The 144,179-nt window shown below is 38.9% G+C and overlaps 1 protein-coding gene and 1 long non-coding RNA gene across 4 annotated transcripts; both read right to left on the bottom strand.

Moving 5' to 3' along the window:
* Positions 1 to 1,597: 1,597 nt before the first annotated feature.
* Positions 1,598 to 46,977, bottom strand: LOC123837220 (phosphatase and actin regulator 1-like). Its single transcript, XM_045866113.1, has 3 exons — positions 46,825 to 46,977; positions 3,639 to 3,853; positions 1,598 to 1,708 (listed from the first exon to the last, which is right to left on the bottom strand). Exons 1-3 carry the CDS (start codon positions 46,925 to 46,927, stop codon positions 1,598 to 1,600), a joined length of 429 nt encoding a protein of 142 aa, XP_045722069.1. The 5' UTR covers positions 46,928 to 46,977.
* A 51,699-nt stretch (positions 46,978 to 98,676) lies between these two features.
* On the bottom strand, positions 98,677 to 137,588 carry LOC135365533 (uncharacterized). 3 transcript variants are annotated; one of them, XR_010413493.1, is made up of 5 exons: positions 137,140 to 137,588; positions 135,531 to 135,603; positions 133,852 to 133,978; positions 108,175 to 108,318; positions 98,677 to 99,025 (listed from the first exon to the last, which is right to left on the bottom strand). It is a non-coding gene; the product is annotated as an uncharacterized LOC135365533 (long non-coding RNA). The 3 variants fall into 3 exon arrangements; XR_010413491.1 differs by lacking the exons at positions 98,677 to 99,025; positions 108,175 to 108,318 and adding exons at positions 130,490 to 133,150; positions 133,296 to 133,411; XR_010413492.1 differs by lacking the exon at positions 108,175 to 108,318.
* Between the last annotated feature and the right edge of the window lie 6,591 nt (positions 137,589 to 144,179).

Genomic DNA, 144,179 nt, shown 5'->3' on the forward strand with positions numbered 1-144,179 from the left:
CTATTTACCATAATACCTCCATTCACCTCAGTGTGTAATTGCAGAGAACTTTTCAGTTTCAGCAACTTCTATGTATCAAATACTCTTCTATGTGCTCTCAGTATAAAGATAAATAAAACACACTAGCTTATAGGAAAACATCCACCAGATGAGCAGCAACTCTTCATTGCATTTACTTCAATGCAGTGAATGAATGACCTCATAAGGCAGGGTAAGTTCTCACAAGCTAAATGTCAGTGATGTTCATTAGTAAGTGAGAACACAATTAGAAACACTTGCTACTAATAGTGTGAACATATTCTTCTGTTACACGATGTCCTTATAACACATTTTAATTTCTCAGGAAAAAAAAACCTCTTCCAATGTTTTAAATGAGGTCTGATGTGTCTGGGTAAGTTTCAGCAAATACCTTGGCTTAATTTTCTCTAACATTTATACTATCTTCAGTAAACAATCATTATCAATATTAGCATAATATACTAAGTGCTGAAGAGAAGTTAAAAACCTACAAAAGGGGCTCTTTTAGAAAAAATGGAAGTCATGGTTCAGAAAATTTCTGTTCTATACTCAGTTTAGGCTGAAACTTGAAATTTGCATCTTCATAAAGTGATTTAAGACCCACATTTTGGTGCTATTCTTTGACTGACTTGGGACTGTAGGTGAAGGAGGATATCCTTCACTCAAGCTGTGGAGTTATTTCTGAAATGGTATTAAGTGCCCTCAGGGACAAGATGTAGTTGAAAGGATGCTTAAGTATTTAATTAGTATTCAAAATGCCCAGTTCACTTTATTTGGCAACTATATAGATTAGTTTAAGGGAGTTGGTACCCAAAATGATTTTGTGATTTCCAAATAAAATGAATATATATATATATTTATTCCATGAAGCATTACTAAACCTCTAAAATATTAAACATGGACTTATATATAATGAGTGGGTGTGAGAAAGCAAATATTAAACATAAATAGTTTAAACCAATAAAGAATTTCTCTGGAAAGAATAAACAGTAAGTGACTATTTGAGGGTAGAAGAGGAGTGGGAATAAAGGGCAGATTAAAGCTTCCTTGCTTAATTGTTTATAAATTATTGTTAAGAGACAAACAAAATTCTCTCTATGCCCAAATTATGTAATTTATCCGAAGTGTGCAGGCTCCTCTGTTCAGTAATGCTGATAACGACACTAATAGCTTAATTACAACTTGCTGCTCAAGGAGATAAACAAGGCTGTTTGCTTTTTAAACCAGGGGTTACAATTACTTTTAAACGCGGGGGAAAGGCACATCTGCGAGTAGATCTTACTATGTCAGGAAAGCAACCAGAAACCAGCTGGAAAATAAACAAAGCGCCAAGAGTGAGCAGCCTGCACAAAATTAGAGCAGAACTGCCTGATGTGAGCAGTGGAGTAGTAGGCGTGAGGCGTAGTAAACAGGCGGTAAATGTAGGTGGGCAGGGATAGAAAAGTTTTCGGTGGCTAGATCTTCTGTGTTTTCCCTGGGATTCCATCATTTGGAGGGACTGGGCACCCCTCCCCCACTTACAGTCATGTCTCTGTCACACAGTCCTTCGCTTCAGCACCACAGAGAGAGGACAGCTCCCCTAACCGCAGAACACAGCCCACTGCAGTCGCCCTCCCTTCTTTCCAACATCCTCTGGATGGTATTTCTCTTTCTTGCTGGTGTCTTTCTTGATTTTGCTTTTAGGGGGATTCTAAGGGACATATAGAAGGGACTGGAAGCTTGTTGGGCTTGTTTATTTCCAGATTAAAGGCAGACAAGTCTTGTCTGAAAAGTCCAATCTTTTAATTGGCCTCCAGAGTAATCCAACCAGAATAAAAGATTGCAAGTCACTGGATTTAATCTGGTGGCAAAATGGCTCAACCCAACTCAGGAGTGGCTGAAACTTGGAGCTCCCTTTTAGTGTTTTATGTTATTGTTTTGCTGTAAAAGTAAAACAAGGTAAACAACCTTTATTAACCCACTCTAGCCCTTTTTCTCCTGTGCTAAGCCAAAGACATTAAGGAATATACCAGAGTGTGGTAGCAAAGGGGTCAGTGGTACAATTTCTAATATCACTTAGTGAGAAAACAATCTCAGTCATAAAAGAAACTCTTCTCAGTCCTTTTGAAGACTCCTCACAACCACACCCTGAATCTGGAACATACAAGTGAAGGATTAAGAGTTCCATAATGAGACCATAGGCTACTACAGCATGCCACAAAAAAGGCCAAAGCTTCCCCCGATAAAGACCTCATTTCCCTAGCCCTAAATCCAGAGGAAAACATTTTAGGAGTGACAAGGAACATATGATCAAAACCCCAAATCACCAAGACAGGAAAATAGCACTCCAAGGACCTTGGCCACTTTGGTACTTTCCATTGCCATTCTTCCAGTTGTGAAGATATGGGTACGTGGCCACCACATCTTGTTTCTCTACTCAAAGTTTTTTCTTTTGTCCAAACTTCTCAATAGTGTATGCAATACTTATCATTTGAAGGTCCTCTTTGCTCCAACACATGCACACGCATACTTTGATTCTTTTCCATTTCCAGGGATTTAGTTTTCTAAAGAAAAAGGTATTAACTCGTTTCAAACCTATTTTGAGGGAGGGTCTTCAGAAAAATGCCCTCACTCTTTTTGCACTGGAATTGCTAGAATACTAAGGGACTCTGGAAAGGAAGAAACACAAGCTGGGGAGCTTAGGAGGCATTCAGAAAAGGCAGCACTATGAAGTTAGTGGCGAACAACTTCCTCCCAGTGATAGTGACCATCTACTAGTAACAGAGGGTGAGCTCGGCCTGTGAATCTGGAGCAGCTGCAGCAGAGGGGACAGCAGACATTGGGTGCCTCTTATCAGGTACCCTGAGAGGTCTCAACTGAAGCAGTTTGATTTTCTGAATCCCTCAGTCCTTTCTATTGCCCCTTCTTCTTCCTTCCCTCCATCCCTTCTTCCCTCCCTCTCTATCCTCCTCCCTCCCACCTCCCTCCTTCCTTTACCTCAGTTGTCCTTTTCACTTAATTCCATCTGGGCCAATTTGGGCACCAGTACCAGTGACAGAATCAAATCACCTAACATGTATCCTATGGACCGTGTTATTATTATCATCTTCCCTAGGGTTGCTCTCCAACTGCTTGGTGAAAGCATAAGGTCCTGTTCCTAGCTGTCATCCCCCCACTCTCTCCCCAGCCCACACCCGCAGCAGTGGTATCAACCCAGCAAAATCACCAGTCTGAATGTCACCAACAAGTTCCACCCTGTAGTAGCCCTGCCAGCAAACCTCACCAGCAGAGCCTTGCCAGACCCTCCGCCCACAGCCAGTGCACTCGCATCCCGATCCAGCTCTTGGTGATTCCTAAGATCATTGTTACCACTGACAACACTTTCTTCTCCTCATGGAAGGGGAAAGCCCGCGTGTGACTCCTGGGCGGATGTAGGGCTCCACGCACTACCCTCCCCCACCTCCGCAACACACACACACACACACACACACACACACACACACACACACACACCCCTCCGAATACCGGCGACACAAAGAGCGAGAGAGCGAGCCCGGCGCCCGGCTGGGTAGAAAGAGGGGCGGAAGGGAGGGCACTGCCGGGAGGGGGACACCCAAGGAGGGGCAGGGGGCTGAGCCAGCCGGCGAGGAGGGAAGGGAGACGAGGAAGCGGGGTGGAGGAGAGAGCAAGGCGAGAGGGTCGTCCTTACCTGCCCCTAGGTTGAAGGAGATCCTGGCTTCGGCGAGGTACGGCGTGTCGCTCTTGGAGCGGACTCTTCTGATGGGCCGCCGGTCTATATCATCCTCCGAAGATGCCGCCATTAATGTGGGAGGCAGGAGCAGGGTCGCCCGGCGAGCTGAGAGGGAAAAGGAGATGGAGAGAGAGAGGGAGGCGGAAAAGGGGAGGAGGGGAAAGGAAGAGGCTCACACACGGGGAGGGGGAGGGGAAAGGGGGATGGGAGAGGAAGGGAAGGGGACGGGGAGGGAGGGGGAAAAGAGGGGAAAAAGGAAAAAAAAGAGGGAGAGAGAAAGAAAGAGAGCAAAGGAGAGAAAAGGGTGAAGGGAGAGAAAGAAAATCCGTTAAGGATTTGTGGACTGGAGCAGAGATCAGGCTATCCCAGGCTTGCGCCCAGGGCTCCCCTAACTGCTCGTGCAGCCACAGGGCCAATGGGTCAGTGTTCCCGATTGACACCCCGCCTCCTGCCCGCAGCCCCAGTTTTCAGCTGTTGGCACAGATAGGCTGATGCGAAAGGGAAGACTCCAAAGCAAAGATGCCCAGTCAGCACTGTGCCCTCTCCCGCCAAACGCACTTACTCTGCTCTTCAAGTGCACACTAGGGTCTCCTTAGCCCACAGGATTCTCTAGACTGAGGATGCCTGGCCAGATATAAAAACTTCAGCTTTTCTTGCGTGGAATTATTATTGCTGGAGTGCAAGCCCCCGGTGGTCACTGAGGAGGGCTCTGCACACAGGGTATCCCTTCGCTCCCTCTTTCCCAACCCGGCGCTCAAATAAAGATGCAACCAGATCTGCAATCCTCAGAAGCCGTCTTACCTGCCCCCTTGAACCCTGGAGGTGGAGGGTAGAAGAAAAGTATATACAAGTTTGGGAGGAGTTCGGCAATAAAGTTTTCAGAGTTGATGCTTTGAATGTAGACTAGACATATTCACACAGAATTGAGTGACCCTCTTCTACAATCACTAACTTCTAGGATGTGTTTATGTCTACATAAATATCCATTCATTTTAACCTTTAACTTTCTCTTTATTTGGTGACTTTGGGGACAAATAATGGTCTTTGCATTGGACCTGTAGTCTCTATAACCCTGTGCCATTGAGGTGAAGATCAAGGGCGCTTTACATTTCTTTGAATGTTTGCACTGCAACCTTCCCACATTACACAGCACAGAAGGAAGTAGAAAGGTTTCTGGAGTGTGAATCAGAATGGTTTGATGCTCCTACTGAATCTATTGATGGGCTAAACTCTTTGATGTTTGTCTTTCTACAGCCTCAGTCACTTGGTCTTTTTGTAGCCTGATGTTGCCAATAAGAGCTCACCTGGAGTACACAGATAAACGTTGCCTTGATTCCCTCCCTGCTACAAAAAAGATCTCAGTGTCAAGTCATACCCTTCAATCTCAGAGGAAGAAGTGCTGCCCCAGCTCTGCAAGACTTCCCTCTGCACTTCAGCTGTCAGTTCAAACTCTTGCACCCTAGAATCTTCAGGCTCTCCACACGGGTCTTTTTACTTCACACATAGCTAGTAACTCTTCATCTTAGGAAAAATATAGCTGCCCTTGGCCTCACTGCTTTCTCAATCTCTACCAGACTATTTCCTTCCCATTCTGCTAAAGCTTCCCGTGGAACTCTTGCCCCACAGGCTCCATGTCTTCACCCTCAGTCCCCTCTTTCATCCCCACCACTGGTTTCTATCCCCAGCACCCAAAGTTATTTTAATGGTCATCATATCCTTTTAACAGTTAAATCCATTTCTTTTTTGTCTGCTCTGAAGTACATAGTAAACTATTCTTGAAATAGTCTCCTCCTTTGGCTTTCTGTACTAGACTTCCTTCCAAATCGTTCAGTTTCTAATTGTTTGCCAATTATCTGCATAGTTAATTTGAAATTGCTTATCCTGGCATGCAGAGCCTTTCACAACCTGACTTTAACGTGTTTTTCCAAACGCACCCCCCATTATTTGTTTCCAGTCTGCTCAGATTTGTCCCAGCCTGGCTTACTTCTGCATCTACACTTTTGCTTGTGTCACACACCACAAATTTCTTCCCTATAAACTTTCCATGTCCTCCCTCAGCAATGTCAGATAACTGTCCCACTAGTCTATGGCATGAACCCAGTACATAGTAAATGCTCAATAGATATATTTTAACAGAAGAAGGGAGGAGAAGAGAGGGAGGGGGGAAGGAGAGAAGCGAAAGAAGGAGTTGTTACATAAGTAATGAATAGTAAGGAGTGAACTGGGGACCAAACCTATATCTGCTTGATTTTAAATCCTGTGTCCTTAACCGGTATATTAGTTTGCTAAGTATATGTATTTGGTTGACTAGCCACACTTAAAATTCACTTTTCTATGACTTTTGTCTTATGATTATGTCCCATTTATCTCTGTTAAACATTGATTAAAAATGGATGCCTCCTCTCCCAGGAGGTAAAACAGAAGTCTTTGGCTCATCAAATGAACCATGAAGGTTAATGCTTTTACATGGCTAGTCAGGTTGCAAACAAATATTATGATTGTAACATTTAGGTTCAGGCTCTTAAGGAAGTGCAAAAGTAAGGAAATTGAGTCCAACAATTCTGAATACTGTAAAAACTCTACCTCTCTTTGAATTAAGGCAGTACCACTTGATTGTTCAAAATATTTGGGATTCTCCACCCTGTTGTATTTTCATTCTTCAACCATGTCTTAAAAACAAAACCCAGTAGAGTCCTTTGAAGAAACACCTAGCCCTAGCTTTCCCTGTGTTTCTTTGATTTTACATTTAATGGTTCTTGATATAGAGAAGTACATCTTTGGATTTCTAGATCTTCTTCCTTCAGCATTTTAGAAGATTAAGAACTTAACTTTGCCATTACTTTAGGTGTAATTTTCTTTAAAGGCGTCTAAATGTACTTTCATACAATTTCATTATGGACATTTTATTATTGAAACAATTCTAGATAGATACATTTTTGACAAAAATGACAGAAAAATACTACATCTGTCTACATGTTCTTGAATTAATTTATTGTGTTGTTATTTATATTATCTTCCATTTTTTGACTTCCCTAATTTACTGTTTTCTTTGTCTCACTAGTTTTTCCCATTTCCTTTTCACTTTGCCTCCTTTCTCACATCTTACAATTTGTTCACAAAATTGATCCCGTTTCATGTAGCTCCCTCTAATCCTGCATGAAGGACTCACTTCTGTGGGTTTGTTCTGATGTATCCACATTCTTTATTCTCTGGGATTCTGTTCATATATGTGATCTCTTATCATAAACCATCTGAGTGACATCAGGCAAGAAGCTCTGGGGTAGAATCTGGGATGCTGGGTGCTGCGCCCAGTACTACCACTACTACTTCACCAAGTAACACTGGGCAAGTCACTCACTCTACCAGGTTGGATCTCTGTCATGTCAGCTATAAAAATGGCAGGGTCAGCTAACATGATCTGAAAGGCCCCGCCCAACTCTAATACTCTATGATATTTGCAGCTATTTTCTATCTCTTCTTCCTTCCATGAATATCCATGGCATATTTTGTCTCTTAATCTAAGAAAATATATTGTTCCTTTGATTTGGAACTAACCATATTTAGGAAACCACATGGTATCCATATTTCTCTCAAGTGATTTCATATTATTCAAGTTTTATTTTATACAACTGTGTATCCTTTAGAATCTGTTTTTTTCCCCTCATACTGTTTCCATCATGTGGCAACACCCCTATGATTGTTTGTATGTGTGCATGTGTGGGTGTGGGTGTGTATATAGAAAGAACTGAATTCAACTGTGATCTCAACAACTTTTGAATATACTTTTTAAAAAAGATTTCTTCTTTTTGAGTAGGACTGCTGACTCAGGATGAGGATTTTTTTCTTTTCTAAAGCCAGTCAACATTTTAACACTGAAGACCCATACATGCATGTTATATCCAGACCTAGAGACAGAGAAAGAGAAGCAGCAAAATAGAGTGCTCAAAAAAGTAATATTTTATACTTCTATCACTAGCATGGAAGAAGATGAAGGTGGGAACAGAAGGAAGAAAGAAAAGAGCAATAATCCATCCTAATCAAGAAAACTCTTCAGGTGAGTGAGGCTTTAAAAATATTACTCAAAGTGTGTTTCTAGGACACCCTTACATTGATATCACTTAGAATACTTGTTAAAATGTAGATTTTCAAGGCCCCCAACCTGGACCTGCTGAATTTTGAGGGGATGAGAACTGGGTACCTAGGTTTTCAAAAGGCTCCTAACTTTGTCCATTCTCACCACCTGTAGTCAACATTATACTGGAAGTCTTGGTCAATGTAGTGATTTAAGTAAAAGAAAAGGAATTAGAAAGATACAATGATTGGAAAACAAGAATAAAATTGTGATTAGTCATATATGTCATGATAGTGTACATATAGAATCTATAAGAATCCAGACTATTAGAAATAATAAGTGAATTTGACAACATCACTGATACAATAGCAGCATAAAACATCAATTTTGTTTCAACATACTGACAAAATTAGAAAATATAATTTTAAAAGAACCATTTACAATAGTATCATAACCATCAAATACTTATGAATAAATCTCACAAAAGATGAGCAGGACCTCTACATGAAAAACTACAAAACATTCCTGAAAGAAATTAAGAAGACCTAAATAAATGAGGAGGGATGACTAAACCATTCTCATGCTCGTGGATTAAAAGACACACTATGGAAAGGCATCAGTCTCTTCAAATTGGTTTATAGATTCAATGAAATTCCAGTTAAAATTCAAGCTTTTTTTTTTTAATTGACAAGCTGATTCTAAAATTCGTATGAAAATGCAAAGGGATAAGACTAACCTTATCATGACAAATAAGAAAATAGCTGAAGGATTTACAGTAGAAGATACCAAGAATTACTATAAAGGTATAGAATTCAAAAACAAAGTAAGATAATTAGACAAATGGAAGAGAACAGAGAATTTAAAAATAGACCCATATATAAACAGTCACCTGATTATGACAAGAGTCCCACTGTAGTACTGTGAGGGAAAGATGGACTTTGCAATAAATGGTGCTTGATCACTTAGATATTCATATGGTGGAAAACAAATCTTGATCCCTATCTCACACCATACACAAATTCAATTCCAAATGGATTATGGACCTAAGTGTGAAAGGTAAACAATAAAGTTTCTAGAAGAAAATTTTTTCATAGAAGTATATTTCATGACCTAAGCAAAGATTTTACACAGGACATGAAAAGCACTAACAATAAAAGAATAAACAGACATGTTGATGCTACTAACATTAAGAACTTTTGTTCATCACAAGACAAAACTAAAAATGTAACATACCAAAATACGTGGGATGCATCTGAAACAGTGCTGATAGGGGAAATTATAGCACTAAATGTCCTGTGAGAGAAGAGGATATTCTCAAATCAATAATCCTACCTCAAGAACTTAGAAAAAGAAGAGGAAAATAAATCTAAAGTAAGTAGAAGGAAGAAACTAATAAAGATAAGATCAGAAGTCAGTGCAATTAAAATCATGGAAACAATAAAAAAGTAAATGAAACAAAAAGCTCGTTCTTCAAAAAAAATGATAAAATTGGTTAACTTTTAGCAAGCATAACAAAGATAAAAATAGAGAGCATACAAATTACCAATATCAGAAATCAAACAGGGGTAATCACTATAGATCCTCTATCTATTAAAAAGATATTATGAGAATACTACAAACATCTTTATGTTCATATATTCAACAACTTAGTAAAAATAAACTACATGCAGTGTTCTTAAATAAAGAAAAGACAGGGGTGCCTGGCTGGCTCAGTCAGTGGAGCATGCTACTCTTGATCTTGAGATCTCAGGATTATAAGTTCGAGCCCCACATTGAGTGTGGAGATTACTTTAAAAATAAATCTTAGGGGTACCTGGGTGGCTCAGTCAGTTAAGCATCTGCCTTTGGCTTGGGTCATGATCCCAGGGTCCTGGGATGGAGCCCCACCCCATCGGGCTCCCTGTTCTGTGCTCCTCCCCCCACTCGTGCTCTCTCTTTCTCTCTCAAATAAATAAATAAATAAATAAATAAAATCCTTAAAAAATAAAGAAAAGACATCATTAGGGGAGTGGAAAGGCAAGCCACAGAGTGCGAGAAGATACTTTCAGATTTGTATATGACAAAGGACTTGTAATCAGAATATATAAAGATTCTCTAAAACAATAATGAAAAGACAGACAACACAACTTAATATTTTCTTAAAAAATGGGCGAAAGACTTGAATAGGCACTTCACACACAAGAAAATCCAAATGTTCAATAAGCGTAAGAAAAGATGCTTAGAATCATTACTTAAAGGTAAATTCAAATAAAAACCTCAGTGACATATCATTACACATCTGCCAATCTGGCTAAAACTTTAAAGTCATTCAATGCCAAGTTTTGGTAAGGATGTTGAAGAATTGGAGCTCTTCTGAAAGCTGGTGGAAATGTAAGCTTGTAAAACCACTCTGGAAAACCATTTACAAAGAAAGTATACATAAATATAGGTAAAAACACAAATACCCTATGACATGGACATGCATGTCCATAGCAGGTGTTTCCATAATGGCCCCAAACTGGAAACAACCCAAATGGCCATCAAAAGCAAAATATACAAAAATGATTGTAATATCTTCATTGCAGTGTTATACTTCATGAAAATGAAAAAGAACAAACTATCACTATAAGCAACAAGATAGATGAATCTCTTAGGCATAATGTTGAACAAAAGAAGCCAGATCCATACATTATATGAATATTTGTATATTCCATTTATGTGAAGTGCAAGAAAAATAAATAAAGCTAATATACAGTGATAGGTGGTTAATTAGAAAGATAATGTCTTAGAGGGGTCACAAAGGAACCTTTCTCTATCTTGACTTGAGTGGTGATTATACATTTTAGAAAAAGTAATTACTTTTGTAAAAAGTTCATTAAGTTATACATTTTATATTTGTGTATATCACTATATATTATATACCACTAAAAAATAAATTTTAGAAAGCTTTCAGTTCACAGAATTGTGCTTACTTTAATAAAAATTTGCTAGCTGCCATTTAGAAATAAAACATTTATATTATTATATAAACAAATATATCCTGGAGAATATTATGGTATGTGGAGTATTATAGTTATTTGATACCAACTATTATTATCAATTTAAAAATAAATGTACAAGCTCTTTTTTAAGTTAAAAGAATCTTCCAGGTTATTAATATGCACAAATAAATATGATAACCATTGCATTTAAGTACCAAATATTTACAAAACCACACTATTAAGAACAATTTAATTTGATCTGATTAAATAGTTTCCTAATGACTTGGGCCATTTTTGTGATTATCAACATTCCACTGCCCCAAAATTCTGTAGGTTTTTTTTTTTTTTTCTGTCTCAGCCTTAGTTTTAGGCTATCATCATATCTGTCTTTTATAACCATGATCTTTTAAGTATTCTATTCCCAGCATTCTGTGCTGCATTAAAAACAACAACAAATAACTAGATTGGAAATGCATATAAGGAATAACGAAAGAATGATGAGAGTAGGCTTCTTGTTATGCCAGAAACAAGGCAGCATTCTTCCAAATTAAACAACTTGAAGGGGGTTGCATTGTCCCCCTTGCAGGAGCCAGCTTGAAGGGGGTTGCATTGGCCAAATCTGGAACAATGTGAGAATAAAAAATAATTAAGTCCACTAATAAATGAAAATTATTAATAATGGGTATTCATGAGTCCTAATAATAAATAGATAAGTGGATAAAACTGGTAATAATTGGATAAGTAACTAGATAAGTAAATGCAGGAAAGGGGGGGACTCTTGCTTCCAGTAGAATGCAGAGAGCTGACATATCCGTTCAGAAGGAGTGCAGAAGTTACAAAATCATCATTTTGCAGTCTTTGTAACAAAGATCAAGCAAAAAAAAAATCAAGATCAAGTAAGGATTCATAATAGATGCTAAGTCTAGGGGGAAGTTTTGATGATGATATTTTCATGATCTTAAAGTTTCTTCCCACAGATTTATTAGTTTCAAGGAAGGAAATGGAAAACACCTTGACTGGGCAATCAAAATTACCATCACCAAGGAGGGACAAATGGACATGGAGTGCCTCCAGATATGACACCTGATGAACACAACATTACTCTTGGAGTGGTCCAGCCTAGAATGCATAACCTGAGTAGAATGATGAGGAAATATCAGACAACCTCAAAAGTAGGAAGTGTTTATTAAAAAAGGGGAAGGGGCACTGTATTTCTAAAAAAAAATGCCAATGTTCTAAAAGACAAATTAAGGCTTTGAAAGTTTCCAGATAAAAGGAGGTAAAAGATATCTGACTCTAGACTGGACTCTGTACTGGAGTCAGATCTTAGACTGAACTGATTCTAGATCCTGTCTTGAAGGGAAAAAGTGCTATAAAGGACATTCCAGGATCAGCTGAGAAAATTTAAATTCAAAGAGCAGATTAAAGTATAAGTGTTAAAGAGGCAAAAGACCTGTGCTCTGAAAACTATAAAACACTGCTGAAAAAGATTGAAGATGACACAAAGAAATGGAGAAACATTCCATGCTCATAGATTGGAAGAAAAAATATTGAGTTATAATGTCTATATGACCCAAAGCAATCTACACATTCAATGAAATCCCTATCAAAATACCAATAGCATTTTTCACAGAGCCAGAAGAAACAATCCTACAATTTGATTGGAAAAACAAAAGATCCCAAATAGCCAAAGCAGTTCTGAAAAAGAAAAGCAAAGCTGGAGGCAACACAGTTCCAGACTTCAAGTTATATTACAAAGCTGTAATGATGAAAACAGTATGGTGCTGGCAAAAAAACAGACACATAGATCAACAGAACAGAATAGGAAACCCAGAAAAGAGCCCACAACTATATGGTCAACTAATCTTCGCAAGAGCAGGAAAGACTATCCAATGGGAAAGACAGTCTCTTCAACAAATGGTGTTGGGAAAAATGGACAGCCACATGCAGAAGAATGAACCCGGACCACTTCCTTACACCATACACAAAAATAAATTCAAAATGGATTAAAGACCTAAATGTGAGCCATGAAACCATAAAAATTCTAGAGGAGGACACAGGCAGTAACCTCTTTGACATTGGCGATAGCAACTTCTTTCTAGATATGTCTCCTGAGGCAAGGAAACAAAACAAAAATAAATGATTGGGACTACATCAAAATAAAAAACATCTGCACAGTGAAGGAAACAACAAAACTAAAAGGAAACCCATGGGATGGGAGAAGCTATTTGCAAATGACATATCTGATAAAGGATTGGTATCCAAAAACATATAAAGAACTTACAAAACTCAACACCCAAAAAATGAATAGTCCCATTAAAAAGGGGCAGAAAGACCACAGGATCATGACCTGAGCCGAAGGCAGATGCCTAACGACTGAGCCAAGGAGCCTGCTTCTCCCTCTCCCTCTGCTGCTCCCCCTGCTTGGGTTCTCTCTCTTGCTGTCAAATAAATAAATATAATCTTTAAAAAATAATAAAATAAAATAAAAAGTCTACTATTAAAAAAAGGGGGGGCAGAAGACATGAAGAGATATTTTTCTAAAGAAGACATACACATGACCAACAGGCACATGAAAAGATGCTCAATATCACTGATCATCAGGGAAATACAAATCAAAACTATGATGAGATATCACCCCACACCTGTCAGAATGGCTAAAACCAACACAAGAAACAACTGGTGTTGGCAAGGATACAAAGAAAGGAGAACACTCTTGCACTGTTGGTGGAATGCAAACTGGGGCAGCCACTCTGGAGAACAGTATGGAGGTTCCTCAAAAAGTTAAAAATAGAACTACCCTACCATCTAGCAATTGCACTTCTAGGTATTTACCCAAAGAATATAAAAATACAGATTCAAAGGGATACATACACCCTGATGTTTATAGCAGCATTATCTGCAGTAGCCAAATTATGAAAATAGCCCAAGTATCCATTGACTGATGAATGGATAAAGAAGATGTGTATATTTATACAAGGGAATATTATCCAACCATAAAAAGAATGAAATCTTGCCATTTGCAATGATGTGGATGGAACTAGAGGGTATTATGCTAAGCGAAATAAATTAGTCAGAGAAAGACAAATACCATATGATCTCACTCATATGTGGAATTTAAGAAACAAAAAATGAACAAAGGGGAAAAAAAGAGAGGCAAACCAAGAAACAGATTCTTAACCCTAGAGAACAAATTGATGGTTACTAGAAGGGAGGGGGGGGGGGAGATGGGTGAAGTAGGTGATGGGGATTGAGTGCACTTTTTGTGATGAGTACTGGTGTTGTATAGTGTTCAATCACTATATTGTACACCTGAGACTAATATTACACTGTATGTTAACTAACTAGATTTGGATAAAAACTTTAAAAATATATAAAGTATCAATGTTAAATGTACTGCAGTTGACAGCTGTGCTCTGGTTATGAAAGAGGCTATCCTATTCCTATTCTTAGGAAATACACAGTAAAGTATTAGGGATAAAGGGCCATGATGGCTTAGGAAAAAATATGTATGTACATATATACACACACAAAATCAAACAGACACACAACTTCATGTATATATTCTTTTTCCCTCCCTCTTCTGCGCCCTCCCTCTCTCAATATAAATATACACTTTTACATTCCTCTTTGGATAGAACAATCGATCAACTGGTAGATAGATAGAGGCAAGAGAGCAAATGATAAGCAAATGGGGTTAAATATGATCAATGGGTGAATCTGAGTAAAGGTAAATAATATGCTTTGTACTATTTTGTTTTTGCAACTTTTTTGTAAGTTTTTTCTAATAAAAGTTAGAAGTTACTAGTAAAAACGTGTTTCTTTCTATTTAGGAGAGTTTCCAAGGACTAGAGATGATGTGCCATCCTTGCTTTCAATCTTTCTAAAAAATTATCATTGTCAGTTATTCACATAGGCTCTGGATAAATACAGTATTGATCTTTAAGGGTAACCTGTCCTGCAATTATGCTAAAGGTCTTTGGATTTTTGTTTAAAAATTTAAAAATTAATTGATTGATAGAGGACTCAAGCAGATTAAGAACCTGCGCTGTATAGATGAAGTATATATGTCAGTATTTTGCATATTTAACCTGAGTAAAAACTACAAGAACCTTCTCACCTCACAGTTAAAATGAGTATGATGCCAGGGCACCTGGATGGCTCAATCGGCTAAGCGTCCAACTCTTGATTTCAGCTCAGGTCATGATCTCAGGGTTGTGAGATTAAGCCCCTCTCGGCTCCACGCTGGGCATGGAGCCTACTTAAGATTCTCTCTCTCTCTCCCCCTCTGCCTCTCCCCCTGACCCCCTCTCCCCTCTCCCTCTCTAAAAATAAATAAATAAATAAGTAAATAAATAAAATGAGTATGATGTCACTAACTGCAGTGATGTTATTCAAAATCATTCATGTAGAAAATACAAAATGAGGGGCGCCTGGGTGGCTCAGTTGGTTAAGCAACTGCCTTCGGCTCAGGTCATGATCCTGGAGTCCCAGGATCGAGTCCCGCATCGGGCTCCCTGCTCAGCGAGGAGCCTGCTTCTCCCTCTGACCCTCCCCCCTCTCATGTACTCTCTCTCATTCTTGCTCTCTCAAATAAATAAATAAATCTTTAAAAAAAAAAAAGAAAATACAAAATGTAAATGATAAGGATCAGTGTTATTAACTGCAATATCAACCCTAAAACTTTGCATTAGTAACATACATTTTAAATAGGTTTAACAAAAACATCTCCAAAAGACTTTTGGGCTTTTTATTATAACTAAATTTAGTAAGTAACTGCTGAGATATTTGTTCTTTTCTATAAATATGCATACTTTGCTAGAAAACCCAGAATCTGTGGAATTGTTATTGGTACATCTTGGCTCTCTCTGCCTAAACTTACCATTAAATGAGCTATCCACTCCACAAAGTTCTGGTATGAATCCTCTTTTCTTTCTGGCTAATTTTGTGGGGCCCACGAAGGAGAGGGGGTGGCTGCCTTGCTTTTATAATTGCTGCCTAGAATTCCAGCTCCACAGTGTTTACTGGCCCTAATTCAGATCTTTCACACTGCACAACTTTGGAGGTACACCATTTTCATCTTAGTCTATGTGAATAGAACTATGGAATTTTGAAGTCCATAGCAGTCTCCAAAGGTGGTGGCTTCCCAAAGAGATGGTTCCGTGCCTGGCATCCAGGCCAGCCCTGTTTCCAATAATAGTAAGGGTCTAACATTGGCTTTGTTCTAACTCTTCTTTTAAAGCTTTAATATCTAGCTTTCCTTGAATTAATACCTGGATAAAGATGGATGCAAGACAACTTAATAGCTACCTTAACATTGACATAGTGGCTTCTTCTCCAGAGGGACTACATTTTGTTTTTTGTAAAATTTACCTAATTTTAAAATCACTTGAGGCTTTGAGATATATTAACAACATCTGCCATGTTTTTTTACTTCTTTTGAAAATTTTCTGCTCCTGTAAAAATGTGTGTGTGTTGTTATAGCCAGCCTCCAAATGGCCCCCAACGATCCCCAACTCCTGGTATTCATACCCTTGTGTAGTCCCCTCCCATATCAAGGTTGGTCTCTGTGACCACTAGAATATGCTAGAAGTGACGGTGTATCATTTCCAAAGCCAGGTCATAAGATACATGTGACTCTACCCTGCTTTATCTTTGGGTCTCTTGCTTGAAAGAAGCCAGCTGGAATGTCATGGGGGAACCCGCGCAAGAAGCCTAGGGAGGGGCACATTGGCAAGCACTGAGACTCCTGAGAGAGCCATGTTGGAATCCCTAGTCAAGTCTTTGGATGACTGCAGCCTTTTTCTCAGGGGGCAGTTCTTTTGTTTTGTTTTAAATTTTAGGTAGTTAACATACAGAGCAATATTGGTTTCTGGAGTAGAATTCAGTGATTCATCACTTACATACAACACCCAGAGCTCATCATAACAAGTGCCCTCCTTAATCCCCATCCCCCATCTAGTCCATCCCCCACCCATCTCCCTCCAACAACTCAGTTTGTTCTCTATCATTAAGAGTCTCTTATGGTTTGTTTCCCTCTCTCCTTTTCTTCATTTCCCCCTTCCCATGTGTTCCTGTTTTCTTTTTTAAATTCCACATATGAGTGAAATCATATGGTATTTGTCTTTCTCTGACTGACTTATTTTACTTAGCATAATACACTCTAGCTCCATCCATGTCATTGCAAATGGCAGGATTTCATTCTTTTTTGATGGCTGAGTAATATCCCACAGTTGTGTGTGTGTGTGTGTGTGTGTGTGTGTGTGTGACGTCTTCTTTTTCCATTCATCAGTTGATGGACATTTGGGCTCTCTCCATAGTTTGGCTATTATTGATAATGCTGCTATAAACATTGGGGTGCCTGTATCCCTTTGATTCTGTATTTTTATACCCTTTGGGTAAATACCTAGTAGAGCAATTGCTGGATCATAGGGTAGTTCTATTTTTAACATTTTGAGGAACCTCCATACTGTTCTCCACAGTGGCTGCACTAGTTTGCATTCCCACCAACAATGCAAGAGGTTTCCCCTTTCTCTGCATCCTTGCCAACACCTGTTGTTTCCTGTGTTGTTAATTTTAGCCATTCTAACAGGTGTGAGGTGGTATTTCATAGTAGTTTTGATTTGTATTTCCCTGATGATCAGTGACGCTGAGCATCTTTTCGTGTGTCTGTTAGCCATCTGGATGCCTTTTTTTGAAAAGTGTCTATTCATATCTTCCATCCATTTCTTAACTGGGTTATTTGTTTTTTGGGTGTTGAGTTTGGTAAGTTCTTTGTAGATTTTGGATACTAACCCTTTAGCAGATATGTCATTTGCAAATATCTTCTCCCATTCTGTAGGCTGCCTTTTAGTGTTGTTGGTTGTTTCCTTTGCTGTGCAGAAGTTTTTTATCTTGATGAAGTCCCAATAGTTCATTTTTGCTTTTGTTTCCCTTGCCTGTGGTGACATGTCTAGAAGGTGCTACAGCCGAGGTCAAAGAGGTTTCTGCCTGTGGTCTCCTCTACGATTTTGATGGTTTCCTGTCTCACATTAAGATCTTTCATCTATTTTGAATTTTTTTTGTGTGTATGGTGTAAGAAAGTGGTCCAGCTTCATTCTTCTGCATGTTGCTGTCCAGTTTCCCCAACACCATTTGTTGAAGAGATTGTCTTTTTACCATTGGATATTCTTTCCTGCTTTGTCAAAGATTAGTTGTATAGTTGTGGGTCCATTTCTGGGTTCTCTATTCTGTTCCATTGATCTATGTGTCTGTTTTTGTGCTAGTACCATACTGTCTTGATGATTACAGCTTTGTAATAGAGCTTGAAATCCAGAATCATGATGCCTCCAGCTTTGTTTTTCTTTTTCAGAATTGCTTTGGCTATTTGGGGTCTTTGTGGTTCTGTACAAATTTTAGGATTGTTTGTTCTGGTTCTGTGAAAAATGCTGGTGGTATTTTGATGGGGATTGCATTAAATGTGTAGATTGCTTTGGGTCATACAGACATTTTAACAATGTTCTTCCAATCAACAAGCATGGAATACTTTTCCATTTCTTTGAGTCCTCTTCAATTTCTTTCATAAGTGTTCTATAATTTCAGAGTATAGATCTTTTGCTTCTTTAGTTAGATTTATCCCTAGGTATCTTGGTTTTGGTGCAGTTGCAAATGGGATCGATTCCTTGATTTCTTTTTCTGCTACTTTGCTATTGGTGTATAGAAATGCAACAGATTAACATAAGAATAAAAAAAAAAGAAATGCAACAGATTTCTGCACATTGATTTTATATCCTGAGACTTTGCTGAATTTATGTCTGAGTTCTAGCAATTTTTTGGTTGAGTCTTTCGGGTTTTCTACATAGAGCATCATGTCATCTGTCAAGGTGTAAGTTTGACTTCTTCCTTGCCAATTTGGATGCCTTCTATTTCTTTTTGTTTGATTGTTGAGGCTAAGATTTCCAGTACTATGTTAAATAGTAATGGTGAGAATGGACATCCTTGTTTTGTTCCTGACTATAGGGGAAAGGCTCTCAGTTTCCCCATTGAGGGTGATATTAGCTGTGGGTCTTTTGTATATGGCTTTTATGATGTTGTGGTATGTTCCATCTATCCCTACTTTATTGAGGGTTTTTATCAGTTATGCATAATGTATTTTGTCAAATTTTTTCTTCATTTTTCGCAGGATCATACAGATTTTTTTTGTCTTTTATTTTTTTATTTTTATCTATTGTTTTTATTAACATATAATGTATTATTTGTTTCAGGGGTACAGATCTGTGATTCATCAGTCTTACCCAATTCACAGCACTCACCATAGTACTTACCCTCCCCAATGTCCATCACCCAGCCACCCCATCCCTCCCACCCCCCTCCACTCCAGCAACCCTCAATTTGTTTCCCAAGATTAAGAGTCTCTTATGGTTTGTCTGCCTCTCTAGTTTCATCTTGTTTCATTTTTCCCTCCCTTCCCCTATGATCCTCTGTCTTGTTTCTCAAATTCCTCACATCAGTGAGATCATATGATACTTGTCTTTCTCTGATTGACTTATTTTGTTTAGCATAAGACCCTATAGTTCCATCCACATCACTGCAAATGGTAAGATTTCATTTTTTGATGGTTGCATAATATTCCATTGTATAATATATACCACAGCTTCTTTATCGATTCATCTGTCGATAGACATCTGGGCTCTTTCCATAGTTTGGCTCTTGTGGACATTGCTGCTATAAGCATTGGGGTGCACATGCCCCTTCAGATCACTACATTTGTATCTTTGGGGTAAATACCCAGTAGTGCAATTGCTGGGTTATAGGGTAGCTCGGTTTTTACCTTTTTGAGGAACCTCCATACTATATTCCAGAGTGGCTATACCAGCTTGCATTCCCCCCAACAGTGTAGGAGGGTTCCCCTTTCTCTGCATCCTGGCCAACATCTGTCATTTCCTGACTTGTTAATTTTAGCCATTCTGACTGATATAAGGTGGTATCTCATTGAGGTTTTGGTTTGTATTTCCCTGATGCCAAGTGATGTTGAGCACTTTTTCATGTGTCTGTTGGCCATTTGGATGTCTTCTTTGCAGAAATGTCTGTTCATGTTTTCTGCCCATTTCTTGATTGGATTATTTGTTCTTTGGGTGTTGAGTTTGGTAAGTTCTTTATAGATTTTGGATACTAGCCCTTTATCTGATAAGGATCATACAGTTCTTATCCTTTCTTTCTTTTTTTTTTTTAATATGGTGTATCACGTTGATTGATTTGCAAATATTAAACCACCCCTGCAGCCCAGGAATAAAACCCACTGATCATGGTGAATAATTCTTTTAAGGTACTGTTGAGTTCACTTTGCTAGTATTTTGTTGAGACTTTTTGCATCCACATTCATTGGGATATTGGCCTGTAATTCTCCTTTTTAGTGGGGTTTTGTCTAGTTTTGGAGTCAAGGTAATGCTGACTTTGTAGGTTTGGAAGTTTTCCTTCCATTTCTATTTTTTGAAACAGTTTGAGAAGAATAGGTATTAACTCTTTTAAATGTTATGATAGAATTCCTTTGGGAAGCCATCCAGCCCAGGACTTTTGTTTGTTGGGAGATTTTTGATAATTGATTCAATGACTTTGCTGGTTATGGGTCTGCTCAAATTTCCTATTTCTTCCTGTTTCAGTTTTGGTAGTTTGTAAGTTTCTAAGAATTTGTCCATTTCTTCCAGGTTGCCCAGTTTGTTGGCATATAATTTTTAATTTTCTTATAATAGTCCGTATTTCTGTGGTGCTGTGATCTCTCCTCTATCATTTGTGATTTTATCTCTTTGGGTCCTTTCTCTTTTCTTTTTGATAAGTCCGGGTAGGGGTTTATCGATTTTATTAATTCTTTTGAAGAACCAGCTCTTAGTTTCATTAATCTGTTCCACTGTTTTTGTTGTTGTTGTTGTTTGTTTGTTTCTATATCATTTATTTCTGCTCTAATCTTTATTATTTCCTGTCTTCTGCTGGCTTTAGGCTTTATTTGCTCCCTTTCTAACTCGTTTAGGTGTAAGTTACGTTGTGTATTTGAGACTTTTCTTCCTTCTTGAGGTAGGCCTGTACTGAAATATAGTTCCCTCTTAGGACTGCTTTTGCTGCATCCCAAGTGTTTTGGGCTGTTGTGCTTTCATTTTCATTTGCTTCCATGTATTTTTAAATTCTTCTTTAATTTCCGGTTTGATCCATTCATTCTTTAGTAGGATGTTCTTTAACCTCCATGTATTTGAGGTCTTTCCAAATTTTTTCTTATGGCTGACTTCAAATTTCATAGCAATGTGGTCTGAAAATATGCATGGTATGATCTTGATCTTTTTTGTACTTGTTGAGACCTGATCTGTGACCCAGTATGTGATCTAATCTGGAGAATGTTCCATGTGCACTCGAGAAGAACATGTATTCTGCTGCTTTAGGATGAAATGTTCTGAATTTGTCTGTGAAGTCCATTTGGCCCAGTGTGTCTTTCAAAGCCATTGCTTCCTTGTTGATTTTCTGCTTAGCTGATCTGTCCATTGCTGTAAGTGGGGTGTTAAAATCCCCTACTAGTATTGTATTATCATCAATGAGTTTCTTTATATTTGTTATTAATTGATTTATATATTTGGGTGCTCCCAAGTTGGGGGCATAAATATTTGCAATTGTTAGATCTTCTGATGGATAGACACCTTAATTATGATATAATGCCCTTCTTCATTTCTTGTTACAGTCTTGTTTTAAAATCTAGTTTTTCTGATATAAGTATGGCTACTCCAGTTTTCTTTTGATGTCGATTGGCATGAGAGATGACTCTCCATCCCCTCACTTTCAATCTGCAAATGTCTTTAGGTCTCAAATCAGTCTCTTGTAGGCAGCATATAGATGGGTCTTGTTTTTTAATCCATTCTGATACCCTATGTCTTTGATTGGCACATTTAGTCCATTTACATTCAGAGTGATTATTGAGAGGTATGAATTTAGTGCCATTATGTTATTGGTAGCATTGGTGTTTCTGGTGATGTTATTTGGTCCTTTCTAGTCTTTGTTGTTTTCGGTCTTTTTTTCTCCACTCTAAGAGTCCCCCTTAAAATTTCTTGCAGGGCTGATTTAGTAGTCATGAACTCCTTTAGTTTTTGTTTGTCTGGAAAACTCTTTAGCCCTCCTTCTATTCTGAATGATAGCCTCAGTGGATGAAGAATTCTTGGCTGCATATTTTTCCCATTCAGCATGCTGAATATTTCCTTCCACTCCTTTCTGGCCTGCCAAGTCTCTGTGGACAGATTCCCTGTGAACCTGATCTGTCTTCCCTTATAAGTTAAGGACCTTTTTTCCCTTGCTGCTTTCAGGATTCTTTCCTTGTCTGTGTCTTTTGTGAATTTGACTATGATATGCCTTGACAATGGCTGTTTTTTGCTGAATATAATGGGAGTTCTCTGTGCTTCTTGGATTTTGATGTCTATGTGCTACCCCAGATTAGGGAAGTTTTCAGCTATAATTTGTTCGAGTAAACCTTCTGCCCCTTTATCTCTCTCTTCATCTTCTGGGACTCCTATGATACAAATGTTATTACGTGTTACTAAGTTACTGAATTCTTTAAGTCTACCTTTGTGGTCCATTACCTTTCTTTCCCTCATCTTTTCAGCTTCATTATTTTCCATAATTTTATCTTCTATATCACTGATTTGTTCTTCTGCTTGGTCCATCCTGTTTCTATGGCCTCTATTTGTGTTTGCATCTCAGTTACAGCATTTTTAATTTCATCCCGACTAGATTTTCGTTCTTTTATCTCTGTAGTAAGGGATTTTCTAGTGTCTTCTATGCTTTTTTCAAGCCCAGCTAGTATCCTTATAATTGTTTTAAATTCTAGTTCAGACATCTTACTTAAGTCTGTATTGATTAAATCCCTGGCTATGAGTTCTACCTCGTGTTCTTTCTTTTGGGGTAAATTCCTGCATCTCATCATTTTGTCCAGAAAAGAAAAGAAGAGAAAAAAGAACAACAAAAACAACAACCCCCCCAAGCCCCCAAAAAACAAACAAACAAAAACAAAGCAAAAAACAGGGAAAAAAAAAACCCCTCAGAAAACAAGAAAACCAAAAACACAAAACAAGAAAACCAAAAAAACCCCACTAGATCCTGGGTGTGTTTTGGTCTGCTTGTTAAAAGAATCTAGATCCCAAAATAAAAAAATAAAATCAAATGAAAGTGGACAAAAAAGTTTTAAAAAGATATATGAAAAGTATATATATATATAAATTGAAAAAATTGACAATTAGACATTTTAAAAGGCATTGGAAAATATAAGAAAACAAATGAAAAAATAATAATAATAAAAGAAATAAAGAATAAAAGCACAAAGGATGCTCAAACCTATTTCCCTTACAGCTGAAGCTTTGCAACCCTCTATAAACAGTAAAGTTGGCGCTAATGAGTTGTTTGTGCTGGGTCTTCTGGGGGAGGGGCCTGCTGCCCTGATTCTCAGGTGGACTTGCCCCCGTGGAAGTGCGCCTTCAGGGCGCAGGGAGGCCGGGCTTGCTGTAAGCAGCGCTGGCCTGCACTAGGTGGCGCTGTTTTGCTCCCTGGAGGCTTTCAGCACTGATGGGCGGGAAGAATATGATGGCGCCCTGCTCTCCAGTCCCCTACTCTTCAGTGAGCCCTCCCTGAAAAGCAATCAACCTCCCTATTTGTTTCTCCAGTTTCCATCTGAACCCGCATTCACCCTGCCCGCGTCTGAGCCTTTTTATCTCAGGTGCAAAAACTCCAAATTTCAGGGATGCCCACAGCCTCTGGGGGAGGTCCCGCCGTGCCTGCCCGCTGACCCGGGAAAGCCGTCCCATGACAGCGGGTCGCAGTTTACAGCAGCACGCCGGCACCGAGACCCGGCTCTCCACCGGCTTCCCAGCTCCTGCGCCTGGGAACAGCGCAGCATCTTGGCGCCACCCGTTCTTCCTGCCACCCCGGCGATCCTCAGACCACCCCGTCACTCCTGGGGTTCCGCGCCTCTTCGCGGCCTGAGCACCTTTAATCCCCACGCGTCCTCCACGGTAGTTCAGACTTGGCGCTCAGCGGCTTCTCACCCTTGGCGCCGTAGCCTCCGAAGCAGGCTGCCTCCCTGCGGCCGCTTCCGCAGCTCTGTCTCCCCCCCAGTGAACTAACGCACCTCCTACCCTCCAAAAGGTGGTCGCTTTTTTTGCTTGCACACGGGCAGTTTTTGCTCTCTCAGGCCTCTGACTGACTTCTTGGGTGTTCAGAGTCCTTTGATAACTCTCCAGTTGTGTTCTGTCAAGGGAGGAGACTCCTCAGGGTCCTCCTGCTCCTCCACCATCTTAACTCCTCCTCCATCCAGGTGACTGCAGCCTTTGGCTACTGACCAACATCCCTCCCCACCACCGCCTCAGATCCTGAGCCAGAACTTCTTTCTGAGCTAAGATGCTCTTGAATTCCTGACCTAGAGACACTGTGAGATGATAAGCATTAGTTCTTCTTTTTTTTTTTTTTTTTTTTAAATTTTTTTAAGATTTTTTTTTTTTTTTTTTTTTTTTATTTGAGAGAGAATGAGAGAGAGCACATGAGAGGGGGGAGGGTCAGAGGGAGAAGCAGACTCCCTGCCGAGCAGGGAGCCCGATGCGGGACTCGATCCCGGGACTCCAGGATCATGACCTGAGCTGAAGGCAGTCGCTTAACCAACTGAGCCACCCAGGCGCCCAAGCATTAGTTCTTCTAAGCCCCATTAAGGTTTGGGGTAATTTGATATACAGCACTGAGTAATACAATACGCAGGGCTTCTCAATAGACTTAGAACATCGATTATGCCCACTCAGATGCCATCTATGTCTATCAGAAAACCCAAATCTCAACCACTTTGATGGATCAGGGAGCAGATTTTAGGACACGAGACCAAACACAAATTAAGAAAACATCATCAAATGACAGTACAAATCTTTCCACTGGAAAATCTTTTTCTTCTCCTCCCCAGCTTTGCCTGTCTAAACTCTGCCCATCCTCTATAGCTGGAAAGTTTCGATTCCCACCCCCAGTCCAGCGCCACTGTGAGAATGTAGTATCTTCCTCTTTCTTGATCTCTGTCCACGTTTGATACCTTGTAGTTTTCACTTTGTATGAATATATAAACACAATGATGTGGATATTATTTTCCTTTCAGACAATGTGAAATAAAGGTTAGCAGCACGGGCTTTGCGGTTAGCTTTCCTGACTTTGTGCTAAAGTTCTTAAAAGCTGTAGACTCTTAACTATAGGGAACAAACTAAGGGTTGCTGGAGGGAAGGTGGGTGGGGGGATGGGGTAACTGGGTGATGGGCATTAAGAAGGGCAATTGAAGTAATGAGCACTGGGTGTTGTATGCAATTGATGAATCACTGAATTCTACCCCTGAAACTAATAATACACTATATGTTAATTGAATTTAAATAAAAAAAATTTGAAAAATAAAATAAAAGTTGTACGATTTCATGCAAATCACTTACCCTATACAATGGGCCTTACATATACATATGGCTTAGGGTTGCTATGAGGATTCAAGCATGCAATGCATATAGTCTTTGGCAAAGAAAATTCCCAATAAACATTTACTATTTTAAAACTATTATTACCGGACAGTTCCAAGTAAGCCTGTCACTGTGCAATTAAACTTTGGCATAATTCCCAAGCTTAATGCTTATTAGATCTTGGAAAAAAGTGAGCTCTCCAAGCTTCAGTTTCTTTATATGTAAACTAGAGATAAAATAAACTCTCACTGGGCCTTGGGAGGATAAAACATTATGTAATAAATGTAAAACACCTAACATGCAGCCTGACAAATGGTAGGCGGGCAACAAATGTTCATTGCTTCCTTTCCTCTCAACTTCTTAAAGTAGATACTGTGCGGAGCGGATGGGGGCTGGGTGCTAAATCATGCTAGATGCAGAAAAGGAAAATGTGTTTCAGGCTTTGTATGTTGAACTGAGTTGGGCATAAACCAAAATAGCTTTCTATTACTTAAATGTTGAACATTCCTGGTTCAGATATACAAGTCACTTTTCCAATCTTGTTTAATAGCACACGTGATACTAAGCCTTCTTTATTTTAATTTTGTATTTTCTACATGGTTGATTTTCAATAGAGTTGCTATAATTAATGACATAATTCGAAATCTAAAGGTTCTAATATTTCTAATTCGTGTTCAATATATAAAAGGGTGATGTATACTGGGCTCCATCTTTGTGTGGCAAACTGCGGGGCTTGGTCACCTGCAAAGTGATCTTAGAGGCAAATACCATGGGCTTTAATCCCATTTGAGCTCCATGTACAACAACAAGATGTAGAGACAAGAGTGTTGGTCTAGATAGTAGAGGACTAGGTTCTAGTTTCTGCTCTCATACTATCTAGATGTCTGATTTCGATGTCACCTCTTTCCAGAAAGGCAGGATGTTGGAGGGGAAAGCAGAGTCAGAAAGACTCATCTTGGAATCATGGTTCTACCTCTTTATAGTTGTGTGATCCTGATGAGTTTCAATTTCCTATAGAAAAGAAACTCTCACAGGCCTCGGGAGGATAAAACATTATATAATAAATGTAAAACAGCTAACACACAGCCTAACAAATGGTAGGTGGGCAACAGTGTTGCAACAATGTGATTTTGAATGAAATAAACACGCCTAGCTTCTGGTATCTATCAGGTATTTTTTTTTTAAAGATTTTATTTATTTATTTGAGAGAGAGAGAATGAGAGAGAGCACATGAGAGGGGGGAGGGTCAGAGGGAGAAGCAGACTCCCTGCCGAGCAGGGAGCCCATGCGGGACTCGATTCCGGGACTCCAGGATCATGACCTGAGCCGAAGGCAGTCGCTTAACCAACTGAGCCACCCAGGCGCCCCTCTATCAGGTATTTATTGAACACATTTTGCTTTGCTTTTCTTCCCTGAGCTTCAGTTTTATCACCTGTAAAATGAGCCCAGTTGAATTAAGTCCCTTCTAGTTCTAATCTTCTATTATTCTATGTGTTATACTGTAAAATGGAATATTAGATCTGGGCACTTGCTCGTGGTATGTAATTAAGTGCTACATCTGGCTGTAATAAAAACAAAAACATATTGTGGTGGTGAAAGGTGAAAAACACAAAAATTCCTAAATGTATATGTCGAAGAAGAAGGCCTGCCCAATATAGATTCAGTAGATATTTTATTTGCATTCTGTTGTGTCTACAGATGGCCTGATGACAGTGATCAGATCACAGGGTATTAGTCAGAGACTCTGTCTAGTAAATAATGGCAGAACAGAGCCAGGAACATCAACCCAGCTGGAAAAGTCACCCTTCCTGCAAAAACAAAGCATGGTTGACCTCTGTCTCTTAGCACAAACTGTGTCTGATTGTTTCCTACATTTGTTAGAACCAACCACACCAAGATATGAAGAATTTACTTATGTTTTAAATTCAGACAGAGGAAATTAAAGGTAATAAAGCTGAGGAGCTTGATTAAGGTTAAAAGAAAATGTATGTGTGTATGTGTGTGCTCATGTGTATAAAAAAGAAGGTAAGAATATTCACAGGTTGAAAAGAGTACTTATTTTTAGATGATGCAGAGAGTTTGGGTGTGTTTTGTTGTTTGTCTATATTTTCCAAAATTTCTATAATTATTTTGTGTTATGTTGGTAGTGAGAGGGAGAAATATATTTTGAGAATAAAAAGTTCCCATGAGGGTTTAGGATAATTCAACCTAAAGGACTGAGATGATTCACCATACCATAGTGATAGTATTTCAAATAAATAAAGGTGAAAATCACTTGAAAAAGTTGAATCTAAGAGTATAATTACATAAAATGCCTTCATTGCCACATTTGTGTCTTATGCTGAGATTCTACCTTTGAATATGTGGAAATACACGAATCATGTATGATCGCACATATTTCTTAGTATTGCCATGGTCGCCAATATAACATAGGACCATAGGAAAAATCAAAAGATTCAAGATCATAATTCTGGCTCCATTCTTAACAGCTGTATGGGCTTGGGAAGTTACTTTATTATTGGAAACTTAGATTATTTCATCTGTAAAATGAGAATAATAAACAAGTACTTCTAGAAACTTCCTTTTCTGGGCCTAAATGAGAAAATAAATACTAAGCCCCTGACATATGAAATGTGAGTCGTCTTCCCCTTCTCATTTCCTTTTGCAGTTTCTGAGTGCATGCCCAGATTATGGAGTTAGCGTAGGCCAGGGGGATAATGTCAGAATCAGTCTTGGCAGATAATGTTTGGAGTGTGGTCTTGCTTTTCAGAGACAAGAACTGAATTGGGCTAAATCAACTCGTTTTTTCTCTGCCTGTCACCGATCAAATAGTAGGTAATTCAGTCACCAAATAGTACGTAATTAACTAAATGTAACAAAAGATCTTACTGTGTAGATTCAAAAGAAAAGTAAGGTCTATTTTTAACCAGCTGTAGCTGAATCTCTTTTTCCCCTTCTTCTGCAACATTCTGTTAGAGTCTACAGTTCTGTAAAGAGATTGAACTGCATTGAGATTGTTTAAAAGGAAAAAACAACTTGTTTTCTTTAGATGATCTTGTGTTAACTCAAAATTTGCTTCTTATGAAAACACAAGCCAGAATTTGAAAGAATAATTGGTAACTTCAAACATTTGGTTTATGTAAATATTTCAAATGGCCTATTAATTTTAAGTACTAGTGCTAGAGAGAAAATATTGTACTTAGAGTGAAAACTTTTAATTTACAAAATAAATGTTCCCTTTATACCGTCTCCCAGTCCTCCCAAGAAAATACGAAAGGAAAATTAAAGGCCCAGTGGAACCACATAGTTAAGATTTTTTTTTTTTTTTAATTTATATATTTGAGACAGAGAGAATGAGATACAGAGAGCATGAGAGGGAGGAGGGTCAGAGGGAGAAGCAGACTCCCCGCCGAGCGGGTAGCCCGATGCGGGACTCGATCCCGGGACTCCAGGATCATGACCTGAGCTGAAGGCAGTCGCTCAACCAACTGAGCCACCCAGGCGCCCCGGAACCACATATTTAGAGACAGATGTAAAACAGTTAGTGACATTATGTTAGGAATTACACAGGCATATAGAATATTTTGGATGGTTTTCTAAGATCTCTCTATCAAGTCTTATACCTATAGAATTTATTCCCTCCTGGTAATCTATGCGTGGCTATTCTACAGGTTTTCCAAATTCAGTATATTCTAAATTGAATTCATCTTTTTCACCCCTCCATCTTGATTTTCTTCCTATATCTTTCTCAGTGAACAGCTTCATCATCTACCCAATGGGTCCACATAAAACATCTGGGGATCATTGGAAGTACCCCTCTCTGACTTTCTGTCTGCTCACCTTACCACCACAAAATCTGGAAAGAACTTTCTTATTATTCCAAGATCCCTCTCCCTTGCTGGATCAGCTCTGTCAGTTCCCTTTTCACACAGTCTTTATTTCTTGTTGGGATCACTGCAGGTGCTTCTCTTTCTGTGCTTCTAATCTTTCTCCCTCCAATCTGTCCTCCATGTCTGAGGTCTTGATACAAACAGATTTCACATCAGCTCTCCTCTGTGTTAGATTCCTCAGTGCGTTCCATATCAGGTTTGGAATTCCTTCATTAAGCATACTTAAGTATGCTTCATGCCTCGGCTACTGCCTGCTCTTCTAATCTCTTCTTTTGCCATTCCCCGTATTTCCAATATACCTTTCATTCTGTAACATGTTCCCCTAACATATCCTACTCCTAATGTGTCCATGCCTTATCACAAGCCATTTTGCACTGCCCTGAATGTTTTTTTTTCTCCTACTTAAATCTAAGTCAAAAGCTGATTAACCACCATCTCATCTTGGACGCTAAGCTCTCTCCCCAACACACGCTTGTGCACTAACATATCTCTGTTTGATGTGGGGACCCTCCTCTGTGCTTACAAAACCCACACTGTATATTTTCTCCCAGCATTTGCCTTTTGGGCTTGAAATCATTTATTTATTTATCTGTCCCTATATTAGGTGATTAACTCCTTGAGGCCAAGGGATTTGTCTATTTTGAGTTTGAATTGCCAGCACATGGTTAGTGGTCAACATATAATGAATTTAAATGAATATAACCTTGGATTTTTATTCCATTTAATTCATTTACCTCTCTTGGGTCTATCTTCCTCATCTATAAAAGTAAAGAATTAGGGGCACCTGGATGGCTCAGTCAGTTAAGCGTCTGCCTTCGGCTCAAGTCAAGATCTCCCGGGCCTGGGATGGAGTCTTGCATGGGGCTCCCTGCTCAGCAGGAAGTCTGCTTCTCCCTCTCCCTCTGCCCTTCCCCCCACCCCCGCTTATGCTCTCTCTCTCTCAAATAAATAAATAAATAAAATCTTAATGAAAGAACTTTAAAAGTAAAGCACTAGACTAGTCAGTGAGTCTCAAATTCTAGACTTCATGCTATTTACATCAAAGCATCTGCAAAAAGAAGACAAAACAACCTCATAAAAATAGAGAAAAACCCAGATTGCCACACCCAACTCCCTAAAATTCTGATTAGTGTATCTGAGCCAAGGCTGTAAAATGTATGTTTCTGATATCTAACAAGATTTGGGATGAACTGGCCTAGAAATTGTCCCAGCTTTAGAAATCCTTCCAATGCTCTCTGTTTCCTACAGGTTCCAAATTTCTTAATCTCGTATGCAAGGTCCCTTTCCTTGAACTCTGCTTTTTTCTCCAATCTCAGATGTCACCTTCACCTTCTTGTACTTTTTTGATCCAGCCATTATTGAATTGTTTCTGGAAAGACCTATACATACTAGCTTTTCCTGTAGGGAATACCCTACTATTGTGCTAATTCTAGGATGGAACTCAGGCATCAAGTCTTAATTCTCTGAATTCTTTTCTTTTACCTTTCAGATCCTGTGTTTGCTTCTATTAGAGTACTTTGTAGTATATTATGTATATTGTCTCTGAGCTTCTTGAAGACACAGAACAGTTACTCCATGAATGTTCTTTCCTTCCCTTATTGTGGCAATTTAGCATTCCTTAAATATTTATTGAGAATCTACTATTTAAATTGAGAATCTACTAATCTACAAGCTATTACTTTGTGTCATTTTATCCTTGTAACAATAATATTGCAGGTATTGTTATAATTTTGCAAATGGGGAAACAAAGGCTCATAGAGATTCAGCCATTTGTATAGCTGATCACATGGCTGTTTAATGGCAGGGTCAGAATTGGCTTCCGCGTCTCTGGTGTCACTTTCTTCACATTACCATGTTTTGTTTCAAAACAAAACAAAATAAAAGGAGGAAGACAATTATGATTTAAAGCGGATTTTCCCAAATCGATCTTCTCATTCCTCGGTAAATGCTGACTTATGTCAATCACCTCCAGGAAGCCACAGGCTGATAAACTAGAGTTTGCTGTAAATTCAGAGGAAGTCAGTACAGTGGAGCTAATGTTTTGAGAGAGTTTGCAGGACGAAAATTTCCAGCTGTCCAACCATAAAGAAAATCCTTTGGGGATTTTTAGCAACTCGATTTTTAAAAAATCAAAATTTTTTGCTTTTTCTTGTTCTTGTGTTTTCAGACTGTCTCACATTTTCAAAGGGCTTAGAAATCTGAATTAGGAATAAATGGTGGCAGAGAAGACCAGACATGGGGCAGGGCGGGAGATCTCTCCTGGGGAACGGAGGCCCTGCTATTTTCCACAGAGGCTTGACCAAACTAAAGCCTAATTAACACAGGAGCTAAAACTTACTAAGTGCATATTAGGTACTTGACATTTTGCTTAGTGTTTTATGTTTAATTGTTCAGTGTTTCCAAACGTTAGTCACTCCTACATCTCTTTTATGGATTTTGCTCCATCAAAGTGTCATCAGTTATTTATTTCAGGTTTTTCCTTAATTGGACTTCAGTTAGCCTACTTTTCCTCTTGGTCTAAGCAATAGTCCCTAAGTGTGAAGTCTAATTATATAGCTTTATATTTTCATTAAATTTCTTTAACTTACATTAAAAAATGATGAAAGCAAATACATTATTATTATAAACAAGTTCATAAGTATTATCTGCAAATCATCTATTGGACCATAGTTTGTGAAATGCATTTTGTTTCACTTAATCCTCAAATTAACTCTTTGGGTTAAGAACTCTTACTCTCATTTGCATTCAAAGGGGAAAAGCCAGGCAAAGAGAGATTAAATAACTTGCCTCATGTCACAAGCTATGACGTGGAAATCATAGTGTGAAATCAGATCTGTTACCCTGAACCCCAAGCCCTAAAGCATGATATTCTTCAGCCAGTCTTGGAAAAGGCTTCATTCATAACCCCAGTTTTGTGTACGCCACAATGTAACTTTGTAAAAATTTGAATGGGCATGAGAGTGACCAAAAGTCAGTATAAAAAAATAAAACACAGTTGATCCTTGAACAGCACAGGTCCACTTATACATGACTTTTTCGAATAACTAAAGTACCATAAATATATTTTCTCTTCCTTATGACTTTCTTAATAACATTTTCTTTTCTCTAGCCTACTTTATTATAAGAATACAGTTATTATATTTATATATAATTACATATATTATATATAAGATATAAAAACATGAATAAAATTTTTATATATAATTATATATATTGAAGAATACAGTTTATTATATAAATTATATACATGTATTATATACTATGTGTTACAACTGTTTATGTTATCAGTAAGAGTTCTGGTCAACATAGGCTATTAGTAGTTTTGTTTTGGGGGAGTCAAGGTTATATGCAGATTTTCAGCTGTGCACAGGATTCACACCTGTAACCCCTGCTTCATTCAAGGGTCAACTGTATTTCACTTAACCCCTTTATTTAGAAGGTTGTTTTCTCTACTTGGCCTTATTCCTACTCATCTTTCAAACTAATATGCATGCACCTAAAATATGCTTTCATAGCTCTGTATTTCTGTGTAGCACCTAGGTCATATTTTATTTTTTATTTTTATTTTTTTAAGTAGGCTCCATGCTGGGGCCAATGCGGGGCTCGAACTGAGGACCCTGAGATCAAGACCTGAGCTGAGATCAAGAGTTGGACGTTTAATGAACTGAGCCACCCAGGCAGCGTGGTCATATTTTATTTTTAAAAACTAAAGTGTTCTGTCGAATATTCCCCCCTTTTGAGTGACAAATGCAAGGAAAGCATACACAGTTTAAGTTGGCACTGTGCTTTTATGGTAATCCTTAATGCACATTAACTGGTACCAGGGTTTCATTTTAAGGTAGCCTGGAATGGGTCTTGCATCTTTTCTCCACAGGAGGAAAATAAAAACACAAACCCTTTGTCACAAAACGGCAGTAATATGCACCAAGATTACAAATGTATCAACATAATACCATGGAATATGACATTTTGGAATAAAATGTTTTGAGGCAAAATTATAGTCCGATTATATTAAATATTCATATGATCCCCATGAGTTCCACACATTGTTCTGGAAAACAGCTTGTGGAAAATAGGAGTCTAGGAATTCATCATTTTTTTTTCATCTTCCTACCTTAAATTGCAGTAGTGGTAACAGAGGTGTGAAACTCAGAAGAAGAGCCTGAGAATATATAGGGGCTAAGAGCAGTTAATGACACAAGGAGGCTTTTCAACAACTGAAACATTTAATGACCAGTTTGAAAAGTACATTTAACTTGGCCTTAGGTTAAGCAGGCAGGAGAGGAATGTGGCATCCAACATTGTTGCCTTTCTGGGCTTTTTCTAGAGTTCAAAGGTAATTAAACAATAGAACTGTCCAACACTCAAAAAAGGAATAGAGCTGAAACTTTTCAATTCTCTTTATTACATAATAGCAGAGTGCTCAGGACTCCATGGGAACGCGTATATTGTAAACTGAATTAAGTATTGGTAATACGCTGGCCCATCTGTGATGAATACTTCAAAGTAGCCATTTCTCAATTTCCTTTTTTGGGATTGACCATTGTTTTGTTGTTGTTGTTGTTGTTGTTGTTTGTTTTTATCATCTATAATGTCTCCACAATACTAAGCCACATGCCCTCCAGTGTATTTTCATGGAATTAGATGTTTTCAAATTTTGGTAAGCCAAAAATTATCAGGAGCTTGATTAAAAAATGAGTATTTTTGACTCCCCCACACCAGGACTTTTGATGTAATAGGTCTGGGGAAGGCCTTTTAAACAATGGCTTCAGTGATGCTATTGGAAACGGGTCCAGACCCCAGTTGGAGACCTGCTTTAGGGGCCTGAATAAGTCTGGTCAGTTCCCTCTATGTTTTCTTGCTTTATAATATCCTGCTCCTCATCCTAACCCCATTTAAATCCTATCAGCCTTCAAGTCTCAGCTCAAACCATGCTTCTGAAATAGCCTTGATCTGACTACTCCCATCAGAGATGCTCTCTCTGAGCTTCTGTGGCAGATACAGATGTCTCTGAACTTGGACTCAGCCGCCTGCCAGCAGGAGCTTACTGAGTCTGCATTCCCAAGAATGTACTTCCTAGGGGCGCCTGGGTGGCTCAGCTGGTTAAGCGACTGCCTTCGGCTCAGGTCGTGATCCTGGAGTGCCGGGATCGAGTCCCGCATCGGGCTCCCTGCTCAGCGAGGAGTCTGCTTCTCCCTCTGACCCTCCTCCCTCTCATGCTCTCTGTCTCTCATTCTCTCTCTCTCGCAAATAAATAAATAAATAAAATCTTAAAAAAAAAAATAGCAAGCAACAGGGCGCCTGGGTGGCTCAGTTGGTTAAGCGACTGCCTTCGGCTCAAGTCATGATCCTGGAGTCCGGGGATCGAGTCCCGCATCGGGCTCCCTGCTCGGCAGCGAGTCTGCTTCTCCCTCTCCCACTCCCCATTTGTGTTCCCTCTCTCGCTGTGTCTTTCTCTGTCAAATAAATAAATAAAATCTTTAAAAAAAAAAAAAAAGAATGTACTTCCTAATCTATGGATCAGCATTGTAGTGTATGAATATTTTATATATGCTATAAAATATACACAAAAGAGAGTTAACAGATGAATTAAAGAAGAAAAATAAGAAGTAATTTTTTTTTAAAGATTTATGTATTTGAGAGAGCGAGAATGAGAGAGAGCACATGAGAGGGGGGAGGGTCAGAGGGAGAAGCAGGCTCCTTGCTGAGCAGGGAGCCCGATGCGGGACTCGATCCGGGGACTCCAGGATCATGACCTGAGCCGAAGGCAGTCGCCCAACCGACTGAGCCACCCAGGCGCCCTTTTTTCTTTTTTTCTTTTCTTTTTTTTTTTTAAGAAGTAATTTTTTGTTTATTTGATTAAAAGTTTGGATTAGCATATATTTGGGATGTATTACGATGCACGCTAAACTTTTCAATGAAACAGAATAACTGCATGCGCTTCAACATTTAAAAACATCTTGACTGATCACTTTAGAATATTGTGCTTCAGAGGGTTAGTTGTAAGTTCAGTTTATTTCAACACTGATTTTAATCGCTGTTATAGGTGAAAACCTAGGAAACTTTATAGGTTTAAGAGGAAGGATATCATTGAAGGTACTTGCTAAATTACAGTGTCAATTCTGCAATCCCATCCACCAATTTTCATAACGGATTTTGTTGCAATCCAGTAAAACTTATCTTTCCTGATACTAATAAATTCTCACGAGCTACACTGCATTTTTAAAAAATGGATTTTTAAATAGGTAATTATTCATAAGGTAGTGAAAAAATAAAAAGTCTCCCTCCCAACTGTGTTTCTAGTCACTGGTTCAACTCCCACAGGAGCAACAAATTCTATTCTTGTATGAGCATATAAAGCATACATATATTATTTTTTGACCCAGTTTACACTCACTACCATAGAGAATGAGGAGGGGCATGGTTTTCCTATACTATATCCCCTCCACATTCCTCAGCCTTATTTTATCAGAATTCCAATAGTACCCACTTGATATTATAACTATGCAAATTTGGTTCCCGGGCCACAGAGTCCTCAAAATTACTCCTACTTTCTTATACAACTTTTTTCTTTAAGTCACTAACTGCTAAGGGATGCATTTAATTTTGTGTTGGCCTCAGTATTTAGCAAAAATCTCCTCTTAGGTGTTGGGCTTGCCCTTTGGGAGGCTGCCTAGCTGACTGCCTCCTTCAGGATCACTTTTTTTGGCAACTCTGAAATTGTACTAGATCAAGGATAATAGTTCTATTCTCAGATAAACATTATACCTACTCAGATTAACACTCTTCAGTATGAACAAGGCAAGTATATTTGTTATGGTAATGCTAATTTATCAGATAAACCTTACATTTCAGTACCTTAACACAGTAAAATGTATTTTTTTGTTCACACTGGAGTCTGAGTTACTGGTCTTGAGACCCCCTTCCTGTCTGAAGTGAAACTGTGATTAGCACTTTTCCTCTGTGCTCTACTATCCCCTAGGGCCTTGTGTCATCTGCATCTAGCCAGCAAAAGGCAAAAAAGGAGCATGGAGACCAAACCATAAGAGACTCTTAACTCTAGAAAACAAACTGAGGGTTGCTGGAGGGGAGGTGGGTGGGGGATGGGGTAAATGGGTGATGGGCATTAAGGAGGGCACTCAATGTAATGAGCACTGGGTGTTATATGTAACTGATGAATCACTGAATTCTACCCTTGAAACCAATAATACAGTATATGTTAACTAAATTGAATTTAAATTAAAAAATAAAACAAAATTTTAAAAAGTAAAAAAAAAAAAAGGGCATGGAGACCCACTTCTAAAATACCTTGTCTTGGAAGTGACATACTAATTCTGTTGTCATTCCATTGGCAAGAACTGATTATAGGTGCTACCAAAGGTATAAGGGAGTCTAGGAAGTATAATTCCTGGCTGGGTAGCAATTTCTCAAAAGAACTCTAGAGTATGAAAAGGGGGCACACAATTTAATGGACATATAATTATCTACTGCAAATAATTCAGACATATTGTTAATATCTGAATATTCAATTTTAAAGAAAGGTAAATATTTGGGAATAAATCAAAGTGAAAAATCTCACTTAAAATGTAAGCTCCACACAGGCAGGTTTTTGTCTGTTCTGTTGACTGCTAAAGTCATTTGTGGATAGTACTTGGCACTCTATAGATGCTCCATAAATATTTGTCAAATGGCTGACTGAATCAATATGCTTTGTGTGTTAAAATTCCATTAATCAGCCAAAATATTAATGTATAACAAAAGTAAAGTGCTGCAAATAAATTGATTGTGAACACAATTTTATGTACAGAAATAGACATTGAGAACTTTCTGGTAGTTGAATAATAGGGAAATTGATGGATAGTAGGAATATTAGAGTAGATAATACCTAGAATACCTTAAATGTACAAAAACATTTTGAATAACAGCACATGGCAGAGTAATAAATTCAATTATTGCTAGTTCCAGTAGTTACAGAATTGGTATGCCAACATTCATAATTGTAAAAAAAGAACTGTATTCGATTTTTGGTTATTTTATGTAATTTAAATAATCAGTTTTCAAGAAAAAGTCCAGTTTGGGAATTCTTCAATCTTTTTTTTTTTTTAGATTTTATTTATTTGACAGAGGGAGACACAGCAAGAGAAGGAACACAAGCAGGGGGACTGGGAGAGGGAGAAGCAGGCTTCCCGCGGAGCAGGGAGCCCGATGCGGGGCTTGATCCCAGGACCCTGAGATCATGACCTCAGCCGAAGGCAGACGCTTAACGACTGAGCCACCCAGGTGCCCCAAATTCTTCAATCTTTTGAAAGTAACTTAAAAAATGGAACGTCAACTTTCCTAACTCAAATTTCATGTAAAGGACAAACTTCAAGGATATATAAACCACATCCAAGATAAGTCACTTTTGATCTGGCTAACATAAAGACTATAAAGAATATGGGGAAAAGGAGAAAGCACTAGAGAAAAGAGAGATAAGTAAAATATTCTATTCTCAATGATCACATTTCAGAATGTCCGTTGCAATAATACCTGAATAAAGACAATCCCTCCTCTATCCCTTATCATATGGAAAATTCATATAAGATGGATCACAGGCTTAAATGTGAAAGCTAAAACTATAGGGCTCTAAAAACAACAACAACACAGAAAGATATCTTCATAACATTCAGGATGGCAAAGATTTGTTAAAGGATTAACCATAATAGAAAAAAAAATAAACTGGATTTTGTCAAAATTAAAAACTTCTGCTTATTAAAATATACCACTAAGAAAGTAAAAAAGCAAGGCATAGACTGGCAGAAGATATTCATAATACACATGCACAGTTGACCCTTGAACGTGAGTTTGAACTGCATTGGTCCACTCATCGGTGGATTTTTTTGGATAAAAACAGTACAGTACTCTATTAATATATTTTGTCTTCCTTATGATTGTTTTAATAATATTTTCTTTTCTTCTTTGTTGTAAGAATACAATATATAATACATATAACACACAAAATATGTGTTAATTGATGGTTTATCAATGGTAAGTCTTCCAGTCGATGGTAGGCTATTAGCAGTTAAGTTTTGGGGGAGTCAAAAGTTATAGACTAATGTATGGGGATTAACATAAGAATAATAAAAAAAAAGTTATGGACTGATTTTTGGCTGCATGGGGAGTAGGTGCCCCAACCCCTGTATTGTTCAAGGGTCAATGGTATTTGTGTAGGGTTGGTTTTTCCTTCCCAGACAAGGGTCTGGAAATTACATGTGTCCTACTTGGTTATGACATACCCATGAGGACACAGATGGATGTGGCTAATTAGCTGTGTTGGTCTGGTTGGACAAATACTTTATATTACCCTTGTTTTGCTTTTATAACTGAAAAAAGATACATAGATCTCCAACATAATCTCTCTGTTCAGTCCTAACATTTCAGAAGTACTGTTTAACGCCAATATTCATTCTGTGGTTTTGCATGGCATATGGGTCTAATCGTTTACTGAAATACTCTTTAAAATATTAAAAATGGTATTAGCCATGAACTGATTTTAATGTGCTAGGCTCCCCATGCTTGCCTCTGCCAGCTCAATCCCAGAGGGTGGTGCTGAAAGTTTTAAGGAAAACAGATTTGTTTGGGAAAATGAGAATTCTTTTCCAAGCACCTGTGATTTGTTTATGCTAATTGGGTCATGACTGATGCTGGCTGTGTGTGAGCTGAATCTATAATCCACTCTCTCATATGCCTTATGTGAAAGTAGGAGTTATTAATTGATTGCAGTTATCTCATTGTATTTTCATATCATTTTTTTCCCTTTCTGTTTCCCATCCTCTTGTCTTTTCTCTCTCTTCCTCTTGTCCTCTTATCCTACTTTACTTATGAGCCCTGAATCACAATACATGGCAAAGCAGATGCTTGCTGGGAGCAAAGGCACAGAGAGCTTTGGAAGACTAAGTGCAGGTAAATTGTTGGCACCAAGGATGCTACTTTGTGTACCGAGAATTGCCCTGTTCCAATGTGCACTCTAGAAATGGAAGGTTAAATTTTATGGTTATCTACTTATGGATGAAATTGGCAGGCTGGCTATCTCCACAATATTTTTTCTCTTAATCTGCCTTCACCCTCTCCTTCACACAGAATGTTCCTTGTATTAAACACAGGTTTGGAGAGCCTGCGTGTGAGCAATTAGAGGTCTAAAATGGAGTGTGTGGGAGGTTAGGAGGGAAGGCTTGGTAGTTAGCTTGTCATCCATGAGTGAAGCACAGCATGCTGCTTCCTGGGTAGAATTTTAGAGGAAAAAAAAAAAAAAAACAAGACGAAAAGCAAGTATTTGTTGAGGGTGAGGACTTGAGTGCAATGAAAGTAAGGCTAGAAACTATATGTGAAAAGTGGATTTTAAGCACTTATCAGAGACAAGGGTCTGGAAATTACATGTGTCCTACTTGGTTATGACATACCCATGAGGACACAGATGGATGTGGCTGATTAGCTGTGTTGGTCCTAGCAGGACTCTGAGGGGCAAATAGGAAGACATCAGACTGGTGAATGGAAATGGTTATAATCCAGTTGGCAGTCATGCCTCACATGGGGATCAGGTTGCTTTGCAATCACTGTTTCTACCTCGGTCTTTATGGAGCAAATTTGACCTATAGGTCCCATTAGAAGCCACATCTAAAACTATGACATGAAGGTCTCAGGGGACAGATTGGAAGAAGGAAGATAACATGGCATCTGCTCAGCAAGACTCTAGAAACACCATGGTCAGGCTTCCAGTGAGTGGTCCTCAAAGTAGGTGTCTCCAGCATGGGGTTTAGGTGGGTATCTACAGCCACCTTCCATTGAGTCTGGTCAGAAGCAGGAGTGTGAATGGAAGCTGGTTTGAGGGTTAGTCAACCACAGAATGTAAGCACTGGATTAGGCAGTAAGGATCTAAAGAAGGAAGGGGAAAGGTATCTCAACTGACATATAGCTCAGAGCTAGCTTCCTAAACATGTTCAGAACAGCTTTTGAACTAATGTCAATTAAGTTCAGCAGAGTAAGTGTTGACTGGTCATCTATTCTATAAATCTACTTTTAGGCAGAATAAAAACTCAATCATCACAGACTCATATATTAAAGAGCTCTCCTGAGTACAGTACTATTCAGGGGCCCTGTGGATCTATTTAAAAGGTTAATGCTCCTTAATAGTATACAAAATCTCTCCCACTGTATTCTCTTTTTGCTTTTGATTTTTTAACTTCTTCTGTTTTATGGGAGATTAGCAAAGTTGATAGTGTTCTCCATTTCCTGTACCTGTATGTATCTGAAAATTGTTTTTACCTGTCCCTCCCTTTGGCCTTCAGCAGCCTCTTATTTTCAACTAAAGATTTGAATTCTTTAAAGGTCCTAGAAGGTTCTTTTTTCCACATCTTCAGTTGTCAAAAGTTCTTTCCTGGAATCCTGAGTGTCTCTTTGTAATGGAGATTTAAGCATTTTCATTCCTTGAGTTCAGTAGAGACATTTACTACATCTTAATTCTCCTACTCTATACCAAGGATGATACTAGGCCCCCAGAAAATGCTATTTAGGGAGATCACCACTCTCTAGATAGGTAACAGACATCTAAGTAATAATAAAAGCATCAATGATTAATCAATAATAATAAATAATGTACTGAACACTTTATAAGCACACCCCCATTAATTCTCAAAAATCTCTATGAATTTGAAGCTAGGGTTATGTCCATTTTGATGGGGACCCAGGCTTAGAGACGTGAAGCCACTCATGTGAACTCATGCAGCTAGTAAGTGTTGAAAGTTGAATAATATGATATGACAAAGGCTATAATGTAGGCATGAACAGAACGCTCTGGAAGAAAGGCCTGGAAAAGTCAGGCAAGGCTTCACAGAGGAGGTGACATTGGATTGGGTCTTGCATGAAGCACAGGAAAGGAAATAGCATGAGCACATTTTGTGCTGATGACTGTTGTCAATGATTTGCAACTAGTTGGGTATAACCAAATGTCCTTGTTTCTTGGGTCCATGTCAAGAAGTCCCAGAAATTTAGAATTTAGGTTTAGAGTAATTTTTTTTCTTTTTTTTTATTATGTTATGTCACCATACAGTACATCATTAGTTTTTGATGTAGTATTCGATGATTCATTGTTTGCGTATAACACCCAGTGCTCCATGCAATAGGTGCCCTCCTTAATACCCATCACCAGGCTAACCCATCCTCCATCCCCCTCCCCTCTAAAACCCTCAGTTTGTTTCTCAGAGCCCATAGTCTCTCATGGTTCATCTCCCCCTCCAATTTAACTCAAAGCTGAAGATTGAAGAGCCAGCTATTCTGACAGATTTCACAGGGTGGGCAAAAGGTGGAGGAAATGTTTGAGACAGAGGGTTTAAATGAATTCCTTTCCATTTCCAAATGCAACTTGAAGAGACTCTTAGCTGCTAACTGTGGCATTCATCAGTTGTCAAAAGCGGCATTTCCCTTAATTGGACAAGACAGAGAAGATGCTCTATGACAAAATGAGTATAGCACCTGGTTCCAATGCCGAGAGTTATTTAAAAAGATAAAAGGGGAAATTGGGAGCGGGAATCATAAATTTGATTGCCCAATGACTTTAGTCAATTGGCTGCCTTTTAATGTATGTTCCCTTTGGAAGGAAATTTAATTGTCCGAGGATTTTGATGGTCTTGGAGAAAAGAAACCTAGTGCAGCAGAGAGGGTGTAGGTGTGTGTGGTAAGAAGAGTCTCCACTTCTTGCTGTAAACTCTGTGATCTGGGCACGTGGTGGAACCACCTTGAGCTTCACCATATCCGGAAGTATGATTTGGTTATGAATGTTTCCTTTACTACCTGTGGGGTTGTTGGAGTCAGAAATACTTGAATTCAAATCCTGGCCATGCTGCTTTCTAAATGTGTAGTCTTTTCTAATCCATGAAATAAGCATCATAATTCCTCTTTCCCAAAGTTTCTTTGAGGATTAATGGATACAATGAATATGCAAAGGGTAACACCCATACATAGCCCAGTCCTTTTTTTAAAAAGTCCATTTGCAAAAAAAAAAAAAAAAAAAAAAGTCCATTTGCACCTTTCCAATGCTGTAGATTTATTTAAGGGAAGGACCTAGATAGAGAAAGATCCTCAGGCAAGAATAGCTGCATGATGTGCTAAAACCTCCTTTACTATAAAACAGGAGGTCAGTAGTTCTGAGTCCCGGTTGCATATTTGAATCACCAGGGACAATTAAAATGATTCCCAAGTATAAGGCTCACTACCAAAGATTCTGTTTTAATTGCTCTGTTGTGGGACTCCAGTCTTGAGTTCATAAAAGCTTGCCAGGTGTTTCTGATATGCACTGGACTGTCATTGCTTCTTGAACTAACATAAATTACCTGGAAATCTTGTTCAAATGTAGGTTCTGCTTCTCTAGGTCTAGGGTGCCTGAGATTCTGCATCTCTAACCAGCTCTGAGATGAAGCTGGTGCTGCTAGTCCAGGACCATCCTCTGAATAGCACGTGATTAATGATCAATAACAGTGGTTCTCAACCTTCAGTGTTCATCAGAATAGCCCAGTGGCTCTTTGAAAATGTAGCCCTTGGACCTGGGTTTATCCCTCACAAATTCCGTTTCACTTGGTTTCATAAGGGGCCAAGAGAATCACCCATCCATAATGTCCCTTTCAACCTGAAAATTTTATGATGTTCGTTTTATGATCTTATAATATGACGTCCCTCCCAATGCAATTGTTCAGGAAAAAAATTACAGAGACTGAAGGTGAGCGTGTGAGTCATCACTGTCAGAAACCTGGAAGGTGGGTGAACTCAAGTTATATTATGTCAGGACATGGCTGATCTCTATGCCATGTGTATCTTCAACCTCAAGAATTCTCCTTTTGAGTTAATGGAGACCTTCACAGAAGCAGGTTTTACTGTTGACCAAGCACTCATAGATTAATTGGGAGAGCATCCTTCACTGATGGACGATGAACAGGGTGATCCTAGATTTTTTTCTGCTCTCTGCTACACATCATGCTTTCCATAGCAGAGTCCCCGGAGGAGTGGGCTCATCTTCTCTACCTCAGGACCAAACCAAGGAATATGAAGGTCCACAGAGCAACCTGCTTTATTCCACAGAGCAAATGACTGACTTTTGAAAATCTCTGGGACTTTCAGAAGAATTTGTCCCACAATAGATTGGATTGCTTTTATCTTTCTTTTTCACCCTCTGGGATTTCTCTGGCTTTTACTAGCTAAAAGCATCTTCTACTTAGAGGCAGGCCTTTTGCCACTTCCCAAAAGGAATTGAAAAATAACTGTGACGGGGTCAAAAATATTATAATTCCAGTATCATGGTCTTAGATAACCATTTTTGCAAGTCATAAATAGAGAGGGGGTTGGTTTCTAAGAAGTTTATGAATTTGTAAATAAAACTGATATAAGGATGGCAATGTGGAAAATAAAACTCAGATTTTCTTGCTTCCCCCTTTAAAAATATTTACACCTTCAGGAACACTTGATCAGTCTACGGAAGTATCAACATGACTTTGAGAATGGACAACTCAAAAAGGCAATAATCACCCACCAGTTGAGTGGATCAAATCCCAGGTCACCCAAATTCTGGGTGCTCAGCTCCATACTGTGTTCCCATTTAGACCTTCTTTTAGAAGAGAGTGTTGGATCAGGGTTACCTGATCTCCTGTGCCCCTGTCCCCGGGATGGGCTGGCCAGGAAGAGAGCTGTTGTGTGCTGTGATTCAGCAGCAACACAAAACCCTAATTGCCTCAAATGCCCTTCCCAAGAGCCGGCTCCCATGCTGCCCCCTTTCCACTTGTGCTCAGAATCTCCCCTCAAACACATACATCTGGTTCTGAAAGGGAGGGGTACAGGCCGTGGTCTTCAGGCCTCTGCCCACTCACCCGAGCCCTTTATCAGGCCCAGGGGCTGGTTGTCTAGGTTGTCTAGGAAAGCCTGGGGAGTCTATACCAAGTGGAAGGAGGCTGCCATGGAGGACCTGGGGCAGTGTAGTGACAAATCCCACATCATAGTGACAGCAGAGAGGAGACTGGGGTTCACCGGCCCTACGTGGTCCAACTCTGGGGAAGGCATGGGGAGGAAAAGGAGGGGTCTCACTTTTCATGTGAAAAGGAGGACTAGGTGGATAGGGAGTACCAAGACAAACTCACTATTTTTCAATTTTCCCCTGAGTTGGGTTTTGATGTGACAAGAAAATAATCACTATGTTTTATAATTCATGTAAGATTTAATTTTCCTTTCTTTCTTTCTTTCTTTTTTTTTTTTTTGCTAAAAACAGGAGATTAAATGCCTATCAGGCTACATTCTTGTTTGGCAGTGGCTTCCTTATGAAATTTCAAGCAGAGGAGGGGACAGTGTTTTGCCAGGGATGTTTATTTTATTGATTTGCTGATGTGTAGCATTTCTTATGTGGCAGACAGTTTCGGTACTTTAAAATCTTACTTCATTAAGGCTCTAATCAGCTGAGGCACTGGGCACTATTATGGTTTCTGTCTTTTGCAGGGGAGGGAAATTCAGATGAAAGAGGTGAGCTTGTCCAGGTTCACTGTGGCAGACCCATGATTTGAACCCCCGCGGTCAGGGTCCCGGGTCTGCAACCACTGTGTCATCCTGCCTCTAATGCGGAGGAAAGTGTTCCTGTCCCAGGAAGGCAGGAGAGAAATTGGACTGGGTGGACTGGTCCTTAAATGTGGGCCCCTAGACTTTGGTGCTGCTAGGTAATCATCACTGGAGCTCTTGCTTAAAATGCAAACTCCTAGGCTGTACACCTGAATGTCTGATTCAGGAAGGCTGGGGTTTTAAAAAAATCGAAATAGATCATGTTTAGGGACCCCTCCACCTTACTACGAATTCAAGATCCTTTGATTGGAACATCGTTCCGGTTTTACCCTAAAATGAACGTGCTGTCAGGAGCACCAGTGGCTTATGCTACCACCTCCCCTGCATTTTCTAGTCATTCCAGCTCTGCTGTCTAAACCACAGTCACGGATGGCGACAATTCTGACCACTCCACCCCCAGACTCCATCTGCTGACAACCACCAGGCTGATTTGAGTCCTCCGAGCCTCCCACACCCTGCCTGCTTTCCTTTCGTGGAAGCCCGGAGCCCACAGGCTTCTGAAAAGCTTCAACTGTCTCTGCTGCCATGCAAAGTGGACATCTTTAACACTGTTAATGAACTTGACTCCCCTTCTCTGCTGACGATTGCACAGCTCAGGTAGACAACCCCACCACTGAACATTATTGTCCCACTCAGACTGAATGGATCAGACGCGGTAATGTTTAAACACGGGACTGTCCATGGGGACTGAGCCTCAGCCCCTTTCCTCCATCTACTTCTAGCATCCTCTTACTTGCAGACCCAGGGGAGGCTGGAGGTTCTAGCCAGAGTCTCCCTCTTCTCCTACTTCAGTAACATGTTCATGTCTCTTTAGGGGGCTGAGAGGAGCATTTGCTGGCTACATACAACCAGAGGCATGAGGAGAATTAGCTGTTGTACCACTTTGGCTAATTTAAGTTCTGCTGATGAACGCGCTGACCCAAGCAAATCAACCAGATAATTGCCCAGCCCCTCCTGACCTTAAGAAGCCTGGATCATACCCAGGAAAATGGAAGCAGAAAAGAAGGAGGCTTGCAAACCCTCGAGGCTGCCATGGGAGATTGGCTTGCCAGGGAGGTAAAACCAGTGCAGAGGAGACCTCTGGGAAAGCCAAGGCAGATTTCATCATGCCCCGTGTGAAATACCTGTCACCACCTAACAGTGCGCGATGCCAGAAGTCCCTGAACAGCATTCCTTCTCAGTTCTGCCTTATGACTTCCAAGAACTTGACTACTTTTCTCTTTAAGAATACGGTCATGGCCTTTCTCCTCAGTGCATCCCTTGTACCGTACGGGAGATGCCCATCATCAGATTGCTTTGACTGAATACTCTAAATATTCCATAGAATAGAGAAAATACACTTTTAAAAAATCTCCTGCCTGTCAGGAGATCCCATAAGACACTCCAGCTTCTTTCCAATGTGCTGGCAAAACATCCTCGATGCACCATGGAACAGGAAGAGCAAGCCAACCGGAGCCTAACAGACCATCTTGAACTATGTAATAAAAGTGCACATATCAGCCACACTTCACCATCGGCGTGCTCCTCACTGCTCCCCGAGTGCACTGTTAATTCCTCGAGCAGCCACGGAATTCGTCTAAAATAGATAAAGCAGCTCTAGAAGTGCAAAGCTGATCTCAGGAGCCCCTAATCGAGCTGGATTTCCGTCAGATAGGTCAGGGTGCCCTAGATCTCCTCAAGGGTAGTGGCTGAAAATTTAACCTCTTCGGGGGGGGGGGGCAGCATCGGACACCTTTCCGGATACCCATGCCTTGGGCGCAAGTAGGTGGGAAATCATTTTCTAACCTAGCTGTCCAAGGGGCATTTGTGTCAAAAGTTAGGTAGGACGCCTTTTTTTTTTTTTTTAAACCACATCCAAGAAGTTGGTGTTTATCCATTCTATTACATGCCTGCCTCAATTTCAGCAACAGATTGGTAGAGATGAGTTTTCGACTTAGTAATCCCGATTCCTGACCTTCTGCAGTACAGCTGATGCTGCTGCGGTAGATTCTGAACTGTCAGTATGAACCCAACATGCAAAAGAGAAGAGTTTACTCTCTTGCTCCGATTGTATTACCTTGAGCTCCTTGACTATAGAAGAATCTCTGAGCCGACTCAACATCCAAGAGTCTATGAGCAGACTCCACATCCAGAAAATAATCCATTTTGGGATAGTCCATCCTTGATGTTCCCAAAGCAGAGTTTCAAGACAAAATAGTCACTTGTATGCCTATGAAAAAGGAAAAAAAAAATCCACAATATTTTAGACTGTCAAATAGATGTTTAAAACCATATGTATATACACATACATATATATATAAACATATATGTGTATACAATGTATTATATTTGTTATATATTATAAGGATATATATTTATATATACCCATAAATGTATAGATATATTAACAATTTTGGAATAAGAACTATCCCATTATAATACTCCCTCATTTGACATTTCCAATTCCAAAGCCACTCTCAACATAGCTTTCCTACTGTATGAGAAAATGCAACATTTAATGAACATTCATTAAAAGAAATATATTCTACTCAGAAAAATAACAAACCAGATGATTCAAGCTAAAGAGAAATAACATACCAGTCTTTCCTTGTTGTATATTAACTGGAAAATAGGCTGTTAAATTCATATGCTATCCGTTTTCAAAAGGTCTGTCTGATGAATGGCACCGTTAAGTGTCAGCCGTTCTGAACTAATCCTCAGTTGGTCCAGGGAGTTTCGACTCCCCTAGAACAGCGAGAATCGCCTGGGAATCTGAGCCTCCACTTATAGGTGCCTTGCGTTTATGACACATGCTGACATGTTTGCTGTAAAAAATGCGTTGGATTCCTTCCTTTTTGGTGATTCCCTCAGCACATTTTATAAAATGCTACAGGATCATCACCTGCTTGCCCCTGATCCAGGCTGCTTTTGAGAAAGAATCCTGGTTTGTACTCAACAATCCCCATAATATTATCATGCATTAGCCTGTCAGGAAGCTGATGCACTTCATTAAAAAGCATTCAGCCTGTTGGGTTCTTTTTAGCATATGTAGCCTTTCCCTGATACTTGCATACATGAAGTATCTCTATTTCTGCAGGATGTTTTTGGAAAGAATTTATAAAACCAAGTCATTAAAATCAAGCTCAGAAGGCTAATCCAATTAGTTCTTCTTTCTAACAGTGCATATTTTAATATAAGAACCCAAATCTGGTAAGAGGAAACTTTAAAAAATACCCAAAGGTACCCCAACAGCAAATCATACTTACTGCAAGAGGAAAAAAAATCAAGGACAAACTGCTGGCAGTAAAAGCAAGAAAAATTTCAGCTGGAGTGTCTTTGATCTCACTAAATTCCCAATGAAAGTAAACAATTTTGATTGTTTGATTGGAACAGTGATGAATAATGTATACAGTCCACTGGACCTCCTTTATCATATAAAATGGCCAGAGCATGTTACCTTAGCAACAGAAGGTGACGCCAGCCTCAGCCTCTTTGTATCCTCCACTCTGAAGGAAGAAAATGACCAGTTTCCCATACAAAACTTGGGCACAATATCATCACCATCAAAATCTACATGTAACCATCATGTGGTCTGGTCCCCATCACCCCTTCCATCTCTTACACAGAGAAGTGTCATCGTCATTGAAAAATGGGTTTTGGCTTTAATAATTTATGTTTATAGCCCCAAGTCACAGTTTGATTTGCAATTGCAACAGAATCACATGATTAAACAATGAGTAGGATAGAAAAGTTGCCTAGAAATTGTTGGGGGGCACCCAGTTCTTACCCTAACGCTGGCTCTTGGTTGTAGGGAAAGGCCGTTCGAGCTTAACATATGCTCAATGTTCCCCTGTTATAATTAATACATAGATCAGTCACCAGCATCTCGGCTGAAAATAACTCTCTTTCCTTCTGCAAATCAGTTGCTGGAAGAAGCTGAAAAAGCTGCCCGAAATTTCCCAGCTTTTAAAAAATGCATTATAACATAGCTCTTTGGGGAGCTGTCCCCCCACCCCCCAGAAAAGAAAGGTAGCCAAAAATGAGACAGGAAAGGAAGAGTCCTGAAGTTAGCAGATACTCACCAGCAGGACACCGCAGAGCATCAGATGAAGCTGTGTAATGCTGCTGAGCATGCGAGCCCAAATGAACAGCTTCTAATTTTCCCTTCAATCTCAATTCAAGAGCACTGAGCAGAGGCGAGTGATGGATTTGCCCATTTTATATTGTGATGAAATGCAACCCTTAAAAAGAGATCTGAGTGGAGCTGCTCTTTAGAACACATTAGACTGCTAATTTAAGAAAATTGAAAGGTTTTGTTTTACTGTCTTTCATGTGTTCTCTCTGCTACCCCCTCAATTTAATTTGCATTTAAAATTATGCTCATGTCTCTTCAGTTCTCCAAGGTGTGGAGTACTTTCTAATCACGATGGCTGCTTGGGTAGGGGTTGGTGCAACGCCACTTTTATTCTGAGCTGCAAAACAAGGTGGGTAACTATAATTGTGAGCTGTTTTCTGGAGTGAAATATAAAGTGAACATCTGATTTCACCCCCTCCCTCTTCCTGGCCTTTCTTCCCCTTCCTGTCTCTGACTGCTTGGTCAAAGCTCCAGCCCAAATCATGCCAATCTGTCTAAAAGCGTTCTTTTCTGTCTGAATGTAACAAAGTAAACCCAACAGCAAAAGGAAACTTTGGTTAGATACCTGAGCTTATTCTGGTGGGATATCTTCCCTACCAGACCTCAGGAAGGACTTTTAGACATAATACTTGGAGATGTGCTCATGAAAGGCATAATGAGAGCCAGATGAAAGCCTGATAGTGGGTTTTTGACCCTTTGTTGACCAAGAAGAATTAGTAATAAGTGTGGCATGGTGTGTGGTATGTTGGATTGTTAAGAAAAAAGAAGGTACATTTGAGAAGTCTTGGATGGAAGGCCACCACACTCCCCCCTCCCACAGACAGAATTCTTCCGGCTGCTTTTGAGACAAACCTGAAAATCTGCTGTTTATCTTGTGGGCTCTACCACCCGATCAGAACAAATCAGATACCAAGCTGGGGCGGCTGAGTTAAGCCTGATGAAAGAGGAAGCTAAAACTACCAATCATATGTTCTTGTAGGGAAAGTCCACCTTGGAGCAGAATACTCAATGCTTTGCTCAGACCCAAGGACTTACTTTTGTAAGGTTACATTTCTATTCAGCCTCCAATGGAGACATGCTGAACACTTGACATTTACAAGAGGAGAAAGCTGTCTTCTGGTTTCTTTAGCTTACAGTGAGGTGTGGGCGACAGGTTCTGAACTCTCTATTGTGAATCTATGGAAATTGTAATGACTCATAGGTGAGAGAGAGAGAGAGAGAGAGAGAGAGAGATGGGGAGAGAGATTGCGCAATCTACTGCTGCTGACAAACACTGAACATTTAGGTGAGCACAGATGAATGTGTGATTGAAGACAGAGATACTAAATTGGAAATTTGAAAAATAGAGTTGATTTCCAGAGGTTGGGGGATGGGTTTGGAAGTAAATCATTTTTGGAGAGTTGACCAAGAAAGGTAAATTTGAAGTGTCTTACACAATGTACATGCAATATGAAAGGACCATGATTTAAGAAAACTCAGAGAGGAAAATTTCAATTTAGAGAAAGAAATATATTGGAGAAGGAGACGATTCTTCACTTGCAAAATGGGGACTTCATTTTCCTAAATAATTAGCAACTGGGTTTTTTTTTAAAAACATAGTATGACCAGCCTCTGAAATAGATTTTTTAAAAAATGCTTTTACTCTCTGAGAGCATAGATATAGATTGCATATAGGAATATCTGGGTGAGGAATTATTTTTAAAAGTGGGAAGCAATTGTAATGTTCAAAAGCCAATGTCATGATCTGATCAGCTCAGTTCTGTTTCGTAACTTTAATCTGCTCAAAAGCAATGTTTATAATGATCCACTGTTCTGAGGTATAATAGAACCAGAAGGCAAAGTTAGAGCAAGGATTCAGACTAACACTTATGTTGCACTGAACAGTTCAGCCCAAATCATCTTCAAGACATCAGCTTGAAAAGTTAACTCAGACAATGTTAACATATCCTAGTGAGCAAGAAATAAAAAATTATTTTAAAAGAGGCCAAAGTAGAGTTATATCTTTTACATCAAAAGTGTTATAATATGGAAGTTTGGAACTGTAAGACTGAAAAAAATAATCCGGGATTTTTACAAATACACGACATGGTAGAGATATGTATACTTTCTATTCAGTTTGGTGACAAGAGCATATGTGTATGAGGACAAAGGGGAGCAGTATTTGATTAATTCAAAATGGAGGTATATTTCACGATGGAATCTGGAGACCAGGGAAGATAGCAGCTTGCATTAATTAATTTGGGGGTATACTTATTTATTCTATTGGATGGCATAAGACCTAGACATTTTGGGAAAGGAAGTCACATGATTTGTAAGTAGACAACTGGCTTTTTTGTTCTTTTGGTATCATCGTATTGGCTTCCATCAGAGTCAGTCTGGGTTTACTGTTTACTAAGAGATGAAGAGTTTTGTGTTATCGACAATTTTATAATTAATTTTACTTGTTTAATTGCTTCACCCGATCAGAACAAATCAGATACCAAGCCGGGGCTGCTGAGTTAAGCCTGATGAAAGAGGAAGCTAAAACTACCAATCATATGTTCTTATGAACATCTGCTAGAGAGCTCTCTAGCAGACGATGTTTTATATTTGTGGTGAACTACATGAAGTTCTGCCTTCTCTCTTCATGAAATCTTGGGGAAGTTTCTCTTTTCCCAACAAACCCAACTTTAATTTTAAAATATTAGAAGCTCTCTTAAAGTGTGGGAGCATTTTGGATTCTTTGGTGGGGTCCCTACATTGAAGATCTTTGGTTAAGGGCTAGCTTGCTAAATAAGTATAGAAAACAATATATTCATTTTATTTCTGCAGATAGTTGACCTCAGAATATGTTGCAATAGCAGTGGTTTCTCTTTGGTTGGCAAGTCACTCTTATGTCTTAACCCATCCCTCAAAATAAGTCTCTCCTTCCCTGCTCACTAATGATTGTCGTTAAATGGTAGGAGACTGCAAACATTTTATCTGAGGTTTTATCCATATTGAACTCTCCCTGAGAGATGAAACACTTTAAGCCATCATCGGTTACTTTTACTTTAAAGTAATTGAATTTCCAGACTTTTCTTGTGAGAAGGTTTTGATGATAGTTGGAAAGCTAACGAAGGCTGCGAGAGTTGGGAAGGTAGACTGGGAAAAACAAAGTCTCACAGAGAGGAGGAGCCTACTTGTATTCCATGCAAGCATGTAGTCATGTTTTGAGGCCTCACATATGTATAAGGTGCCAGGTATAGGCATACCTTGGAGATATTGCAGGTTCAGTTCCAGATCACCGCAAAGAAGTAAATATCACAATAAAGCAAGTCAAGTGAATTTTTTGGTTTCCCAGTGTTGTTTACACTATACTATAGTATATTAGGTGTATAATAGCATTATGTTTAAAAGAACAATGTACATATCTTAATTTAAAGATACTTCAATGCTAAACAATGCTAATCATCCTCTGAGCTTTCAGGGAATTTGCAATCTTTTTGCCAATGGAAGGTCTTGCCTCCATGTTGATGGTTGCCGACCAGTCAGGGTGGTGGTTGCTGAAGGTGGGGTGGCTGTGGTTAGTTCTTAAAATAAAACAAAAATGAAGTTTGCCACATGGATTGATTCTTCCTTTCATGAATGATTTTGCTGTAGCTTGTGATGCTGTTTGATAAGCATTTTACCCAGAGTAGAAACTTCTTTCAGAATTGGAGTCAATCCTCTCAAAACCTGCTGCTGCTTGATCAACTAAGTTTACGTCATATTCTAAATCCTTTGTTGTCATTTTGACAGTCTTCACGGCATCATCACCAGGAGTAAATTCCATCTCAAGAAACTACTTTCTTGGGTGGCGCCTGGGTGGTTCAGTCATTAAGTGTCTGCCTTCGGCTCAGGTCATGATCCCAGGGTCCTGGGATCGAGCCCCGCATCGGGCTCCCTGCTCCCCGGGAAGCCTGCTTCTCCCTCTCCCACTCCCCCTGCTTGTGTTCCCTCTCTCGCTGTGTCTCTCTCTGTCAAATGACTAAATAAAATCTTTAAAAAAAAAAAAAAGAAACTACTTTCTTTGCTCACCCATGAGAAGCACCTCCTCATCTGTTCAGGTTTTATTATGAGATGACAGCAATTCAGTCCCATCCTCAGGCTCACTTGTCACTCAAGCTCTCTTGCTGTTTCCACCCCATCTGCAGTGACTTCCTCCACTGACATCTTGAACCCCTCATGCCTGAGTGTGGGAATCAACTTCTTCCAAACTCCTGTTCATCTTAATATTTTGACCTCTTCCCATGAGTCACAAATGTTCTTAATGGCACCTAGAAGGGCGAATGCTTTCCAGAACGTTTTCAATGGACTTTGCCCAGATCCATCAGAGGACCTTTTGACATGCCTTCCTCACCAAGTGTAACCATTTCTAGCCTTTGATTCAAAGTGAGAGATGTGTGACTCTCTTTCACTTGGACACTTAGAGACCACTGTAAAATTATTAATTGGCCTCATTTCAATATTGTTGTGTCTCAGGGAATAGGGAGGTCTGAGGAGAGGGAGAGAAATGGGGGAATGGCCAGTTGGTGGGACAGTCAGAATACACACAACATTAACTAATTTGGCACGTCGTCTTATATGGGTGTGGTTTATGATGCCCCATAACAATTACAATAGCAGCATCAAAGATCACTGATCACCGATCACCATAATAAACATAATAAACATAGTAATAATAATAATAATAATAAAGTTTGAAATGTTGTGAGGATTACCAAAATATAACCCAGAGACATGGAGTGAACAAATTCTGTTGGAAAAATGGAGCCAATACACCTGCTCAATGTAGTGTTGCCAGAAACCTTCAGTTTGTAAAAAACGCAGTATCTATGAAGTGCAATAAAGCAAAGTGCAATGAAATGAGGTAAGCCTGCATTCAGCTGGCAGAGATGGGCATTAAATCTGTAAACGTCTTAATTTGGACCAGGGATTGACACTGCCACAAAGGACCATAGGCAGACTTCTAAATCCTATTTAAGAACATCATGTCAAAATTGTGCCCACTTGGCCCATTCTCAGTTAGCAGGAAAATCGTTCAAAATAAAAATCACACAGCCCCCTATTCTGGACTGCATTGAAGAAAGCCACATTAGAAGAGAGGTGGCATTGGCCCATATGGTGGAGGCCAGGGCCAAGAAGAATGAAGTCTTTAGCTCCACTTGCTGCCCACTTCTGAAAATATTCTTTCCCCGCTTTTCATACTTGTAGAAGGGCTGGTTCACAGAGTTGAAAAGAACAATCGTTGAAAATGGCATTGTACTCTTCTGCCAATTGGATTGTAGTAAGCTGATCTTTCTTATAATACAGAAATTTCTTTGCTTGGCAGAAAGAATACTCATACATCATGTTTCTATCTTAGTGTTTATCTAATTGATCTGGGAATAGGGAAATGAAGAGCTGTTGAGTAGGGAAAGGAATCCTTAAGCAACTCTCTACTTACTGTAACTCTCAAATCCCTAACTATGAAGACGTGAAAATGGCCAGCTACTGATGGAGAAATGCATTGACAGTAGTAGCTTTTTTAAACACAAATTTGAAGATTTATTTTAATGATATTTGACCACATTCGCCCTGGCAAGAAATCACATTGCCCTCAATTCTTTATGGGTAGAGTGTGTGTGTAATTTGTTTTCAACTCTCCTGGAGGGGGAAAAATTAATCACAAGTTCAACTGCATTTTCTTAGTCCTCCTAAAAATCCAGATAAGCAACTTGAAAATATCCCAAGATGTGTTGAAGGAAAAAAGAATAGTGGTCTCTGAGGGCATGAGTCCGATGCGGGACTTGATCCCAGGACCCTCGGATCATGACCTGAGCTGAAGGCAGCCGCAGATGTGGCTCCTGAACTTCCAAAGCACATTAGGAAAATAAGATTGAATATAGCAGTGAGAGCCCACAAGGAGTGAGTTTGAATTGTGTCAAAACAGTATAAGTCATTTTTAGGTCATTTCAAGGTCATTTTGAAAATCCCATACTACTATGCAAACCGAGGATTACCAATAGATAGATTGGATAGATAGATAGAGATGTACAAGTAGAAGTAGAGATTAGAAAAAGACAGAGAGGCAGACAGACAGAGATAGAGATATACAGACACAGATGAAGAAAATGATCAAAATGAATTTAGACACGTGGTAGCCTTGAACTACGTTTTTTCCCCTTCCCAAATGCCAAGGTAAAAAACCAAACAAAATTGTATAAATCAAAGAAACTTTGGTAACTATTTCATCCCTTTTAGGTGTTTAATATACTGACATATTCTACAACAAGGTCTATGTGCTTAAATATTAATACTAAATGTTTTCCTTATGCATATGTGTAAGGGTATTTGCATAACAAATATTATTATTATTCATGACACAGCTCCTGGTTTGTTTTCAGAGATAAATGTCTTTGGGATCTATCACCCAAAGGCACTGAGGAGCATCATATCATAGGTATCAGGTTTCTAAATCAGCATTCTTTGCTCCTAGTGGATTGAAGAAAACAGAAGACCCACCTCCACCACCATGCTTAGAAAGGGTAGTGATGGTAAGTGGGTGCTTGCTTCTGAAACAAAGAGAACCTTATTGCTATTTACTGAGTTTTCATTCTTCACAAGCATTATTAGTACCTGGAAAAAAAATTGTCAGATTTAGCTTCAAATACTCATTGCTATATAATAAACACCAAAGAAATGTTTTCCAATCATTCTGGAGACAATGCAGTAACGTAGTTAAAAATACTGGCTTGGGAATCCAGGTTTTGCTGCTTGTTAGCTGAGCAAGCTAACCTCTCTAGGCCTCATCTTCCATCTCTGTAGAATAAAAATAAAAATAAGAATCAAATGAGATAACCTATGTAGGGGCACCTGGGTGGCTCAGCCAATTAAGCGGCTGCCTTCAGCTCAGGTCATGATCCGAGGGTCCTGGGATCGAGTCCCGCATCGGGCTCCCTGCTCAGCGGGGAGCCTGCTTCTCCCTCTCCCTCTGCCTGCCTCTCTGCCTACTTGTTCTCTCTCTCTCTATGTCAAATAAATAAATAAAATCTTAAAAAAAAGAGAGAGATAACCTATGTAGACAACAGAGAAACTGACACACAGGAAGCACCTAAGGTTAGGTATTACTTTAAAATATTTCTTCAATAGCTTAGAAATATAAGGAGTTGTGAGAGTAAGACATCCCATCCCATGCACCCCAACCACATTTGTCTCATGTATTATTGAAATATTACTTCTAGATGCATCTAGAATGGTACCTGGCCCATAGTAAGCGCCCCAGAGTGTTAGTTATTATAATTATCTTCCCCCCACAGAGAGCTGGTGGACTTGATGAGCTCTTCCATGTTTGTTCTTTTTCTAGAGAGCCACGCAGAGGAGGGGAGCATCTAGAACCCCTGCCAACATATCCTCACCAAAAAGGCAGCTGTTTTTCTTTCTACCACTCTGCTTTCCTTTTCCTTCAACAGGGATTTACAAACTATAGCAGAATTTTGGCCACTCTTTCTCATAAACTCATCTCTTTCCTCAGCCAAATTAAATGACATTATATATATATATATATGCTTGCAGCAGAATAGGCCCTTTATCCATTGCATAATAAAAAGCTCGACACGAGACGTTTCTATTTTTCCAGGGGTAGGTCCAGACATGTCTGGTCTAAATGTTCAGTCACTATTCATTTATTTGTAATTATTTAATTGGGGATAATTGTTTATCATTCACCATGTGCCAGGCAATGCATGAGTTGTTGGGAATACATCAATAAACTAGACCAATTTCTTTTCTCAAGGAGAGTGCAAGTTAGGCAAACTTAGATTCTCCCAACTTTTTTCATATTAAGGCGTACACTGAAAATGATCATATGTGTAAATGAGTAGATGTGTTCAGGGGCAGTCAGCTTTGGGGGCTCAGCCATCCAGGGCTTGGGGGGCAACAACTTGGCATATGCCAATTGGGAAGCTTTACATAAGATGCACAACTGTTAACATATTTAATTTATCCATAGCTTTTCAAATTAGATGAAAAATGCAGCATCTAGTTGGTGGTGGGAGACTGGAGGAGTAGACACTAATCAAATTTAGTGCAGTGTTTAACCCTAAAATTGCAGATTGGTAATCCATGTCAGAACTTTGAATTAGTGATTAAAATGATGAGGGGGCCAACTGATGGAGGAACCCAACACAGAAGTGTTGGTAAAAACACTATGTTTTACCAAATAATTTTAAAAAATGATTTCAAGGGCCTCTGGGTGGCTCAGTCAGTTAAGTGTCTACCTTTGGCTCAGGTCAAGATCCCAGGGTTCTGGGATTGAGCCTAGAGTCTGGCTCCCTGCTCAGCAGGGAGCCTGCTTCTCCCTCTGCACCCCCCCCCATGTGCTCGCTCTCTTTCAAATAAATAAATAAGATCTTAAAAAAAATGATTTCAAGAACTATGGGTTTTACATCAATTGCTCATTTTTAAAAAAATATTCCCCTGCGACCCCCCCCCCCCCATCCCACGACAATTTAATGACAACTGCCTTGGGGGAGTTACCACCAGTTTTTGTGTATTTCACAAATCCCTTCTGGAAGAAAAATAACAGGACCACACTGTTTTTCACTAGCTTGGAAGTTGTGATGCCTAAGGTAGTTGGAAGAAGTCCATGTTCTTTAGCTGATAGGGCCTTGGGAATGACATTTTTTTTCAGGTTAGCGTAACCTCCTTTGGCAGGTAAACATTTGGGCTGCATTTTTTTTAAGAGCTCTTGATTTAAAAAGCTCCTAGCTGTAAACAGCAAGAATCCACAGTCACATTTTTAACATAGCTCCAGAGGAACTATGATTTAAAATCAAAAGTCTTCTCATTCCTATGGTAACCAACAGAAGTATTCAACTAATGCTACATGCTGTGTACATTAAGCTGTGCATCGTGTACCCCCGCCCCCCACTATCCCCTCCCTATGGATTCAACCTGAACTTCACTGAATTGTACACCTTGAAAGGGATCAGTGTCTTAGACACAGAGTTGGTTTCCAACATGCAAGCGTCAAACCCATGAATGTAAGAGGGAAGAGTCGTCCCGAAGGAAACCTTTACACACCCAGAGGGAAAAATGTATCCCAAAATAGAGATACCGTCTGCTTCCCTGATTTGACAGGTTTGAGAACTCCTTGTTTGAAAGCCAGACTTGAATCTGTGAAGAGATTCCCTTGAGTTACAACCCTTTTTGGGAGCAGCTACCATGAAGATAACATATGTGGTGAGACAGAGCCAAGAAAGCACCCACTGGGCTGCAACGCAGCTCTGGGAACATTTATAACACATTCTCAGGAAGCTGGAGTGGTTAGTCATGGGTGTGGAGAAAGTCCCCCTCTGCGTCGACTGTCTCATAAGGCCCTAGGTGTTGGCTGTCACCATTACTGTCTGTTCTTCAAGGAGGACCCCAGTGGTTCTGTTTTAAAGAGTAAGACTAAGACCCTGAAGGCTGAGATTCAAAGATCCAAAGGCCAAACAAACCTGAATCCTGGCTGAGTGCTTTTTGAATTTCCAAGGAAAAATCATTATCAGGGTGGAAATGGTCTGGGATATTTCGCATAAAACTTGCTTAGATTTTAAAGAATCTTAAAAAAAAAAAAAAAACTTGCTTAGGTTTTAAGATATTGACAAAACGTGGATTAGTCATTCATTTTTGTTCCTTTGGGAAGGTTCAGAGGAACATTTTGGAACAGAATTAAGCAGGATATGCCACTGGCTTCTCTCCAGAGGCCAACCATTGTCCCTCTGTCTCCCAAACTTCCTCAGTTAGGATGTATGTCTACGGGAGTGTTGGGTTCAGACTGTCGTCAATCACTGTATTCCTGGGAAGTGTGAGTATTGGGAACTAAGAACCCCAGATGTTGATCCTAAATCTATTGCTCGGTGATGATAGACACATGACTCATCAGCTGTGGGCTTTTCTTTCCCTTTCATGTAAGATGGAGATGTTAAATGATTGAGTCTGTAGGTCAAAAGTAACTTATTGGTCAAAGAGTCTAGAATTTTCAGAACTGAAGTCAATAGAACTGAGGCCTGATTAAACTTTCTCTTTTATTTCTTTTTGTAAAGTGAGACCAGAATATTTAGAAGTGAATCACACTGTGAGACCCATGTAGAATCTTGCTGCTCAAAATGTGTCCATGGATGAGCAGCAACAGCATTACCTGGGCACTTGGGAACCATAGAATCTTGGGCCCCACCCCAGACCTACTGTTTCAGAATCTGCATTTTAACAAGATTTTCAAGAAATTCATGTGCACATTAAAATTTGAGAACCAATGCCATAGGGTATGTATGGAGGTGATGTTCTATTGCTAAATTTGTTGACAGCCAGGTGAACTGTTTTAAGCACTGTGATCTACCTTAGTCTCAACCCCCAAGGTAATTACTGATTGTTATTCTCATTTAACAGATGAGAAAACCAAAGTGCAAAGAGATAACGTAACTTGCCTACAGTTACACAAGAAATAGGTTCTTAGGTGGTAAAACCAAGGTAGGTTTAAGGTGGGCTTCTCCATAAGGCCATTCAGCTAAGAAGGGAAAGGAGTGTCCACTAGGCCTTCTTCAGATTGTCTACCATTTTAAACACCTCCGTTTATTAATAGAGTCTCCCGGCATAAAAGCCCTTTGTTGGACCCTACCCACCTTCCAACTTGACATGGATTTTTCAGTTGAAAAATCATCATTTGATTCTCATGACTACATGATATGGAAATCAGGAGTGGGATTATGACTTCGTTTTACAGAAGGGGTTGATGCAAAGCCTAAGAATGGAGAGGACTTGTCTGTGCTGGTAAGTCACAGAGCCCAAGCAAAAGCATAGATGCTTGGGTGCCACACCCAGTATGACTGACTATTGTGTCTGATTCAGAATATTCATTGTGCTACCCATGTGTGGCTGTGTGTGTCTATTCTGACCAAGACAATGGATAGTGCCTTTTGGTGATGCTTTTTTTTTTTTAATTAAAAAATTTTAACTTGTTGTATAGTACACAGAACATAAAATTTACCATCTCACCATTTTAAAGTGTAGAGTTCAGCGGTATGAAGTACACCTATATTGTTATGAAACCATCACCACCATCTATCTTCAAAACTCTTTGTTTTGCAAACCTGAACCCTGTACCACTGAACAATAACTCCCCATTCCTTGCGCTTCCCAGTCCCTGGCAACCATCCTTCTACTTTCTGTCTGTATGAATTCAACTATTCTAAGTATCATATGTAAGTGGAATCATATTGTATTTGTGTTTTTGTGACTGGCTTATTTCACTCAGCATAACGTCTTCAAAGTTTGTCCATGTTATAGCATGTGTCAGAATTTTCTTCCTTTCTAAGGCTGAATAATATTCTATTTATGGATATACCACATTTTGTTTATCTATTCATCTGCTAATGGCCACATGGGTTGCTTCTACCTTCTGGCAATTGTGAATAATGCTGCTGAGAATGTGGGTTTACAAATACCTCTTCAAGTTCTGCTTTAAATTCTTTAGGGTTTATTCCCAGAAGTGGAATTACTGGGTCATATGGGAGTTCTCTTTTTTAATTTTTCTGAGGAACTGCCATACTGTTTTTCCATTGTGGCTGTACCATTTTATATTCCCATCAACAGTGCAAAAAAGAAAGTTATTTTTTTTAATTGAAAGAAAAGTTAATTTTTTTAACTTTTAAAAAAAAGATTTATTTATTTTAGAGAGAGAGAAGTGGGGGGAGCAGGGGGAGTGGCAGAGGGGAAAAAAAATCTCAGCAGACTCCCTGCTGAGCATGGAGCCTAACACCGGCTTGATCCCCAGACTCTGAGATCATGACCTGAGCTGAAATCAAGAGTCCAACGCTTAACTGACTGAACCACCCAGGTGCCCCAAGAGTTAATTGATTTTAATGTCCATTTTTCTACCTCATACATTTCAGTTAATGTTCTGGGAGATTGAAAGGCTGACTTCTAAACACTTAACCCAACCCAATGGTATTTTCATTCCTTGGGAAGGAGTTATACTGTATCTTTCTTACTCTTTTTTTTCTTAAAGATTTTATTTGTTTGAGAGGGAGAGAGAAAGAGAGCCCAATTGGGGGGGAGGGGCAGAGGGAGAGGGCAAGCAGACTCCCTGCTGAGCAGGGAGCCCAACACAGGGCTCTATCCCAGGACCCTGGATCATGACCTGAGCCGAAGGCAGATGCTTAACCAACTGAGCCACCCAGGTGCCCCGTATCTTTCTTACTCTTAAACATGGACAGCCTATTGTGAGACTTCTACATTAGAGGAGCAGCAATTCTTGCTCTAATTATTTTTCATAGCAGCAAGTCATTTTGAATACTAATACTGGAAGGAAACTGGTTTTAAAAGAAGGGAATATATATATATATATATATATATATATATATATATATATATATGTCTATTTTTGAGATATTAAGCTAAATTAGACTAGCTTCAAAGCCAACATATCATTTAAGTGAGATAGAAACATCCATTAAAAAGTAAAAATGGTCCTTTGGAATGTTTATGTGGTTATCTTGTTTCACAAGATAACTTGCTATTGTTGAGATATATTGTTAAATGGTATAAAGGATTTTTCATATCATCACTTGAGCAATACAATTAAGAGAAATATGGCTCTATCCAATTTAGTTTGACCCTGGTATCCTTTTATTGACTGGTTTGAATCTCTTCTGAAGACAGAAGGAGGCATCTTCCTCAAAAATCTCACTTAAACTTTCCAGAGTTAATTTTTTCCACTTTAGTTTTTGTCTGCTCTTAAGAAATGTTGAGAAAAATCTATATATGGAGAATAATATATATGTAGCACATAAACATGCACACTGAATGAAAAACTGTTTCTAGAAACAAACATTCTCCTATTCAAAAGATCTATGAAACTTTAATTCATTTATCAGAAAATAATGAGGCACAGAGGTCTTATTTTATCTCTATTTTTTTAGCTTTTTAAAAAAATTTTTATTATGTTAATCACCATACATTACATCATTAGTTTTTGATGTAGTGTTCCATGATTTGATCTCTATTAACACTGAATTATTTGTCACAATAACTGGGCAAATCCCCATAGTATCAAGTCAGCAGTTGACTAATTGATACTTCCTATCATTTCATAAACATTGTAAAACATGAAAGTTATGGAATAGATGCTGACTTTCTTTTTGAGAAGTCCAACCCTGCTAAATGGAATATTGTGAAGTAATTGATTGAGTATTCATTCATCAAACTTCGAACAATTATTAGATTAAACAATATGAAATTGCTGGTACTGAACCACTTTTGGTCTGCAAAAACATCTGACACTGGTGAAGTGCTAACATCCAGAAATGGTTAAAAATAAAATCCCTGCATTCAAAGAATTCACAGTCTACTGAAGTAAATAGATTCAAAATACAATAAACATGAATGTCCTATAATAAAGACACATACTTGGCACTTAGGGTACAAAGAGAATGGAGGGATTAACTTTGCTTCATCAAGAGTTCTACTGATTGCCTTTCACCAGTAGAGGTAAAATGTTTTGATAGAACAACCTATATATTCTCTTCTGGGCTCACAAATTCATTTTAAAGGTAATAACATCTACAAACTTATGCAGAATGATAGAAAAGATTGCCTGGGAATGTTTTCATCTTTTTGTGCTTGAAATTTTAAATTAATCTGTTCTATCCTCTTAAAAAATTCATTAAGAAGCCTTTTGGTTATCAGCAAGGAGACTTATCAAATGGTTCATGAACAGCCAAGTGGTGGTAAAGTTGTATGGCAGGCAGCTCTGTAGATACTCATGATCATATCCAAGGTGCAGAGGCCTCTTATTATTTGGGATTATGATAATAATCCCCAAATTATATTTCTTGGGAGAGAGGGCTATAGTCTTTTTGGATGTCCTTGTTTATAGCCAGACACCTGATTTTACATTTGTTGGTGCTAACGTATCTTCTAATCCTTGCAAAGAACTTCTTTCTTGTTAAAAAAATTACATAAAGAAAAATAAGCTGAAGAGAACACTTTCTAAACATTTAAAAGTTTTAAACACCTACTCACCTTAAAAAAAAAAAAAAAAAAAGCAATGGCACACCAAACCTGCTGATGTCACTTTTCATGGATGTTGACGCATTTAGGTTGTCAATTCTATTTCTGTTCACTTAACCATAGCCTCCGATTTCCACTTATAGAATTTAGCTTGGAAATTTGGCTTTCTTCAAACTGCAATGCCTGAAAAGCTATGTAAAGCATGCTACAATAAGAATACCTTTGAAACTGCCTCACCTTTTTTGGGAAGGATCTTGAGTTGCTTTTATGATGATGAGCTTTTATCTGAGACTAACTGTGGAATGAAGGCATAAAGGCAAGAAACCACACTAACCTAATAAGAACCACCCTTTATGCATTTGAATTCATCCTAGTACATGAGCATTTATTTTTTCCACTTGCTAAATTGACATCTCTTAACTCTGTTGCTCTCCAGGGCAGCTAAGCAATCAATTTGAGCTTAAAGAAATAAAAAATATTTATTGAACAAAAGAATAAAGGAGGCAACACTGGTGACAATTTAGTGTTACCCATTCATTTTGCCATTTCTGTAGTTGATTCAAAAGGACTTGTGCTTAAAAACAACAACAAAGAAACAACAGGGTTCTTAGGGCAGAAATGATGTGGTGGCTCTAGTTTGGTAAAGGAAATGTTATAAAAAAAATAATTACAATTCAGAGGTTGGAGTGCTTTAATGGAGACATGGAAGAGGGAATTTGACCAACTTGTCTTGGCCCATATAGAGCACTTAAGAGCAAGTTTGTTTGATTTAAGTTCACAGCTGAGTAGCTGTTAAGCAGGATGATAAAGTGGGGCAGAGGGTCTTAGGTAGAGGGGGCAGCCCAGAAAGGCATGCAAGCAAGGAAAAAAGCCTAGCTTATTTCAAGAGGAATGAGAAAATGAAGGGGCTCCTCCAGAGGACAGGTTTGGATGTTGGCAGAGAAGGATGAAGAGGTAAGCAGGAATCACACTGTGATGGATATCCTGTTCTGGTTTTATTCTCTAGACAAGAGCCAGGGAATCTTGTTAAGAGGCAGTTGACAAAGTCCAGGCAAGCTATGATGACGACTTGACCTAAGACTGTGAATTTCAGTTGGAGTCGCTTTGAATTTCAAGTGTCTCACAAACATTCAAGAGTAGATGTTCAAAAGGAAATAAGAAATTTGGGTCTAAAGGGAGAGGTCACACCTATGGATATGAATTCTCAACCAGTATATTTGGAAGGTGAAGCAGTGCAAACAAGTGCAGTCTCTTAAGGGGTAAGGTGTTCCCCTGGGCAGCATTTGTACCTGACAGCTGGTCAGAAATGCAGAGTCTTAGGTTCTACCCCAGACCTACTGAATCAGAATCTGCATTTTGTTTAGATTCACCGGTGACATCAAAGCACATTAAAGTTTAAATGCTTGGGGTGCCTAGGTGGCTCAGCTGGTTAAACATCTGATTCTTGATTTTGGCTCAGGTCATGATCTCAGGGTGGTGGGATCGAGCTCCACTTTGGGCTCCCTGCTCAGCACTGAGTCTCCTTGTTCCTCTCCCTCTGCTCCTCCCCCAATTCATGCTCTCTCCCTCTAAAATAAATAAATAAATATTTAAAAAAATAAAGTTTAAATGCTGGCTTCATATATTGGAGGTGATCAGGGTCTTGCCAATGCACAGGTCATGGGTCATCCTTGGAAGATAACTGGGCAGCCCTGGCCAAACCCAACATAAGTGCCCCCTGAATTGCTAAAACAGTAGTTTAAAACCTGACTGCACTTGAAAAAAATCATAACTTTAAAAAATATACCCAAGCTCAGACTTTACCCCTAGAGATTCTGATTTATTTGTTCTGGGGTAAGGCCCAGACATTGGTATTTTAAAAGCTCCCCAGGTGATTCTAATGTATAGCTAGGGAAAAGAATCATTGTGCTAAGAAGTCTTAAGGGGAAGCAGAAATCTAAATTCAATCAAATATCATAGGAGTTTTTATAATGAGAGCATAATGCTAGGAATATATTAATAATAGAAGCCTTAGTTGCTGTGGAACTGTGCAGCAGAATGGTGTGAAGGTAATTTCTGGAAGGTATCATCGATGACATAAAACATAGCATATTCTTTAGGAAATCTTTGAGGTTTTTAAAAAAATATATTTTATTTATTTATTTGAGAAAGAGAGTGAGTGAGAGAGAGCATGAGTTGCAGAGGGGGCAGAGGGAAAAACAGACTCCCCACTGAGGAGGGAGCCCAACGCAAGGTGGGGCTCCATCCCAGGACCCTGGGATCATGACTTGAGCTGAAGGCAGAAGCTTAACTGGCTGAGCCACCCAGGTGCCCCACCCTTTGAGTTTTTATTAAGCTCTTAACTTTCAAGAGTTTCAATTAACTTAGAGAGCTTATACAACAATTTTATGAAGTTAGCAGAGATAGGATAAAAACTTGTCTTGTGCTAAAGTAGTTTCGGGGAGAGGGAGGGAGCAAAAAGTCAGAAGGAGAGAGATTTTTCTTTTAGCGGTAAAGAGCTGTATGCCTCAATTTGCTAAACCTTGAAATGGTGACATTTTGTAAGACTGAAAGACTTTGTGTAGGTGTAAGTAGAATGTCAAGGATGAGTCAAAGATTAATACCTAAATTATAGAGTATGATGGGAATTTTATGCCTCTGCCTTGGAAATCAGGTTGAGGAGAAGGAAGTATTGACTGATTCTAAAGTACTACTTATGTTGGGTTATAATTTAATCAGACAGATTATTCCCGACTCCAAGAAGGGAGAAAGACTTAAACCATGCATTTTTAAATAGTTCTGCAAATTTTCTCAAGCGTCTAGCTTATTCATTGGCAGGCTAGCTCCAATGATGTAAAATGGAATCTCAAAAAGCTTAGGAGTTCTTAATTATCTCCAGAATGTGTTATGCACTGATCCTAATAAGATTTTTCCAAATGCCCAGATATGCTATAATTAAAAATGTTGCCGTAATCTCAAAAGTGACCTACCAGTGGAATGATTCTTACGAAATGCTTTATAGAATGTCTGTATTTTTTGTATTCAATATCTGCTTGTTAATTTCTCCAAACTATCTTGGGTACATACAGATGGTATGAAAGAATTGCAAGACACTCTCTCTGTCCTTGAGAAGCTTAAACATTTGTTCAATAAAAACAATTCGAATTGTGCATCTACAGAAAATATTTTCAAGATACAATAAAACTGCACTTAAAGTCAAGAAAATCTGTAAAGTCATAAAGCTCAAGTTTTTAAAAATTGAATGACAGCAATAATACTCCCAGTGATATGAGGATGCAAAATAGCTACAGATGGTTTAATATCCGTTACAACGTTTTAAAGAAATTATTATGTCAGTTTAAGGACACAAAATACTGGCCTGAGAAGTTGTAATATCCTGTAATTCTCTTTAACTTAGAACACAGGCATAATTAGCTGCTCACTCCAATTCTTCAATTAAGGTAGATAAAAAGCATTGCTGATTTTCTCACTTGAACATGTTAGTTTCCCCAAGAAGATGTAAAGGAAGTCCATTCTGCAGTATCTCTCCTTTACCTCTGGCCTTGTCTGTTCACTGGTATTTTGTGATGGTGGCTACTTTTAGAAGTGAATAGGCTATTGCAGATTGAAGAGAGTTGAATGTATGATAGACTCTTAGTGCCTAATCACTATATGCTCCACTTTCAAATAAATCCATTTCTTTTCATTCTCAGAAAAATTCTTTTGGATGGTATTATACAACTTCGACAGATTGAAAAAAAACGAAGCTCACAGAGATAAAGTTACTTGCCTAAAATCACACAAAGGAGAATTTCAAATCCAGCTTTTTATCCTAAATTCCCTCGAGACATGCCCATTTGTTCCCTGGATTATGGAACCCCACCACAGGGTTGATAATGTAGTAGAATGAATCTACTATCAAAGGAACCCAAGTGTGGTTCAGGGCTCTTACTTTTGCAACTTTCTTTGGGTCTTCAATCTTAAGGTTTAGGAATTAGGAATGTGGTTCCTGCTTCAGATGCTGGCTCAGCCATTTATTGGCTCTGTGAGCTTGGGCAAGTTTCTTATTGGACCTCTTTTATGAAAAGAATTAATAATAATTCCTATCTCATATGGATGTTGCAAGAATTACATGGGTTGTACACGTGAGGTACTTGGAACAATACTTGGTATGTGACACTCAATAAATGTTAGCTGTTACTATCATTATCATGACTCTTGAATTAGGATCTCCAAAGCAACTAGCCCTTCTGAGCTGCAGAATATCCTCCTGGTGCTGCTGGTGAGGATGTTCTCCTGGACAGCATAGACCTCTCAAACTCATCATGCCCTTTGACATAACATAATGCAAGAAGTTTAGCATAATGCATGGTGAATAAGCACTGTAAATTTTCGCTGTTACCATTACACATGCCCTGACTGTTCTTTCTCCTGTATTCTTTTTTTTTTTTTTTTTTTTGTAAATAGCACATCATCATACAGGGAATCTCATCCAGAAAGCTGGGAGTCATCCTAAATCTCTGTGTTTTCTCTATTTTATACCCTCCATTTCCACCACTTCATCATTTTTGGCTTTAGTTATTCGAAAAAGTTTCTAATGGTCTTTGGGATCCACGGCATGCCCATTTCAACCCATTCCCCTCAATGATGCTAGAATGAATCTTTAAAATTCAAATTGAGCATGTCATTCACTTGCCTGAGATCCTTCACTAACACCCATCCAGACTCCAGGATGTGTTTCTCACTCCTTTCTTGCCCCAGTAAACAAAACCACCTCCTGCTTGAGCCTCGTCTTTCAGATCTACCAGAGTAGCCACATGGGCTTCTGAAATTTTCTGCACACTCTCATTCCTGAGAGCCATTGCAAATGTTGTTTTTCGAACCTAGAATGAGCTTTCCTCATCTCTATAAATAAACATTGCTTATCTCAAATGGTGGGAAACACAATGATTATTTGCATACATTTAAAAATTTCAAGTATATGAAATCAAATTCACTACAATGACTCTTTTGGGGAGCTAAAGATGTGCCAACAAGTGGGTGCATAGAATTCACATCAGAGAAGCTTTGCACAGTTGTTAGGGTAGAAATTATTACTAACAGCTTTTTGAGTAGAAGCTAGTATAATCTTTTGGGTGCTGAGAAAACTATAATCAGACAGTCTCTTTCTCAAGGCATCATGAGGCTAAGACAAAACCAAACTTCAAACATTACTGGGGCCTCAACCATGGAGAGGGTGAGAGATTCATGTATAATTGAAATGTTTCAGTTTCTCCTTACTGCCTAGGTGTCTTGCAGGACTTGATGTCAGTTTTTAATCTGCTCACTGGCATTGATTCAACCTGTGTAATTCTCTATACACCACCCTGCTCGGAAATTATCCCCTGGTACCTGGAGAGAAATGACTTGAGTTTGATCCCAAAAGAGACTGTTAGGAAACATGACAGTTAACACTTCAACAGAAAAACAGAATAATTGTTTAAAAATCCAGAGAAGGATGAACATACCAACAATTTTAAGGAAGAGAAGAAGCAAAGTTCTAAGCACTCCAGTAAGTGGTTGAGATAGGTATTTTGCATACTAAAATTCAATAACAGATCATCTTTGCTGGGTCAATGTCTTTTATACATGGCTTGTAACTGTAAATTTAGGACATTTAAAATCTGTTTCCTCTTAGAATCTTCTACCTTAAACACACTTAAATTGAGAAGTCAATCTAAAACCTTCAAAATAGGAAGATTTTGGCTCTACTTAGCAATAGTGGTCTTTGAAGATTTCTTTCTTTCTTCAGGATGCAGTTCAAACTCCCTAGTATGACATATAGATCCCCAGACTTTTTCTTTCAGCAGTTACCATATGCCATTGCATCTCCACATGTATTGTCCCCTCTAGGCAGACCAAAATTCTGGTTTCTAAAAGACTTTTGCTTTCTGGTGCCTCCTTGCCCTTGGACATACTCTTCCTTCTGCCCACCCACTCTTCTCTTCCCGTGTAAGTCTGTTTTATCTTTCAACACTCTTACACAAATTCCTAAAGATTGAGTTAACAGACTGCTCATGTTTCCCTCTCTGACATTCCCATAATGCTAGGGCCATTTTTTTTATTATGTTATGTTAATCACCATACATTACATCATTAGTTTTTGATGTAGTGTTCCATGATTCATTGTTTGCATATAACACCCAGTGCTCCATGCAGAACGTGCCCTCTTTAATATCCATCACCAGGCTAACCCATCCCCCACCCGCCTCCCCTCTAGAACCCTCAGTTTGTTTTTCAGAGTCCATCGTCTCTCATGGTTTGTCTCCCCCTCCGATTTCCCCCCCTTCATTCTTCCCCTCCTGCTATCTTCTTCTTCTTTTTTTTTTAAACATATAATGTATTATTTGCTTCAGAGGTACAGATCTATGATTCAACAGTCTTGCACAATTCACAGCACTCACCATACCATATATCCTCCCCAATGTCTATCACCCAGCCACCCCATCCCTCCCACCCCCACCACTCCAGCAACCCTCAGTTTGTTTCCTGAGATTAAGAATTCCTCATATCAGTGAGATCATATGATACATATCTTTCTCTGATTGACTTATTTCACTCAGCATAATACCCTCCAGTTTCATCCACATCGTTGCAAATGGCAAGATTTCATTCTTTTTGATGCCTGCATAATATTCCATTGTATATATATACCACATCTTCTTTATCCATTCATCTGTCAATGGACATCTTGGCTCTTTCCACAGTTTGGCTATTGTGGACATTGCTACTATAAACATCGGGGTGCATGTACCCCTTCGGATCCCTACATTTGTATCTTTAGGGTAAATACCCAGTAGTGCAATTGCTGGATCATATGGTAGCTCTATTTTCAACTTTTTGAAGAACCTCCATATTGTTTTCCAGAGTGGCTGCACCAGCTTGCATTTAGGGCCATGTTTTTATTGTGTGTATCCACTGTGATGAAGATGATGATGGTGATGATGATAATGATAGCAAGCATCTCATTCTAGGCTGTGAATTTTTGAGATAAGGACTCTTCCATTCTTCTCTTCATCCTCAGTTTCTAACACAGGACCGCAAACATAATAATGTCTATAGAATGAATGAGTAAAGCAGTATTTGCTAGGTATTTGCCTTTTAGATGGCTTATTGAAAGGACTATCTATAAAATGTATGGTTGGCTCTTAGATGTGGTCCAGTTATAATGGTTGTAAATCAATGTGCTCTTATAGGGGCGCCTGGGTGGCTCAGTTGGTTAAGCAACTGCCTTCAGCTCAGGTCATGATCCTGGAGTCCCGGGATCGAGTCCCGCATCGGGCTCCCTGCTCGGCAGGGAGTCTGCTTCTCCCTCTGACCCTCCTCCCTCTCATGCTCTCTGTCTCTCATTCTCTCTCTCTCAAATAAATAAATAAATCTTAAAAAAAAAATCAATGTGCTCTTATAGCATCCCTGACACATTATCTTGTCTCCATTGTATGCAATTTATGCTTGATTTCAGTGTTTGAGTAAATATCATGTCCTCCTTCTTCCTTCAAGCCCATTCCTGGTGGATAAAATGAGCTGTATATGAGATCCATTGCATTGTACACAATAGAGCAGAGATGCCTCTTCCTCCCAGCTGGGCACTGCACCATCTTTGGGAAGCCTAAGGTTCAGCTGTGTGGTGCCAGCTTCTCTTTTCTGGCAGTAGATGTCATTTGTCAAACTTTCTAAGCAATCTTATCAGAGGTTTGAAAATAAGAGACTCATAGAATGAGAGATTCAGCCATCCAATCAATTTTCCAACATCCGAAATTATACAAATTGGCTTTTACTTCATTTGAATGGGTAAATGCTCATTAATTATAAAAAACATTTCTAATGGCCTTATATTCTCTCACGTGTAAAGAACACTATATTTAACTTTGTACTTGAATAGTATTACCATTGTAAGAGTAAAGATATCTCTGGAGGTCAATTTTTTATGTATTTTAAAGTCTTTATGGTGCATCTTTCAGGTGACCAAACCCTTGCTCTAACAAGCTGAAGAGAGGTAATGGTGAAAATTGTGAGCCGTTGGAAGAAAAACCCACTTTTCAATGAAAGTGCACTGCATCTATCTTGACTATTGGTCTCTTTGGGGCATTTTAACTGAAAAACATGAAACTAATACTGTTCTGTACTTACAGAGATGGGTTTAGAACTTGAATACTTCACTATTTGTTGTAGGATTTCATCTTTCCACAAATAGCTTTTAAATTTGAGCAATGACTAAGGCAAACAGTTATGTGAACAATTTACAGGTAGAGCACATTTTATGCCTTCATTTAAAAATAACCCAAAGGCACATCCTGTGAAAACTGGCTTAGGGGAAAATCATAATCAGGACCCAGAACCAGGCATCCTAGCTTGGGCAGTAGAGGAGAAGAAGTGCCTCACTCTCTTCTAAACCACTCTCTCCCCAAAAACGGTGAGGCTAAGACCATCCCGCATTATTTGCTTTCTTCCTCCACTTCTCCCAATCTCTCCCCCCACTGCATGGGAGTGGGCTTGTGTGCTCACACAGTCAACCTAAAACCTTTCTTTGCATACCCAAAGACTGATGAACACACTCTGCTAAGTAATGGTCCTTCTGCTCCAGGCTCACACTCGCTCCTTCCTTCATCAGTTTTCAAAAGTGGATGAGAATAATATAAAGACTTTTCCCCTTGCTAACAAGATGATAATTTTATCCTCCCTCCACTCGACCAACACAGAAAATGACACTAGAAACCATCTTTCCCCTTTCCCTCCTTTTACAATGGAGACAGTGTCCCTCCCTTATCTAGGGCTCTTCCCCCTACATATGCTTTAAAGCTTGTCCCCTTTCATCTCCTTAGTGACCTTGATCCATTAATCATTCCTCCTCTTCCCTCTAACTTGTATTTTGATGTAATTTCAAACTTACAGATGTTGCAGGAATAGCACAAGAAAATCCACATACTCTGTATTCCAATTCACCACTTGTTTACATTTTGCCCCATCTGCTCCTCTGTCTCTCATTCTCTCTGTCTCAATTCATAAAGAATAATTTCAGATACATTGGAGAGAAAGCCAACTTCTTACCTCCTAAATACCGCTGGGTATATTTCCTGAGAACAATGATACTCTCTGATGTAACCATAGTGCATTAATCAAAATCATGAAGTTTAACATTGACAACAATACCATTATTGAATCCATAGTCCATGTTCATATTCCATCAGTTTTCCTAATTATGTCCTTTATAGCTATTTTATTTTCTTGTTCTAGAATCCAATCCCAGATGCCTCTTGCATTTCGTTGTCATATCTCTTTAGTCTCCTTAATCTAGAATAGTTTTTCACCCATTTTTTGGTCTTCTGTGACCTTGACGATTTTATAAAATAATAACCCATGTGTTTTTAGAATGTCCTTTAATTTGGATTTGTTTGTTATTTTCTCATGATTAGAATTCAGGCCATTCATTTCTGGCAGGCATATAACCAACATGATGTTGTGTCTTCTTCAGTGCATTGTATCAGGAGGTACATGAGGTCATGTTGTCCCAATATTGGTAATATTGACTTGCATAAGGTGTCCATATTTCTCTACTGCAAAGTTATTATTTTTCCCTTTTAATTAATAAATGATTTGTGGGGAGATAGCTTGAGGCTATATTAATATCCTGTTCTTCCTCAATATTTCATTTATGAAGTCCAGCATCTTATTATTCCCATCGTGTTGAAAACTGCCTATTTTCCAGTGCTATCATTCCTTCATGTTTATTAATTGACATATTACTGAAAGAGCTTTCCTTTCTCCTCCTTAATCAATCAATCAGTCAATCAATTAAATTACTATAGATTTATGGATTTTATTTTATTTTTTAAAATGGTTTCTCTCTCTTTATCATGATTTATTTTGATATCAGATCTTTAAGATTTGGTTCCTGTTTGTCTCTCAGCTGTCTCTTCAATCTCCCCCTTTCTGCTTACTGCTCTCCACCAGCATTTAAGCATGTTTCTCTCTCCTTTCTAGGCTCACCCCTGTGTTTGTTGCCAAATCTCTTGTTTCTCCTTCAAAGCTATGTTTCTCTCTCTCTTTTTTTTTTGAAAATTATTTATTTTAGAGAGAGAGAGGGAGAGAAAGAGAGCGAGCAAGAGTGGGAGGGGCAGAGGGAGAGAGAGAGAGAGAGAATCTCAAGCAGACTCTGCACTGACTGTGGAGCCTGATGTGGGGCTTGATCTCATGACCCGGAGATCACGACCTGAGCCGAAACCAAGAGTTAGACACCTAACTGACTGCACCACCCAGGTGCCTGCCCCAAAGCTGTATTTCTTATAGGGTTGCTTTTCCCATATCCCCATCACCCCCCTTCCTCGTTCTACTCCAGTCTGTTCTGCATCTCTCTCACTTCAAGGAAACAGCCTCAATAAGGCAAAAATCGACTTTCTTGTCACAAAATTGAGAGGATTTAGACATACTTATTTTTGAGAATTATGCCTTCCCTGTCTATTTCTATCTTGTAATCTCTTCATTGTAAAATAAAACAGATGCACAAGATCACAGACAATAAATACATAAATTAGTGAATTATTATATATTGACCACTCTGGTAAGCATCACTCAGGCCAAGAAATGGAAACCAGGCTGACACCGCAGAAGCCCATCCTCCCACAAGTAACCTCCATCCTGACTTTTTTATTAATAATTTCCTTGTACTTCCATATGCTTTTATCACTTGTGTGTGCATTCTTTTTTTTTTTTTTTAAGATTTTTTTTTTTTTTTTTTAATTCATGAGAGACAGAGCGAGAGAGAAAGGCAGACAGAGAAGCAGGCTCCCAAGGAGCAGGGAGGCCGATGCGGGACTCGATCCCAGGACCCTGAGATCATGACCTGAGCCGAAGGCAGACGCTTAACCATCTGAGCCACCCAGGCGCCCTTGTGTGTGCATTCTTATGATAGCTTAGACACTACAACTTAGTCTTGCCCATTTAAAAATCTTTGATGTAGCATTTAGGTCTTTTTTCATTTAGTTTACTTTTGCATTCTTTTCTTTCCCTTATAATTTGACTGTTAAAAAAATGCTGGCCATTTTGCTGCATATTTTTCCACAATCTGAATTTTGCTGATGGCCATACTCCTAGTAGCATGTTCTTCCATCCTGTCTATTTCTTGTAAATTGGCATCTGGGCCCAGACAATCAAAGTCAAGTTTGATTTCTTTAGCAAGACTATAGGTAGTAGTGTGCCCTTTTTTTTCAGGAGGCATGTTATGTCTGGTTGTTTATCTTTTTGTGCTGTTGACGGCCATTGATTCTCAATTCCTAGATCTATTAAGTTGTAGGAGCTTGCAAAATGAAGATGTTCTAATCTATCATTTCTTTTGAATTTATTTTTAAAAACCTATTACAGAGATACTTTCTCTTACTGTTTAATTGAGGAAAGGCTGGATAAAGTATTGATTCATATTCTTTATAAGTTTTCAAGATAATTACTTGGTTCCCTATCATCTTCTGAAGATAACCAATGATTGTTTTTAAAATATTATTATGAACTCATACATTTAAACATAATTAATGATTTCCAGTCACTTGCAAATCTTATCTTTGATGAAGATTAATTGCTCAAACTTTGGCCAGTAATCTCACTTTTCAAGTTAGATCCTGAGTGTTTTTGACATGACCCTAATTGTCTTTAATTTCTTCCTTGATACCTGGTATGTCAAGGTACTCCAGAATCATTTCCTGCCCCAGATCTAGAGCCAACCATTTCTCCAACAAGCCCTGGTTTCTCTTTTTTTTTTTAATATTATATTTATTTTTTTTATTCTTATGTTAATCCCCACACATTACATCATTAGTTTTAGATGAAGTGTTCCATGATTCATTGTTTGTGCATAACACCCAGTGCTCCATGCAGAATGTGCCCTCCTCAATACCCACCACCAGGCTAACCCATCCTCCCACCCCCCTCCCCTCTAGAACCCTCAGTTTGTTTTTCAGAGTCCATCGTCTCTCATGGTTCGTCTACCCCTCCGATTTCCCCTGCTTCATTCTTCCCCTCCTGCTACCTTCTTCTTCTTCTTTTTTTTTTCCTTAACATATATTGCATTATTTGTTTCAGAGGTACAGATCTGAGATTCAACGGTCTTGCACAATTCACAGCGCTTAAGGCCCTGATTTCTCTTAATGGGAATAATATTTCAAGGCTAAAATCTGCATGCTGAAAATTCTCTCTCTCTCTCTTCATTGTATATACTGTAACCTGTATTTCTTTTCCTCTCTGCCAAGAATCTTGGTTTACAAGGACTTGGGGGATGAATTAGAATTAGCAATTACATGATTGCTCCTTTGCTTTATCCAAGTGGTTCTCAACCAGGGGTAATTTTCCTCCTGCAGGGGACTTTTAGCAATGTTCGGAGACATTTTGGGTGGTCACAATTGGAGTGAGGGGTATTCGGTACTATTGGGATCTAGGAGCCAGGGATGCTGCGAAACATCCTAAATGTGCAGGACTGGCCCTCACAACAAATAGTTATTTGGTCCAAAATGGCAAGAGTGCCAATATTCAGAAGCCCTACTCTCCCCATAGTAGGCACACACAATATTCTCAGAGTAGTGATACTAAAGCTACTACCCTACCGTCAATTACAATAACTAAAGTAATTTGAAAATAGTGTTTGCATATGCCAATTCCCCTATACACACCAATGACATATCTATGTTGTCAGATCATGCAGCTGTTACATATGAAACTTTCTCCCTTTGAACTCTCTTTAGTCTTGGTTTTACACATTGCTATAGATTATTGCTCATCATCGGGCTTCATGTCATGTTTTTCTAGTTTGATTGCTCAAAGTTCACTCTCTAGTAGATTCTTTTGGAAGAGATTGTACTGTTCTTTCTTAGTGATAACTTTTCTACACCTTTGTGTTTGATGGTCTGTTTTGCTGGATAGAAAATCCTTAGTTCATAATCACTGTCTTTAAATACCTAAAGTATTTCACGTTATATTCATCTGATACAAAGCTGTGGGGTCGAAAATCCTGATGATGATCTAATTTTCTTTCTCTGTAAATCTCTCTAAAGTTCGGCATTTTTCTAGACTATGTTTTACTGTTGGTTGTTTTGGGTCTATGTGCACTTGTACTCTTTCAATATGTAGCTTCAAATTTTTTTTTTAAATTTTAGAAACATTCCTTTTAATTTTAGTTTTGGGTATTTGTTCCAATCCCTTGCTTTTGGTTTTCTTGTTCTTTTTTGGAATTATCTGTTTATTAGGTAAATCTTTGTCTATCTTCAAAACTTGTCATTTTCTCCTGAGTCCTTTAAAAATTTTGTTTCTTTAAGCAAGATGGCGGAGGAGTAGGAGACCTGGATTTCGTCTCCTCTCAGGAATTCAGCTGGATAGGGATCAAACCATTCTGAACACCTACAAACCCAACAGGAGATTGAAGAAAAGAAGAGCAACAACTCTCTCATCAGAAAAGCGACCACTTTCTGGAAGGTAGGACGTGCGGAGAAGTGAATCCGAAGCGATATTCGGGAGGATAGACGGCGGGGGAGGGGCCTCCGTTGGCCGCTTCTGGCAAGTGATACAACCACGGAGCACAAAATCTGAACTTTTAAGAATCTGCCCCGCCGAGGGACGTCACTCTGGTGGCTAAGCGGGGAGTGGAACCCTCCGGGACAGTGTGGTCTCAGGACCCTCGGGGTCACAGAAAGACCGGGGGTGCCTGAGTGTGGCCGAGCTCCCAGGTAACGGAGCAGGGAAGCCGGCTGCAGAGGCGGAGCCCAGGCGCGGGCTCTCAGCTTGGGGTGGCCATTGACCGGGATCCGCGGCCCAGTCGGGCCCCTGCTCCTCCAGCAGGGACCCCACAAGCGGCAAATCGGGGAGACTCACCTTCCTCCCCCGGGAGGAGCCGCGCGGGAGAGCACCGCAGGGATCTGCTGGGTTTGGAGACTCCACCCGGGGTCGGGTGCCAGAGATAGAAACGCGCGGTCACAGGCCGGGTGAGCACGGAGTGACCGGGAGGACCGGGGAGACGGGAGTGACTGACGGCTTTTCTCTGGGGGCTCACTGAGGAGCGGGGCCCCGAGTTCTCGGCTCCTCCGGGTCGGAGATTGGGAGGCCGCCATTTTCACTCTCCGCCTCCAGAGCTGTACGGAAAGCTCGCAGGGAACAAAAACCCGGAGAGCAAAGCCGAGCAGATGACTTAGCCGGGAGGGGGCAAGGGCGGGGCAATTCCGCCTCCGGCAGAGACATTTGGAAACCACGGCAACAGGCCCCTCCCCAGAAGATCAGCGAGAACAGCCGGCCAAGACCAAGTTTACCGATCAATGAGAACGGCAGAATTCCAGCGCTAGGGGACTACTGCACATAGAATTCACGGCTTTTTTTACCATGATTCTTTAGTCTTTTAAAGTTAATTTTTTTTAACTGTCTTTTTGTCTTATTATTTCTTTTTGAATTTTTCTTTTTCCCTTTTTCAACCAACATCTTATCAATCCCTTTTTTTAAAAAAAAAAAAAACATTTTTATTTTTCATTTTTAGAGTCATATTCTATCCCTTCATAGTAGTTACCCATATTTTTGGCTTATATATATAAGTTGTTCTCTCTTTAAAATTTTGAGATAGTTTCTTCTAACAGATTAAAATATACCCTAAATCTCTAGTATATGGTGCTTTCTATTCCCCTGCCTGATCACATCCTCTCCCTTTTTTTTTCTCTTTTTCTTTTTTCTTTCTTTAAATCCTCTTCTTTCTTTTTTCAAACAACTTCTTATCAATTCCTTTTATACATTTTTTTATAATTTCCATTTTTACACTCATATACCATCCCTTCATCATATCAACCCTTATTTTTGTACATATATAAGTTTTTCTTTCTTTAAAATTTTGGGAGGCACTTTCTTCTAAAAGACCAAAATACACCCCAAATCTAGTGTGTGGCACTGATCTATATACCATATAGATCATATTTGATCATATTCTGGTTTTCCTTTTGTTGTTGTTGTTTTGTTTTGTTTGTTTTTGTTTTTATCTTTATCTTTTTTTTTCTTTTTCTTTTTTCTCTCTTTCCCTTTCTTATCCCACTGCTTCAGGTCTTTTCTGATTTGTTTAGAGTATATTTTCTGGGGACGTGGTTATTCTGCTAGCATTTTGTTCTCTCATTAATCTATTCTCCTCTGCACAAAATGACAAGATGGAAAAAATCACCGCAACAAAAAGAACAAGAGGTAGTACCGACTGCCAGGGACCTACTCAATACGGACATTAGTACGATGTCAGATCTAGAGTTCAGAATCATCACTTTAAAGATACTAGCTGGGCTTGAAAAAAATATGGAAGTTATTAGAGAAACCCTTTCTGGAGAAGTAAAAGAGCTAAAATCCAACCAAGTAGAAATCAAAAAGGCTATTAATGAGGTGCAATCAAAAATGGGGGCGCTAACTGCTAGAATAAATGAGGCAGAAGAGAGAATCAGTAATATAGAAGATGAAATGATGGAAAATAAAGAAGCTGAGAAAAAGAGAGATAAACAACTACTGGATCAGGAGGGCAGAATTCGAGAGATAAGCGATACCATAAGACGAAACAACATTAGAATAATTGGGATCCCAGAAGAAGAAGAAAGAGAGAGAGGGCCAGAAGGTATAATGGAGCAAATTATAGCAGAGAACTTCCCTAATTTGGGGAAAGAAACAGGCATGAAAATCCAGGAAGCACAGAGAACCCCTCTCAAAATCAATAAAAATAGGTCAACTCCCCGACATCTAATAGTAAAACTTACGAGTCTCATAGACAAAGAGAAAATCCTGAAAGCAGCTCGGGAGAAGAGATATGTAACCTACAATGGTAGAAACATTAGATTGGCAACAGACCTATCCACAGAGACCTGGCAGGCCAGAAAGGACTGGCAGGATATATTCAGAGCACTAAATGAGAAAAATATGCAGCCAAGAATACTCTATCCAGCTAGGCTGTCATTGAAAATTGAAGGAGAGATAAAAAGCTTCCAGGACAAACAAAAACTAAAGGAATTTGCAAACACAAAACCAGCCCTACAGGAAATCTTGAAAGGGGTCCTCTAAGCAAAGAGAGACCCTAAAAGCAACATAGACCAGAAAGGAACACAGACAATATATGGTAACAGTCACCTTACAGGCAATACAATGGCACTAAATTCCTATCTTTCAATAGTTACCCTGAATGTAAATGGGCTAAACGCCCCAATCAAAAGACACAGGCTATCAGACTGGATTAAAAAACAAGACCCATCGATACGCTGTCTGCAAGAGACTCATTTTAGACCCAAAGACACCCCCAGATTGAAAGTGAGGGGGTGGAAAACCATTTACCATGCTAATGGACACCAAAAGAAAGCTGGGGTGGCAATCCTTATATCAGACAAATTAGATTTTAAACCAAAAACTGTAATAAGAGATGAGGGAGGACACTATATCATACTTAAAGGATCTATCCAACAAGAAGATCTAACAATTGTAAATATCTATGCCCCTAACATGGGAGCAGCCAATTACATAAGGCAATTAATAACAAAAGCAAAGAAACACATCGACCACAATACAATAATAGTGGGGGACTTTAACACCCCCCTCACTGAAATGGACAGATCGTGTAAGCAAAAGATCAACAAGGAAATAAAGACTTTAAATGACACACTGGACCAAATGGACTTCACAGACATATTCAGAACATTCCACCCCAAAGCAACGGAATACACATTCTTCTCTAGTGCCCATGGAACATTCTCCAGAATAGATCACATCCTAGGTCATAAATCAGGTCTCAACCGGTACCAAAAGATTGGGATCATTCCCTGTCTATTTTCAGACCACAATGCTTTGAAACTAGAACTCAATCACAAGAGGAAAGTCGGAAAGAACTCAAATACATGGAGGCTAAGGAGCATCCTACTGAAGAATGAATGGGTCAACCAGGAAATTAAAGAAGAATTAAAAAAATACATGGAAACCAATGAAAATGAAAACACAACTGTTCAAAATCTTTGGGATGCAGCAAAGGCAGTCCTAAGAGGAAAGTATATAGCAATACAAGCCTTTCTCAAGAAACAAGAAAGGTCTCAAGTACACAACCTAACCCTACACCTAAAGGAGCTGGAGAAAGAACAACAAATAAAGCCTAAACCCAGCAGGAGAAGAGAAACCATAAAGATCAGAGCAGAAATCAATGAAATAGAAACTAAAAGAACAGTAGAACAGATCAACGAAACTAGGAGCTGGTTCTTTGAAAGAATTAACAAGATTGATAAACCCCTGGCCAGACTTATAAAAAAGAGAAGAGAAATGACCCAAATCAACAAAATCATGAATGAAAGAGGAGAGATCACAACTAACACCAAAGAAATACAAACAATTATAAGAACATATTATGAGCAGCTCTATGCCAGCAAATTAGATAACCTGGAAGAGATGGATGCATTCCTAGAGATGTATCAACTACCAAAACTGAACCAGGATGAAATAGAAAACCTGAACAGACCTGTAACCACTAAGGAAATTGAAGCAGTCATCAAAAATCTCCCAAAAAACAAAAGCCCAGGGCCAGATGGCTTCCCAGGGGAATTCTACCAAACATTTCAAGAAGAATTAATACCTATTCTTCTGAAACTGTTCCAAAAAATAGAAACGGAAGGAAAACTTCCAAACTCATTTTATGAGGCCAGCATTACCTTGATCCCAAAACCAGACAAAGACCCCATCAAAAAGGAGAATTACAGACCAATATCCCTGATGAACATGGATGCAAAAATTCTCACCAAAATACTAGCCAATAGGATCCAACAGTATATTAAAAGGATTATTCACCATGACCAAGTGGGATTTATCCCTGGGCTGCAAGGTTGGTTCAACATCCGCAAATCAATCAATGTGATACAATACATTAACAAAAGAAAGAACAAGAATCATATGATCCTCTCAATAGATGCAGAAAAAGCTTTTGACAAAGTACAGCATCCTTTCTTGATCAAAACTCTTCAGAGTATAGGCATAGCGGGTACATACCTCAATATCATAAGAGCCATCTATGAAAAACCTACAGCAAATATTATTCTCAATGGGGAAAAACTGAGAGCTTTCCCCCTAAGGTCAGGAACGCGGCAGGGATGTCCACTATCACCACTGCTATTCAACATAGTATTGGAAGTCCTAGCCACAGCAATCAGACAACAAAAAGAAATCAAAGGCATCCAAATTGGCAAAAAAGAAGTCAAACTCTCACTCTTTGCAGATGATATGATACTTTATGTGGAAAACCCAAAAGACTCCACCCCAAAACTGCTAGAACTCATACAGGAATTCAGTCAAGTGGCAGGATATAAAATCAATGCACAGAAGTCAGTGGCTTTCCTATACACCAACAACAAGACAGAAGAAAGAGAAATTAAGGAGTCCATCCCATTTACAATTGCACCCAAAACCATAAGATACCTAGGAATAAATCTAACAAAAGAGACAAAGGATCTGTACTCAGAAAACTATAAAATACTCATGAAAGAAATTGAGGAAGACACAAAGAAATGGAAAAACGTTCCATGCTCATGGATTGGAAGAACAAATATTGTGAAGATGTCAATGCTACCTAGAGCAATCTACACATTCAATGCAATCCCCATCAAAATACCATCCACTTTTTTCAAAGAAATGGAACAAATAATCCTAAAATTTGTATGGAACCAGAAAAGACCCCGCATAGCCAGAGGAATGTTGAAAAAGAAAAGCAAAGCCGGCGGCATCACAATTCCGGACTTCAAGCTCTATTACAAAGCTGTCATCATCAAGACGGCATGGTACTGGCACAAAAACAGACACATAGATCAATGGAACAGAATAGAGAGCCCAGAAATGGACCCTCAACTCTATGGTCAACTAATCTTCGACAAAGCAGGAAAGACTATCCAATGGAACAAAGACAGTCTCTTCAACAAATGGTGTTGGGAAAATTGGATAGCCACATGCAGAAGAATGAAACTGGACCATTTCCTTACACCACACACAAAAATAGACTCCAAATGGTTGAAAGACCTCAATGTGAGACAAGAGTCCATCAAAATCCTAAAGGAGAACACAGGCAGCAACCTCTTTGACCTCAGCCGCAGCAACTTCTTCCTAGAAACATGGCCAAAGGCAAGGGAAGCAAGGGCAAAAATGAACTATTTGGACTTCATCAAGATAAAAAGCTTTTGCAAAGCAAAGGAAACAGTCAACAAAACCAAAAGACAACCGACAGAATGGGAGAAGATATTTGCAAATGACATATCAGATAAAGGGCTAGTATCCAAAATCTATAAAGAACTCATCAAACTCAACACCCAAAGAACAAAGAATCCAATCAAGAAATGGGCAGAAGACATGAACAGACATTTTTCCAAAGAAGACATCCAAATGGCCAACAGACACATGAAAAAGTGCTCAATATCGCTCGGCATCAGGGAAATCCAAATCAAAACCTCAATGAGATACCACCTCACACCAGTCAGAATGGCTAAAATTAACAAGTCAGGAAATGACAGATGTTGGCGGGGATGCGGAGAAAGGGGAACCCTCCTACACTGTTGGTGGGAATGCAAGCTGGTGCAGCCACTCTGGAAAACTGTATGGAGATTCCTCAAAAAGTTGAAAATAGAGCTACCATATGATCCAGCATTTGCACTACTGGGTATTTACCCCAAAGATACAAAAGTAGGGATCCGAAGGGGTACGTGCACCCCGATGTTTATAGCAGCAATGTCCACAATAGCCAAACTGTGGAAAGAGCCAAGATGTCCATCGACAGATGACTGGATAAAGAAGATGTGGTATATATATATACAATGGAATATTATGCAGCCATCAAAAGGAATGAGATCTTGCCATTTGCAATGACCTGGATGGAACTGGAGGGTATTATGTTGAGTGAAATAAGTCAAAAAGAGAAAGACATGTATCATATGATCTCACTGATATGAGGAATTCTTAATCGCAGGAATCAAACTGAGGGTTGTCGGAGTGGGGGGTGGGGTGGGAGGGATGGGGTGACTGGGTGATAGACACTGGGGAGGGTATGTGCTCTGGTAAGCGCTGTGAATTGTGCAAGACTGTTGAATCTCAGATCTGTACCTCTGAAACAAATAATGCAATATATGTTAAGAAAAAAAAAAAAAAGAAGAAGAAGAAGAAGGTAGCAGGAGGGGAAGAATGAAGCGGGGGAAATCGGAGGGGTAGACGAACCATGAGAGACGATGGACTCTGAAAAACAAACAGGGTTCTAGAGGGGAGGGGGTGGGAGGATGGGTTAGCCTGGTGGTGGGTATTGAGGAGGGCACATTCTGCATGGAGCACTGGGTGTTGTGCACAAACAATGAATCATGGAACACTACATCTAAAACTAATGATGTAATGTATGGGGATTAACATAAGAATAAAAAATTTAATAAAAAAAATAATTAGTACAAAACTGGAATTATATACATGTTGTTGATGAAAGATATAATAAATATATGTCGTATTGTTAAAAAAAATGTGTTTCTTTTGGGTTAAAGCATTTGTACCTTTTCATTTTTTATTTCTCTTAAGGCATTATCTGTGGTGATTATTTACTGCTGTGCCTTCCAACTTACTCCTCATTTCTAAAATAAACTTTTCTTTTATTTCTTTTTAAAAGAAGTTTTTTCTTTTTTAAAAAAAAAATTTAAATTAACATATAATGTAGTATTTGTTTCAGGGGCACAGGTCTGTGATTCATCAGTCTTACACAACACCCGGAACTCACCACAACACATAGCCACCCCAATGTCCATCACCTAGCCACCGCATCCTATTTGAGTATAGTTGACATATAATGTTACATTAGTTTCAAGTGTCCAATATAGTGATTCCACATCTCTATGCTCTTTTATTTCTAATTCTTTTTGAGTTCTGTCACCTCATTTGAGGTCTTCTGATTCTAATATATGTTGACCTTTCATGTCTTGTGTAATTTTCTTAATGTCTTTCAGCTCACTTTATGTATGCAGTCATTTTTTTCTATCCTTTTAAAAAATGTTTTTAATTAACATATAATATATTATTTGTTTCAGGGGTACAGGTCTGTGATTCATCAGTCTTACACAATTCACAGCGCTCACCATAGAACATACCCTCCCCAATGCCCATCACCCAGCCACCCCATTCCTCCCACCCCCCTCCACTCCAGCAACCCTCAGTTTGTTTCCTGAGATTGAGTCTCTTATGGTTTGTCTCCCCCTCTGGTTTTGTCTTGTTTCATTTTTCCCTCCCTTTCCCTATGATCCTCTGTTTTGTTTCTCAAATTCCTCATATCAGTGAGATCATATGATAATTGTCTCTCTCTGATTGACTTATTTCGCTTAGCATAATACCCTCTAGTTCCATCTGCAGTCATTTTAATCTATTTTGAACATATAGTTTGGTATGCTTTTATTTTGTATAGAATGTAATTCTGCTCTTTACTTTTTTTTATCTTCTAGAAACTTTGTAAAAATTTGGACTTGATCATTTTTTTACGCCAATTTAATTTTTCTGAATGTTCAGAAGGAGGTTGGTTCTGATAGCTTTTCTAACTTCACAGAACTCTCCTGTCATTCTCACATGATGTTACAAAATGTCGGTGGCTTGTCCAAGATTTCTTGTCTCTGTTTCCCTTCCCCATTTTGAGCTAGACTTCTCTTTCATGTGCTCAATTTTTATTTCACTCCTCCAGTGTGGGGCCTGTCCCATGAGGAGACCTGAAATTCAGTTTTAAGAGTTCAGAGCACAGAGGCTACTCCAACTGCTTGAGACCTTCTTATTGTGAATGCCTTCACTTTAGAAATAGATTCTGAGTAAGGAAACCCCTGCCCGGTTCAGCTGCTGTTCCCAAATTGGCCCACTCAACTTTCCAGTGAATTCCTGGTGGCGATATTGGGGTCCTCCTATTCTCAGGTCTGTTGGGTGCCCTGTTGCTTCCATCTGTGTTCTCCCACACAGATGCTGGAATGGCTCAGATTTTGTCACTGTTGATGGTTTGTTGTCACTCCCTTGTATTCTGGAGTTTGTAAAGATGTCTTGTCACTGAGAGTACTTCTACAGGCTCTCATATGCTTTGGTTTTGCTATTTTGTTTCTCTATCTCCTTTTATATGGAGAATTTAGGGAGATCCCCAAGCTAGTCTTCTGTGTGTTTTGCTACCGTCTTTCAGACACTCTTTAAACACACTATTACCTCAGTTTTTATTCCAGCAATTTCTTCTAGGTTTTTTTTTTTTTCTACTTCTCTTACTCTACTTTTACAGTTTTCTAGGCTTCTCTATCAGTCCCTTAAATGTTGGGGTTTCTCATAACCCTTTGCTCTTCTAACTCTATGGATTCCCTATGGTCCCTCTGGGAGTTTGCACATAATCTGACAGCTTCCATTGCCACCTAAGTCCTGCTAAATCCCAAATCTGTATTTCCAGCGATGACCTGCCCCTGAGCCTAAGATGCATATATTCAGTTGTCTATTGGGTCACCCCATTTGGATGTCTCTCAGGTCCCCCCATATTCAGTGTATTCAGAATGGAATTAATCATCTTATTCCTCAAATAGCCTCCTTCTCCTCCTTGTTCTCTGGTCAGTAACAAGCACCATATTCATCATTTTCCTCAAGCCATCAATCTCTTATTTCCTCTTTCTTGTCCCAAACCAATTAGTCCTTACAGTTATCCCTTAAGTATTTCTCAATTTGTCAGTTTCTCTCTGCTCCATCCTCCACTCTCATACAGACCATCATCACCCGTTTCTTGGAACCCTGCAATATTTTCCCAAATGATCTCCTGGCCTCCAGAATTGCCCTCTAGTGACAGGCATTGGAGTTAGAAGTGTTTCTTCCTATTTCTTCCTTGTCTCCCTCTTATTCTTGCCTTCTGGGACCTAGGACTAGAGGTTGGGAGGATGGATAATAAAACAGGTGGAACTGGAGTCCTGTGGGATGATGTCACTGGAGGGACACATCTAGGTAAATCAGCTTCACTCAAAAAATCAATCTCTGTGTTCTGAAGCTGTGGAGGAGGAAAAAAATACAAATGGGCTATATTATATAATGGCTTTATTGCCTCTTTTGACATATAATTAAATCTGTTCAAGTCACTTAATGGATGACTAACAGAAACGAAACAACAGCAGTAGACTTGGGGAGCTGTGTGACATTTAGGTCACGAGAGCTGGGAGCAAGATAAGATCTCCTATTTCCCATTACTGCTTTTTTTCTGATCACTTAAAAAAATTAGAATGTACATTTTTTCTGCCATTTACTATTGCATTTTAAAATTTTTCAAAAGGCATTGTTACAATTTGTTAACTATTACCCAACAATAACTCATTAACCAGGTTCCCAAGACTAGACTATCATAAATCAGGGACTTCCTCTCCAAAGTTGTCCTCATGTGTATTTCCTTCCAACTCCTGCTCATCTTCCATGCAGACCCCTACCTTTCTTGTACACTCTCCCTCTTCCTGTCCTCATTTTCATCCATGTTGCTGTTCCTTTGTCCCCTCACATCAGCTCTCTCTTGCCTCACACTCTTCCCTGTGTGTGTGTGTTTGTTTTTAATGATTTAGTTATTTATTTTAGAGAGAGAGAATAAGAGAGAGAGCCTGGGGTGGGGAGGGACAGAGGGAGAAGAAGAGAAAGAATCTTCAAGGAGACTCCAGGCTGAGCATGGAGCCCCAAATGGGGCTCGATCTCAAGACCCTGAGGTCATGACCTAAGCTGAAACCAAGAGTTGGAGGCTTAACCAGCTGCACCACCCAGGTGCTCCTTCCCTGTATGTTTCTGATCTTCGGTAACATCTCTGGCTTTTCCACATGTCTCCAGACAGAGTACTTGTTCACAACCCACAGCCTTTTCTTTCTTGTCAACTTCTGCCTCTCTTCCAGTTGCCAGTTCCTACTCTCTCCCCTGCTTCCTTATTAAAATCACCGCAGAAGTGACACTTATTGCTGGAGCACTCGATGGTCAACTGTAACTCTCTCGTGCTTCCACTCCATTTCTGGGTGTTTTCCTGTGGTTCCTCTGATTGTTATTGTTGCTTCCTCTGATGGGACACTCAGGACAAGGGCCTATATTATGCTTGACCATCACTTCCTGTGCCTTCTTGTGCCAGGTAAGGAACATGGTATTCAAAACAGGGCTACAGTTCCAATTTCACAATTGATAAGTACACTCCTTCTCTTAAATTTTTGTGGAGAATTGTATTCCATGCTATTTTCCCTATTGATCTTTATTCTGCATATTTTGTTCCCAACCTTTTTTTTTTAAGTAGGCTCCATGCCCATTGTGGAGCCCAACACAGGGCTTGAACTCATGACCCTGAGATCAAGACCTGAGCTGAGATCAAGAGTCAGATACCTACCCCACTGAGCCACCCAGACACCCCTGTACCCAACCCTTCTTTTTTTTTTTTTTTAAAGATTTTATTTATTTATTCATGAGAGATAGAGGGAGAGAGGCAGAGGCAGAGGGAGAAGCAGGCTCCCCGCGGAATAAGGAGCCCGATGCGGGACTCGATCCCAGGGCCCCGGGATCATGACCTGAGCTGAAGGCAGACGCTTAACCGACTGAGCCACCCAGGCGTCCCCCTAACCCTTCTTAAATCATCCCTTAGACCTGTGCCTGAATCCATGGTTGAGCAGAAGACCTGTCCCCTTTCCTATACTGGACACTGGGTGCTGGGATCCTATTACTGCTGGCATTACAGATTAAAACAGACTTTTTGCATCTAGTAACCCAGTCTGGGCTTCCCACAGTTGGAAGACAGCTGGGATTTGGGGTAGAAGTGGGGAGGGGTATATGTGTGTGTGCCTGGGGGTGGGGGATGATCATGATTTAATCTTTGTTTGGAATACCTTCATTTGAGGGAGGGCTGGCTTTGGTGGTGTTTGTCTGGCAATGAGTCTCTGCACAGCCAGAGCCTGATGAACCAAGAGACCCTGCTGGGAGCCTCGCTGTTCTTTATTGTTCCAGCAATGAAAACCAGAGGGATTGACATTTCTTCTCCTTGTTAACACATGAGGACTTGAGCCAACCAAGGGGGAAAAAAACCAACAAATTTCAAAGTGTCCTCTCTCCCTTGAGACACAAGTTGCATGTATTTTACATACAAATTTTTCTGTATTTCTTCATCGGGTAGCACATGATGGCCATTCAGAGTTGTCACTTTCTCAGCCTGAGATCCCTGTGGTGGTAGGAAGTGGGTTACGGAGAAGCCAATTAACCCTCTCAGCCAATTCTTGGCAGGTGAGAAAGGTAAGTCTACAAACTAAATGGAGAAATTGGAGAATACATTCTTGAACAAGAGGGTGTGCTGAGCATTAAGAAAGCAAATTTAAATATAGGAGCAAACTGCCTCTGCTTCCAGTATAGACAAAACCTTCCCATCCCCTTCTTGCTTCAGGCTAACTTCTGTTACTTCCCGCAGAAAGCAACCAAGAAGGATCCCTGCTGGACAGTGGAATGCAGTCCCCAGCATTCACCCCAGGCTGCCCACTTGTCAGAGTAGGGAAGAGAGAGAATATTCTTGCCCAGCTGGTTTCTCACACAGACTCTTGGCCTTTGTTTCAGAGTCTTAAAACCCTGAATTTTGAAGTTGATAGGACATAGTCCCAGTGACCCCTAACATGTTTGCAAACCTGGCAATAAAAAACAAAACAAAACAAAACCCAGTGTACTGTGATGGGTGTCTTCAGGCGATCATTTGGCATGTCTCCCTGCATTCTTTGATACTGAAGGAGATCCAAATGTTCATTATGAATGCTGGTCAGAAAAAGCTGGACTGAAGCAGAGAAAATGACTTTTACCAATGAACATCAGTTGGTGTGACAGTATCTGTAAATCTCTCTCAAAATAGAGTGGTGAAGAGAATGAACAGTAGCATGAGGAGTCCATGGAGGGAGGGGTAGGCAGACGTTGGGAGACAGACAGAAAGTCTTTTTATATAGCCCATGTTTTCTCTAATTGCCTCTTTGCCTGATTTTCATGGATAACGGTCTGTGGGAAATGCCTTAGCAGAGAACTGAGGCCATTAGCCTCACAATTCATTCTATTAGCAACACTGACTGAAGAAAACTTAAAAATGTACATGTGCTTGGGCTATCTATTTTAATCAGTTCTGCTAGACAGTTGCTTAACCATCCACATCAGTTTGCCAACTTGATCCATCTTGAGAACACATGCCATCGACCTTGTCCCATGATATGAGGGATGGCTGAAGGTCAGGGATCAAGGGATGGCTCCGATAATTGCACTCAGGTGGGGCTGCAGGAGATTGTGGACATGCCATTCTAAACTATGTATAAACTGCCAAGACTTCTAGTCCTCTCTGTCATCCATTCATTTTGCACCCCTCACCAGGTAAGCTTCTTAAAAGAATTGCCTTTTCTGGTCTTCCCACTTTCACACTTCGCAGGCCACTGTTCAACTCTGAGATTTGGCTTCTAGCCTGCGTCCCCGCACACTGATGTGTCATCAGATTCAGGGCATGTGTTCTGTCCTTATCTGGTTGTGCATGGTAACCCACTCCCTCACTTCAAATCTCTGCTTTTCTGCTTCCCTCATGCATCTCTGACCACTTTGTCTTCATGTCCTGTGGAAGGCTTTGTTTCCTGCCCATCGTTGCAGCTGGTATACCTTGTTCTAGTGCCAACCTGGTGTTTTTTCTCCTCTCATTATCTCTCTACGGTAATGCCCATTCTCTTGTGTACAACTACCTGCTGGATGCTGGTGAATCCCAGTTCTGTCTAGCACAAAATTTTCTCCTGAAGTTCAGTCATTTACTAAGTCAGGGTGGAGCTAATGATCTAACTTCCAGCTAGTTATCAACTCCACTACAGTTGAACTCAACTGGTCCCATACTGACATCCTCATCTTCATTGGCTCCTTGTGTTTCCTCTAGGTTGACAGTCTCTCCTAGACAACAAAACGTGGGAGCAGCCTTGACTCCTCCCTCCCTCTTAATTTCCCACAGAAAATAAATCTCCAAACCCAATCAATTTGTTACTATATAATTGTTTCTTCAAGCCATCATGTCCTCTCTTAATCTTACAACCCCTATTCTAGAACAGATACTCTGTGGTGGGCAGTATTGTACCAGCCCCCTAATCATTTTACCAGCCTTTGGCATTTTCCCTCTCAAATCCATCTTTTGCAAAGGCAATGGAGTGATCTATCCAAAATATGAAACCACTTCATTCTTCACTGGATTTTCAGCACCTTCCAAATGAATCCCAAGCTCTTTAACATGCTATATGTGTCCCTCTGCAATCTGGCCCCCAAACCCCCTCAAGCCTCACCTCTGTATTTCACACTTGAGGGACACTGAAATCCTTGGGTTCTGCACACACTGATCACTTTGTGTTTTTCTGCTTTTGCTCACACTATTCCTCTACCTGGAAAGTCTTTTTCTATTCCTCCCACCATTTTGATATTCTCATGCTTTAGGAACAACTTCAAGTCCTATCTCGTTAGGAAGTTTTTTGCAGTTCTATCCTCCCTGCTCCCCAAAGCCATCTGGTATGGGATCCTTGGAGATCCCATAACTTGCATGTTTCTTTTTTGCCTAAACAGACAATAATGCCTTGTGATGTTTCCATCTCTCTCTCCCACTAGATTTTGAATTCCTTGAGGTCAGAATCTGTTGCTTTCACCTTTGGATGATCAAAGCCAAGTGCAGTGCCTGAACAAGCAAACACTCCATTAGTGATTGCTGAATGACCGAATTTGTGAACATCTTTGATTGTTAGTTTCTTTCGGGAACTTAAAGTATAGGAAAGAGGAAAGACTAGGAAAGATATAAAAGAACACATCATTTGTCATTGCATCTGATTGTACGTGTGATTGCTTTAAGAGAAGCATGAACTGGGCGCCTGGGTGGCTCAGTTGGTTAAGCGACTGCCTTTGGCTCAGGTCATGATCCTGGAGTCCCAGGATCGAGTCCCGCATCTGGCTCCCTGCTCAGCGGGGAGTCTGCTTCTCCCTCTGACACTCCCCCCTCTCATGTGCTCTCTCTCTCTCAAATAAATAAATAAAATCTTTAAAAAAAATAAGAGAAGCATGAACTGATGTAGCAACATAAAGGAAGGAGTTGAATATAGTAAGGATATGAAATGGGCAGGAGAGGATTTAGGAAATACAGTAAGGAGGGCCTGGCATTTAAGTGGGAGCTTGAGGAGTGTAGCAAGAGGTCTGTTTAGCTAGTTGAAATGGGCTCTGGAGCACCATCTAATGTGGGTCCTCTTTTGTGTACAAGAAGACAAGCAGCAATGAAAAATGTAGTTGTTTGAAAAAAAAGCTAACTCTTTTGCTCATTCCAGTAGGCAGTGCATCAACTAATGAAGTACAAGGTTCTTATTTAGGAGTGACACTTTGGAGAGGGAATCACCATGAGAAAAGAGAGAAAAGTAGTAGGAAACCACCTTAGGGAGAGACTTGCACAATTAGATGGAAGGATGTCCTCTCCCCTTCATCTCTAGGTAGGGGACAAGTATACTCAGTTCAAGTCATAAGCCGACCCTCCTTGCTCTCTGAGAGATGGTCAGTGTTCTCAGCACCTAGGAACCAGCAGGAAGCTACCACCCATTAGAATTACAAAATGGGCTTCTCTCCTGATATGCCTGTGCAGTCATGGACACGGAAGCAGTTGGCTCTTTTGGTTTGGTTTTAGTCTTCAGAAAGCTGAAGTCATTGGAGAGAAAGAGAAATGTCATCCCAGGGAAGGAATATAAGGAACTTGAAAGGGTCAAGTACAGGTGATAAGTCATCTAGCCTGCAGAGCGTGGTAATAACGGGAAATACAACTGGAAAGTTGTGTTAAATGAAATATGATATTTGAATTCTAGAATTTTCCTCCTATGCTATATGTATATGCATGTGTTCCACAGACCTGTCTGTGAATATCCAGGGTCTGCGGTGGCAGATAAAAGGGTAGTTGGGCAGGAGGTCAGAATTAAGACCATGGCCACTGTCTCACTGCGGTTGAGACCTGCAATGGGTCAGGTGGGGACACTGGTACTGTCACCACTAAACAATCTGATGGGTTGGGTCCCTGCTGCCCCAGCCCTGGAGAGTGGGGGGTCCCTGGAAAGGCAATGCAGCTCTTGTCTTTGATGTTACCCACCACAAAAACTTCCAGTAGGCATATCTTTTCATCTTTAAATCCTCATTCAGTATTGAGTGGTTACATTTGATGGCTCAAGCCTTGGCTAGGGGCTCAAGCTATCTCCAGGAGAGCCCTGGTGTTTCCCACACTCATTGGGAGGTGACTTTGCCTCTCAGAAAAACTCATAAGGTAGAAACTTCCTGAAACACAGAAGGGACTAGAAAGCTTAAAAAAAATTTTTTTAAAGGCAAATTTCAACATAGTCTTATTTAAGTCAAACTTTTATATTGTTATAATCATTCATTCCCTTGCTAAGAGTAAGGTTGGAAATTGGAGTAATATATTGTATCAGTTACATATTAACTCAATAATATTACAAACTATTTTTGGTTTTACAGCCATGCAGTCTCCAATCTCAGAGTGAATTTGTTTAACAAATTTTACTTAAAAATTGGTTTGGAACTCATCTTTCCCAAAGAAGTAAATTTTTTCACATGTAGTTTTCTGAGCCAGGGAACAAAGTTGGTTTTATCTCTAAATGTATCTTAGGTATAGTATAAATATTCACTTATGTGTCAGTTGCTTTTCAAACACAGTTTTCATTCGCTTCTCTTCTGCAATCACTTCTTAATTCATTTTATGCAGTATCTGGGACTATAGTCCCTGAGTTCTTTGCATGTTCCAAAGTAGTTATGTCATTATATATGAAAGACAGCTTGAGTGAGTATATAATTCTTGGGTCATGCTCCCTTTCTTCAAGGATTTTGGGGCAAAACTTTTGTGGCAAAGTCTGAGACCCAGTCTGATTCTTTTCCCCTTGATATTTTTACTCGCATGTTAAAGATTCCTTATTTTTGAAGTCCAGCTGTATTATTAATTGGCTATCCAATGTCTGCTACTTCAGCTGTCTTCCTTCACCCTCAAATTATCTTCCACACTTTCTCTTCCTCTTCAGAAAGAAGACTGAAACTCAGCGTTGGGCTGGTGCTCCAGCCCCATCTTCTTGTGCCTACTTCTGACTCCACACTTCCAGTTATCCCCTCTGTCATATGAATTTCCAACTCCCTTTCTCCTGGGCCCCTTTATTCTGAGTAATCATGCCTACATTCCTGTCATCATTAAAAACATTATTTTTTCTTTTATCCTGCTCAATCTACAAGCTACTGCTGGTTTCCCCCCTCCTTACTTTTGCCTTACCACCAAACTCATTAAAAGAAAAATGTCTAATCATTATCTAAATAATGAGAACTGGCTACCCATCCACTCATCAAACCCCTTCAGTTCTGCTTTTAACATTTCTCCCCTACATGACCGAGAGCGTCCTCATTAAACTAGAGATTCCTTAAAGCTCAGGGTCCCTCATACATCCCAGCTACGAACACAATGCTTGCTATATTTGTGTTTGTGTGTGTGTGTGTGTCTGAATCTTTAAAGGTATTTATTCAAAATTTGGATCTACCACAGAATTCTCTGTGGCCACCCACTTTAATTAGCTTGACATTAGCTGGCCTAATAGGCAAAGAATTAAAAAGTGAGCATATGAGAAGGGGAAAAGCAGTATATTGCAGAGGAGAGGCCTGTTTTGCTACAAACTCATCCTCAGCAATTGCATTTGTAAAATCTGTTGGAGGATATGGAAGATAACTCAAAAAATAAGCATTTAAATCAAGACCTCCAACTCCATCCCACCCCATCTCTTGCTTTCTTTGCTACTTTCTTCCTTGAAAGCAAATAGACTTGTAGAGCTTTAGTTGTCACCTTGATTTAGGCAGATGACTCCCCAAATTATACCTCTAACCTGGATGTCATATGGGCATTCAAAACCTTCTCCATTTTTCTGTCTGACATCCTTGTTTGGCAGTCCTAAATCTAAATACATCAGAATTTCAACCTCAGACTCTTAAAAAAAAAAAAAAAAAGATTTACTTATTTATTTGAGAGAGACAGAGAGTATAAATGGGGGGAGGGGCAGAAGGAGAGGGAAAGAGAGAATCTCATGCAGACTCCATGCCCAGAATGGATCCTGATGCAGGGCTTGATCTCATGACCTTGAGATCATGACCTGAGCTGAAATCAAGAGTTGGACACTTAACCAACTGAGCCACCAAGGTGCTCCAACCTTAAACTCTTACAAAAACAATTTCTATCTTCCTTTTGATTCCTCTATTTTCATGACCATTTTTATTGGCCTCCTGATTACTCAAGCCCCATTTGTCCATCAATACAATCACTTGCCAGATTATTTCTTCTACATTGGTAATAGTCCCCAAATCAGTTTCGTCCTTCCTATTCTCATAGATATTGAGGCTTTAGGTCTTTATTTCTCCTTGGCCTAGGTATTTAAATAACATTTCCCTGTATCTCCTGCCTATCCATCTTCCCAACCCTGTATACACACTACTACCAGAATAAGATTCTCAAAAACATTCAGTGGCTCTCTATTGTCACCAATAAAGAAAAAAACAAACAAACCCAGAAAACAAAAGCAACAACAAAATAAAATCTTCCTTCTGGTTTCCAAGGGATTCTGCAATGTGATCTCATCTTATTTTTCTATCCATAACTCTAAACCAAACTAGATTCAATATTCCTGACTCTTCCCTGGGCTCTGTATCTGTGCCAGGAATGCATTCTACAGAGTGTTCACCTCTTTGGATGAAATGGTATTTAGTGCTCAAGACAAACCTCACCTCTTTAACAAAGGCTTTCACCTGGATATGATCCCTTTTCCTTTGTGCTACCTTAGAACCTTAAAAAAAGGTTGTGAGTTGACTTGTGTCCCCAGAGAAAGTCCAAACACCTAGTACCTGTGACTGTAACCTTATTTGGAAATAGGGTTTTTGTAAATGTAATCACATTAAGATGAGTTCCTACTGGATTAGGGTGGGCCCTAAATCCAATGACTGCTTCCTTTACAAGTAGAGGAAGCCTGGGGGACATAGACACGCACACACACACACACACACACACACGGAGGGGAAAAGGTGATGTGAAGATGAGACAAAGATTAGAATGTTGTAGATGGGAGCCAAGCAACACCTAGTGTTGCTGGCAATCACTGAAGGCAGGAAGATGTAGGGAAGGATTCTTCCCTATGGCCTGTGGGAGCATGGTCCTGCCAACACCTTGATTTGGGACATTAACCATTCAGAATTTGAGAGAATAAATTTCTGTTGTTTTAGACTTTCCAGTTTATGGTAGTTTGTTATGGCAGCCCTAGGGAACTAATAAAAATATATAACATATATTACTACTTTTATGCTTTATATACTTGAAGTATTATACCAATACATTAATTATGTACATTATAAAATATATGCAAACAGAATTTTTTTTTAAAGATTTTATTTATTTATATGACAGAGATAGACACAGCGAGAGAGGGAACACAAGCAGAGGGAGTGGGAGAGGGAGAAGCAGGCTTCCCGCGGAGCAGGGAGCCCGATGCGGGGCTCGATCCCAGGACCCTGGGATCATGACCTGAGCCGAAGGCAGACGCTTAACGACTGAGCCACCCAGGCACCCCACAAACAGATTTTTTAAAAAAGTATGAGAAAAATGTAAATAAGTTATTATATTTTTCCTGTATCTCAATGGGCATTATTGGGTACCCTGTGGGTATCCAAGGACTGCAAGTTAGTAGATGCTTAATAAATGTCTGTTGAATTGAATTAATCTCTTGGAACTGGATATAACTATTTTGACTTTTCAGACTGAACTTCATTTTGTTTTTACTTTCTAATTTTATTGCATTATGATCAGAAAATATAATCTATATAACATTGATTCTCTAGAATTTTTTGAGTCTTTCTTGCCTAATTCATAGTCAATTACTGTGAATATTTGGTGTGTGCTGGGTAAAAATGTATATATATATATTTAAATAATATATATATATATTTAAATTATATACCTATAAATTGTGTTAAGTCTTTTTTCTTTTTTCTTTGCATGATCTATCTAATCTACTCTGGAAAGGGGCTATTAAAGTATTCAGTCACAGTTGATTAATTTGTAACAGTTTTCCTTTATTTATTTAAGACTACATAGTTGGATGCAGTTATATTCCAGATCAGTTTGGAGCTTGCTCAATTTTCTATCTTATAGTAAATAATTTCTCTCTTTGATCCCTAAGAATTTCATCTTAAATTATATTTTGACTAATATTAAAATAGCTATAATGTGTTCTTTTAACTCATTTTTACTGGATAACTTATCCCCTTATTTTCAGTCATTTAATATTCTTTTATTGTAAATTTATCTCATACACTATATTGCTGGGTTGTATTTTGTTTTGTCTTGTTTTTAATTCAATCTGAGTTGCTTTATCTTTTTTTATTTTTTATTTTATTATGTTATGTTAGTCACCATACAATACATCATTAGTTTTTGATGTAGTCATCCACCATTCATTGTTTTCATATAACACCCAGTGCTCCATGCAGTACATGCTCTCCTTAATACCCATCACTGGGCTAGCCCATCCCCCCACCCCCCCAAAACCCTCAGATTGTTTCTCTTAATTTATTTCATTTATATTTACTGTGAATACTTTTTTCTGTCATGTTTTTTATTTATCATATTTTCTTTTGTTTTTGATTTTCCCCATTTCTACTTTCTTTTGATTGAATTAAATATATATATCTCTTTCTGGGACTCCTATATTATACAGATGTTTACACTTTCCTACTTTTCCTAGCATAGATTATACTTTCTCCTCTAGGACTCTTATATTAAATAGGCTGTCTTTACTTTCTCCTTTTCTCTATATCTCTTAACTTGTCTATTTTTCATCTCTTTATTTCTTATTAATGCCTTCTTGGAGAATTCCTGGACATGATATTCCAATTTAATCAGTTTTTTGACTATACCTATGCTGTGAATGAATCACCTTTTAAGGTCTTTATGTAGCTACAATATTTTTCATGACCCATCTCACTAAATGGTTCTTATTTATAATTGCTGACCACAGCATGTGTTTTCAGTATTCTTTATTTCATTGAAAATTTCTGTTATGCTTATTTTAAATTCTGGTTCTCCCTGCTCCTTAATCCTGCTTACTTTAGCACAGGTTTTCTATATGTGATCTCCCTTCTATATCGCTCGTGCTTTGCGGATGTCTCCTTATTTCCTCTGTAAGCTCATGATCTTTTGGATCAGTGAACCCTATTGGCAGGTGATGTATAGATGGAAGAAGAGACAAATATCTCAGCCCTAGCTTCCACCCCCCTCAGGTTGGTCAGGGAAAGGGGCATATGCCTCTGAGGTTACACCTGAGTTACTGCACATCGACCCTCTTCATAAAGTAGTCCTATTCCTCAGGCAGCCCTCAGCATCTCTGCCCCAGACACTGCTGTTTTTGAAGAGTCTCCTCACTTAGTTATAGTTATTTCGCTAAGGGTGGAAGCAGGGTGGAAGGAGGATGGACTTCATAGAGGGTTGGCTAGTTGATCTTGCCACTTCTCCCCTTCTCTTCCAAACCACGTTCCAGATTTTCTCTGATGTACCTACTCCTCTACTCGACATTAGGCTAGAACTAAAGTTTTTCTATTCTACAAGGACAGCCAATAAAGTAATGGAGGAGAGAAAAGAACACTGTGAAACATGCTCCGCACCTAGTTCCCCATCCTCTGCTCCTAGCTCCTCACTGCCATTTCTGCCACATACATGGCAACAAAGACTCTGCCTTCTCTCTCCCCAGGGATTTCTGTGTTAGGTTTCAAGCTCTCTCTCACTTCTCTAGCATCTCCCTCTTTGGGTTCGTGGGAAAGAGCCAACAGCCTCTGTTACTTCCTTTTCATATATTTTTGTTCCAACAACCTGCATATCCCTCCCAGGAAAAACTAATCATATCACATATCATATTCAATAATTTAGTAAGGAACTTTCACAAATATTCTCAGGTTTCTGAAAGTTGTTAAAAATTCAATAGAACTATTATGAAGAGTATTAATATATAAATGGTCATTAATACAGGGTTTAGCTCCCACCACTAAGCGATATAAAGTCGGCAAGCCTGGTGAAGTATTTAAAAATCAGAAAGAGCCTTGAGCAGTATATAAATATCAACAAAGAATTGCTAACACTTTTGAATATCTTCAGCAAACAAGCAGGCAGAACTCACCCATGTCTTCCATAGTAGGAGAAACATAACAAAGGTGGGTTTTCTGAGAGCCCAGAGTTTCCAGAAAGAATGAAGTGCTTACCCTTACTAAGCTTGAACACATATGCGCCTGGTAGAATTAAAGAGAGAAAACACACATCTTCCATCCATCCATCATTTTTAGAAAAGCAAAACTGCTACATTATTAAGGTCTTTTAAAAAAGATTGTTACATATTCTTTTTTTATTAAGTTCAATTAGCCAACGTATAGTACATCATTAGTTTTTGATGTAGTGTTCAATAATTCATCAGTTGCGTATAACACCCAGTGCTCATCACATCACGTGTCTTCCTTAATGCCCATCACCCCAGTTACCCCATCCCCTCAGCCACCTCCCTTCTGCAACCCTCAATTTGTTTCCCAGAGTCCAGAGTCTCTCATGGTTTGTCTCCCTCTCTGATTTCTTCCCATTCAGTTTTCCCTTCCTTCCCCTGTGGTCCTCTGTGCAATTCCTTATGTTCCACATATGAGTGAAACCATATGATAATTATTATCTTTCTCTGATTGACTTATTTCACTCATATATTCTTTTAAGACAATTGTCCCCAATAGTTTTCTTTGAGAATGACACCCGGGCAATTTAGGGGTCTTTTGTTTATTTTTGCCTTCTCTCCTTGAACTGTGAAATCAGAAGACATGTGGAGTGGAGGAAAATCACGGAGGTGAATCCAGCCGATGTGGGCAACTGTCACTGGAGCTTGTTGTCTTCAAACAGGAAGTTGTTTTTTCCCCATTGCACCAGAAAAAGAGCAATGCAAGCAAGCTCAATGGCAAGGCTATTCCAGACATACTAAATTACTAAAAATTTGCCTTGCTTGCTTTCCAGGTTGTCCTAATAGTGAAAACATTTGAAAAAACAATGAAAGAGAAATTAAATCTCTATGGTTATTTGAAAAAAGAAACTCTTAAAAATTTTTATTTAGCTGCTGACAATATGAATGGTAAAGAAATCTATTAATAATGAAGTATTCTGAACACAAAGTATACTTCTCAAATATCCAGAAAAGAATCCATAATCCCAGTCTTCGTTATATTAAAGTTAGAATACAATATGGATGAATCAATATTTTCTTAAGAGATGTAGTCAGGTTCCAAATGCCTCTCTAAGATATAATTTTTTGTGCATTCTTTCAAATTGAGTTTCTCAAGTAAATATAAGTGATTTGTTTGCCTAGACATGGGTTTCTAACATATATTGGGTTAAAACTCCATCCCTTTTTTTCCTTCACATTTTATTGTATTTTTATAACATGCAGAAAATTTTCAACCATACAGAAAAGTTGAAAGAATTTTATAACAAACACTGAATATGCACCAAGATTCTACCATTAAATTTTACTGTACTCACTTTATCACCTATCTGTCCACTCCTGTAACCCTCTAGAATATCACCATCCACATAGAAAGTTTGCTCATGCCATTCCCGATAAATCTCACCTCCTCTCCATAAAGGCAGCCTAGCTTGTCATCTACCTTAGATGTAAAATTCACATTTAAATGCCACTTAATGACGTCTTGAATGCTTATATCATTTTGAAGTAGTTAGAAATTTACATAATCCTTCTGATTTTTGAAAGCAATCTGTCTAATGAGTATTCTATTTTCTAGACAAATCAGAGCCCTCATTCCGTGGAGAATCACCAACTTCAAATAGAACATATCTGGGTGGCATCACTTTGGGTGAGAAACTTCAACTCTTTGGGGGTCAATTCTTCATTTGTAAAGTGGAGATAGAAAGACTAACCCTAAACTTGCCTCAGGAATGTTGTAAAGATGAGAAAGAGAAGCAGTTACAACGTCCATAGCAATGTACAATATTCTCCTTATCTGCAGCAATCAGACAAATCGAATTATTAATGGCAGGTTGCAGGTGCAGCCTTAGAGATCATGTACCTTCGTAAATAAACATTATGAGCTTTATTTCCTGGAAAATTTGGTAGAATTACGTAATTGGTTCAGTGTGCTGTAGTCTCATTTTTCTCCTTAAAGGCATTTAAATTCTCACACTGACAAATGTGAGAATGACTCTTTTCAGCAGTGGTCTTTAATAATAGTGTATTCTACTAACTCAAGTCAATTCTCTTTACTTAATTTTTATTGTTAATTAAATGGTGGTTTACAAATAAAATAAAAGAACATTGAGGCCTTTCCCCTATATCCTAGCATAAGTCATTTTTGAATTCTTGCCTCAAAACATCCACAAAAAGAATTGACCTTCATGATCCAAAGCAATTTCCACCCTGCTAAGCTGTTTTGAGTATCAAGCACATAAAGCATTCCAGACAAAAGGCAATCAGAAAGTGAATAAAATAACTATTTTGTGTCTATAAAATATCCAAATAAACAGCTTTGATGAATTTTTTATTTCTCAAGTGGTTATCCTGCTGATGGTATATATCTATAAATAATTATGAATGCTATAGCAGTGATTTCAACTTGAGATATTTAATATGAAAATCATGTTAATTGAAATTAAAATTTAATAAATGTTTACTATCTGCTTGAAGGCCCATATCATACTGTTCTTTAGGATGGAGAAAACTGAAGCAACCTAAATTTCCAATTGCAAGAGAAAGACTAAGTAATTTATGGGACATCACACAATAGGATATTATTTGGCCAGCACATTCATAGTAAACTCTGTGTAATATGCTTACAAGTCAGCATGGAAAAGGGTAGGAACATATGCATTATAATATTAATACTGGTTGGGGCAAGATCATGGGATTATAATGTTTTTAATATTTTGATTTTCAAATTTCTTTCTTAAACTGCTTTGATTTATTTCTCCCAAGTTAACCACAATGCTTGCAATAAACTGCATGGTATTAAAGATGTCCCCATTTTAATTTTTTCTAATTACAAAATAATATGAGTTTTATTGAAAATACAAACACTATAGACATGCATAATTAGAAAATAAGATGGTATATTTAACATGCTGTTTTAAAACTCCCTTTTTCTTTATGCTGTACCTTGGACAGTGATTCATGTCAATTCATTATCTACCCATGTCATTTTAAAAAATGACTCCACAGTATGTCATTGTATGGATAGAACAGAATTCACTTGTCAAACCTTATTTTTACTATCTGAAGCCATGCTGCAGTGAAACATCACTTTATATATCTTTTAATTTCTGTGAATACTTCTAGAGATTCAATTCCTAAACACGGAATTGTCTTTTTATAAAGAATGGAAAATAGAATGTTGGAAAAGATCAATTCTCAATAATAGCAACACAGAGCAAAAAAGCAACTACTATAATTCACATAAAATACTTAGAAAGAAATTTAACAAGGTATAAATAGACAAAAAATATTATGAGATGCTACTGAGGGGCATGTATTAATAAAGGGAGACACATACTTTTTCTTAGCCAGAAAGACTCAGTGTTATAAAGATATCATTAATATGTGATTTAAACTAGAAATTAAATTCACCAGGGAGATGTGGTTTCATTCACAATAGCTTTATGGTAAATGCTGAAATCTCTTGGAGGCAAGTCTCATTTAATTACTCTTCTCTTTCAGGATTTTACTGGCTGTTTTCCTTTCTTTCTAATTCCAGACATGGAATTAGACATGTTGCTGGAGTTTTAACTACAATTACACGGAATTTATTAAGTTTATTTCCAGGTAATCCATGATTTTTAGTTCTGTTGTTGTGAATTTTTTTCTTGTCTTTTTCCTAAAATTGGTGTTTCAACACTAAGCTTATTCAACATTATTTCATCATGTTCACAAAGCATCCATTACTCTGATAATTTTAACAAACGGGAAAGGGTGATGACTTTTTCCATTTTGGTAGCTCTTGAGATAATCATCATTTCCCATTGGGCCTATTATATTAATTGGATGGTAAAGGACCAAATAAAAGGGAAACAAATAGAAAAGCAAGATGGGGAGAGGAGGTAGAAAGAACACTGAGGAGCAATCAAAAGATCTAAATGCAAATCCTGGATTTACCTTTAACTGGCATTGACTTTGGGCTCCTCTGTCAAACTCTGTGTCTTAATTTTCTTTTAGCTTTATGGTCATCTAATTTCTTCTTCTTCTTCTTCTTCTTCTTCTCCTTCTTCTTCTTCTTCTTCTTCTTCTTCTTCTTCTTCTTCTTCTTCTTCTTCTTCTTCTTCTTCTTCTTCTTCTTCTTTTTTGAAGTTTTTATTTTTAAATAATCTCTACACCCAAGGTGGGGCTCAAACTTACAACCCTGAGTGGTAAGTTCAAGAGTCACTTGCTCCACAGACCAGCCAGGCGCCCCTAATTTATTCTTTATTAGGTTAAAAATACAGTGTTTTGTTTTTTTTTTTTAAAGATTTTATTTATTTGAGACAGAGAGAATGAGAGACAGAGAGCATGAGAGGGAGGAGGGTCAGAGGGAGAAGCACACTCCCTGCCAAGCAGGGAGCCCGATGCAGGACTCGATCCCAGGACTCCAGCATTATGACCTGAGCCGAAGGCAGTCGCTTAACCAACTGAGCCACCCAGCCGCCCAAAAACACAGTGTTTTATTAGGTGCCAGCCAGGGTACCAAGAGCTTGGAAATCAGCTCCCTGAAGAGTCAACAGAGTATTCAAGTAACTCGGTCTTTAATTCCGATTTCTCGTGTCAATGTTGCTGGTCTTTGGGTATCCTAACTAGAGGTCAGTTTACATCTCTGGGTTGTGGTTTTGCAAGTCCTGGATCAGGTTTGTGTGTCCAGGGTGCTGTTGGTGGGAGGAGCCTGGCTTACTTCTTCCTCCAAATGGGCTTATTCTCCGCCCCAGTTTTCTCCTCTTTGGAATGTGGGTATTCTCCATTTAACCTTCTGTGATTCTCTGACCTGGATGCAGGCGCACATTTGACCAAGCATCGGAGAGAATCAGAAATGTGATGTTCTTGGAATCAGCGGTTCTCATGCTTTAATGTGCCTGAGAATCACCTGGGATCTTGATAAAAGTAGGTCTGAGGTGGGACCCAGGGCTCTGCACTTCTCCTAAGCTCTCAGGTGAGGCCTGTGCCCCTGTGCCAGAAACCACATTTTAAGTAGCAAGGGGCTAAATCATTCTAACGAAGGATGGAGAACAACATGTTCTCTAAGCAGAATAGCCTGCTCGGGCAATCTTGCCACAGCTGGTCTGAGTCACCTACTTGAGCAGCAACAGGTCAAAAGTATTGCTACCGATGGTGTCCAAGTTAATTTTTAAAACTCTTTTTTCTAGTCAATATTTAGTATGATAAAAGATAAAAATTGACATCAGAAATCATAAGCTAGGGGTGCCTGGGTGGCTCAGCCGGTTAAGCAGCTGCCTTCAGCTCAGGTCATGATACCAGGGTCCTGGGATCGAGCCCCACATCGGGCTCCCTGCTCAGCTCCCTCTGCTGCTCCACCTGCTTGTGTGCACTCTCTCTCTGTCTCTCTCTGTCAAATGAATAAAATCTTAAAAAAAAAAAAGAAATTGTATAAACTATCCTAAATAATGTATATCACCTAAATGTCAATGTATGATTTTTGAAGATGCTATAATATCATTATACTAATTTTGGTATAAAAATTTATTTAAGAATAGTGTTCTGGAAACTGAAGAGGAAATAAAGTACAAAATAAGCACACACACAAAAATGTAATCAATTCCCTTCGTGTCATTCAAATGGTCTTGGAGCATTTTCTTCCCCTCCCTGGCAAAATGACTCAATACCTAATGGCTCCTGCTGTCGTATATCTCAAAGAGGGTAATCAAGGACGAGGTTTTAGGCAATCATCATTAGGCAAATCATCATTAGGCAAAGGAAAAAAATAGTGGAAAAAACCCAAACACCTACATGTTTGCCAAACAGCCAGAGTAGAGAAATCAGGGAACCTCTCTGAGGATACAAATGTATCCTTTGCCTTTACCATTACCCCAATTTTAATTTTGTAATTTCCCCCAATTTTATTTTATTTTATTTTATTTTCATAGAAATTGGAGTGCTATGATTAATGATTTGGCCAGCTCTGACAATAACATAGAGTAAAAATTATCTCAAATTCTAATCTATATCTAATCTAATTCTATATCCAGATATAACCCTTGCTAATATCTTGAAGAACTTACTTCTGTGTCTGTCTGACTCCACACATGCACACACACACACAAACCATATTTAATTTTACATAACTAAATTCATTCTTCACATTGTATTGCAAATTGACTGTTTTTACAAAAATGAGTTTACCTATCCATTATCCATAAGTCTTTTTTTAAAGATTTTATTTATTTGTCAGAGAGAGACCGAGAGCACAAACAGGGGGAGCGGCAAATGGAGAAGCAGACTCCCCGCTGAGCAAGGAGCCTGACGTAAGACTCGATCCCAGGATCCCGGGATCATGACCTGAGCCGAAGGCAGACCCTTAACCGACTGAGCCACTTAGGCATCCCCATCCATAAGTCTTAATCAACACTAGCACTTAAAAAAAAAAGATTTTATTTATTTATTTTAGACGGGGAGGAGGGAAGGAGAGGACGAGAATCTCAAGCAGACTCCCTGCTGAGCGCAGAGCCCAATGCAGGGCTCCATCTCACGACCCTGAGATCAGGGCTAGAGCTGAAAGCAAGAGTCAGATGCTTAACCAACTGGGCCACCCAGGCGCCCCTACACTAGCATTTAAATAGCTGCTCAAAATTTCATGGTATTTGTGCAGCAGAAGCATGTTGTTTCCTCCCCCAAAATTAGAAGATACTTTTTAAAAGTGTTTTATTAATTTAATAGACCTTATTAATTATATAAACTCAAACAATATAGATAATTATAGAGCAGAGAGCCAAATATTACCCCAAATTTAACTCTCTGAAATACCTTCTTTAATATTAGATGAGCAACGTTCCTCCACATTTTTTTTTCTTTTCCTGTTGTGCAGTCACCATCTGTTACCATATGATGTTATTGCAATATTATTGACTATATCCTGACCATTTTTCTATGCACATATATGTAGTTAGAAAAATAGCTAGATAAAAGAAATACATTTTTGTAAAAAATGAGATTATGCTATGCATATTAAGTAAGATTTAAAATTTAATTATAATTAAACATAGGGGAGGAAAAAAAAACCTGAAGTCAAACTGTATAGAATTGTTTCCATACATAAAAAATATTACTCCCAGGATCCATCCCTTAACTTTCTGTGGGAACTTGGGCAAGTCACTTAACATTTTCCATGCCTCGGATTTCTCATCTGTAAAATAGGATTTATGGTACCTAAATCATAGGATGTTGTGAGGCTAAGAAGAGATAATATAAAGAAAACATTTAAAACAGTGCCTAGAATATAGTGATTCATAAATGTCAGTTATTTTTATATTAGCTCAATTATATAGATTTATTTCAAGGAAAGTTGGTTATGAAAAATATCAGAGATGGAGTCATGTTTTTGGGTTAGGTCCATTTTTGAAAAAATTCCATAGCTTTCTGCTGGGAAAGGTGGAGGAATTGATCACGTTTTCTCCCCCTCCCTCCCACCTTCTTCCCAATCACATTCTGACTTCTATTTTATTATTTTTATTTAGCTAAGAGTTTGAACATCTGTTCTGCACTCATGATTTTAACAGTTGTGGTTTTTTTTTTTTTTTTTTAACGTGGAGCCCAACATGGGGCTTGAACTCAGCAAGGGCCTGTGGGCGCACTACCCCATGACTATTTCCTGAGTAAGAATGTTGGTCTGTTAGTTTAATACTTGAGCATACATTTAAGCTGAGTATTGTATTCTTCAGTAGTACATTCTCAGATCTTTATAAATGTTTTTATATTTTCCCCTGGAATTCAGCAACAGTTATTTCTTATCTCTGTAAGTAAACTGCATTTCCTCTGGATGACTGAAGATTTCTTTTCCCTCATTATATTTAATTTCCAGGATCTTCTTTGTGCCATGTCTTGATGTAGATCTATTAAAATAAATCTTTTACAGAAGACAAAATATCTCTGTGTTCTGCAGATTTAATCCTTTCTATACTTAGGGAAATTTTCTTCTATTATATTAAAAAAAAAAAACTAATCGTGAAGACTGTCTTATATCCAGGTGTAGTTCCAGGATCCCCAAGACCACCTTCATCGGAAGAATTCACAGAATGTGGCAAAGCTGTTATTTGTTAGTTACGGCAAAAGGATGCAGATTAAAATCAGCAAAAGGAAGAGGCGCATAGGACAGCATCTCAGACCAGATGAGAGCTTCCAGTTGTCCTCTCCCAGGGGAGTCATGCAATCAGGGTCCACCAATCCCAGCAACACTGTGTGCCAACATGCATGAAGTATTGCCAAACAGAAAAGCTCCACCATGCCCTGGAATTCAGGGTTTCACTACGGCCAGGCACACGGGCACGACTGATGGCCCACATGGCTGACCTTTATCTCCAGCTTCTCCAGAAGTCAAGCTGATACCGCACGTCCAAGACCTCTAGATAATAAACACACTCTTTTCAGGAAAGGCATTCTAAGCATGTATGTGTTACTTCTCAGGAGCTAGTCAAGGGTCAAATCTTTCTTTGGTTAGTGTTAATCCTTACTGCACAACAGGAAACTGGACACACATACAGGTGGACTGGAGTGGTCGTAGATGGATGGATAGAGATTTAATTTAAGAACATTAATGAAACAAAGACCTATGTACCCAGCACTTACCGCCCAGATTAAGAAATAGAATCTGTTACTTTTTCATTTTCTCAGCTATATTACTCTTTCTCTCCACTAGAGATAACCACTATTCTGACTTTTGTGTTGACAATTCTCTCTCTCTCTCTCTCTTTATCTGCCTGCTCTTGGTCTTGAAAATCTGTGAGCAAATACAAACCTAGTGATGAAAGGGCTCATTGATGAAGAAAACATAAGCTGAACATTCTGTTTCACATTCTAGCTTCAGCTTCCCTAGAATTAACAGCTGCCTCCTTTGGGGAAGTATGTGGACAAGGTCACAACAGAATTCTGGAAAACACAGGGCTTACCAAGGTGGGGCATCTGGCAGGCATGGACTGTGAGCCAGGTTCTGGATCTCTGACAAAAATATGGTCAGAGAGATTAGATTACTTTGTAATTTTTACTTCCCAGTTTATATAGTAGAGATATTTATTGCTCACCATATATTCATGTGGTCTGCCACATTTCCTAGAACCATTGTGGTTAGAGTAGGGTCATTTTTCTAGCTCTTGCCAATGTGCTTGGAGTGTGGGAGATGTATCTCATTTCTGAGAGTGGTTGGAGAGTGGTTGCTAAACCGACTCTCTTTTAACCCTCCACAGCAAATGTGAGAACAAGATGTTAAGAATCAGAGTGTTTATTAATATAAGCCTGGGTGCTCTGTGACTTTGGGAGCACGATTTCCATCTTGAGGCACATTGGATATGTAGTATGAGAGGGATAGGTCCCCAAAGCCTGAGAGTTAATTTGTTACCCAGCATAATCATTGATATTCTGATTAACACATCTCATCATGGCTTACTTTTACCTCCCAAGTAAAGGTGAATGAAGTGCACTTCTGTGGTCCGAAATGAGTGTCTTTAGATGATCGAATATTGGAGCATGGATGGAAGAGCAGAAATTTCCACAGCACGTGGTTACACAATCCAAAACATGTAAGCATCTGGAGCAGACACATCCAGGCGTTTTGGGTTAGATAGCAGAAGGGCTCTGGGTGAAGACTGCTTTTCATATATTTGTTGCTTGTCTTGCTACTTCAGACTGGATTGTTGCCTTCTGATCTAGGGCATAACTATAATTTGAGATTTCCCTTTTCCTTGGGAATTCCCTGGGAATTCTCTTTGCCTCTCTCTGGCATTGAATGACCCATTTCTCTATCCCTTGTCGTCTTCTTAGTTGATATGCTCATTTCAAGGAGCGCATCCTCCGGAAGCTTCTTGTTGAAGGGTGTACTACTTTTTTTGAGATATTTTATGCCAGAAGTATCTTTATCTTACCCTCATGCTTGATTGCAGTTTGGTTAACTATAGAATTCTAGATTGGAGAGATTTACCTTCAGAATATTGAGAGCATTGCTGCATTTCTTCATGGTTCTGGTTGCTGCTGAGAAGTGGGATGCCATTCAGATTTCTGATTCTTATTATTTAATTTTTCCTCCATTGCAAGTCTATAGAATCTTCTTTTTGTCCTTGGTATTCTGAAATGTGGCAACAAAATACCTTGGTTGCATCTATTCTCATCCATTATACTGGAAACCTGGCCAATCATTTTTTGAATGCTTTAATTAAATACAATTTGCCTATAAACAACTTTACTGAGATATAATTTACCCACCATGCAATTCACCCATTTAAAGTATACAACTAAATGTTTTTTAGTATTTTCAAAGAATTGTGCCATTATTACCATAATCAAATTTAGAATATTTGTATTACCCCCCAAAAGAAACCCCATAGCTATCAACACTAACTCCAACCTGAACTCCCAGCAGTAGGCATCACTGATCTACTTGATGGCTCTGTGGCTTTGCCTTTTCTGGACATTTCAGATAAATGAATTGATACAGTTATATAACTTTTCCTGACTGACTTCTTTCACTTAGCATAATGGTTTCAAGATACATTCATTTTGCAGCATGTATCAGTATTTCCCTTATTTTCATTGTAGAATAATATTCCATTGTATGTATATATCACAATTTGTTTAGCTGTTCATCAACTGACGGGTATTTGGATTTTCCCACAGGTTAGCTAGTGTGAAAAATTTATAATTTATGTACAAGAGTTTGTGTAGACATATGTTTTCAGTTCTCTTGTGTATATACCAAGAGTAGAATTGCTGGGTCATGCAGTAACTATATTTAACCTTTTGAGGAACTGTTAGATTATTTTCCAAAGCAGCTACATTATTTTGCATTCCCACCAGCAATGTATGAGGGTTCCAATTTCTCCACATCCCTGCCTATACCTGTTATTACCTGTCTTTTTGATTTTGCCCATCCTTCTGAGTGGTATCTCACTATGGTTTTGATTTGCATCTGCATGATAGCCAATAATGTTGAGACTTTTTCATGTATGTGTTAACCATTTGTATATCTTCTTTGGAAGACCATTTTTGTATGAGGTTATTTGTCTTTTCATAACATATAATTTTTATTTGGTGATGTATGTCTTTCTGTTCTGGAATTTTTTTTTTTTTAAAGATTTATTTATTTGAGAGAGAGAGAGGAGGGGGATGGGCAGAGGGAGAGAATCTTTCAAGCGGACTCCCTGCTGAATGTGGAACCCCATGTGGGGCTTGATCCCAGAACCCATGAGATCATGACCTGAGCCAAAACTGAGAGTTGGATGCTTAACCAACTGAGCCACCCAGGCACCTCTGTTCTGGGATATTTTCTTAAATCATTTTACTGATGATTTCCTCTGATCACTTGTCTTTATTCTATCTTTCTGAAGTACCAATTTATTACAGTGTTAGATTCATAGATTGGCTTTCTGATTTTCTTACCTTCTTTCTTATTCTCTTGTCTTTATGCAGTATTTTATGGAGAACTTCCTCACTTATATTTTCCAATTTGTCTATTGAATTTTTCAGTTTTTTTTTTTTTTTAATTTTTATTTTTTTTAATTTTTTTTTATTCTTATGTTAATCCCCTTACATTACAACCTTAGTTTTAGATGAAGTGTTCCATGATTCATTGTTTGTGCACAACACCCAGTGCTCCATGCAGAATGTGCCCTCCTAAATACCCACCACCAGGCTAACCCATCCTCCCACCCCCCTCCCCTCTAGAACCCTGTTTGTTTTTCAGAGTCCATCATCTCTCATGGTTCGTCTACCCCTCCGATTTCCCCCACTTCATTCTTCCCCTCCCGCTACCTTCTTCTTCTTCTTCTTTTTTTTTTTCTTAACATATATTGCATTATTTGTTTCAGAGGTACAGATCTGAGATTCAACAGTCTTGCACAATTCACAGCGCTTACCAGAGCACATACACTCCCCATTGTCTATCACCCAGTCCCCCCATCCCTCCCATCCCACCCCCCACTCCAACAACACTCAGTTTGTTTCCTGCGATTAAGAATTCCTCATATCAGTGAGATCATATGATACATGTCTTTCTCTGTTTGACTTATTTCACTCAACATAATACCCTCCAGTTCCATCCACGTCATTGCAAATGGCAAGATCTCATTCCTTTTGATGGCTGCATAATATTCCATTGTATATATATACCACATCTTCTTTATCCATTCATCTGTCGATGGACATCTTGGCTCTTTCCACAGTTTGGCTATTGTGGACATTGCTGTTATAAACATCGGGGTGCACGTACCCCTTCGGATCCCTACTTTTGTATCTTTGGGGTAAATACCCAGTAGTGCAATTGCTGGATCATATGGTAGCTCTATTTTCAACTTTTTGAGGAACCTCCATACAGTTTTCCAGAGTGGCTGCACCAGTTTGCATTCCCACCAACAGTGTAGGAGGGTTCCCCTTTCTCCGCATCCCCGCCAACATCTGTCGTTTCCTGACTTGTTAATTTTAGCCATTCTGACTGGTGTGAGGTGATATCTCATTGAGGTTTTGATTTGGATTTCCCTGATGCCGAGCGATATTGAGCACTTTTTCATGTGTCTGTTGGCCATTTGGATGTCTTCTTTGGAAAAATGTCTGTTCATGTCTTCTGCCCATTTCTTAATTGGATTCTTTGCTCTTTGGGTGTTGAGTTTGATGAGTTCTTTATAGATTTTGGATACTAGCCCTTTATCTGATATGTCATTTGCAAATATCTTCTCCCATTCTGTCGGTTGTCTTTTGGTTTTGTTGACTGTTTCCTTTGCTTTGCAAAAGCTTTTTATCTTGATGAAGTCCCAATAGTTCATTTTTGCCCTTGCTTCCCTTGCCTTTGGCGATGTTACTAGGAAGAAGTTGCTTCGGCTGAGGTCAAAGAGGTTGTTGCCTGTGTTCTCCTTTAGGATTTTGATGGACTCCTGTCTCACATTGAGGTCTTTCAACCATTTGGAGTCTATTTTTGTGTGTGGTGTAAGGAAGTGGTCCAGTTTCATTCTTCTGCATGTGTCTATCCAATTTTCCCAACACCATTTGTTGAAGAGACTGTCTTTGTTCCATTGGACATTCTTTCCTGCTTTGTCGAAGATTAGTTGACCATAGAGTTGAGGGTCCATTTCTGGGCTCTCTATTCTGTTCCATTGATCTATGTGTCTGTTTTTGTGCCAATACCATGCTGTCTTGATGATGACAGCTTTGTAATAGAGCTTGAAGTCCGGAATTGTGATGCCACCGGCTTTGCTTTTCTTTTTCAATATTCCTCTGGATATGCGGGGTCTTTTCTGGTTCCATACAAATTTTAGGATTATTTGTTCCATTTCTTTGAAAAAAGTGGATGGTATTTTGATGGGGATTGCATTGAATGTGTAGATTGCTCTAGGTAGCATTGACATCTTCACAATATTTGTTCTTCCAATCCATGAGCATGGAACGTTTTTCCATTTCTTTGTGTCTTCCTCAATTTCTTTCATGAGTATTTTATAGTTTTCTGAGTACAGATCCTTTGTCTCTTTGGTTAGATTTATTCCTAGGTATCTTATGGTTTTGGGTGCAATTGTAAATGGGATCGACTCCTTAATTTCTCTTTCTTCTGTCTTGTTGTTGGTGTATAGGAATGCCACTGACTTCTGTGCATTGATTTTATATCCTGCCACTTTACTGAATTCCTGTATGAGTTCTAGCAGTTTTGGGGTGGAGTCTTTTGGGTTTTCCACATAAAGTATCATATCATCTGCAAAGAGTGAGAGTTTGACTTCTTCTTTGCCAATTTGGATGCCTTTGATTTCTTTTTGTTGTCTGATTGCTGTGGCTAGGACTTCCAATACTATGTTGAATAGCAGTGGTGATAGTGGACATCCCTGCCGCGTTCCTGACCTTAGGGGGAAAGCTCTCAGTTTTTCCCCATTGAGAATAATATTTGCTGTAGGTTTTTCATAGATGGCTTTTATGATATTGAGGTATGTACCCTCTATCCCTATACTCTGAAGAGTTTTAATCAAGAAAGGATGCTGTACTTTGTCAAAAGCTTTTTCTGCATCTATTGAGAGGATCATATGATTCTTGTTCTTTCCTTTGTTAATGTACTGTATCACATTGATTGATTTGCGGATGTTGAACCAACCTTGCAGCCCAGGGATAAATCCCACTTGGTCATGGTGAATAATCCTTTTAATGTACTGTTGGATCCTATTGGCTAGTATTTTGGTGAGAATTTTTGCATCCATGTTCATCAGGGATATTGGTCTGTAATTCTCCTTTTTGATGGGGTCTTTGTCTGGTTTGGGGATCAAGGTAATGCTGGCCTCATAAAATGAGTTTGGAAGTTTTCCTTCCATTTCGATTTTTTGGAACAGTTTCAGAAGAATAGGTATTAATTCTTCTTGAAATGTTTGGTAGAATTCCCCTGGGAAGCCATCTGGCCCTGGGCTTTTGTTTTTTGGGAGATTTTTGATGACTGCTTCAATTTCCTTAGTGGTTATAGGTCTGTTCAGGTTTTCTATTTCATCCTGGTTCAGTTTTGGTAGTTGATACATCTCTAGGAATGCATCCATCTCTTCCAGGTTATTCAGTTTTTGTTTTTGCGTTTTCTGTTTCTAAAAGCTTTTGCTTCTTTGAAATCTCCTTTTAAAAAAGCATCCTAATTTTGTTTCAAGAATGCATTAGTTTTCCTTATCTCTGAGGATATTAGTAATACCATCTTTAAAAATTTTTTTCCTACATAGTTTTCCCAGTTTTCTCTAATTTGGGTTTTTCTTTTTTCTTTTCCTGTTGTGGTTGGTTGGTTTGTTTTGCCTCTTTCATGTTAGAGGTTTCCTTTCATTCCTGTAATTCTGGGTTGTCTGTTTATGATTGAGATGAGTTACTAAAACTGACTGGAAGCGCTGAGTTCATGGGCTGCATTTGTGGTATTTGAGCTTCATTATAGGATGAACTTAATGGACTTTTTGTTGAGAATCTCCAAATATCAGTGTCTTTAAATATGTCCTCTTGAACTGCTTAGTGTCCCAAATCTCTCCTTCTACTTGGAGGGTAAACATCCAAATGCCATCATGCTGGGAGCCAAAGTCAGGGGAACTGGGGTAGAGTGGTGGTGGTTGTCTCAGCAATTAGAAATCAGTATGCATATAGCCACTGAATCTAAATATCCAGATGATAAATCCCAAGGCTTACAATGAGATGGGAAAGGATACTAAGAAGCTAACTTCTCTGAGAAAAACTGTCAGTTCGGCATCTCTTTCTGTTACCCACAGTTCTAGAGGGATCTGAGGCTGCCAGCTTTTGAGATTTCTCTAAAGCAAACTGTGTTGACCCTCAGCTCCCTTGACTGCTTGAGATTTGGCTTTCTTGTATTTGCCAAATTGGTTACTACTGGTCCATTTGCTTTTCAGCCTCCCAAATTATGTTACAGTTTTTCCTTCTTTGTTCTCTCTGAAGTTATTATGACTATAATTGTTTTTATTATTACTCTGTGGTTATAGTTGGACATTAGGATAGCAGAAAATTACCTGGACCTATTACATATTTAAACAATTTTTTTTGGTTATTTTATTTGTTTTTTTTCTACCTCAGGGATAGGAACTATCTTGATGATAGACGGTGTTTGTCTATCTTTTGTATCTATTATCTTCTTTCTAATTATCTTAACTGTTTGCCCATTTCCTCAGCATTTATTATAATTATCTCAAAGGCTTTTGTCCGTGTCAGTAATTTAATTTTCAGCCATGGTTAATCTGCTCCTTAAGGTTCTAATTTATTTATTTATTAGCTAGGTAATGGTGAGTTTTTTGTTGTCCATTTGTTTCCTTGGCTGGAAAGAATTTTCCCATTCCCTCTTATTATGTGGTTTTATTATTTTAACTGTGTCCTTGGTTTATACATTTATATTCTTTTAAAGCTTTTCTGTGACATGAGACACTGACTGGAAATTTTTGCCTGTCCCTCAGTTCATGACTTCTTTTATTGTTGTTCCTTTTCTTTTATTCGTGGTTAAGGTGGGCCACTCTGTCCACACAATATAAATTAACATTCATACTGTTCTTAATGCTTTCATTAACAATTTTTTTCCCTTGAATTTTTCCTGACTCACCTGTTTACTGCCAATCTGGGCATACCTAAAAGGGAAATTGGTATTATTGGGAATTTTCAGGATTTTATAACATTTTGTTCACTGATATGACTTCTGAGAGGTAGTTGTGGTGTCAGGAGAACTTTTAGTTTCTTGGTTGCCTTTTTTTTTTTTAAGTTTATGTGCCCTTTCTATGCTTGATTGCTGCTGGTAATTGTTTTACATTAATTTTTTTTTACTTTCTTATATTAGCAAACATTGATAGACTGCCAGATATATGGTTAAGAATGCCTTCAATAGCTATCTTAATAGTATTAATGGAAGGAGATTATGGTCTGGCTTCATGTTGACATTTTAACCCAGATATTTCATTCTCTTTCTTATTGTTTGGCCACTTCGGTACTTTTTAATAGATCTCTGTTTCCAACGGGATTAATCTTAAGATAAGGAGTAGCCCGAAGACAACCAGTTTCCCATTTTTTATACTTTATGCACTTGGTGGTTCCCCTCACATTTTTTAGGGTTCAAATTCCTAGAATATAATCTTTAAATGTAGAGTTCTTGTTAAAACTTCTCAGTCTCATTTTTATGTAAATGTCAGATATTAACTCAAAGTGTGGTTTCCTCTAATGGAATTTTCTCTTTTTTCCTTCTTCTTTTTAATTAAAAAAAATAGCTTGTGAGTTATAATTTGCCAATGGTATATTAACTTGTTTCTCACAAACCTTCTTTGAAAATAGATAGGAAAACTGGAGAGCAAAGATTTGTGTACTCCAGGAACCACCCCCCTCAAAAAAAAAACTAAGCCAGGGCGCTTGGGTGGCTCAGATGGTTAAGCATCTGCCTTCGGCTCAGGTCATGATCCCAGGGTCTTGGGATCGAGTCCCACATTGGGCTCCCTGCTCGGCGGGGAGTCTTCTCCCTCTCCCTCTGCCTCTCCCCTTGTTTGTCTCTCTCTCTCTCTCAGATGAATAAATAAAATCTTTAAAAAAAAACCAAAACAGCAACTAAGCCCAGAGTCAGAGAGTTGGTCTTTCAAAGCATTTGCCAATTTTCAAAAACAATAAGCTATGTCAAAAGGTTGGGAAGCTGAGTAGAGCTGTCGACAGGAATGACGTTATAAAAATTGGAATTCAATGTCCACTAATATGAGGGAGCTGGTTCACAAAAGTCCCAGACTTTTGGTTGGGATTCTCCAAAGTGAAGGTAAAGGAGGGACTGGGATACTGGAAATAGAACATCCCTTATAGAGAGTTAAGTCCAATTTTAGATCATCTCAATTCCTAATCCAAAGAGTGAATCTTGGATTCCTAATTTGTCTAGCATAGCTGCCTGCAAGAACCTAAATTACATTTTCTCTGGAGAAAGGTAAGATTATCTAGAGTCTCAAAACACCTCTACAGTTTTTCATAGGGAATATTTGGCTCTAGTCAAAAATTGTAAGGCATGTGAAAGGATAAGACCTGACCAAAAATCAACAGAAGAAGTGGAAAAATAGATACCCAGATACAGATAATGGAGTTATCAGGGACTTCAAAATACATAATATATGTTTAAGGCATTAAAATAAATAAATGGGAATTCTGGGGAAACTATAAAAAGACTCAAATGGAGATTCCAGAACTGAAAAACGTAATCTGCAAACTCAATGGATGTTTTAACAGCGGATTGCAAATAGATAAAGATAGAATAGGTAACCTTGAAGGTAAGATAGAAGAAAATATCCATACTGAAGCCCAAAGAAATAAAAGGATAGAAAATATAGAAAAGAGTAAAAGAGACATAGAAGATATGATAAGAAAGTCTAACATATGTGAATGGTGTGCCAGAAGAGAAAAGAAAGAGAATGGGATGGTTGTATTATTTGAAGAGAAGTGGCTGAGAATTTTTAACTGATGAAAGACATCAAACTAAGGGCGCCTGGGTGGCTCAGTCATTAAGCGTCAAAAATGAAACTTTTGGCTCAGGTTATGATCCCAGGGTCCTGGAATCAAGCCCCGCATCGGGCTCCCTGCTCCCCAGGAAGCCTGCTTCTCCCTCTCCCACTCCCCCGCTTGTGTTCCCTCTCTCGCTGTGTCTCTCTCTGTCGAATAAATAAATAAAATCTTTAAAAAAAAAAAAGAAAGACATCAAACTATATATTCAAGAAGTGCTAAGAACTCTAAGAAGGTTAAATTTAAAACACATCTTATCTACGCCCATCGTACTAAGCAACTGAAAACAGAGGACATCTAAAATCACTCAGAAGAATAAAAAAAAATAATGCTCATGTGTTGTTTAAAAAATACGACAGTATTGAAACCTGAACTCTTTCCCAGTTACATTCTCAGCTTTATTTTCCTTGCCTTTTTAAAGATAAATAAGATGATGCTATACATACTATTAAGAAACTTATACTATTCTTTTCTGAACAACGTATCTTGTACGTCTTTCAATGTTAGCAAATATAAACCTAGTTGTTCTTTTTTGATTGCTGTAAGGTATTCCAATATGTGGATGTCTGCAATTGTTTTAACCTTACATTGATGGGGATTAAAAAAAAAACAAAAACCAGGCGCCTGGGTGGCTCAGTCGGTTAAGCGACTGCCTTCGGCTCAGGTCATGATCCCGGGATCCTGGGATCGAGCCCCACATCCGGCTCCCTGCTCCGCGGGAAGCCTGCTTCTCCCTCTCCCACTCCCACTGCTTGTGTTCCCTCTCTCACTGTGTCTCTCTCTGTCAAATAAATAAATAAATAATCTTTAAAAAAAAACAAAAACAAAAACAAAAACAGAACAAAAGATTTACACCAAAACCCGAAACAACATTAAATATTCACTTAGCACATATTGTACCTGGTACCACACTAAGTATTTAACACGCATGAACTGACATTTAAGTTGTATGTTATCTCTAAGTTTTTATTAATGATGCTGGTATAATTACATGTATTTCCAGAAGTACTATGTAAAATATACAGATGCACATACATGTACACACATGGAAATACTACCAGAGGTACCTACAAGGAAGCCTGTATCTTTCCACAGTATTTTTGGAAGTATGTCTAGCCTAAATTCCTGGAAGAGATATTATGCTGTTTTAGATTTATGCATGTAATTTTGGCAGATACTACCAAAATGTCACACACAAAATGCGTAACTGCCAGAAGTTCATGCCCTGTTCAATAGTTATTTTCTGTCAAGAAAGGTAGGCCTTGTGTATCTTTTTTTTTTTTTTAAAGATTTTATTTATTTATTTGACAGAGAGAATGAGAGAGAGCACATGAGGGGGGGAGGGTCAGAGGGAGAAGCAGACCCCCCGCCAAGCAGGGAGCCCGATACGGGACTCAATCCAGGGACTCCAGGATCATGACCTGAGCCGAAGGCAGTCGGTTAACCGACTGAGCCACCCAGGCGCCCAATGAAACTTTATTTATTTATTATTTTTTATAAAGATTTTATTTATTATTTGACAGAGAGAGAATGAGAGAGAGCAAGCACATGAGAGGGGGGAGGGTCAGGGGGAGAAGCAGACTCCCTGCCGAGCAGGGAGCCCAATGCGGGACTCGATCCAGGGACTCCAGGATCATGACCTGAGCCGAAGGCAGTCGCTTAACCGACTGAGCCACCCAGGCGCCCGTGTATCTTTTTTTTTTTTAAGATTTATTTATTTATTTGAGAGAGAGAGAGAGCGAGCAGGGGGAGGGGCAGAGGGAGGAGACCAGCAGACTCCCCGCTCAGCGGAGAGCCTGATGTGGGGCTTGATCCCAGGACCCTGAGACCATGACCTGAGCTGAAGGTAGCTGCTTAATTGACTGAGCCACCCAGGTGCCCTCCCTTTTTTTCTTTCTTTAGATTTATTTATTTGAGAGAGAGAGAGCAGGGGGAGGGACAGAAGGAGAGGGAGAGAGTCTCTCAAGCAGACTCTTCATGGATCCTGATTTGGGGCTGGATCTCAGACCCTGAGATCACAACCTGAGCCAAAACCAAGAGTCTGACGCTCAGCTGACTGAGCCACCCAGGTGCCCCTAGCTGGGTTTTTCTATCACATGCAGACAAAACTATCCTATACAAGGTTGTAGCAATTTATCTACCCACCAGCATTTGATGAAAATGTCATTTCCCCACTGTATCGCTAGCACTGAATATTATCAGTCTTTTACATTTTGTCCTATCTAGTGGACAAAAATTACAGTTCATCTTAATTTTCACTTCTCATTGTTAGTGAGATTGATCAGCTTTTCAATATTATATCATTTTTTTGTTTATTTGTTTGTGACATAATGATTGGTATCTGTTACTTTCTATTGGGTTGTCTTGAGAGCCTAGCAGACACTTGGATTTTCAGGAGCAAGTTATATTGATTCTTATTCTCTTTTTGTGTTTCTGTTTGTATTAAGCATATGGTCATTTCAGTGTCAATTAGCACCTCTCCCAGACAGTAGGCTGAAGGAGGAAGAGAAGATGAACTTCAATCCATCCACCTGTGGTCTTGTTGCAAGAATCTCACCACCTTCACATACATTACTTGAGCATTTTTGGAAGTCAGACTGCAAAGCTGAATTGCTTCTCACCGAGAAATGATTTTTTTGCAACCCAAGTATAAAACTTGTGTGAAAAGGATAGGGACCAAAAGAAAAATAACATCTCCTTCACACAGAGTAAACAGAGTGTATGCGTGTGCTTGCCGTAGCTACAAGCATGTTTAAAAATAATTCACATTTAAAAAAAATTGTGGTGCTTTCTAGTACTTTCTAGTATTACTGACTACTTGAAATAATTATACAAGTGTGGGTTTTACAACCACAGTACAAATGACTTTGCAGTATAAACTGAAATGTTGATAACGATTTATAGCACTTACTTAGTTGATGATATGCATGGTATAGTATGCATAGGAATAAATTACAATAAAATTTAACCACTTTTCATTTCATTTCATTTCTGTGCCCTGCCTAAATTCTACTAGTCTTCATAGCATTAATCAACAGTAAAAAATAGGCACAAATAAGGATATGATTATTTTACAATTATATAAATATCCATATATCTATATGCTGGCATAGATATGCATATCTATCTATCTGTCATCTATCTATCTATCATCTATCTATCTATCTATCTATCTATCATCTATCTATCATCATCATCTATCATCTATTATCTATCATCTATCATCATCATCTATCATCTATCATCTATCTATCATCTATCTATGTATTATCTATCATCTATCTATTATCTATCTATCTATCATCTATCATCTATCTATCATCTACCTATTATCTATCATCTATCTATCATCTATCTATCTATCTATCTACCTATCTATCTATCTATCATCTCCAAACCTGAGATAGTATTCCTCTAAATTATTCTTCAGTAAAAAGGTGATTTTAATCAATTCCCAATGATAGGAATTGAAATGCTGTGCTGGGTCATCTGATGTCAACCTATTTTTGTCTCTGCTTTAACCAGCTGCCTTATTTAACTTTTTATGACTTCACATATTTTTTATCAGTATTCTTGAAGAGCCCCCATTGAAAATGATGTTACTTTCAAGTACTGATAAATGTATTTTTTTCTAATACTGATATCTTCTTTTGTTTATTTTAATGTATGATGTCTTACTTCTGGAATCCAGATAAATAATGGTGGTGCCCTTATACATTTTGTTTGCTTCTGATATTACTGTGATAAATCAACTATTCATCACCGAGTAGGATGAGGTGTCTGATTTTAGATGAAAACTATTATGTTTGGGAAGTATATATTCCTCATTAACTAATAATGTGTGAGAATTATCTTCTACTTTGGTGTAAAAACATTTTAGGAGAGTTTTAAAAGTAATTTGATGCTCTGGTTTAACCTTTTTAAAATAAATTTCTGGTGTTAATGTAATGAGATGGGAAAAAATAATCGGTGTCATTGTACTTCTTAGAATTAAAGTTTTCTTTGCAGGTGGGTGTGCGATTTTAAAAAAATATTTTGAGGCACTTAATAAAGATGTGTATGTGTGATGCAAGCACACACATGTATTTACACATACCTGCACACATTTATATTGAATCCAGATTTATTGGCTCTGTGGATTTCACTCGGAAATTGATTTTTGAGGCTACAAACCAGCATGCCAGCATTTGAGGCAGCTATTCCTGCCTTGTGTTATATGTGTCACAGCCTCTGTAACAATGACTGTCATCACACATACAGAAGTCTGTCTGTTAGCTGGAGTAAGCTTCCCATGCTATTCAAGAAAACAAAAACAGTTTGGGGGATTATTTTCAATGTATTTAAAAGCATAATAGATGTGTTCCATTATGTGCAAGAAAGCTCACGATGATTGTTTAAGTTTCCTACATAACAAGCAACCACGAAACTCTGTTGTGGCACAGTGATAGGTGTTTATCATGCTGGGTCAGCTTTGGGTTAAACAAGAATCTCTGCTGATCTTGATTGAGCTCACTCACCTGCTGGAGGTTGGCTGATCCAGGCTGGCCATGGCCGAGATTAACTACTCAGCTCTGTTCAATTTGTGCCTCATTTTCTGGCAGACTAGCCAAGGCATGTTGTCATGGGGATGATGGGAAAACAAGAGACAGCAAGCTGCCACTTGCAAAGCTGCTTGAGGTGTAGGCTCAAAGCTAGCCCACTGTCACTTCCACTTATCCTAAAGGTCAAAGCAAGGCACATGGGATGGAGAAAAACTCGTGCTTTAGAGAAAGAACTCTGAAGTCACTTGACAAGAGGTATGGAAAAAAAAAAAAGGTCAAGAATGCAGTCCCACCAACAGTGTAGGAGGGTTCCCCTTCCTCCACATCCCCGCCAACATCTGTCGTTTCCTGACTTGTTAATTTTAGCCATTCTGACTGGTGTAAGGTGGTATCTCACTGAGGTTTTGATTTGGATTTCCCTGATGCCGAGCGATGTTGAACACTTTTTCATGTGTCTGTTGGCCATTGGGATGTCTTCTTTGGAAAAATGTCTGTTCATGTCCTCTGCCCATTTCTTGATTGGATTCTTTGTTCTTTGGATGTTGAGTTTGGTAAGTTCTTTATAGATTTTGGATACCAGCCCTTTATTTGATATGCCATTTGCAAATATCTTCTCCCATTCTGTCGGTTGTCTTTTGGTTTTGTTGACTTTCTTTTGCTGTGCAAAAGCTTTTTATCTTGATGAAGTCCCAATAGTTCATTTTTGCCCTTGCTTCCCTTGCCTTTGGCCATGTTTCTAGGAAGAAGTTGCTGCGGCTGAGGTCAAAGAGGTTGCTGCCTGTGTTCTCCTTTAGGATTTTGATGGACTCCTGTCTCACATTTAGGTCTTTCATCCATTTTGAGTCTATTTTTGTGTGTGGTGTAAGGAAATGGTCCAGTTTCATTCTTCTGCATGTGGCTGTCCAATTTTCCCAACACCATTTGTTGAAGAGACTGTCTTTTTTCCATTAGACATTCTTTCCTGCTTTGTCAAAGATGAGTTGACCATAGAGTTGAAGGTCCATTTCTGGGCTCTCTATTCTGTTCCATTGATCTCTGTTTTTGTGCCAGTACCATGCTGTCTTGATGATGACAGCTTTGTAATAGAGCTTGAAGTTCGGAATTGTGATGCCACCAGCTTTGCTTTTCTTTTTCAACATTCCTCTGGCTATTCGGGGTCTTTTCTGGTTCCATACAAATTTTAGGATTATTTGTTCCATTTCTTTGAAAAAAGTGGATGGTACTTTGATGGGGATTGCATTGAATGTGTAGATTGCTCTAGGTAGCATTGACATCTTCACAATATTTGTTCTTCCAATCCATGAGCATGGAACTTTTTTCCATTTCTTTGTGTCTTCCTCAATTTCTTTCATGAGCCACTCTGGAAAACAGTATGGAGGGTCCTCAAAAAGTTGAAAACAGAGCTACCATATGATCCAGCAATTGCCCTACTGGGTATTTACCCCAAAGATACAAAAGTAGGGATCCAAAGGGGTACATGCAGCCCGATATTTATAGCAGCAATGTCCACAATAGCCAAACTGTGGAAAGAACCAAGATATCCATCAACAGATGAATGGATAAAGAAGATGTGGTATATATATACAATGGAATATTGTGCAGCCATCAAAAGGAATGAAATCTTGCCATTTGCAATGACGTGGATGGAACGAAATAAGTCAAATATTGACTGAGTGAAATAAGTCAAACAGAGAAAGACATGTATCATATGACCTCACTGTTATGAGGAATTCTTAATCTCAGGAAACAAACTGAGGGTTGCTGGAGTGGGGGGTGGGGTGGGAGGGATGGGGTGACTGGGTGATAGACACTGGGGAGGGTATGTGCTCTGGTAAGCACTGTGAATTGTGCAAGACTGTTGAATCTCAGATCTGTACCTTTGAAACAAATAATGCAATATACGTTAAGAAAAAATAAAAAAAAGAAGAAGATAGCAGGAGGGGAAGAATGAAGTAGGGGAAATCGGAGGGGGAGACGAACCATGAGAGACGATGGACTCTGAAAAACAAACTGAGGGTTCTAGAGGGGAGGGGGGTGGGAGGATGGGTTAGCCTGGTGATGGGTATTAAAGAGGGCATGTTCTGCATGGAGCACTGGGTGTTAGGCACAAACAATGAATCATGGAACACTACATCTAAAACTAATAATGTAATGTATGTTGATTAACATAACAATAAAAAAATAAAAAAAAAAAGAATGCAGTTAATTTACCACAATATATAACTAAGCTTCCTCAGTAGGAAGAATTCCACCAAGTTAACCTGGCTTTCTCTTTCTCATGTCAATCAGATGCCCTAGCCATCACTTACAAAGGTTTTGGTGAATCAAGCATGCTAACATCAATTAATATTTAATATTTGAAGTTGTATTAATAAAATATTTCAAAATATAGAAGTGATGAATAGCTCAATAAAGCTGAAATAAAAAAGAAAAAATTAAGGAGAAAACATGATAAAAATAGGCCTTCATAGTGAAAAGTTTGTGTGCAATTGATATATTTGATGCTAATATTTGTGTATCAGGCTACAAAGTAATAAATATAGGGACACTATGGTTATTGGATGTAAAATTCTATTTGTAGTCGGATTTCCTAGAATGAGCACCTAATTTCCCTTCAGTTTTGGAACTTGGGACTTAGTTAAACCAGTTTGCAGGGCAAAAAGATGCACCTCTTTCCTTTAAGCTGTTTTATCTTTTAATTTTTATTTTCCTGGACTGGGAGAAAGTGGTAGAAGGCATTCACTACTTCAGTAGCTGTAAGACTGTCTTTCCATTTTCAGGGATCACAAAGAAAAAAAAATATTGTATTCTTCTTTTATTTTGGTCTTTAAATTCCTGATGAAAAGATGGCTATTCATAGGCTACTGATGGAAGTGACTATAAAGAATGATTAGTGACCTCATGTTTCAGAGAAAGAGACTGTAGCCCAGAGAAGTTATATGATTCATCAAAGAGTCATCAAATCATCAAGTGGCAGAATCAAAACGAAAATCAGATGGCCAGAAATGTAAGATTACAGTTAGAGACCCCGAGGGCAAATGCATTCTAATATACCCCTAGTTGACTGCTCTTTAAAGGCCATGACTGGCCAAGGTCATTAAAGACACACCAACCCGTCTTGGTTTCCTCATCTGTGTCAGCTGCTGCTTAGACATTTTAAGCTCTCGTCACATTAAATGATCAAAACCATCCTTGAAACTGAGTATGAAAATACCTATTCTGTAGGTGAAGAAATGAAGGCTCAGAGAAGTTAAGGGACTCGATTATGTTTCTTGCTTGTTACAGGAATAACTGAAATTGAAGAGAAATTTCCTCCAATTATACAGTCCACGGTGTTAAGTGGTTTCAGTGTCCATATATCTATGTCTTAGATATGACTCCAAAAACATAGTCCTTTAAAGAAAGAAAACTGAGAAACTGTATGTCACTAAAATCCAGAAGTGCTTTTCAAAAGACATTGTTAAGAAGGCAGGTCACAAACTGGGAAGGGTATGCACAATACACACATTTGACAAAAGAGTTTTACTTAGAACATACTAAGAACTCTTGCAACTCAATAATCAGTTTTCAAACATCCCATTTAAAATTAGAAAAAGATTTGAGCAGACTATTCACATAAGAAGATCTACAGATGGCCAAGGAGCACATGAACAGAGACTAAGAATCATTAGTGATCAGGGAAATAAAAGACCCCACATTAGGATGGCTAAAATTTAAAAGACTGATAATAATGAATGTTGGTGAGAGTACAGAACATTTGAAACTCTCATAGATGGCTGTTGGGAGGATAAACTGGTATAACTACTTAGAAACACTGCTTTGCAGTTTTTTAATTTTTTTTTTTACTTTTCTTTTTTTTTTTGTTTTTGATTTTTTTATTCTTATGTTAATCCCCTACATTACATCATTAGTTTTAGATGTAGTGTTCCATGATTCGTTGTTTGTGCATAACACCCAGTGCTCCATGCAGAATGTGCCCTCCTCAATACCCACCACCAGGCTAACCCATCCTCCCACCCCCCTTCCCTCTAGAACCCTCAGTTTGTTTCTCAGAGTCCATCTTCTCTCATGGTTCGTCTACCCCTCCCGATTTCCCCTGCTTCATTCTTCCCCTCCTGCTAACTTCTTCTTCTTCTTCTTCTTTTTTTTTTCTTAACATATATTACATTATTTGTTTCAGAGGTACAGATCTGAGATTCAACAGTCTTGCACAATTCACAGTGCTTACCAGAGCACCTACCCTACCCAGTGTCTATCACCCAGTCACCCCATCCCTCCCACCCCACCCCCCACTCCAGCAACCCTCAGTTTGTTTCCTGAGATTAAGAATTCCTCATATCAGTGAGATCATATGATACATGTCTTTCTCTGTTTGACTTATTTCGCTCAACATAATACCCTCCAGTTCCATCCACGTCGTTGCAAATGGCAAGATCTCATTCCTTTTGATGGCTGCATAATATTCCATTGTATATATATACCACTTCTTCTTTATCCAGTCATCTGTTGATGGACATCTTCGCTCTTTCCACAGTTTGGCTATTGTGGATATTGCTGCTATAAACATCGGGGTGCACGTACCCTTTCGGATCCCTACTTTTGTATCTTTGGGGTAAATACCCAGTAGTGCAATTGCTGGATCATATGGTAGCTCTATTTTCAACTTTTTGAGGAACCTCCATACTGTTTTCCAGAGTGGCTGCACCAGCTTGCATTCCCACCAACAGTGTAGGAGGGTTCCCCTTTCTCCACATCCCCGCCAACATCTGTCGTTTCCTGACTTGTTAATTTTAGCCATTCTGACTGGTGTGAGGTGGTATCTCATTGAGGTTTTGATTTGGATTTCCCTGATGCTGAGCGATATTGAGCACTTTTTCATGTGTCTGTTGGCCATTGGGATGTCTTCTTTGGAAAAATGTCTTTTCATGTCTTCTGCCCATTTCTTGATTGGATTCTTTGTTCTTTGGGTGTTGAGTTTGATGAGTTCTTTATAGATTTTGGATACCAGCCCTTTATCTGATATGTCATTTGCAAATATCTTCTCCCATTCTGTCGGTTGTCTTTTGGTTTTGTTGACTGTTTCCTTTGCTTTGCAAAAGCTTTTTATCTTGATGAAGTCCCAATAGTTCATTTTTGCTCTTGCTTCCCTTGCCTTTGGCCATGTTTCTAGGAAGAAGTTGCTGCGGCTGAGGTCAAAGAGGTTGCTGCCTGCGTTCTCCTTTAGGATTTTGATGGACTCCTGTCTCACATTTAGGTCTTTCATCCATTTTGAGTCTATTTTTGTGTGTGGTGTAAGGAAATGGTCCAGTTTCATTCTTCTGCATGTAGCTATCCAATTTTCCCAACACCATTTGTTGAAGAGATTGTCTTTTTTCCATTGGACATTCTTTCCTGCTTTGTCAAAGATGAGTTGACCATAGAGTTGAGGGTCCATTTCTGGGCTCTCTATTCTGTTCCATTGATCTATGTGTCTGTTTTTGTGCCAGTACCATGCTGTCTTGATGATGACAGCTTTGTAATAGAGCCGGAAGTCCGGAATTGTGATGCCACCAGCTTTTCTTTTTCAACATTCCTCTGCCTATGCGGGGTCTTTTCTGGTTCCATATGAATTTTAGGATTATTTGTTCCATTTCTTTGAAAAAAGTGGATGGTACTTTGATGGGGATTGCATTGAATGTGTAGATTGCTCTAGGTAGCATTGACATCTTCACAATATTTGTTCTTCCAATCCATGAGCATGGAATGTTTTTCCATTTCTTTGTGTCTTCCTCAATTTCTTTCATGAGTATTTTATAGTTTTCTGATTACAGATCCTTTGTCTCTTTGGTTAGATTTATTCCTAGGTATCTTATGGTTTTGGGTGCAATTGTAAATGGGATGGACTCCTTAATTTCTCTTTCTTCTGTCTTGTTGTTGGTGTATAAGAATGCCGCTGACTTCTGTGCATTGATTTTATATCCTGCCACTTTTCTGAATTCCTGTATGAGTTCTAGCAGTTTTGGGGTGGAGTCTTTCGGGTTTTCCACATAAAGTATCATATCATCTTCAAAGAGTGAAAGTTTGACTTCTTCTTTGCCGACTTGGATGCCTTTTATTTCTGCAGTTTTTAAATTTTTTTACAAGATTTTACTTACTCATTTGAGAGACATAAAGAGGTAGTGAGAGAGAGCACAAGCAGGGAGGAGAGGGAGAGGCAGGGTCCCCGTGAGCAGGGAGCCCGAGGTACTACTCCTATCCGAGGACCCTGGGATCATGACCTGAACCGAAGGCAGATGCTTAACCAACTGAGCCACTCAGGCAATCCTGCAGTTTTTTTTTTTTTTTGTTCTTTTAAATAAATACAATGCTATCCAGAAAATCTGCTTCAAGGTATTTACTCAAGAAAAACTAAAGCATATGTTCACAGACTTTTACGCCAATGTAATTAGAAGCTTTATTTATAATAACTCCAAACTGGAAACAGCCCAAATATTCAACATTAGTTGATCTGATAAACAAATTATTGTATATCTTTCAAATCAATACTTCTCAACAGTAAAAAGAAACAAGCTAAGGGTATACATATCATCATGTTTAAATCTCAAAAAATTATGCTGAGGGGAAGAAGAGAAAGATAGAAGACAGCATACTGATTCTATTTACATGAAATTTTTGAGAGGCTAAAGTGATGTATAGTGACAGAATGCTAACCAGGGGTTGTTGGGGATGAGAGTGGAAAGATTTGACTGCAGCTATTCTGTGTCTTGGGGTGCCAGGCTGGCTCAGTCAGTAGAGCAGGTGACTTCTGATTTCAGTGTTGTGAGTTCAAGCCCCAGGTTGGGCACAGAGCTTATTTAAAAAAATGCAAATATTCTGTATCTTGATTATGGTGAGTGTCACATTAGGATGCCATTTTTCAAAACTCAGTTAATTCTACCCTTAAATTATATACATTGTATTGTACAGAAATTATACCTCAATGAAGTTGATCTTTTAAATCTGTGTTTTTTCTGATTATAAAAGTATTACAATTTCCTCTACGAAGTATGAGAAACAAAAAAGTACAAATTAAAAAGACAAACTATTACTTTACATCCAGAGAAAATGTCAAAGATAGGATATATTTTCTTCCTTTATTTGTCCTGCATAAGTATGTTAAAGATACATGTATGTTAAAAAATTATGCTGCATTATTGGATGTTTAGTGGTATATAGTATTTTGGTGGAATAAGTAATATCAGAATGAACTTTACGTATATAATGTTTGACTTGGTTTCCAATAATTTCCAGAGACATATTACTGGTCAAAGGGTACAAATATTTTTAATGTTTTTGCTATAAGTTGTAAAAGTTCTCTCTAGAATGGTTATATACTTTTACTAACCATGTGTGAGGTATAACTTTGACCTTTGCCATGTCCTAACCATCATTACTAACATTGAATTACTCTTTGCTAATTTGAACAAGATCATTTTAATTTGTATTTTTGTCATAATTAGATTAAATATTTTCTTGAAATACATCCATAGTTACTTGTAGTTCTGTAAATTCTGTTCAAGTTCACTGTCCTTTTCTTTTTCTGTTAGGGCTTTAATATTTTTAATAGACATTTACAGACTCTTTCATCTCTTTTTTTTTTTTTAATTTTTTTTTTTTTTAAGATTTTATTTATTTATTTGAGACAGAGAGAACGAGAGACAGAGAGCATGAGAGGGGGGAGGGTCAGAGGGAGAAGCAGACTCCCCGCCGAGCAGGGAGTCCGATGCGGGACTCGATCCTGGGACTCCAGGATCATGACCTGAGCCGAAGGCAGTCGCTTAACCAACTGAGCCACCCAGGCGCCCCTGGACTCTTTCATCTCTTAAGGACATCATCTTCTGTGGATCATATTTGTTGTAAATATTTTTCTCAAAATTTTTTCTGATTTTTTTTAAAGTTTTATTTAAATTCTAGTTAGTTAACATACAGTGCAATATTGGTTTCAGGAGTAGAATTCAGTGATTCATGACTTACATACAGCACCCAGAACTCATCATAACAAGTGCGCTCCTTAATATCCATCCCCCATCTGGCCCATCCCCAACCACCTCCCTCCATCAACCCTCAGTTTGTTCTCTATTAAGAGTCTCTTATGGCTTGTTTTTTTTTTTTTCTCTCTCTCTCTCCTTTTTCTTTTATTCCCCCTTCCCATATGTTTATCTGTTCTGTTTCTGATATTTTGAATGTTCAGACATTTTTGTGTGTGTGTGGTCACATTTTTCAATCTTTCCATTTGAATTCTGCTTTTCAAGGTATAAGCCACCAAATCACAGAGGAGTCAGAAATGTGCTTATATTAAGTACAAGGCAGCAGGATAGTTCCAAATACGATGCTACTAAAAAAGAAATAGACTGAGCTCTAGTAGGAAAGAAAATATAGAGAAACTTATCCACCTCAGGCTTGCAATGACAAGTATTTAGCCATATTTTAATAAGAAATATGTGAAAGTTGAATACAAGTGAAATAGGGAAAAGAGAGAGCATTAGGTAGTGTTTTGGCATATACTACTCCTTATAGACAAGAAGTATAGATAGAAGTAAGAGGTGAAAGTTGGCTGATGCGTGTTTAAGAATCTGATGCTTGAAAACTCATGCGAATGGGTCCTAGTGAGCTATTATTGCCTATAGATATAGACCTCATAATGGGAAGGATATCAGGACTTTGCTAACATCACTCCTGCCAAGGCATTGGTATAAGAATAACAAAAAATCTGAATTTGGGAGATGACTGGGCAAACTATTACATAAGTTTCGAGTAAGCAGGCCATGATGCAAGAGTGTAAGAGTTTGAGATGATGTGAATGATGCCCTGTACATCAGAGTGAATGAAGACCAGAGAGCTTTCTAGTCTGTGTATGAGCACCGCCTGCTGGCCGTGATTGGGCGATTGGATGCTGGAACTGTTTTCTGCAGAAGCATTGGTCCAAAAGACAAAATATCGTCTTGAAAGTAGTTGGACTTACTGGAAATGACAGTGCTGACTCACTAAGGAAGGAGATTTTTGTTTTCAAAGCTTCTTGGAATGTGAGATTTTAAGAATTTTTCTATGTGGAGCCAGTGTGGAGAAAAGTTCCTCTTGTGTACTGTTGGCAGAAGTGGAGGTGGGTTTAATTTTTAGAAAATGCTTTTTGTCAATATGTATACAAAATTAAATTGACTCTCAAATTCTACTTTTAGGAATTTATCCTAAATAAGTGGTCAGGAAAATTAGCAAAGATCTATGGCAAGGATCCTCTTCAGAGCATTCCTCTAGATGTGGAAAAAAAAAAAAAAAGAACCAAACTGAACTCCACCACAAAGAGATCATTTATGTAAACGGAGGCACAACAATCTAAAGGCATAATATGCACCCACAAAAGGGATGTATGTGTTTGGATATGTATTAATGTGGAAAAGTTATCAATAATATGCTGTTAGGTGAAACATGCAGGTCATTAACAGCCTCTAGCCTGTCTTTGGCTCTGGAGTAAATCTGCTTCATTTCGGATTCTGGCTTCACCACTTGTTAGCGTGTGACTTTGGACATGCTGACTAACTTGTCCTCAGAATCTCTTCATCTCTAAATTGGGAATGCTAACAGTACCTACTTTATAGTGTGGCTTTTAAAATTAAAAAGGAATTCAAACAAAGTGCTGAAGCACATATTACCTAAAATAAAGTCAACATTCTGACTGTGGTTTATATTCATCTCTATGTCCACATTGATATTTCTAACTGTAGACAACTAGAAGTCCGGAAAGATATACCAACATAATGGTCAAGTTTATCTTATAGTGTGGGAATTAAAGGTATTTTTTCAATTTTCTTTATATCATTTTATACTTTTTGATTTTTACTTTGATTATGCATTACATATAAAACTTAAAATAAAAAGAAAAGTAACCTTCTAAAAATAAACAGAAGCATACTCTTAAATACAGAGAACAAACTGGTGGTTGCCAGAGGGATGGGCAAAATGGGTGAAGGGGAGTGGGAGGAACAGGCTTCCAGTTATGGAATGCGTAAGTCATGGGAATAAAAGGTACAGTATGGGGACTATGGTCCACGGTATTGTGATATTGCATGGTGACAGATGGTAGCTACACTTGTAGTGAACATAACACACTGTATAGATTTGTTGAGTCACTATGTTGTACACTTGAAACTAACGTAATATCATGGGTCAATTATACCTCAATTAAATAAAAAGGAAATTAATCTTCTTACTGCAAGAACAGTTGGGCATTATCAACATACTTTTTGAACTGCAAATGAATCAAACTTGTAGTCTCCTATTGTATTTAGAGCATCATGATAGATTTGGCCAGGGGCCTTAGTATTTACCGAAAATTCCAAATGAAGGCATTAATCCTGAATACCTAGACCTAAATCCTCTTTTTCTAGAATGAAGGGTCCAGCAAATCATATCTGGGGAATGAAACAAACATTTGTGTCCTAGAGGCAGAGAGGACCCCTCCCAAGATCAAGGAAAACAGGCCAACACCCCGGCATGTAATAGTAAAACTTGCAAATCTTAGAACCAAGGAAACCATCTTAAGGGCACTTAGGTGGAAGAGATTCCTTACATACAGAGGGAGGAACATCAGAATAACGTCAGACCTATCCATAAAAGTTGAGCCACAAGTTAAATTCTCCAGAGGAATGTTTTCCTTATAATCTCCATGAGTTAAGCAAGAATGTGACATGAATTGTTGATGTGCATATGATTATAACAGTGAGGCTGCAATCTGGTTTAATGCTACAGAATGTTGTTCTTCTATTATATGTCACCCACGGAGAGGAAGAAATAAAGGCAGAGAAGGAGAGAGGCCACCTATGATCATTTTGGACATGCTGTTTAATGCTTTGATTTCATTCTCAATGGATTCTCATTTAAAGTTTGGTCAGTGTGTGTTGAAATAAGAAATTATCTTAATGTGAAATTTCCAAGGTTTCATTCATCATGTTAAAGGGTTATATTTTACACTATTCAATTAACAAGTCTTACTGTCTGCATATTGCTCCACACTCAAACTAGGGAGCAAGAGGGAATTTCTTTCAAGATTACTTTTTCTAAAAAGGCTCTGTTTTTACAACCAGAACAATCAATTCATGAAAATATTGGCCACTTTATGGATAAGTATCACAACTAGGTGTACATGATTATTAAAGTTCATGGTGGAATATGCCCACTGACCATGTACAAAAATTTGTTTTGCTTCAGATCGAGAAAATTATTCTGACTCTCCAGGTTAGGTGGTAAGATGAGTATATCACAGTCATTTAAGAGTCTTTTTCCCCAAATCCCTTTGAAATAATTAATATAAATTTGCATGTCCTTTGGAAACTAGAGAAGGGCACTACTGACATTCTGTAACATCTGAGGAATTTATGGGAGAGGTGGTGAGGTGGACCCACATTGATGAGAGCTATAGAGAATGACCCACGCCATTCCTTTGGCATAACAGCAGTGTTCCTGGTCACGTGTGGAGGAGATCCTGAGAGACCCCAGCAAGCATCCAAACACTCAGAAATGCAAATATTGGAGACAAGCATGATCTCTTTGGCAACATTTGCACCCCTCCAGTTAAGCTCCATTATAAGATGTCAAATGGACATCAACTAACATGTCAACTCCAGTTGATTTATACTGACTGCCTGGTTGTGTTGAAAAGAATTTAATGCTGTGACATGGCTGAGTGGTAGGTTGTCAGATAAAATACAGGATGAACAATTAAATTTGAATTTCAGATAAACAATGAATAGTTTTTTATTGAAGTATATACCATCTGTCATTATACAGCACTATTATAATACCATTGACTATATTTCCTATGCTGTACCTTATCCTGTGATTCATTCATTCTAACCCGTACCTCCCATCCCCCTTCACCAATTTGCTCACCTCTCCACCCCACCTTCAGTTGGCAACCATCAAAATTATTTTCTGTATTTATGGGTCTGTTTCTACTTTTTTGTTTATTCATTTGTTTTGTTTTTTAGATTCCACATATAAGTGAAATCATATGGTTTTTGTCTTTCTCTTTCTGACTTATTTCTCTTAGCATAATACCCTCTAGGTCCATCCATGTTGGCAAGATTTCCTCCTTTTTATGGCTGAGTAATAATCCATTGTGTGTGTGTGTGTGTGTATCACATCTTTATCCGTTCATCTCTTTTTTTTTTTTTAAAGATTTTATTTATTTGACAGAGAGAGACATAGCGAGAGAAGGAACACAAGCAGGGGGAGTGGGAGAGGGAGAAGCAGGCTTCCCGCTGAGCAGGGAGCCCGATGTGGGGCTCGATCCCAGGAACCTGAGATCATGACCTGAGCCGAAGGCAGACGCTTCGCAACTGAGCCACCCAGGCGCCCCTATCCGTTCATCTCTTGATGGACACTTGGGTTCCTTCCATATCTTATCTATTGTAAATAAGGTTGCAGTAAACATAAGGGTGCACACATCTTTTGGAATTAGTGTTTTCATTTTCCTTGGGTGAATACCCAGTAGCACAATTACTGGATTGTAAGGTAGTTCTATTTTTAACTTTTTGAGAAAACTTCATACCGTTTTCCATGGCAGATGCACCAATTTACATTCCCACCAACAGTGTACGAGGATTCCTTTTTTCTCTGCATCCTGGACAACAATTATTATTTCTTGTCTTTTTGATTCTAGCCATTCTGACAGATAGAATGTGATACTTCATTGTGATATTGATTTGCAGTAACAAAAAATAATTTTTAGTATAACAGGTCCCAAATATTACATAGGACATACTAATACTACAAATTATATGTTGTTTATTCAGACTTAACTGGCATTTTTTATTTTTGGTTGCCAACTCTGGCAAATGTATATAGCAGCAAAGAACCATTGTTTCTGACCATTGTTTTGGTCTACCATGATGACTGAAAAGAGAAATGGCAACTAAGCAGTCCTAAGGAGATACAGGGTTTTCTGCAGTGCAGTATCCACCCTCGCATATGGGAATTACATGGACAAAATTGACAGCTGGAACTATTTGTAATGCTAACTGCCCTCCCCCCTTACCCAGCACTCAGGACAGCTCAACCAACAATACAAGTTCATCTCAAGAATAATACTTAATCTTTGCACTTACCTGGACCTGAAGAATAGTAACAAAGACACAAATAAATCTCTCACAAACCCATCTTAACTTTGACTTGACTATAAGTCAATCTGGGCAGTAACAGCTTGCTTGTGGAAGATTGAGTAAGTCGTAGGTCCTAAAAAAGAAAATATTTCTTTTAGGTGAAGCCATATAAAGTTGCCATTTTATAAATAAAGAGGCTGGAATACCAGCGATTTTATATGTTTAAACCTGATATAAGGACCTGCTCTGGAGAATCAAAGCAAATGCTTCCCTCTGAAATAGATTTGCCTCAAGAAACAGTAGGAAAAGAAAATTCAATGATTCTGACTGTGTTATTAAAGTGCCTTAAACGAATTTGCATATATGAATCCAAAATAGGTAGTCATGAAGTTCTAAAATCAGAGCGGTAGAAAGAAGAGATGAAAAACACAAGTGTCTAATGAAAGCCATGATGTATACAATGAATAGTAGATTGGATACTGAAAATATAAAATTTCTGAAGTAGAAGAGAAACTCAAGAATTTTTCCTGAAATTGAGGCAGGAAGTCTAGAGATAAAAATGAGAAAGAGAGAGAGAAGAAGGAAAGGTGAGGAATGCAGAACATAATTAGGGCTCACATTTATGTAGAATGGACTTTCAGAGAAATAGTGCTGTTGATGAGCCCAGAGCAATAATTAAGAAAGAAGAAAATTGTCCTGAACACTGCAGCCTACAAATGAGAAGGGCTCATCGTGTACTGATGAGTAAAGACTCCCTGCAGATATTTTATGCACAAAGGTGATGGGAGATGAGCTTGGGTCTCTGTCAGCTAGTCCAGTGAACTGAATGAGAAACCAAAATGGAGAACCGGAAAATGTATAGGTTATGGGAAACAAGAAATGTGCATGACCATGGAAACTAATTAATAGAGATACTTCTAGCATAAATGTGCACATACAGCATAATAAAATTATCAGAAGTTTTTTTTTTTAAAGATGTTATTTATTTATTTGAGAGAGAGAGAGAGCACAAGCTGGGGGGTGGAGGGTGGAGGAGCAGAGGCAGAGGGACAAGCAGACTCCCTGCTAAGTGTGGAGCCTCAGTGGGGCTCGATCCCAGGACCCTGAGATCATGACCTGAGCTGAAGGCAGACGCTTAACCAGCTGAGCCACCCAAGGCACCCCCAGAAGTTCTTGGCAGGAAAACCATATAATATTAAAACATTCATCATGAAATAACTAATTGAATAGTAATGACATAATAAAATGTGATCACTAATAAAACATAAACAGGCTATATACAAAAATAAAGTAAAAAAACCCCTACAAAAATAAAGTACAAGAAGAAAAGAGAGCGAGAATAGTCCATTTGGTAATAAACCAAACAGAAATAATCGTGGGGGTGGGTGGGAACATGTTATAAAGTAAATGGTTTTAACCGCCACAGTAGGTCTCTCAAATTAGAGGCGACAAAATGCAGAATCCAATTGTGGAGCTCCTAAGCTATAGGCCTTAAGTAAAGGGACATGGCCAAGTCAAAAATAAAAGTAACAGACAACAACTTTTAGGTAAACACAATCAAAAGAAATATATGTATGTAGAGATACACATATTGAGAAAGATACATACCAAGTACTAATAGTGGTTATCTCAAGGTGTAGATTAATGTGAGCTTTTTTCCCCAATGTTTTCTTCTTTCTACTTACCGATATTTGCTATTTTTTTCCCCACCGTGGTATGTTTTGCTTTTGTCACTCAGAAAATTATGGTTACTTTTACCTAAAATAATGAGTTCAAATGGTAAGAATAAACCAGGCACAAAATTGCTACATTCATAAGGTGTTATTCTTTTTAATATAGAAATAGGGCTTTGAAATCAATCAGAAAAAAGGCAAATGACTCCTCAGAAATTTGGACAAAGGACATGTGTAGTTTAAAGAAGAAATGCAAATGTTCAGTGACTCTGTATGTTATGATTCTGGTTTTCAAACACACACATATGCATAGTTAAAAGCCTTGAAAGGAATATTTCAACATGCTCACAATACTTTTTATTGCCCTCTTTGTATCTGTCTGCGTTCTCTGGAAATGAGCACATGTTGTGAGTGTTAAATAAAATAAAATAAATAAAAAAATAGAAGAATGAGAAAGAAAATGATCTCTCTTAAAAGAGAAGAAAAACAATAAATAGGGGCCACACGTCCTAAAATTGAGAGTTAAGTTTGCGGAATTCGAAAGAACATGTTCAAAGCTAAAGGAAAGATTAGATCTAGGATCATTCCCATCCCCTCGGAATGTTCGTTTGCCTTTCCCGTCTCAGCCAAACAGGAACCTGGCCCAGTCTACTGGTGGTACAATCACAGTAGGAGGACTGGAATTAGAAGCCAGATGTGCCAACTCTCAAACTTGAGCAGAATATATCAGCTCATGTTATCTGGAACAATCTCTAGGGAAGCACACTTTTAATTTTTGGTTGCCAGCCGACCCTTTCCTGAGAGGCACTATTCTTGGAGCTTTAAAGTGGTCATCTGTTTTGTGTCTGTCTTTGAAGACAAAGCCAGAGGGCTGACTCAAGTTCCCATGATCCACACACCAGGGAGAACACAGTAGCCATTGAAAGAGATCTTGTCCCTATCAAACAGTTGCTCTTGGGGGCTGTCTTTTAGGAGTGAAAGACCCTGAGTACTTCTCTGTGTGTATGTGCGGCTTGCCTTTCTGCGAAGGAAGTGGCATTCTGTCTCGAAACCCACTACCAGGAAGTCCAAGGTCAGATTAAGACATTTTTCTATTTTTATAAATACCTAATTGATGGCCTCAAATCTAGAGCTATGTATCTGTCTCTCCCCAAAAGATTTACCAGCACAGATGGCAAATAAACCAAAGATAGATGTAATCTTGATTCCAAAGAAAGGAGTGTGATTTCTCGAGCTACTTCCACCTCTGATGTAGGCATCACCAGAACCAATTCTGCATTCCTCACAAACTCCTACAGATCCTTCAGGTGGAGGAGGGATGTGAGCAAAAATCATGCACAGATTCTTTAATAAAACATAGACACGTTTTTCTATTTCTGTGTAAAATCTGAATATACAACAAGGATACTTATTTGTGATCAAATGCTGACACTCTACCCTAGGCAATTCTCAACTTGCGTTCAGAAGTCCAGAAGGACACCACACCAGAACAGGAGACCAGCAGTCAGCTAGTGGGCAGGGTGGGGCTCAGCTACAGGAATGGAATTCCAGGCTTCAGAGAGAGCTTTTGAGCATTTCTACGAAGCAAGTAATAGAGCAAAAATAGAAATGAGTCACTTACCTTTATGTGGCATATTACAATTTATAAAGTGTTTCACATTTGTCTTCTTTCAGCTTCACAATTTCTCATGAAAAAAGCTGAACTGGGAGCCATCATTTCTAATTCGCAGATCTGGATTTACTCAGAGAGGTTAAGTGACTTGCCCAAGGTCACACAGGTAGTAAATGTTGGAATTCCAATTTATTTCTACTACATAAGAGTTATTCTCTTGCTAATTTCTGGTATCTCTCTAGCTGGATTGTACTGAAATAATTATACATTAGAACTTCATTCCTTTGGCTGGAGCCTGTGCTACTTAAATTTTTCTACAGATGCCTGTCTGAAGGCAGGGGGACATGAGATCAGATAACAGGGAAATGAATGGCTTTTGTTCAAATAGCCTATCACAATAATAATATTTCCTTGCAGTCTTGTGTTTTGTCTTTGCAATTCTTGGTACTTTGCAATCCGAATTTGTATAGCCATGTTTGTTTTCATATAAAATGTTTAAAATGCTGTACCATTAATAGTTACATTCGAGAAGATGGACCATCAGATGTTTCCTGAGATTTTGCATATGCTGGCCGACCAAATAGACTGCCAGGATTAAAGCTACCCTGATGTGAGAAGCCCAGGCATTGTTTCTTGTTAAAATTCAGTTACTATTTTTGATACTTTTTGATACATTTTGATAAAAGGAGGAGATGGTAAGTGATTGCAGTAGTTTGTTTCTAAGACAGGTTTTGAGGGGTTAAATCAGGTGGGTGAAACTGACACAGTTTGCTCTGGAGGACAGGAGGGAAGGTGAGAGATAGGGTTTGGGGAAGGTTAAGAGAACAGATTGGGTCAGCTGGAGGCATGGAAACAAATGTTGCCTTTTTACAATTTTATCTAAAGCCAACCCTGTTTATGTTTCTGTTAAGCATGACTCAAGAGAAAGGCATTTAAATACTGTGATTAATGTGAAAATGAGTTTACTGATAAGTTTAAGAAAAATGAAAAAAATGAAATCACGTCCTCAAGCACTTAAAAGAAATTCTAATTCAGGATAGGTAGAAACAGTGTGCTGTATTATCTGTAGCAACCGGTGTGAGAGACAAGGCATATATATATATTTCATTTACACTGTAAATGTTCTCTTGACTTAGACTGGTCATGGAAACATATTTGAAATAATCATGGCAGCAAAAACAAAGAATCAGACTAGACTTCTACCATGTAAAGGCTATTTTAAAAATTACAATCTCAGTATCACTCAGAAACCTACAGGAAATTTTACTGCAGTTAATTTTTGGGTTTTATTTTTCTTGTTGGCACTATACTACAGGATTAGAATATGATAACATTATTTTATAATTACATATGGCTTTTCATAATTGGCTTTTAAAAGTACTAAAAATATTATCCTTTTGGAAGGTGAACATAACTCATCTATTTTTCCCCCCTGGCAACAGTGATCTGGGGCAAGAATAATGCCACGGTTGTAACAAAACGTTGTTCCGTTGCTCTGCAGAAATCACCTCTCCTCTTTTTTTTTTTTTTAAAGATTTTATTTATTTATTTGACAGAGAGAGAGACAGCAAGAGAGGGAACACAAGTAGGGGGAGAGGGAGAGGGAGAAGTAGGCTTCCCGCCGAGCAGGGAGCCTGATGCAGGGCTCGATCCCAGGACCCTGGGATCATGACCTGAGCCGAAGGCAGATGCTTAACAACTGAGCCACCAGGCGCCCCTCACCTCTCCTCTTTAACTGCTCCCATTGACCTGGGAGTCCCCAGGACAGTGACAGCCCCTTAAATGGAATTCTGAGGAACCATCTCACGATGTGTCTGGTTCATGAGGTGTGAGACAGAACACAGTTGTTCCCCACCTGGCACCCTCTGGTTCCCTCATTGCCTGCTAGTTTCCTACCAATGACAACAATGGCACCCATGTCACAGATGCCAGTCAAGGTCCCCCTGGGCTATTGCTGTCTTCCGAAGGTGTCCCCCTAAACCTGAAGTTGCCATTTCCCAAGAGTGCTGAATGCCTGACACCAGAGGCCACGCATGGCCATAGCTGGTCCTTGCTGTCTTGTTTCTGCACCATCTCTGGTTCCAATCCTGCTGATAACTAGTCCCTTCTGTTTTTTTCTTTTTTAAAAAAATTTTCTTTTCTTCTTCTTATTAGTTTTAGAGAGAGAGCGAGAGAGCCCTTGTGTGTATGAGCAGTGGGGGAAGGGGAGAGGGAGAGAGAGAATCTCAAGCAGACTCCCCAGTCAGCATGCCGCTCACTGGGGGGCTCGATCTCACGACCCTGAGACCATGACTTGAGCTGAAATCAAGAGTCGGACGCTTAACTGACTGAGCCACCCAGGTGCCCCATGATCAATTAATTTAAAAATAGCTTTAATTCAAACCCAAGTTGTAACTTTTCATTCACTACTGATTGACTGAATTAAATGTATATTGTTAATTTACAGGTGTGTGTTTGTATGTGCACACATTTAAAAAAAATTTCCTTAAGAGACTCTTAATCATAGGAAACAAACTGAGGGTTGCTGGAGGGGGGTGGAGGGATGGGGTAACTGGGGGATGGGCATTAAGGAGGGCACGTGATGTGATGAGCACTGGGTGTTATATAAGACTGATGAATCACTGACCTCTATCTCTGAAACCAATAATACATTATATGTTAATTAATTGAATTTAAATTAAAAAAAATTCCAAATCCTTTCATGAGTTGATTTAATCAAATCCGTCTCCAGTGAACTCATGCAGCTAACAAATCCCTGTTATGGTCACAATGGCAATAATTGCAGAGACTGTCTTATGTAGCGTGCTTAATAGTGATCATTCTATGTTTATGCTACAGATTCATGCCACATTTTCTTTTTTTTTTTTTAAAGATTTTATTTATTTATTTGACAGAAAGAGACACAGTGAGAGAGGAACACAAGCAGGGGGAGTGGAAGAGGGAGAAGCAGGCTTCCCGCCGAGCAGGGAGCCCGATGTGGGGCTCGATCCCAGGACGCGGGGATCATGACCTGAGCCGAAGGCAGGCGTTTAACGACTGAGCCACCCAGGTGCCCCCATGCCACATTTTCTTTTAAAGACTTTATTTATTTGAAAGAGAGCGTGCACGAGCAGGGGGCAGGCTCCCCACTGAGCAGGGAGCCTGAAGTGGGGCTTGATCCCATGGGATCATGGGATCATGACCTGAGCTGAAGGCAGCTGCTTAACCAACTGAGCCATCCAGGTGCCCCTCATACCCCATTTTCCAAAGTCCATTCAACAATCACTTGGCAAGAGCCAGCTAGGTTCCAGGCTGGGTTGTCGGACACCTTGAGCGAGTTACCATACGCAGTGCAGAATCTGTGCCGCTTGGACACCTGCAGTTCAAGCAGAATCCCCCCAAATTCCGTAGATTGTTTGCCATTGTCAGGATGCAGGAGGCCAGCTCAGCCTCAAATTATTTCTCAGATCATTTGCCTTGAGTAGTTAAAAGGTTAACATTTCCTTACATCGAATTTGGAAAGCATCTTTTCCTTTGATTTCCTCGGGTGTGAAATAGTTTACTACTAGTCTCTGTCTTCTAGTCTCCCTGCTGTGGTTCTGAGCTCAGGCAGATATTTGTAAAGCACTTTGTTCTCAGGAGAAAGGTCACATTTAGAAAGGTAAGTATAATCCACATGACTGCATTGGGGACAAATATTGTCACTGGCCAAGCCCCTGCCTTCACCTTCCATGCACCCACAGCATACGTAATAAAGAGAAACTCACTTTTCAAGCTCAAGTACAAAAGAATAAAGCAACTGTTGTGCCTGAGGGCTTCTTGGAAGGTGTGTGAAATAAAGCAGAAAGCAGTGATTAGTCTTCCACATTGTTTGAAAAGTCATCAGACCACAATATTCATGAGAGTCTGCAAATTGGCATTGGCCTTATGCAGGCTTACAAATTATGCTCATGATTTTCTGTATGCTGCCTTTGTAAATGTTTTTCCTTTTCCTGCTCTCGTGAACTGGAGATGAAAAGAATCAATAAGACAACTGTTTGATCTTTGGATTTTAATGAACGGCAATCACAAGGTCATCATATTGCTAAATCATTAATTGCTTTTGAGAATTCAACAAATTTGTATTATAAACTGTATTTTGATTATCATTAGTTGAATAGGTTTCTGAGACACCGAGAGAAATAAGACAGTGAATGATTTTATGAAGTAGATGTCAACTGAATAATTTAACGACTTCAATTATCTTAATAGCCAACCAATATTAACTGCAGCGTGATAAATGGTTTTTCAACTTATTATAACTTTAAACCGATGCACAATGACTCGCATTGTGTTTGGCACATAGAATGTGTTCAACAAATGCTAACTCTTCAGGGTTTTTTTTTGTTTTATTTAAATTACAGCTAGTTAACATACAGTGTAATATTAGTTTCAGGTGTGCAATACAGCGATTCATCACTTCCCTACATTACCCCGTGCTCATCACAAGTGCCCTCCTGAATCTCCTTCACCTGTTTCACCCATCCCTCTACCCTCTTCCCTCTGGTAACCATCTCTTTCTTCTCTATAGTTAAGAATCTGTTTCTTGGTTTGCCTCTCTCTTTTTTTCCCCCATGATCATTTGTTTTGTCTCTTAAATTCCACCTATGAGTGAAATTATATGGTATTTGTCTTTCTCTGACTGACTTATTTCACTTAGCATAAATCTCTAGCTCCACCCATGTTGTTGCAAATGGCAAGATTTCATTCGTTTTCATGGCTGAGTAATATTCCTCTGTGTGTGTGTGTGTGTGTGTCTTTATCCATTCATCAATTGATGGACATTTGGGCTCTTTCCATAATTTGATAATGCTGTTGATAATGCTGCTATAAAGGTCAAGGTGCATGTATCCTTTTGAATTAGACTTTTGTAGTCTTTTTTTTTTTTTTCTAAAAAACTGGTACCATGAGCTCCCTGAGTGGCCTTTATTTTTTTGTTTACCATTTTACCCCCAGTATTGATACCAGCACGGTTTCTGACAGGTAGGTGGTGCATATTTGCAGACTGAGTGAGCCTATCACAGAGAGCTAAATAGGCATTCGAATTTTTTCTTAGCACAGCTTACAGTGAAGATCTAATACATAAGGTAAAACACAAGAAACCAAAATATATTAAATTTCTTTTAGTTCTGAGCCATCTGGGTTGTTTTGTTTTGGTTTTTTTTTTGGCCCATTATTTATATCTACGGTTGCTGTTGATATTTCTTCTCATCTTAATGTTAATGATATAAAGCTAAATTCTCTTTAAAATGAACACCAACAAAGGCATATTTTTAACAACTTTATTGAGGTATAATTTATATTCCATGCTTCACCCATTTATAGTATAACTAACTCAATGGCTTCGAGTGTATTTAGGGCATTATGTAATGCCATCATCACAATAAATTGTAATACACTGTCATCACTGCAAAAAGAAATCCCACACTTCTTAACCTGTCACCCTCAAGCCTTCCTGCCCATCTCCCTCAACTCTATGCATCCATGAATCTACTTTATGTATCTATAGATTTGCCTATTCCGGACATTTCATATAAGTGAAATCATTCAGTATATGGACTTCTGTGCCTGACTTCTTTTACTTAGCATAATGTTTTCAAGGCTTATCCAAGTAGTAGCAGGGTGGGGGGAGGCAGAGGGAGAGGGAGAAAAAATCATGAAGAAAGTCATAAAAGTTTGTTTTTATTCCTTTTTATTGCTGAATATGAATATGCCACATTTTGTTCATCCATTCATCAATTGCTGGACATTTGGATTGTTTTTGCTTTTTGGCAAATATGGATAATGCTGCTACGAATATTAGTGGATAAGTGTTGTGTGGACATATGTTTACTTTCTCACCTAGAGACAGAAGGGATTATTTATAAATCCCCCAAAACAAAACAAATTCCAATTCCATTTATTTACCAGAGGAAATAGTGAGAGAATTTTAAGCGCAGTGGAATGAACATTGACTAGGAGTGTGTTCGGAGAGCAGAGCAACCTCCTGATGCAGGCACTCGCTAGCCATGTGACCCTGAGCGAAGGACTTCCCCTCTGTGTTCTTATACAGAAGGTGATTGGGCCCCATCTCAAAGGTCAGCTTGCAATGCAGGCATTCAAAAAATCTAATGTAACAGTGGCCACAGGTGAGTCTGAGTTAAAATTTCAGCCTAAATCCGAAAGTACCTCAAGGTCAAGAAAATTTTTTAAAAATCTCTTTAATATGAAGATCAACATACAAATAAAAATACTCCCTCAGTTGCTATTAGGAATAATTAAAAGTTGTGTCAGAAATAAAGAAAAAAATTATATTCTTGTCATCTTTATAAAGAACTGATGAATGATTACAAAATAAGGAACCATATAAATATCTTTGCATACAAAGCAAATAGGGTGGCTTGTTAAAGACTCTTCCACTTGCTACGGAAGATAACAATTAGATTTGCAAACCTTTCTTTTTTTAATCTAAGGAAAATCTTTACAAAGAAAAGAAAGAACACTTCATGAATGCAATTGAAGATGTAGCAACTGCCTCTAAAGAGGGAACTATTCAAGAAGAGTCTTATGTTTTCATGAGGAAATGTCAAAAATTAAAAAATATCCACGTGCAATATTCCTTTGCTCATAGTATCTAGTGACCATATCCCTGGCCAAGGCAAAAAGTGGCAAGACGTATGAGCTATCCACATGTTTTTTATTTTTTTTTCTTTTTAAAGATCTTATTTATTTATTTGACAGAAAGAGAGCATGAGAGTAAGCAGGGGGAGCAGCAGGGGGAGTGGAAGAGGGAGAAGCAGACTCCCTGCTGAGCATGGACCCCCCCCAATGTGGGACTTGATCCCAGGACCCTGAGATCACGACCGAGCTGAGGCAGACTCTTAACCGACTGAGCCACCCGGTGCCCCACATGTTTCTTATATTTTCCCAACATTTCCCCGTCGAAGCTGTCTTTGCCCAGGGATTCCCTTACCCTTACTGTTCTTCAATTTCACGGAAATATTTTTCAATTTCTTATTAAAATATAGATAAATAAAGATGTAATAGAACAT

The sequence above is a fragment of the Mirounga angustirostris genome, unplaced genomic scaffold (genome assembly GCF_029215605.1).
Source record: "Mirounga angustirostris isolate CCGP_5_RB_7025 unplaced genomic scaffold, mMirAng1.0.hap1 SCAF_8, whole genome shotgun sequence".
NCBI classification, from domain to species: domain Eukaryota; kingdom Metazoa; phylum Chordata; class Mammalia; order Carnivora; family Phocidae; genus Mirounga; species Mirounga angustirostris.

Bases quoted from the DNA above. Each gene is read 5' to 3' on its own strand.
- LOC123837220 (XM_045866113.1), bottom strand. From the start codon at position 46,927: ATGGACTATCCCAAAATGGATTATTTTCTGGATGTGGAGTCTGCTCAT. The intron at 3,854-46,824 runs GTAATACAATCG...TTTCCCTCTCAG, and splicing joins CTATAGTCAAGGAGCTCAAG to CTCGCCGGGCGACCCTGCTC. The intron at 1,709-3,638 runs GCTGGCTCAGCC...TATGTCCCTTAG, and splicing joins TCTCCCTTCCCTCCTCGCCG to AATCCCCCTAAAAGCAAAAT.